The 123,974-nt window shown below is 47.1% G+C and overlaps 3 protein-coding genes, 1 long non-coding RNA gene and 2 pseudogenes across 10 annotated transcripts; 4 read left to right on the top strand and 2 right to left on the bottom strand.

Annotated features, from left to right (window-relative positions):
- Positions 1-9,259: 9,259 nt before the first annotated feature.
- LOC103544891 (putative NBPF family member NBPF7) lies at positions 9,260-43,472 on the top strand. Its single transcript, XM_070626985.1, has 23 exons — positions 9,260-9,431; positions 9,533-9,742; positions 11,751-11,853; positions 15,365-15,579; positions 20,113-20,164; positions 20,962-21,185; positions 22,001-22,052; positions 22,869-23,038; positions 23,899-23,950; positions 24,767-24,936; positions 25,797-25,848; positions 26,665-26,834; positions 27,695-27,746; positions 28,563-28,732; positions 29,593-29,644; positions 30,461-30,630; positions 31,491-31,992; positions 32,317-32,532; positions 33,616-33,667; positions 34,439-34,614; positions 36,545-36,781; positions 39,113-39,327; positions 42,293-43,472. The coding sequence occupies exons 2-17, from the start codon at positions 9,565-9,567 to the stop codon at positions 31,544-31,546; spliced, it is 1,938 nt and encodes a 645-aa protein (XP_070483086.1). The 5' UTR covers positions 9,260-9,431; positions 9,533-9,564; the 3' UTR covers positions 31,547-31,992; positions 32,317-32,532; positions 33,616-33,667; positions 34,439-34,614; positions 36,545-36,781; positions 39,113-39,327; positions 42,293-43,472.
- On the bottom strand, positions 33,380-66,069 carry LOC103545189 (cationic amino acid transporter 4-like; annotated as a pseudogene).
- Positions 66,070-66,557: 488 nt separating this feature from the next.
- LOC103567862 (mitotic-spindle organizing protein 2B-like) lies at positions 66,558-74,018 on the top strand. 2 transcript variants are annotated; one of them, XM_070626994.1, is made up of 3 exons: positions 66,558-66,813; positions 67,008-67,156; positions 73,758-74,018. In XM_070626994.1, exons 1-3 carry the CDS (start codon positions 66,650-66,652, stop codon positions 73,913-73,915), a joined length of 471 nt encoding a protein of 156 aa, XP_070483095.1. In that variant the 5' UTR covers positions 66,558-66,649; the 3' UTR covers positions 73,916-74,018. The 2 variants fall into 2 exon arrangements, with proteins under 2 accessions (XP_070483095.1, XP_070483094.1); XM_070626993.1 differs by lacking the exon at positions 73,758-74,018 and having other exon boundaries at positions 66,577-66,813; positions 67,008-70,450.
- A 2,434-nt stretch (positions 74,019-76,452) lies between these two features.
- On the top strand, positions 76,453-85,087 carry LOC139084629 (Y-box-binding protein 1 pseudogene; annotated as a pseudogene).
- Positions 85,088-95,686: 10,599 nt separating this feature from the next.
- On the top strand, positions 95,687-111,279 carry LOC103545454 (cationic amino acid transporter 4-like). Of its 6 annotated transcripts, none has more exons than XM_070626991.1 (8): positions 95,710-95,846; positions 97,752-97,830; positions 102,939-102,970; positions 105,213-105,311; positions 108,238-109,259; positions 109,725-110,317; positions 110,575-110,683; positions 110,784-111,279. In XM_070626991.1, exons 5-8 carry the CDS (start codon positions 108,278-108,280, stop codon positions 110,894-110,896), a joined length of 1,797 nt encoding a protein of 598 aa, XP_070483092.1. In that variant the 5' UTR covers positions 95,710-95,846; positions 97,752-97,830; positions 102,939-102,970; positions 105,213-105,311; positions 108,238-108,277; the 3' UTR covers positions 110,897-111,279. The 6 variants fall into 6 exon arrangements, 5 of the variants coding, with proteins under 5 accessions (XP_070483089.1, XP_070483090.1, XP_070483093.1 ...); XM_070626990.1 differs by having other exon boundaries at positions 105,074-105,311; XR_011541789.1 differs by lacking the exon at positions 97,752-97,830 and having other exon boundaries at positions 95,687-95,846; positions 105,074-105,311; positions 110,483-110,683.
- On the bottom strand, positions 96,112-113,144 carry LOC139084437 (uncharacterized). The gene is made up of 2 exons (XR_011541797.1): positions 112,929-113,144; positions 96,112-96,903 (listed from the first exon to the last, which is right to left on the bottom strand). It is a non-coding gene; the product is annotated as an uncharacterized lncRNA (long non-coding RNA).
- Positions 113,145-123,974: the final 10,830 nt, after the last annotated feature.

Genomic DNA, 123,974 nt, shown 5'->3' with positions numbered 1-123,974 from the left:
TCGATGGAACAGAACACAGAGTCAAAAAGTAAACTAATACCTATAATGAGACTGATTTTTTACATTTTTATTTATTTATTTATATTTTTCTTGAGTAAGAGTAGCCCTGAGCTAACATCCGCCACTAACCTTCCTCATTTTGCTGAGAAAGATTGTCCCTGAGCTAAAATCTGTGTCCTTCCTCTGCTTTATATGTGGGATGCCTGCCACAGCGTGGCTTGAGGAGCAGCGAGGAGATCGCCGCCCAGGATCCGAACCAGTGAATCCCATGCCACCTTTGGAGCACACGAACTTAGCTGCTACACCACTGGGCCAGCCCCAGGAGACTGATCTTTGGCAAATGCAAAAAGACACTGCAGTGGGGAAAGATAGTCTTTTCAACAAATGATAAAGAATGATCTTTTTCAAGCTTTTCAACTAGTGGTTGTTTATATCTACATGAAAAATACTTAAATAAATAAATAGAATCCATGTCTCCCAGGATATCCAAAAATTAACTCAAAATAGATAATAGATCTAAATGTAAACGTTAAAACTGTAAAACTTCAGAAGAAAACAAAGAGGAAAATTTTTGTGACTTTAGGTTAGACAAATGTTTCTTAGATTGATACAAAAAACATAATCAATAAAAGAAAACATTGAGAAATTGAATGTCACAAAAATGGAAAACATTTGCTTTTCAAAAAACACTGGTAAGTGAATGAAAAGTCAAGCCACTGTGAGTTGAAAATATTTGTAACTCACTTATGTGAGAAAGGACTTATACCCAGACTATACAGGAACTCTTAAAACCAAATCATAAAAAGGCAAACCAATTTTAAATTGGGTGGAAGATTTGTATAGTAATTCTGGAAATAGGCAATGTAAGCTATCCATCTTTCATCTACTTTTGTGAAATTGCTTTGATAATTCAAGATGATTTGCGTTTCCATATAAATTTCAGAATCAGCTTGTCAGTGTGCCAACAAACCTGCCGGAATTTGGAATGGGACTGTAATAGATCTGTGGATCCCTTTGGGGAGAATTGACGTCTAAAGCATCTTGAGTTTTCCAATCCACAACAAGTTTCTCTCTCCATTAATTGAGTTCTTTAATTTCTCGAAGTATTGTTCTGTAGTTTTCACTGGACCTTTCTTACACATATTTTGTCTGGTAAGATAATGCAGTGAGAGAATTGGTCAAAAGACTTGAGGAAATACTTCTCAAAAGAAGATATGTTAATGGCCAAAAAGCAAATGAAAAGTTGCTCAACTCTGTCATCCAGGAAATAAATTCATCCTGCAATGGTTCCCATTCCCCATCCATCAGCATGACTAAAATTAAAGAGACTGGAAATACCACATGTGGTGAGGGTGCAAAGCAACTAGAAATCTCTTGCACTTGTGGGAATGAAAAATGGCACAACCACTTGGAACAGCTGCACCACAGGTAAACACACACCAGTCACGGAAAAGCCGCTCCACTCCTAGGTGTTTACGCAATATGTTCACACAACAGTCCGCACACGAATATCCACAATAGCTTTATTCATAATGGCCAAAACCTGGGAACTGCACAGATGTCCATTAATAGACGAATGTATAAATAGACACGATACAGCCGTACAAAGGAATACCCCTTAGCAATAAAAAGGCATGAACTGTTCATGTGTGGAGTAACGTGGATGGATTTTAAAATCATTATGCTGCATGAAGAAATGCAGACATGAAAGAGTACATGTATGGTTCCATTATATAAAGTCGTTAAAAATGCAAACCCATCTGTAATGACCGTGTTGCCTGGGGCTGGGGTTGAGGGAGTGATGGACTGCAAAGGGGAGCAAGGAAGGTCACGAGCTAATGGAAATGCCCTGTGTCATGATGGTGGCAGTAGTTTCATTAGTGTATAGTCCGTCAGATGCATTTAATTGTATCCTTTAAAGTGGTGCAGCCTATTGTACCTAAATTATACCTCAGCAGCGTTCATATCATAATCGGTTGTATTTCTCCATTCTAGCCATGAGTTACTGAGAAAACAAAATTCAGTAAAACAGTATAAAGATTACCATCCACAATCATTAAATGCCTTAGAACACATATAATAAAGACCCCTGAAAACTATTACTGAGAGAAATTAAAGAAGATCTAAATAAATCGACCCAAATCTATGAAATTCATAGACTGGAAGCTTCAATATTGTTAGAATGACAGATCAACATTATCCCAATTAATATTGCAGCAGGCATTTTTTGGGTAGATTTTCAAGCTAATTCTAAACTGTATATGGAAGTGAAAGTACCTAGAATAGCGAAGACAACCTTGAAGGAGAATTAAGTTGGAGGACACACTCTACTACATTTCAAAATTCACTTTAAAGCTATAATAATTACAACATTGTAATATTGGTGCAAGTAAACACAACACAAGCAAATCAATGTGAAAGAGTCAAGAGTAAAATATTTACCCACATACACACACAATTATTTGATGTTTTTTTTAAATAAAGTCACCAATACGTTTCACTGGGGAAATCAAAGACTTTTCCATAAAAAGTGTTAGAAAAAATGAATATTTATTTAAAAATAAGTTAATATGAAAAACCACGTCCCACCGTACATTGAAGTTAATTGGAGATGTGAAAGTTAAACCTATAAAGCCTTTGGAAAACAAATGCGAATATTTTCAGGAACCATGAAGAGGCAAAAATTTCTTAGGCACAATACCCAGGAACTCGCTATAGATGAAAAATGGATCAAAGTGGATTTCATAAAGTATCGATTCTTTAGCTTATCAGACATGACTATTTAAAAAGTGTAAAAGCAATTCATAGACTAGGAATAATTACTTGCAATACTTATATCTGATGAGGAACAGTAAATCCTATAAAGTCAGAAGGAAAATTACAAACAACCTCATTTATTAATGAGCAGATTAGAAAAGCCACTTGGCATAATAAGAGAGTCACTTGGCCAGTAAGCTTTGGAAAACCAAGATGGCAAACCACTACACAGCCTGCAGGATGGCTAAAATTAAAAAGACTGAGAATACTAAGTGTTGGGGACTACACCAGAGAGACTGGAAGTGTCCTGTATTTGGGGGGAAATGTGAAAGGATACAACTCCTTTGCGAGAGTCTGTGTCAGTTTCGACCCTTTCCCCAGGCAATTCTGTTCCTAGGTGTATGTACCCAGGAGACTGGGTATCTCCACAAGTGAATGTCCCCAGCAAAACTCATATATGAATATTCACAGTTGCTTCATGCATAATAACCAAAAATGAATCTGTCCATCATCGGAAAAATGGGTAATGAAATTGTGCTATAACCATAAAAGAGAATATTTCTTGCCAAGTAAAAAACCAAATTATTGACATGGTAGCCTGTCAAGATTGAACCTCCAAACCAGATATTGAGGGAAAGAACACAGAACGAAAGAGAGATACCGCATCATTGCATTTATATGAAGGGCAAAAATAAGCAAAATTAATCTATGGTGAGAGAACGCAGAATAGTTTCTCTGTGGGGGATGGGTCTTGACTGTCAGGGAGTGCGACAGAAGTCTTGGGGGTGATGGAAAATGTTCTGTTTCTTGGTCTGGGTGGTGATTACACAAGGCCTGTGCATGCTAAATTCATGGAGCTGTACTCTTAAGTTTTGTGCATTTTCTTCTAGGTAAATTATACCTCAATAAAAAAAAGTTAGCAATAAAAAAGAGAGATGATGACAGAGTAAAAAGAGTGACAAATGACAGAAAATGGATAATAAATGTTGGACGTAAAAATAATAAGAATCCCTTGAGAAGGAACCCAAAGCAATGGAACAGAACAAACACTGAAAAGTATAGTTTAACCAAAAAAGATAATGAAATTTAAAAGTTCTAATAATATTAAAGTGACACGCTGCTACCTTGGGAAAATCACCCTAGAACCACAAACGCTGAGATTATTCCAGCAAAAGTACTGCCACTCAGTTTGACATCATGGTACGAGGCTGACTTCGAAGGCCAAAGAGAAATGGTTTCTAGTGCTCAATCCTCTGCTCACTCGATGTGTGATCTTGGGAAACTGTGTCGTCTTTCTGCGTTTTCTCAGAAGAGGATAAAACCTGACTAATAGCATAGCTAGAAGGACCTGCAACTAGAACATACAGCTATGTTATACAACTGTGTACTGGGGGGCTTCGGGGAGAGGAAGAATAAAAAACCTGACTAACAGGCTAGTTCATAGGATTAAACATGAACACCCGAACAATAATAGGCCCTAAGAACATACGTGACTTTGAGTCCTCCTTTACTCACCGTAAATCTGTAGCCAGAAAACTATGGGCAGAGAGCACATTAGTTGTTCTTACAAAAACACTTTTCCACCATTTCTGGAAAGAAGAGGTGGATGCAGTAAAAAGAATTGGAGAGGAACAAGAGCCTTTTGAACAGCCATCCCCAAACCCTGAAGCGGGGCTCGTTTCCATCAGAGACCAGAGAGGAAAGTCTTGCCTAAGCCCAGCCCCTGCAGTCTTCCCCGTCTGGAGGGGACTGAGGGCGTCCACTCTAGCTCCAGAACAATCAGGGCTCCCAAGGGTTTCTCAGAAAAACAATCAGTTGCTCCACTCTAAAGATATTGAACAATTTTTGAAACCAGGAGAGGTCAAGGAGAAGCTGAAGCACAAAACCAGAACTCTCTCCTGAATCAATGCCAGGATGCCAATAAATACCATTTCCCAGATCTCTGTTCTTTTTTTTCTTTTTTGAGGAAGATTAGCCCTGAGCTAACTGCTGCCTATCCTCCTCTTTTTCCTGAAGAACACTGGCCCTGAGCTGACATCCATGCTCATCTTCCTCTACTTTATACGTGGGACGCCTACCACAGCATGGCTTTTGCCAAGGAGTGCCATGTCTGCACCCAGGATCCGAAGTGGCGAACCCCGGGCCACCGAGAAGCAGAACATGCGAACTTAACTGCTACACCACCGGGCCGGCCCCCCAGATCTCTGTTCTAGTACGTGGATGCTCCATCGGAGTGGTGGGCAGGCCTGTGAATATCAATCAAGAAGGATATAAATATATATCAATTTATAGGAATCAAAATTCAAAAATGTCCCCCTATACTAACCCAGGAAAGTTCTAATTCAAAGCAGTGTGTTGAAAAGAACAGAGGTTTAGATCTTTGTGACCTTTGATTAGGTAATGATTGCTGAGATCTGACGGCTAAAGCAAAAACAATCAATGAATAAGTAGATCGACTGGACTTCACCAAAATTAAAATTTTCTGTGCTTCAAAGGATGCCAACAAGGAAGTGAAAAGACAACCCACAGAATCAGCGAAGACAGCTGCAAAACATGTATCCGGTAAGTGTGTAGTACCCAGAATATTTAATGGACTCTTACAATGCAACAGTAAAAAGACAAATAATCTATGAATGGAAAAAGCATTTGAATAGGCAGTTCTCCATATAAAATGCACAAATGGTCAATAAGAACATGAAAGGACGCTCAACGTCGTTAGTCATTAAGAAAATGGAAATCAAACCCACAATGAGATACCACTTCACAACCACTACTATGATGTATTAAAAGACAGGAATAGCAAGTGTTGAGGAGGATGTGGAGAAACTGGAATCCTCGTGCATTGCTCGTGGGAACGTAAAAGGGCACAATTGCTTTGGCAAACAGTTTGTCACTTCCTCAAGGTTAAATATAGAGCTGATGTAGACATAGCAATTCCACTCCTAGGTATACATCCAAGAGAACTGAACACATGTGGTCACAAACAAACTCGCACATGAACATTCATAGCAGCATTATGCATAGCAGCCCAAAGTAGAAACAACCCAAATAGCCATCAACTGATGAATGAACAATATGTAGCATAGCCATAAATGAAATTGTATTAAGGCATGAAAATAGTAAAAGTACTGATACATGCCAAACCATGGGTCAACCTTGAGAACAGTATGCTAAGAAGCCAGACACAAAAGACCACATGTTGAATAGTTCGTTTTAGAAGAAATGTCCACATTCGGCAAGTCCATAGGGAGAGCAGGTAGAGAAGTGGTTGCCAAGGGCTGGGAGAATGGGAGAATAGGCAGTAACTGCCAATAGGTATGGCGTTTCATTCTGGAGGTAATGAAAACATTCAGAAATTAGGTAGTGGTGAGAGTTTCACCACCTTCCAAATAGACTGAAAGTCACTGACTTGTACACAAAATGCTGAATTTTACTGTTTATGAATTATGCCCTGATGATGATAATAAGGCAGCAATGTGACTTTGCACAGTCTCATGCCCTGTATTTTCGTGAAACAATGTGTCTCAAATTAATAACCAGTGGCCAGAATATGATGCTGTTAGCCTTTTGTGAACAATATATTGGATGAAAAAATTAAACTCAGGAAAATTTTGGTAGCAATGAGGTATAGGCGAAGAAAGTACCTCCTAGGGAAGACATGACACGAGAATGAACTGGAAAATGTGGGAAGAAGATTTGGGGGCAGAGGGGGACTACCTGACCCCTGGCTTCAGCCCTTACAGCCAGGAGACCTTGGGCCAGTTACACACCCTCTCTGTGCCTTGGTTTCTTCATCCGCAAACCAGGGAAATGTAATGCTTTCCTCACAAGTCGATGGTGAAGGTTAGAATTAATAATGTATCTGAAATAATCAGCCCCAAACTGTGAGGAAGGTCGATGACAGCAGTGGGCCCTCAACCTGTTTCGCATCTGAGCGACTTCAGCAAATCCATTCCATGCCCCACCTCCGCCCATTGAATCAGAATCGCTACGAGTGAGGACTGTGAACTTGATTGGTACCAACCCTCCCAGATGACTCTTCTAAGGATTCCCCCCCCCCCCGGGGCGGGAAACACTGAGCTGTGTAAGTTTTACCCAAAAGACAAAAGTAGGACAGAGCAGAGCCACAAGGACATTTCCAATCTGTTCTCTCAAGCAGAGGAGGAACTGTTGGAGGACCCTAGAATGGAAAGGGACCTGGCGCGGCTGACCCCGTTTTCACCTCATCCAGTTTATGGCACAGACACAAGCCCTTGGGGACATACGCCTGAGGTACCCCACGGTCCACCTTGAAATAGTGAAAGCCCTCATTTCAAATCCCGGCTTGCTTTGAACGGAAGTTAAATTTACCCTCTTTTGCTCATGGAAGGGACCAGTCTTCCACAAGCCTTTTACCTTACCAAATTTAATCATATCGGGATTGATGCACATTTCAACAGAGAAGTTTCAATGAGAAAGCCTTATAAATATTCTAGCCACTCAACAAGAAACCAGAACATTAGCAAGTTCAGGACAGTTCAGCCCAATAGATCACAGGCACTGAGACATGACTCCTGACCTGAGTTACAGGGAGGTCATCTTTCCTGTCGTTTGACATCATGCCGACTAATGAGGTGGGAAAGCAGCTACCCATTCTCAGATCTGGGTCGCTCTCGCCTCCAGACTGTGCCTGACGTCCTGACACCATAAGCATTTCAGGGAGACTCTGGAAGAGCCCAGCCGGCACTTCTGCTATTGGACGTGCATGCAGCTGGGTTAGTAGGACAAGGGAGCGCTCTAGAAGCGAAGCCAGGTCACAGAGAGAGACAAAGAGCACAGTAAACGGGACAAATGCAGGATAAAGACAAATAGGTTTCTCCTACTGTTCCAGAACGCAAAGCAATCACTCACTTGCTCTTATAAAGAAGAAGCGTTTGTCGTATTTTTTTCCATTTTTAATTTGGCCAAGTAAATTACTGAACGTCCCCTTCTTCAAGTTTTTTACTTTTTGCTTATGGACAGTAACATTACCTGAAACGATTATGATGAAAATAAGATGCCGTTCTATGTAGACAGCGCTTCTTAGCAAAATGCCTGGCACAATAATACTCAACGAACTATTACTGTTATTATGATTACTATAATTAGCACTGCAAAACGCTCCTCCCTGTGACTTCAAGTATGTCATGTAACTTTTGCGAGCCTTCCGTTTCGTCAGTTTTAAAGTGAAGGAATTTGACAATTTTTTCTTTTTCCTACCGAATGTCAGGTCCCACAAACACCAGAAAGTAGATTTCTTTAAAGCCTTTGGTGGCTCTCACGCCGATATCATTCCACAGCATAGGTGGAGGACGGCGTGGGACGGGGAGCAGATGAGCTTCCAAAAGTGGCTGATCTACACCTCCATCCTGCACTGTGACGGGAACGCTGGGCCGCACGTGCTCACACCAGTTGCAGCCTTAACTCAGGCAAGTCCAGCAGCTAACCTGAAGAGGCCGATGCCACAGCGGGTCTGCCAAGTCTCAGGCTCACAAGACCCAGTTGGCATCGGATGCTGAGAAGGTCAGGAGAGGGTTCAGGGCATCGTTTTTCAGGGCATGAGGACAAGTCAAAGAGATCTATCGAGCAACGTTCCATGAAAACTGCCCTGGATCCCTGTCTGTTCAATATGTAGGGGAACTGAGGGAACGTAAAAAGTAGCGTCACGTTTAGAAATCTTTCCAAAAGAATGAGCACGACATGTATTCCGGGATGTATACCTGAACTATTTTAATCATTCTGACAACTCAGAAAGAGCTCTTGTGGTACTAGAATGAGATCCACGAGTGAGAAATATGACATATGTTGTTTAGTGACATTAAAAGCATCCTCATCAAACATGTGAACAACATTTTGATGAACAACATCCAAAAAGCAACCAAGAAATAGAGGAGGACTTCGGGAGGCAGGCGTGTTCAACTTGACTTAACTTGCTGCCCCAGTGATGGAGAAGAAGCCAACGTGACACAAGGATACAGCAAACAGAATATTTAGAGTTTCAGGACAGAACACATTTTTTTAAATGAGTTGTTCATTCCTTTATAGGATACTCTGCTGTTGTCCTACACTTTTTAATGGATATAGAAAAAACGGTAGAAGAACATCATCATGAGAGTCGAAAAATTTAACATCTTTCACTTGTGGAAAAACCTTAAGCTCTGTTTGAATTTAAGGAGAAGGTTGGGTGACTTCATGACAGCCCTTAAGAAAATAAAACTTGTTGGGAAACTATTTCTGCCTTGATGTTTTTGTAAACATACAAGAACGAACACTGAGAAACTGTTCGGCTTAGATATGTCTTGGAAAGAAATAGTTGGGTACTATCAGCACAAGGGTAGACACCTCTTGAGAGTGGCTGCTGAGGGTGGCCCCATCGGTGGTGACTTTCAGAAGAGACCAGGGGGCCTTGTGTATCCTCGCGGCCTAGGCAACTGGAAGGCAGGGGCTCCTAAGATTCCATGACACCCCCCCACCTTCCAGTTCTGTTATTGCAACTCCAGACCGTTACCTGGCGCGCTGGCTCCTCCCTCCGTCACTCGTGTTGGAGTGTGAGCTAGAGGCAGTGCCTTTGGCTCTGAGCTCTGGCGTCTTGAACCTTGTTTTGGGGGTTACAGACTCTCAAGTGCTGTGGGGTGTTGATCACGTTGTTGCCAACAGTAAGTTAAGAATTCCTGACTCCTCACCCCTCAGTCCTCATTGAACCTATTTGCTTTCACTTGTTTTTAACCCATTCTGTGTTTGGGTCTCTTCTCCCCAGTCCCTGCCCTACCTCTTCTGCCCCACGTCACCATGGCAGTTTCTCTCGGCCCTGTGTCTGATCCGGGGGCCGAAATGACCCTCCTGGAAATCAACCAGGAGCTTCAGTCCCAGCTGGAACAAAGCAAACAGGACTTTCGAGACCTCAAACAGAAGTTCCTTGTCTCTGAGTCCACTGCCTACATCCTGGCCAACCAGCTGCAGAAATACAGTAAGTCCTACAGGGTCATGGTCAGCAGAGGGATGAGTGACCACCGTGTTCCCCTAAGAAACTAAAAACTCTCCAGACCTTTTCTTCTGTTCCCTGAGGCAAAACAAACTTCATTCTGACCACAGTCCAGGGAAGGTACAAGTGGGTATTTTACCCTCAGTTTGCTGAGCATGGACAAACCGAGGCCCAAAGAGTTGAGGGACTTTTCCAGATTGGCAGTGAGGTGTAGGGTGGGATTAGGTAAAATGCCAGTGACTGATTCCTGGTGCAGGCACAGCACTGCGTGTTTCCCTCTGGAGCAGGCTAACCTGTTTCTCCCAGCATCCTCCGTGTACGGAATCAGATCCTGCATCACTCTTGGCCTAAGTGTCCGGGACTAATGAGCTCCATCAGTTCAGGCTTCTCTGAGGTCCCACTGGCAAAGCTCTGTGCTCCTTACACTGGGGAGATGGGGTGATGGTACACACCGGGGGAAGCAGGTGATGTTCCCTGCTTTACAGGAGCCTGAAGATGAGTGTGCTCCTCGCTGACACTGTGGTATCCATGAGTGACGCCATCCAGACAGAGACGACCCTGCTGAGCGGGAAGCCGTGCTTCCTGAGCACAGGCTTTTCTTTCTGAGGCCAAGGAAGCCACTTTGCCTCTTGGGGTGAGGTAGAGGGTGTCTCTGGGGAAATGAGAGAATCCGTACCCCCTCTTCTGTGTCTCTCTGAGCTGGTGAACCTTTGGTGATGCAGGACTGCCAGCAGGTCCGGGTGACCTTGAGGGTCTGGGCTGTGAGACATGGCCCAAGTGAGAATGACGCTAAGTGGGGGTGGCCACCAGCCCCAGTAAAAACTCAAACCAGTGTCTGGGGCAGGCCCTTCCCTCCCACAGTCAGCCTCGCAATTGGAAGCTCAATCACTTGTTCTGTAAGAGGGGGCTGTGGTGACAGAAGGGATCGTGAGAACAGGGCCTCGTGCCAAACAGAGTGATTAGAAGGGATCTTGACGACTCTGAGTCTGGATGGGTGTTATTTTCCAATAAACCATCGTGGGAGTGGTTAACTTAAAATGACTGACGCAGAGAAAAGTAAACATTGAAACCTGCTATTTAAGAAAGTGAAGAGATGAGGTTTTGAGAAAGGACTAAGTTTTCCTTACAGCTTTTTTTTATAGGCATAACATAACTGTAGGAAACAAATTTTGAAGATGATGAAGAAGAAAGATGTCACCCAAGATCTTGTGGCGAGGTAACACAGTGCATTGGTGAAGACTGAGCTACTCTTCCTGGGCTCAGATCCAAGCTGTGGCTTTTTCTGAGCCTCACGGTTTCCTCCTCCGTTAGTATGGCGCTGTCATAGTGCCTACTTCTTTGAGCGGTTGCAATGAATCACATGAGTTATTTCTGTAAAGTTACTAGAACAGTTCTTGACACACCGGAAACACTATTTATTAGTTCTTTCTTGTACTACTTGGAATTGAAAACAACTTCTTCAACAGCCTGTGCCTATTTCCTTCAGGGACTGATGGTTATGCCTTGTATTTTTCAGAATTGCATTCATATACATTTATATTTCATCGTGAAGGTACTTGTCCTTGAAATTCTGAGCTCAGAGGGCCCAACAATCAGTAGGCCCAGGGGCCTTCCCGAGCACACAGGGATCGCCACTTCATGCCGCTGCTTAGTGTTTTACTCAAGAGGCTGCAAGTCTTGGTAAAGTGGCCCAGGACTCGGGGTCAGTCTCAGGGCATGTGAATTCTGAGCTTGCCAAATGTCAGCTAATCTTGTCTGGTCACTTTCTCTGCCTTGGAGCTTCTCTTTGCTCAGCTCTCAAATGAGGAGTGACCAAATGCCGTGTATTTGGGAGGCTGAGAAATAGAAGGTGGAAATCTCAGTGGAGAGCCTGGTGCTGGGGTTCTATCTGCCTCTGAGAGAAGAAGATGGAGCCTGCCTCCTCCCTTGCAGGCAGTGACCCCAGCAGCATGGCCAGCTTTCCACTGAGGCCGGCCTCTCTGTCTTTCCTCAGAGTCTGGAGCGTGCAAAGACATCATTGAATCGGTGCTGGGGGAGAAGCTGCAGTTCCAGGAGGGGAAGCCCACAGAGAAGTCAACGTTAGCGGAGAAGCTCAAGTAAGCGGGGCTCTGTGCTGGACGTCTGCTGGGAAGTTGTAGGCATCTCTGAAGGGGGCAAGGAGCAACTCTGGACCAGGAGAATGGCCCAAATTTTCATGGCAGCCACATGCATCCGAATTTGCATAACACCATTAGAGAACAATAATTGGTAAACTATGGACTCCAATTACTCAAAGGTTCCCTGAGTCTTTTTTTAAAATAAAACTTATTGAGGTGAAATTCACAGAACCTAAAGTTGGCTAAATTCGAGTGAACCATTCAGTGGCATTTAGGACATTCAGGATGTGGTGCAATCACTACCGCATTTACCTTTAATCACAATCACCTCCTGACTGACTACAGTTTGTCAGACTTTCTCTGAAAAAAAGCTGTCTTTCTAAAGGTTTTGAGAAACCTCCAGACTGTTTTCCACAGTGGCTGCACCAATTTATATTCCCAACAACAGTCTAGGAGGGTTTCTTTTTCTCCACCTCTATACGGAATCTAGAAAACAAACCAAACCAAACAAACAGACTCATAGACACAGGAAATAAACTGGTGATTACCAGAGGGAGGAGGGGTTGGGGGTGGGTGAAATGGGTGAAGGGGATTAAGAGGTACAACCTTCCAGTTACAAAATAAGTAAGTCATGGGGTTGGAATGTAGAGCACAGGGACGGTAGTCCACAATATTGGAACAACTTTGCATGGTGACAGTCTTACATCTATTTCGTTTACCCGTTCTCAAGAGTTATATTTACATCGTCCACAAAAACCTCATGAGACATTAAACAAAATCAGCTGTTATTCTAAGTTATTACTCTTGTTGACAAATTTTGTAACAGAGAACATGAGCTCATTTGACGAGTAAACCCAGGCTGTATGTCTGCATTATATCCACTGCCGATAACTCTGAGAACATGTCTATTTTAAATCAAACCAGCACACTTAAACAGGCTTTTATTTCCCAAAGTTCATTTTAGATCCTGTTAAATAGCTTTGTCTTTCAGGAGGTTCTGTATATTAATTAAAGACTGTGTTCCGTTCTAAGAGATTTTGAATCCTCTCTTTGAAGGGTGACCCCTCAGGTGGACTCATCTGAAGCAGAGGTTCCCCAGAGTGGCCATTATAATTCCAAATTATCTCAAAAGTTTGCCTATTTTCAGCTGTTTAGTTTCAGATCAGGCATTTTGGGGGAGTTGAAGTGGCAAATCTCAGTGAGAGAAGAGAAAGCAGCAGCAGGCTTGGCTTCTGCCCTGGCATGTTCAATTATTTAATGATTTTTCTCTTAAAGAGGCAGTAAAATATTTCTTATTTTCTTTAGAAGCATCAAAAGATTAAAATAGGCTTCCTGTTGTAGCTGGCTTGTTCCGATTGCATGTATCGGTTTGAGTAAACTGAAACTGCCTCATTTTGGCCATTGTAAAGTGAGATCTCCTCTACATGTTCGATTCGCAGAGCCTGAAGGGTGGGTTTATGAGCTCTTGCAATATCAGGCAAGGGACACGTTCCCCAGCGACACATAATGTTTATTCCCACTACAGAATCCATAATGCAATGCAGCAAAACAGATGTAATTGTTTTACAGAAGGTCTATTTACATACACCAACTTGGACAAACCTTTATCTTTATTTTTTCAACTCTTGTACCCCTAATTATAACTTATATTAGAATTTCACTCACAAGTTTTGGTATTACAGTGTTATGTAGGGAATGCATTCTCAGCTAGGCATAATATTTAATCCCAAAAAAGCATCCAGGCAAAGTTGACATAATCTCCTCATGTAATATTAGGGTAAACACTTTAATCTTTATACTTGTACCAACCTGAGCAGCCTAATTGTTGCCCCAAACAAGTGTTGATAGGTTTCTCGCTGTGATTTCTGCCTACTGACTTTTAAAATTTTTTTCAAACTGGAAGAAATAGAACAAGTTTGTCTGATATTCTTGAATGTTGGGGGCCAATCTGGGGTCCCTTTAGCCCATCCAACCTTAGGCAGTGTTTTAGTCAAAGCTTCATTTTGACTGTATTTGTGTCTGTTCTATTCACCCTGCTCTTTCTTTTTAATGACTAAAGATTGCCATCCTGTTGGAGTGAGTGAGTTCTGTCACTCTTCCCTTCTTCACTTCTCTTTGTTAACTTGATGTTTCCATTTGCATCTGTGAGACCACAAGAAGAAGCTGAGACCCCAAATTTGATTACGTTTTTGAGATTAGTCGTTGTATTTTCCTTTTAATTTGGTCTTTTCATAGGGACCAGTAAAACAGCTCTTTATGAAGAGAGCTCTCTAAAAGTTTTCTAACTTAAGGATCCATTGTTTGGCCATCTTCTCTCCAGAGTTTCAAGAATATTGTGGTCAAACAGTGTCACAAAAGAAAATCATCCCTTTCAGACATTGGCTTCTAACTATAATTAGACCATCTACTCAGAATTAACCCCAATGGGCTCTGCTTGGTGACAGACAGCATGTTTCCCATTCCGATACACAGCGACAGAGAGACACTCAGATCCAGACACAGAAATACCAGACACCAGTGAACCAATTCCCAGATGGAGGGTAGAAAGTCCTACAACTGTTCCCACTCCAAATGCGCGCCCAGACGGCCCCTCCGTGAATGGAAAGGACCCAAGTTGGCCCTTCCGTGAATGGAGGGTCCCCAAAAGAGGGGAAGGAAGTTCATGGGCATCTCTGAGGCAACTTACTCTATTTCAGAGTCCATCGACTTCCCAGAAGGAAGAAGCAGCAAACAAACCAATCTAGAATCTGTTTCCTCGCCATAAGAAAATGGGCCTAGGGTCAGTGGCTCCGAGGCAGATGGAAAGTACTGAGGGCAGTCCCTAGGGCAAATGACCGAGGTGGCTGCAGGACTGCTTCCCAGGAAATCCCAGTTGGCCTGGGGCCATGGACCCATGGGCAAGAGCCTTCTGGTTGGCTCATCAAATTTTACCACCTACAAACATCGGTTCTTTACCCGCCACACAAGAGGGGCCCAATAAAAACTGGAACACCAGGCTTAAGGCAAGGAGAGGGTTGTTATTTCGGGTGACATGAGCCAGGAGATGAGAGGGAGCCCTCACATTTGTCTCATTTCATCTCGTCTCACCGAAAGAGGGGACGTGAGTGTTTTTAAAGGTTTGTGAGGATTGTGGCTGCTTGTAGATGGTGGGGGGACTCAGTGGCCTTGCTGGTCGGAACTTTCCCACCAGCCTGCATTCGGCCTTGGGACACTGTTTGCAGGGGGGAGGAGGAGATGATAGGGAACCCAGGTGCTTTGTCTCCATGGTGGGTAGAGTATTCTGGAGCCAGGGAGTAAGCGGGGAAAGAGTGCTTTGGTTTTAGCCCCACATATGCTGGGTTTAATGGAGGGGAACTGATAGCAGGCTGGCAGCAGCAGGTCACCATACATGTGCCAGAATTCTGCTACAATAGCTCCTTGGGGATGTTCTCACACAAATCTCCATGAAAAATCTTATCATCTATGGTTCGACTCTTTGCATGTTTAAACGGTCTCTTCTGTGCCACCTTAGGAAATACGATGTCCTAATCCAAGATCAGGCTCGAGAGCTGGCCCAGTTACGGCAAACGATAGAGAAAGGCAGAGAAGTCTCTGTGCTCCTCAAGCAGCACCTCAGGAACCTTCTCACCCACGATGACCCTACCAACTTCCAGGGTCAGGGCTTTCAAGAACGACTGGCTGAGGGCCGCAGGCTGGTGAAGCGCCTTGCCCGAAAGCTCAGCCCAGGTAAGGCGGTCATAGGCCCTGACTGCACTGAGCTGCTCCAAGAGATTCCACTCACGAGGATTTTTTTTTTTTTAACCAGTCGTTCTGGTTTCCATGTCCCATTTGGGGCCATCACAGGAGCAGCACTGGCAGGGTGGGAACAGAGAGGAGAAATGCACTGGGTACAGGCCACAGTGGTCCAACTAGAGGTTTCTTTCCTGATGGACGGTGAATCACATTAATTGATTTTTGAGTGTTGAACCCCCTTTTCATAGCTGGAATCAATCTCACTTGGTTGTGGTGTATAATTCTTTGTATACTTTCTTGGATTCAATCTGTCAAATCTTGTTGATGATTTTTGCACCTATGTTCGTGAGACTTATTGGCCTGGAGTGTTCCTTTTTGTAACATCTTTGTCTGGTTTTTGTATTAGGAGAATGCTGACTTCATAGAATGTGTTAGGATGTATTCCCTCTGTTTCTATTTTCTGGAAGAGATGGTAGACAACTGGCCTAATTTCTTCCTTAAATATTTGATAGAATTCACCAGTGAATTTATCTGGGCCTGGTGCTTTCTGTTTGGGAAGATTCTTTTGTTGTTTCAATTTCTGTAGTAGATATAAGCCTATTCAGATGATCTGTTTCTCCTTGTGGGAATTCTGGTAGATTGTGTGTTTCAAGTAATGGATGCATTTCAAACTTCAGGGCACAGATTGGTTCCTAACATTCCTTGATTATCCATTTGATGTCCATGGGATCAGTAGTGCCAGTCCCTCTTTCACTTCTCATATGAGTAATCTGTATCTTCTGTCTTCTCATTCCTTCTCAGCATAGTGCCTGCCCTAGAGAATGTTCCATGTGAGCTTGAGAAGAATCTGTGTTCTTCCCTCGTTTGATGAAGAATTGTAGAAGTGTCGATTCTATCAAGTTGATTGATGGTGCTGTTTATTTCAACTCTATCCTTCCTGATTTTCTGCCTGCTGGATCTCTCTGTTTCTGACAGAGGGGTGTTGAAATCTCCAACTGTAATACCGGATTCATCTACTTCTCCTTGCAGCTCTCAGTTTTTGCCTCAGTTATTTTCGTGCTCTTCTCCTAGGTGCAGCTTAAAAACTGTTATGTCTTTGGAGAATGGACCCCGTTTTGTTACGTGACACCCCTCTTTATCCCTGATCATTTTCATTGGTCTGAAGTCTGCTTTGTCTGAAATTGTTTGAGCTACTGCAGCTTTGTTTTGATCAGTGATAGCGTGGTATATCTTTCTCCATCCTGTTTCTCTTATTCTATCTGTGCCTTTTTATTTAAAGTGGATATCTTATACACATCATCTAATTAAGTCTTATTTTTTCATCCGCTCTGACAGTCTATCTTTTAATTGGTGCATTTAGACCACTGACTTGGAAGGTTTTTGTTGATATACTTGGATTAACGTCTACCATATTAGTTACTGTTTTATATTCATTGTTCTCTTCCTGGTTTCTTTTTTTTGTCTTCCACTCTTTTTCCATCTTCTCTGGTTGTGAAAAAGAATTTTACGTGATTCCGTTTTTTCCTCCTCTCTTGGCATGTCAACTGTACTCTTATTTTTTCTTTCTTCTTTTTCAGTGGTTGCCCTGGAGTTTGCAATGTACATTTAAAAATCATCCAAGTGCTCTTTCAAAGAACAGTGTACTGTTTCATGGCTAACACAAGTGCCTAATAACACAGTATTCCCAATTCATTCCACCCATCTGTTAGAGCATTACTGTCATTCATTTCACTTATCCATAAGCTGCTTATCCAAATCCATTATTGCTACTATTGTTTTGAACAGTTATCAGTTAGATCAATCAAGAAAAAGACAAATAAATTATTGTATTTGAATTCATTGCTTCAAAATGCTCTTCCTTTCTTTGTGTAGATGCCAGTTTCTGACTTATATCATTTTCCTTTGTTCTGAGGAAGTTCTTTGAACATTTCTTGCAAGGCAGGCCTACTGGTGACAAATTCCTTCAATTCTTCTTTGTCTAGGAATGTTGTCTTTTTCTCTTGCTGATGAAGGATAATTTACTGGATACAGAATTCGAGGTGGGTGGGGTGTCTTCCTTATACTCCCTTCTCTTCTTGCTTGCATGGTTTCAGAGAAGTCTGATATACCTCTTATCCTTACTCTTCTCTGGGTAAGGTATTTTTCCCTCTGGCTTCATTTAGACTTTTCTTTTGTCTTTGATTTTCTGCATTTTGAATATGATATTCTTTCCTAGGTGTATACATTTTGGTATTTCCCTGGTTGCTATTCTCTGAGCTTCCTGGATCTGTGGTTCAATGTCTATAATTAATTTTAGGGGATGCTGGCCCCACGGCCAAGTGGTTAAGTTCACACGCTCCACTCGGCAGTGCAGGGTTTCACTGATTCAGATCCTGGATGCGTACATGGCGCTTCTCATTAAACCATAATGAGGCAGCATCCCATATGCCACAACTAAAAGAACCCAGAGTAGAATGTACAACTATGTACTGGGGGGATTTGGGGAGAAAAGGCAGAAAAAAAAAGAAGATTGGGAACAGTTGTTAGCTCAGGTGCCAATATTAAAAAAAAACAAAAAACCTTTGGGTGGCAAAAACTGAAAAAATTTTTAGGAAATTCTCAGTCATTATTGCTTCAAATGCTTCTTCTGTGCTCCTTCTGATAGTCACGTTACACATATTTACACCTCTTGTGATTGTTCCACAGTTCTTGGATCATCTCTTCCTTTTCATTCTTTTTCCTCTTTGCATTTCAGTTTTAGAAATTTCTCTCGATATTTCTCCAAGCTCACAGGTTCTTTGCTCAGCCGTGTCCAGTGTATTGTTGAACCTCTAAGGCACTCTCCATTTCTGTCCCAGTGTTTTTCATTTCTACCATCTCCTTTGGATTCTTTCTTAGAGTTCCCATCTTTCTACTTACCTTCCCCTTATGTTCCTGCATGCTGTCCACCTTTCCCTTTGGAGCCGTTAGCATGTTAATCACTGTCATTTTAAATTCCTGCTCTAGTAATTCCACCATGTCTGCCATATTGGAGCCTGGTTCTAATGCTTAGTTTCTTTCTTCAAACTGTGTTTTTTTTTGTCTCATAGTGTGTCTTTTAATGTTTTGTTAAAAGCCAAACATGATATACTGGGTAAAGGATTTGAGGTAAGTAGGCCTTAGTGTGAAGTTTTGTCTTTATCTGGCTAGGGGTTAGGCTGGGTTTCCTGTTTATTGGAGCTGTAGATGTCAGAGGCTTAAGTCTCCTCTGGAATTCTTGGTTTTGTGTTCTCAGCTCTCTTGAGTGTCCCTGGTGATTTCTGCTTAAATGAGGCCTGAGAACGTGCAGTTCTTTCAGTTGTATCCTTTCCGTTATATTCCCCTGTTATCATCTAGGATCCCTATGGATGTGCTGGTAAGGGGTGTGTGTGTGTGTGTGTGTGTGTGTGGAAACATTCTGTAGTCCTATGATCAGGGCTCAGTCTTTGAGTCAGCCTGGGTCCCTGGGCTGTGGCCTTCACAAGAGCTTCTCAGGGTTCACCTTCCAGGTGCCCTCGATGGAAAAGGAAGGCTAGAGGGGCTGGAGTTGGGCATTTCCTTTCCCCAAGGTCAGTTGGGTTGTGGTAAAATCCCAGTTGGTTAGGCTCTGGTCAAATAGTTTCTTTGAGAGCAGGCTTTGTCAAGAAAAACAAAATGCTCCGGATCTATCTAATAATAGCTACTTTCATCTCACTCTGCCAGAGGTGTAAGGAGATTTTTCTCTAGTCTTCACTGTGAGAAACTGATAGGGCTCCTGGACAGAAAACTCTCCAGAACTCTTGGGTTTCTCCCACGACTGGGCCCCCTGATGCTTTTAACTCAAACTTCTCCACACTGAGTCTCCAGCAATTAGTCAATTACATGCTAAGTTTTCCTCCTCTGGTCCTGGCTCCTGCCTAGGTTTCTGCTTCAATAGGTTGTAATTCTCTTTGTTTGCCTAGCCTGTTTGTATGTCCAGTTTGGGGGGCAGTGGTTTGCTCTCTGACCTTCATTCTCTGACGGATCGAAGAAGAGTGGTTGATTTTCAGTTTGTTCAGCTCCTTTCTTGTTGTGAGGACAGGAGTGATGACTTCCAAGATCCTTACTTGTGGGACCAGAAACTGGAAGTCTCTTTAGACGTCTTGAGGGGAGACTGAGAGCTTGTTTATGGTCTCCTTAGAGAAAGTTCCCACTGTGCCTGAGAGCCAGCTTTACGTCAAGACAAATGATACAGTTGTAGAAGTCCAGAGGGAATCTGGACAAGTACATGGTGATCTTGGGAACAAAAGACATGTCTAACATTTTTTCCAGTTTCACGTAGAGCATGCCATCAGGGAAACTGTGTCTGATGGATCATAAAAACAAAAAAGGGCATTCATTTAATACAAAGAAGAGACCTTTCAGTACGATTCTCTCAGCGTATCCTGAAATTGTAGTTGGGGATTTATGTCTTCATGACCAGACAGGCCATTGTGTTTACAATGGGTGGCATGGAACTCCTTAGTGCCTGCTGGACATTTCTGAATTTGGAATTTCTGAATTTTTCTGCAGAAAATCATGCAGAGGAGGAGAACAAAGAAGAAAAAGCATCAATGGACCCCAGGTAACAAGGAATGATCAGGGCCTGGAAGAGGATGGGTAAAATAAGAGGATGGTTCCCAAATAAAGACCGAGAGGCCAACACTAGCCACGGATTTCTAAGGCAAAAGTGACAGAAACTGCTGGTTGAATTATTCCATTCACTTAAGCGATCAGGAAATAGCCTTCTAAAAAGGTTGTCATTTGCTTTTGTGATACTTGTCATACTTACGTAAGGGAAATTAACCCGTCTCAGGGAATTTGTTGTAGTCACAGAATCCATCTGTTCTCTCCTCTGTGGCTAAACCTAAGATGAGATGGATATCTGCTTTCTGCATGGTGAACTTTAGCTTGTTGGCATGCATTTCATAGCAAGAAATGTAATTAGACCAAAACAATCATGTCCCGTCACAATATTGATAGAAAGAAGTCTAGAAGGCACAAGGTCTCTGGGCATGTACAATGTGTCAGGAACGTGCATTCCTTGGGTGGCAGTATGTAAAATTCAACACCATTTCTGCACGCGGTTGAGCCACTGTTCTGGTTCTCTGTGTCTGCTGAGTGCCATTGCTGTACCATCCAGGTAGAGTTGATTCTCCTTCCTCATTGAGTGCTATCTGGCCAGTTCACTGAGCGCCCACTCCCCTCTCTCCTGCCCTCAGGGGCAGCCAGACCATGCCCTCATCATAGGAGGATTGTTTTCTTTCTCTTTGAGGGGACTGTCCCTCACTTTCTGTGACCACTCTCTCTACCAGCAATCAGGACCACCTGGGACTCTGGCATCCGATCCTTCTTGGTTTCATCATATTCTTTTTCCCCTAGCCTGAGCACAGAGCTACAGGAAAAAGAGAGTGTGAATGAAGCCCTGAAGGGGTCAGTGGATGAAGGCCCTGTGACTTCTTCCAGTCACCAGTACCCGTCTGGTTCCCACGAGCCTCCCAGCACCAATGTTTTCTTGTCTGAGGAGCACGAAGACTTCTCTGCTCTGGTTGCAGCTACTGAGTACTCCCATCAACAGGAGAAGAAAGCTCCAACAGGTCTCCCAGGTAGTGTCCATATTCATGTTCCCCATGTCCCTGTCCAGGTCAAGATATGTCATCTCTTCAGTCTGGCCCTGGAGACGTAACTTGGTTTGAATCAGAATCTAGGACTCAGTTTTAAGCACACACATCAGGTGGGTCAGGTAGTTCGACACTCTTCCGAGTCCCAGGCCAAATCTCTGTCATCCCCGTTACCATGCCTGCTCCACTGCAAACAGCAGTCTCTGTCTCCTCTAAGTTGGTTTATCCTCAGTAGGGAGCCATCTAAGTGTCAAAAGATAAACACCTCTTGAATGTGTCTGGAAGTTTACCACCCAGGGCGTGGTGTGAACCCTGGCACCCTCCACCACTTGGAATAGCAAGAATCCTGTTCTCCAGGTGGCACCATAGATTCTTTCCTCTTTAGGAGTGATTAAATTCCATCCATCAGTCTAGTCTCGGTGTATAACTTCCTCCAAACCAACAGCAGCCAGCATACCTGATGGAGTAAGAGCTGAATCTTGCCACAGCCTTTCCAGAAAGCAACTAGATGAGCTCCTCATGACCTCGGGAAGAATATGTTGAACTCTTTGCCCAGGTTCAGGGAAGAGAACTTTGTTGTATTGATCTGCCAATTCAGAGACAGTCTGCCCTATGACTCAGGAAAGGAAGCCTGGTCCCTTTTCAGAAGACACAACCCGAGGCCTCCTGGAATATTCTGAGACTATCCTGTTCTCACGCTGAGAAGACTTATGTCCCTGTGTTGAAACAGGCCCCTGGGTTGGTAATGTGTCAAGAAGCAACTTTTTATGATGACTGGCCCTGTCCAAATTTATTTGCAGAAACTCAAAAAGATCAGAAGGATGAGGAAAGAGATGAGCCAACAGCCCCCAGGTAACTGATAATCCTGGTTGTGAAAGCAATGGTGACATCTGAAGATCTCAAATCCAGGGAGAATTAGAAAGTACCAGTAGACCTGTTTCATCCCATCACACTACCACGAATCACCCCTCTTAAGAATGCTGTCTGTTTCCTTGGGACTTGTCCTGTTAGTTTCCACTTGGTATTAATGTCTCAAGTTTAGGAACCTAGAATCAGCTTGACACAAGGCAAACTAACCAATCTTAGAGATTTCCTGCACTCAGGGAGACCACGCGTCCTCTCTTGTTTGGGGAAAACTAAGATAAGTTGCATAACTTCTGTCTGCACATTTGGCCTGTTTAACGGTGAGGATTTCATAGCACGACATACAGCTCGACAAAAATGTGTCTATGGTATTACAGTATTGACAGAAACAGGCCTAGAAGGCACGAGATGTCTGGGAGCCCACAATGCCCCAGGAGCCTTTACTCACTGGGCCTCTGTAAGAAAAGTGGCACGGAAGTTATGCTTTGGAGTTGCAGGAACTCCTGTGGTTCTCGTTGTGTGCTCTGTGTCATGACTGTGCCATAGAGGAGAGCTGAGTCTCCTTCCTCATTAACTCGTTATCTGGACGGGGCAGTGAGCACCTGCTGCCCTCCCTCCCCCCACCACGGCAGCCTCACTTAGTTGCAGTCAGAGAAGGACTGTTATCTTCTTCCTGTTTCAAGGGATGCCCTCTTTACCTTCTGTGACCTCTCCCTTAGTCTTCCAATCAGAACCAGTGGGGAAGTTGCGGTGTCCAGTCTTTCCTCGTTTAATATTCTGTTATCTTTGTGCCTCTGGGCTCAGCTGGGAGCTGCAGGAGGAGGAGGAAATGGATGATGCGTGTCAGGATTCTTTGGATGAAAAGTATTTGGCTCTTTCCAGTCACCATGACTTGTCTGACTCCTGCCACCCTCCCGACAGTCCCACCATCCCATCTGATGAGCATGAAATCTGCTCTCGTCTGGATGGAGCCCGTGAGTACTCTATTGGAAAGAGGACAAGCTCCGAATGGTCTCCCAGGTAGCCTCCATGTTCTTTGTGCTCACACCTCTGTCCAGGTACAGAAATGTCTCTTTGATGGCAGGCCTTGGAGACCCATCTTGGTTTCAATCAGAATCTAGGACTCAGTTTTAAGCACACACATCAGGTGGGTCAGGTAGTTCGACACTCTTCCGAGTCCCAGGCCAAATCTCTGTCATCCCCGTTACCATGCCTGCTCCACTGCAAACAGCAGTCTCTGTCTCCTCTAAGTTGGTTTATCCTCAGTAGGGAGCCATCTAAGTGTCAAAAGATAAACACCTCTTGAATGTGTCTGGAAGTTTACCACCCAGGGCGTGGTGTGAACCCTGGCACCCTCCACCACTTTGAATAGCAAGAATCCTGTTCTCCAGGTGGCACCATAGATTCTTTCCTCTTTAGGAGTGATTAAATTCCATCCATCAGTCTAGTCTCGGTGTATAACTTCCTCCAAACCAACAGCAGCCAGCATACCTGATGGAGTAAGAGCTGAATCTTGCCACAGCCTTTCCAGAAAGCAACTAGATGAGCTCCTCATGACCTCGGGAAGAATATGTTGAACTCTTTGCCCAGGTTCAGGGAAGAGAACTTTGTTGTATTGATCTGCCAATTCAGAGACAGTCTGCCCTATGACTCAGGAAAGGAAGCCTCGTCCCTTTTCAGAAGACACAACCCGAGGCCTCCTGGAATATTCTGAGACTATCCTGTTCTCACGCTGAGAAGACTTATGTCCCTGTGTTGAAACAGGCCCCTGGGTTGGTAATGTGTCAAGAAGCAACTTTTTATGATGACTGGCCCTGTCCAAATTTATTTGCAGAAACTCAAAAAGATCAGAAGGATGAGGACAGAGATGAGCCAACAGCCCCCAGGTAACTGATAATCCTGGTTGTGAAAGCAATGGTGACATCTGAAGATCTCAAATCCAGGGAGAATTAGAAAGTACCAGTAGACCTGTTTCATCCCATCACGCTACCACGAATCACCCCTCTTAAGAATGCTGTCTGTTTCCTTGGGACTTGTCCTGTTAGTTTCCACTTGGTATTAATGTCTCAAGTTTAGGAACCTAGAATCAGCTTGACACAAGGCAAACTAACCAATCTTAGAGATTTCCTGCACTCAGGGAGACCACGCGTCCTCTCTTGTTTGGGGAAAACTAAGATAAGTTGCATAACTTCTGTCTGCACATTTGGCCTGTTTAACGGTGAGGATTTCATAGCACGACATACAGCTCGACAAAAATGTGTCTATGGTATTACAGTATTGACAGAAACAGGCCTAGAAGGCACGAGATGTCTGGGAGCCCACAATGCCCCAGGAGCCTTTACTCACTGGGCCTCTGTAAGAAAAGTGGCACGGAAGTTATGCTTTGGAGTTGCAGGAACTCCTGTGGTTCTCGTTGTGTGCTCTGTGTCATGACTGCGCCATAGAGGAGAGCTGAGTCTCCTTCCTCATTAACTCGTTATCTGGACGGGGCAGTGAGCACCTGCTGCCCTCCCTCCCCCCACCACGGCAGCCTCACTTAGTTGCAGTCAGAGGAGGACTGTTATCTTCTTCCTGTTTCAAGGGATGCCCTCTTTACCTTCTGTGACCTCTCCCTTAGTCTTCCAATCAGAACCAGTGGGGAAGTTGCGGTGTCCAGTCTTTCCTCGTTTAATATTCTGTTATCTTTGTGCCTCTGGGCTCAGCTGGGAGCTGCAGGAGGAGGAGGAAATGGATGATGCGTGTCAGGATTCTTTGGATGAAAAGTATTTGGCTCTTTCCAGTCACCATGACTTGTCTGACTCCTGCCACCCTCCCGACAGTCCCACCATCCCATCTGATGAGCATGAAATCTGCTCTCGTCTGGATGGAGCCCGTGAGTACTCTATTGGAAAGAGGACAAGCTCCGAATGGTCTCCCAGGTAGCCTCCATGTTCTTTGTGCTCACACCTCTGTCCGGGTACACAAATGTCTCTTTGATGGCAGGCCTTGGAGACCCATCTTGGTTTCAATCAGAATCTAGGACTCAGTTTTAAGCACACACATCAGGTGGGTCAGGTAGTTCGACACTCTTCCGAGTCCCAGGCCAAATCTCTGTCATCCCCGTTACCATGCCTGCTCCACTGCAAACAGCAGTCTCTGTCTCCTCTAAGTTGGTTTATCCTCAGTAGGGAGCCATCTAAGTGTCAAAAGATAAACACCTCTTGAATGTGTCTGGAAGTTTACCACCCAGGGCGTGGTGTGAACCCTGGCACCCTCCACCACTTGGAATAGCAAGAATCCTGTTCTCCAGGTGGCACCATAGATTCTTTCCTCTTTAGGAGTGATTAAATTCCATCCATCAGTCTAGTCTCGGTGTATAACTTCCTCCAAACCAACAGCAGCCAGCATACCTGATGGAGTAAGAGCTGAATCTTGCCACAGCCTTTCCAGAAAGCAACTAGATGAGCTCCTCATGACCTCGGGAAGAATATGTTGAACTCTTTGCCCAGGTTCAGGGAAGAGAACTTTGTTGTATTGATCTGCCAATTCAGAGACAGTCTGCCCTATGACTCAGGAAAGGAAGCCTCGTCCCTTTTCAGAAGACACAACCCGAGGCCTCCTGGAATATTCTGAGACTATCCTGTTCTCACGCTGAGAAGACTTATGTCCCTGTGTTGAAACAGGCCCCTGGGTTGGTAATGTGTCAAGAAGCAACTTTTTATGATGACTGGCCCTGTCCAAATTTATTTGCAGAAACTCAAAAAGATCAGAAGGATGAGGACAGAGATGAGCCAACAGCCCCCAGGTAACTGATAATCCTGGTTGTGAAAGCAATGGTGACATCTGAAGATCTCAAATCCAGGGAGAATTAGAAAGTACCAGTAGACCTGTTTCATCCCATCACGCTACCACGAATCACCCCTCTTAAGAATGCTGTCTGTTTCCTTGGGACTTGTCCTGTTAGTTTCCACTTGGTATTAATGTCTCAAGTTTAGGAACCTAGAATCAGCTTGACACAAGGCAAACTAACCAATCTTAGAGATTTCCTGCACTCAGGGAGACCACGCGTCCTCTCTTGTTTGGGGAAAACTAAGATAAGTTGCATAACTTCTGTCTGCACATTTGGCCTGTTTAACGGTGAGGATTTCATAGCACGACATACAGCTCGACAAAAATGTGTCTATGGTATTACAGTATTGACAGAAACAGGCCTAGAAGGCACGAGATGTCTGGGAGCCCACAATGCCCCAGGAGCCTTTACTCACTGGGCCTCTGTAAGAAAAGTGGCACGGAAGTTATGCTTTGGAGTTGCAGGAACTCCTGTGGTTCTCGTTGTGTGCTCTGTGTCATGACTGCGCCATAGAGGAGAGCTGAGTCTCCTTCCTCATTAACTTGTTATCTGGACGGGGCAGTGAGCACCTGCTGCCCTCCCTCCCCCCACCACGGCAGCCTCACTTAGTTGCAGTCAGAGGAGGACTGTTATCTTCTTCCTGTTTCAAGGGATGCCCTCTTTACCTTCTGTGACCTCTCCCTTAGTCTTCCAATCAGAACCAGTGGGGAAGTTGCGGTGTCCAGTCTTTCCTCGTTTAATATTCTGTTATCTTTGTGCCTCTGGGCTCAGCTGGGAGCTGCAGGAGGAGGAGGAAATGGATGATGCGTGTCAGGATTCTTTGGATGAAAAGTATTTGGCTCTTTCCAGTCACCATGACTTGTCTGACTCCTGCCACCCTCCCGACAGTCCCACCATCCCATCTGATGAGCATGAAATCTGCTCTCGTCTGGATGGAGCCCGTGAGTACTCTATTGGAAAGAGGACAAGCTCCGAATGGTCTCCCAGGTAGCCTCCATGTTCTTTGTGCTCACACCTCTGTCCGGGTACACAAATGTCTCTTTGATGGCAGGCCTTGGAGACCCATCTTGGTTTCAATCAGAATCTAGGACTCAGTTTTAAGCACACACATCAGGTGGGTCAGGTAGTTCGACACTCTTCCGAGTCCCAGGCCAAATCTCTGTCATCCCCGTTACCATGCCTGCTCCACTGCAAACAGCAGTCTCTGTCTCCTCTAAGTTGGTTTACCCTCAGTAGGGAGCCATCTAAGTGTCAAAAGATAAACACCTCTTGAATGTGTCTGGAAGTTTACCACCCAGGGCGTGGTGTGAACCCTGGCACCCTCCACCACTTGGAATAGCAAGAATCCTGTTCTCCAGGTGGCACCATAGATTCTTTGCTCTTTAGGAGTGATTAAATTCCATCCATCAGTCTAGTCTCGGTGTATAACTTCCTCCAAACCAACAGCAGCCAGCATACCTGATGGAGTAAGAGCTGAATCTTGCCACAGCCTTTCCAGAAAGCAACTAGATGAGCTCCTCATGACCTCGGGAAGAATATGTTGAACTCTTTGCCCAGGTTCAGGGAAGAGAACTTTGTTGTATTGATCTGCCAATTCAGAGACAGTCTGCCCTATGACTCAGGAAAGGAAGCCTCGTCCCTTTTCAGAAGACACAACCCGAGGCCTCCTGGAATATTCTGAGACTATCCTGTTCTCACGCTGAGAAGACTTATGTCCCTGTGTTGAAACAGGCCCCTGGGTTGGTAATGTGTCAAGAAGCAACTTTTTATGATGACTGGCCCTGTCCAAATTTATTTGCAGAAACTCAAAAAGATCAGAAGGATGAGGACAGAGATGAGCCAACAGCCCCCAGGTAACTGATAATCCTGGTTGTGAAAGCAATGGTGACATCTGAAGATCTCAAATCCAGGGAGAATTAGAAAGTACCAGTAGACCTGTTTCATCCCATCACGCTACCACGAATCACCCCTCTTAAGAATGCTGTCTGTTTCCTTGGGACTTGTCCTGTTAGTTTCCACTTGGTATTAATGTCTCAAGTTTAGGAACCTAGAATCAGCTTGACACAAGGCAAACTAACCAATCTTAGAGATTTCCTGCACTCAGGGAGACCACGCGTCCTCTCTTGTTTGGGGAAAACTAAGAGAAGTTGCATAACTTCTGTCTGCACATTTGGCCTGTTTAACGGTGAGGATTTCATAGCACGACATACAGCTCGACAAAAATGTGTCTATGGTATTACAGTATTGACAGAAACAGGCCTAGAAGGCACGAGATGTCTGGGAGCCCACAATGCCCCAGGAGCCTTTACTCACTGGGCCTCTGTAAGAAAAGTGGAACGGAAGTTATGCTTTGGAGTTGCAGGAACTCCTGTGGTTCTCGTTGTGTGCTCTGTGTCATGACTGCGCCATAGAGGAGAGCTGAGTCTCCTTCCTCATTAACTCGTTATCTGGACGGGGCAGTGAGCACCTGCTGCCCTCCCTCCCCCCACCACGGCAGCCTCACTTAGTTGCAGTCAGAGGAGGACTGTTATCTTCTTCCTGTTTCAAGGGATGCCCTCTTTACCTTCTGTGACCTCTCCCTTAGTCTTCCAATCAGAACCAGTGGGGAAGTTGCGGTGTCCAGTCTTTCCTCGTTTAATATTCTGTTATCTTTGTGCCTCTGGGCTCAGCTGGGAGCTGCAGGAGGAGGAGGAAATGGATGATGCGTGTCAGGATTCTTTGGATGAAAAGTATTTGGCTCTTTCCAGTCACCATGACTTGTCTGACTCCTGCCACCCTCCCGACAGTCCCACCATCCCATCTGATGAGCATGAAATCTGCTCTCGTCTGGATGGAGCCCGTGAGTACTCTATTGGAAAGAGGACAAGCTCCGAATGGTCTCCCAGGTAGCCTCCATGTTCTTTGTGCTCACACCTCTGTCCGGGTACACAAATGTCTCTTTGATGGCAGGCCTTGGAGACCCATCTTGGTTTCAATCAGAATCTAGGACTCAGTTTTAAGCACACACATCAGGTGGGTCAGGTAGTTCGACACTCTTCCGAGTCCCAGGCCAAATCTCTGTCATCCCCGTTACCATGCCTGCTCCACTGCAAACAGCAGTCTCTGTCTCCTCTAAGTTGGTTTACCCTCAGTAGGGAGCCACCTAAGTGTCAAAAGATAAACACCTCTTGAATGTGTCTGGAAGTTTACCACCCAGGGCGTGGTGTGAACCCTGGCACCCTCCACCACTTGGAATAGCAAGAATCCTGTTCTCCAGGTGGCACCATAGATTCTTTGCTCTTTAGGAGTGATTAAATTCCATCCATCAGTCTAGTCTCGGTGTATAACTTCCTCCAAACCAACAGCAGCCAGCATACCTGATGGAGTAAGAGCTGAATCTTGCCACAGCCTTTCCAGAAAGCAACTAGATGAGCTCCTCATGACCTCGGGAAGAATATGTTGAACTCTTTGCCCAGGTTCAGGGAAGAGAACTTTGTTGTATTGATCTGCCAATTCAGAGACAGTCTGCCCTATGACTCAGGAAAGGAAGCCTCGTCCCTTTTCAGAAGACACAACCCGAGGCCTCCTGGAATATTCTGAGACTATCCTGTTCTCACGCTGAGAAGACTTATGTCCCTGGGTTGAAACAGGCCCCTGGGTTGGTAATGTGTCAAGAAGCAACTTTTTATGATGACTGGCCCTGTCCAAATTTATTTGCAGAAACTCAAAAAGATCAGAAGGATGAGGACAGAGATGAGCCAACAGCCCCCAGGTAACTGATAATCCTGGTTGTGAAAGCAATGGTGACATCTGAAGATCTCAAATCCAGGGAGAATTAGAAAGTACCAGTAGACCTGTTTCATCCCATCACGCTACCACGAATCACCCCTCTGAAGAATGCTGTCTGTTTCCTTGGGACTTGTCCTGTTAGTTTCCACTTGGTATTAATGTCTCAAGTTTAGGAACCTAGAATCAGCTTGACACAAGGCAAACTAACCAATCTTAGAGATTTCCTGCACTCAGGGAGACCACGCGTCCTCTCTTGTTTGGGGAAAACTAAGAGAAGTTGCATAACTTCTGTCTGCACATTTGGCCTGTTTAACGGTGAGGATTTCATAGCACGACATACAGCTCGACAAAAATGTGTCTATGGTATTACAGTATTGACAGAAACAGGCCTAGAAGGCACGAGATGTCTGGGAGCCCACAATGCCCCAGGAGCCTTTACTCACTGGGCCTCTGTAAGAAAAGTGGCACGGAAGTTATGCTTTGGAGTTGCAGGAACTCCTGTGGTTCTCGTTGTGTGCTCTGTGTCATGACTGCGCCATAGAGGAGAGCTGAGTCTCCTTCCTCATTAACTTGTTATCTGGACGGGGCAGTGAGCACCTGCTGCCCTCCCTCCCCCCACCACGGCAGCCTCACTTAGTTGCAGTCAGAGGAGGACTGTTATCTTCTTCCTGTTTCAAGGGATGCCCTCTTTACCTTCTGTGACCTCTCCCTTAGTCTTCCAATCAGAACCAGTGGGGAAGTTGCGGTGTCCAGTCTTTCCTCGTTTAATATTCTGTTATCTTTGTGCCTCTGGGCTCAGCTGGGAGCTGCAGGAGGAGGAGGAAATGGATGATGCGTGTCAGGATTCTTTGGATGAAAAGTATTTGGCTCTTTCCAGTCACCATGACTTGTCTGACTCCTGCCACCCTCCCGACAGTCCCACCATCCCATCTGATGAGCATGAAATCTGCTCTCGTCTGGATGGAGCCCGTGAGTACTCTATTGGAAAGAGGACAAGCTCCGAATGGTCTCCCAGGTAGCCTCCATGTTCTTTGTGCTCACACCTCTGTCCGGGTACACAAATGTCTCTTTGATGGCAGGCCTTGGAGACCCATCTTGGTTTCAATCAGAATCTAGGACTCAGTTTTAAGCACACACATCGGGTGGGTCAGGTAGTTCGACACTCTTCCGAGTCCCAGGCCAAATCTCTGTCATCCCCGTTACCATGCCTGCTCCACTGCAAACAGCAGTCTCTGTCTCCTCTAAGTTGGTTTACCCTCAGTAGGGAGCCACCTAAGTGTCAAAAGATAAACACCTCTTGAATGTGTCTGGAAGTTTACCACCCAGGGCGTGGTGTGAACCCTGGCACCCTCCACCACTTGGAATAGCAAGAATCCTGTTCTCCAGGTGGCACCATAGATTCTTTGCTCTTTAGGAGTGATTAAATTCCATCCATCAGTCTAGTCTCGGTGTATAACTTCCTCCAAACCAACAGCAGCCAGCATACCTGATGGAGTAAGAGCTGAATCTTGCCACAGCCTTTCCAGAAAGCAACTAGATGAGCTCCTCATGACCTCGGGAAGAATATGTTGAACTCTTTGCCCAGGTTCAGGGAAGAGAACTTTGTTGTATTGATCTGCCAATTCAGAGACAGTCTGCCCTATGACTCAGGAAAGGAAGCCTCGTCCCTTTTCAGAAGACACAACCCGAGGCCTCCTGGAATATTCTGAGACTATCCTGTTCTCACGCTGAGAAGACTTATGTCCCTGGGTTGAAACAGGCCCCTGGGTTGGTAATGTGTCAAGAAGCAACTTTTTATGATGACTGGCCCTGTCCAAATTTATTTGCAGAAACTCAAAAAGATCAGAAGGATGAGGACAGAGATGAGCCAACAGCCCCCAGGTAACTGATAATCCTGGTTGTGAAAGCAATGGTGACATCTGAAGATCTCAAATCCAGGGAGAATTAGAAAGTACCAGTAGACCTGTTTCATCCCATCACGCTACCACGAATCACCCCTCTTAAGAATGCTGTCTGTTTCCTTGGGACTTGTCCTGTAACAGTGAAGGATCAGAGGAGGGTAATGTGCAATCAAATGCAGAGGGTCTGGAAAGAACAAACGCAGAGGTCAAAAGTAGCTGCTTTCCTGAAGCAAGGAGGCACAAAACTGGCTGATTGTGCTGGTCTCCTCTACTTCCCCCATCTGGATCATCCATGTTCTTTGCAGCATGTGGTGTCTGTCTCACTCCCAGTGAGGTAACCAGGCCTAGAGACGTCCTGCCCCTTCAGACATGCCTTCTTCTCCTCCGGAGGGTCAAAACCCAGAGTCAGGTCCATACCTGCTCTCTGCATGTGGGCCTGAGCGTGTTGGCAGGTATTTCATGACAAGGAAAGTAACCAGACTAAATAAACATTCCTATTTTGCCTCAACCTTTAGAGAAGGAGGCCTAGAGGGACAAGATCTCTTCCAGTCTCCAGTGTCTCAGAAGCATGTTTTCACTGGGTCACTGTGTGTAAATCCAAAGGAAAGAAGAAAAAATGTGGTCCACCAAAAATGAGCAGATTTCTACTTGGAAGGCCTTTTGGGGATCTGTGTTCACCAAAATCTCTCTCAAACTGCTTATCATCTCTCATGACCCCATTTCCACTCAGGATCTTCTCTTCTCTCCCGCCTAGGAAATACCATTTCCTCATTCATGATCATGCACGAAAGCTGACCCGGATACGCCAGACATTACGGGAAGGAAGCGAGCTCTCCTGTCCTCCTCCATCAGGACCTCAGGGACCTCCTCACCCACAGTGACATTGGCAGAGACTGGGGACAGGGCTTCCAAGAACAACTGGCTGAGGGATCCAGGCTGGCAGAGCACCTTGTCCGCAAGCTTAGCCCAGGTAAGGCGGCCAGAAGCCCTGATTGCGCTGAGCCCCTCCAAGGTCCCTGGCTGACAAGAGCCTCGGCATCTCCCCTCATAATGCTTTCGCCAGCTGTCCTGGTGTCCACATCGCACTTGGAGCCATGACAGGACCACGACTGGCTGGGTGGGAGCAGAGGGGAGAAATGCACAGGGGGACGTCATAGTGCTCCAAGGGCCTGCTTCCGCCCTGAGGGACCGTGCCCTTTGGGGCAGGAGGCAGCCTCCACCTGGTGTCACAGCACACAAAGGAGGACGTGACAGGAGGCAGCTTGTTAGAGTGAAAAGAATCCTGGACTGAGCCAGAGCTCCTCGGGCTCTTGCCTGAGCTCTGGCTTTTATAGCTACAGGCGAGTACTTGATTTCTCCTTCCTGGATTTCCGTCTCCTCATCTGTAAAATGGGTCAAAAGATGTGTTGCCTGGTAGCTGTAACTACTAAAGGAGGGGATGCTCATGAATGTGCTTCAGAAAGGGATCATACTCCTAACTGTTTGGGATTTATTTGGTTATAATCTGAAAATCTTGGGGCAGATACGTTGATTTGTAACAGAACACTTTCCACAAGAATATTTTCCCCTCTTATGATATAAAAGCCAACATGCAGGTCCCCGTGAAGTCCCGGGATGTATGGAGGGGTGAGTCATGGGGTTTACTATCCTCCTTTTAGAGAAAGGAGTAGGGTCTATGTGGGGGTTCTGAGTGGACATAGAGTCACTGAGACTAGGGAACCAGCTTTGTGGAAGGAGGAGGAGAGAACTAGAGAGTCCAGAGGGAAACTGGACAACTACCCAATGACCTGGAGACAAAAGATATTTGATCTTTACCCAGTTAAACTCAGAGCACGCCATGATGGGGAGCCAGCAGATCAAGGACATTCTGCCTCATGGGTCAGGACACCATCCCAGGCCATTCCTTCAAAGTCACACATGGGGCTGTCAGTACAACTCTCTCAGTGTGTCCTGCCCTCATACACAGGTCATTGCTGTCCGTGCCCAGGCAGGCCTTTGTGTCTGTAGCGGGTGAAGGGGCACTATTTCATCTCTGTCTGGATTTTGTTTGCAGAAAACCTGGAAGACGATGACGAGGAGGAAGAACAAGAATCGCTGAGCCCCAGGTAACAGTGAATGAGGAGGGCTAATAAGCAAGGGTACAATGTGGGGAGAGCACCTGAAAGAAAGACCCTGAGGGCCAAATAGCCCCAGGGTTCACAGGCAAGGGGGAACCAGCACCGCCCCTGCTGCTGATTCCGCTCACTCCAGCAGCGATGGCAAAGCCCTTTGAACTAGGTTGTCTCTTGTCTTTGTGGTACTCGTGGCCTCGGTCTGACAAGGGGAACTAAGAACTCTCAGGGATTTCCTGCCCTGAAAGAAATCCCTTGTTCTCTCTTGGAAGGCTGAAACAAGGATGAGATGCATGTCTGCTTTCCCAACTGATGGCCTTAGGTCCTTCATAGGTATAGCATAGCCAGAAAGGATCTAGACAAAATTAAATGAAAAAAAAAACATAACAGGTCACAGTATTGACAGAAAATGGCCTAGAAGGCACAAGATCTCTGGGAGTCCACGATGCCTCCGAGGCCTGCATTCGCTGGGCTGCCATATGTAGATTCAACACAATGTATTCACAAACTGGAAGCCATTGTATAGGTCTCCGAGTGTGATGCGACTGTCTTACAGGGAGAGCGCAGCCCCGACACCCTCACTGTGGGTCCAGTGCACTGAGCACGTTCTGCTCACTCTCGTTCTCTCTCTCTCCCTCTCTCCTGTTCCAGGACAGCCAGGCTTTGCCCCAGTCCCTTGGACCCTACCCTTCAATCAAAACCAGCTGGGACACTGTGGTGTCTAATCCTTCTTGATCTCTTGTTTTCTCTTCCCTCTCTCACCAGTCTGGAGAGGGAGCTGCTGGAGAAGGAGATTGTGAATGAAATCCTTCCAGATCCATCAGGCGAACATAATTCGACTCCTTCCAGTCCTCATGATCTGTCTGCCTCTGGGGAACCCCTCAGAAGCACTGCCTTTCTGTGTGATGAGCCTCAAGTCAGATTGACTCTGGAGGCAGCCAGTGAGTACTCCCATTAGAAAGCAGATAAATCCAAGTGGTCTCCCAGTTAGCCTCCATATTTTTTAAGCTCACCACGGCTGGCCAGGTAGAGAGATACTTTCTGCAGGCTCTTGGACCGAGTTTTAAGTACAGATTTCAGGAGGGCTTGGGAGCTGTGCTGTCACCCTAGTCCCTAGCTATGTCCCTCTAAGCCTGTCCCCTCAGTGGCATCTGCAAGCCATTTTTCCCCCAGGTGGGAAGAGAGAAGGGATCATGACCACCTCACAGCCAGCACTACAGCAGGAGCACAGTAGGTATCTGTCCGACCTCTTTTCTTAAGATGACACATCTCATCTCCTGCAGTGTTTCTGCTAATTGCATTTCCTGAGCAGTGTCTCCCACGCCTCTCTGGCTATCCACACGTGGAACAGTTTTACTCAATTATTCTGGAGGTCTGTTCTCATGATTTGGGGGTTAAAGCTGATGCTCTACTTCCTCTGGGGTGACTACCTCCTCTGAAGATTTAAAAACGAGATCCTGGACGCCGCATCCTGCCTGTGCCCCTTGGTTTCAATGAAGCCAGAGCTCTGGCTCTGGTTTCCCCTCCTCCATAAATGGCCATGAGTTTCATCCTTTGTGTAGGCTCAGTGACTTCTTCCATGTGTGGGTTAGAGCTTCAAGCATGAGGCACGTCTTAGTGTTCTAATCTCATGGAAATGTCAACAACCAGTGTGCCTGATAGGACCCTCGTCTAACTTATGAGCAAAGAAGAACATGAGGCCACAGGACAGAAGGACTACAAAGGCCAAGGGAGGAGTCTGCATGTGTAGAGCTGGACCTTGATGAGAACAGGACTTCTGGGTGATTGGATTATTCAGACGTTTGATTGTGTGGAGAGGACAGGATCAGGAGAAGCACAGAAGGAGATTCATGGATCCAGGTGTCAAGGATGAGAGTCTCATAGAGTGTGTTGTCAGATGTACATGGTAACACCATCCAAAATGAGATTTTTACGAAACATTTAAAACAAACATTGGTGGCAATGAGGATGTGCAGAGGGGAGGAGAAAGGGGAACCCACAGTGGTGTGGAGAAGGCCCTGGGGGTTATGATCCGCCTTAGCCTGACCTGGACTGGTCTGAGGCTATTTCAGGTCTTTGGTTAGCCCTCTTTCTGAGAATAGATTTTCATTTCACAGAAGAAATTGAAACCTGTTGGATTAGGGACTAAAGCCCAGACCCCCGGAAGAGTGTGTAACATAAGGAGTGTGCAGCATATCACGTCCCTGAAGAACCACACAAAGCCTGATGCCGTAGCACCTCTGGCCCCTTAAGTTTCTTATAAGGGTCTCAGACCTCTACTACATTACTTACAGCTGCTACTACCTGCCCCCACCCCTTGCCCACCAAGTGGCAAAAGAATATATATATGTGTGAGTGGGAGGAGGGCAGCCAAAACTTACAGAAAAGGAAGGTCAAAAGGCTCCAGAACTTTGCAAAGACTCCAAACTTGGTCTACAGTTTGCCAACTCCCTTCTTACTGGAAACAGAAGCCTTGGGACCATACTTCTTTCCCTTCCTCTGATATTCTTCTGGGTAGACACCAGCAACTCTTTCTCCCCCATGTCCTGAGTCCTCTTTAGAACCTTCTCTGTAGGCTCCTGCACTAAGGTTACTAGTAAGAGAGTAATAGGCATGACCTCATCTGCCCATGCAAAGCCCTCTGGACTCCCAATCAGTGGGTGATTGTCCACTTCAGGGCCACTGCAGCCTGGGCACCTGCCATCTCGGCCTCCCCAGGCACACACGTCATGGCGACATCTCTTTCACACATGAAGTCTGAGTTTGTTTCCTGAGACCACTGACAAGCAGGGACTTCTGAAATGAGTGGTCTGGGAGAGCTTAGCGACGGGAAACTCGGATTGGTCCTACTGAAACCACTTCTTGTTTCAGCTCCTTCCTGGGAGGCTTGTCAGCAAGGGCCTTTGAGTGGAAACTTGAGTTTCCAAAGGACAGAGATGCAAACTTCACAAGCACCGCTGGAGCCAAGCAGCTGGGGGAGCAATTATCTGGGGCTGCAGCTGGACCAGTTCCATTGCGGGGATGGCAAAGCCACGCTTGGTCTTTCCTTCACCACCTGGAGCTTTGCAGCCAACAGTGTTTCCCCAAACCGAGGTTCAGTCTTCCAAGGTAAGAAAGAAAAGAAGAATAGGAAGCTCTAGTCCACGTGTTGGGCGTCACAGGGTTGCGGGAGGCGACAATGGGGCCTCTCCCGTGCTCGCTTCAGGTCAGGTTGAAAGCCGTGAGGCTCTGAGAGAGCGAGGTGGTGAGAGCCTGGGCTTTAGGATCAGCTCTGCCCCAGGTCCCGGGTTTGCATCTTACTGGCTGTTTCCCTTGGCCAGGTTGTTTAATCTCTTAGGTATTTACATCCCAATTCCCTCATCTGAATCCCCTGAGAATTAGGTCTGCATTCCATACTCTTACTCATACTGCGTTAATACTACTGGGAGTATTAGGACATATAATTCTTCATGTCTGGAATTTCAATAAAATTCTTTGATAACAACTATGAATATGTCAAATCTACCCCCGTATCTTTCTGGTGCTTTAACACTTACAAAATGATTCTGCGTGCCTTGTTCCGTCTGATGCAGAGCAGTCTTGATGGTCTCCACTCTCTCTGGACCCCATCTTCCCTTCTCTGTCAGAAAGGCACGTTTGCCCATTTTCCCCTCGTCTTCAGGATCCATCATCAGGCCAGTTTTCCTGTTAGGTGCCCCCAGTAACACTGCCGTAGACACACTCAGTCCCCATGGAAACACTGGCGCACGGCTCAGTCTCCTCCTTATTCTTCACTTTTTTCCCCTCTGTTTCATGGAAAGGGCCACCTTCATCCTTAAAGTGCACAAGTCAGTCTCTTTTAGGAGACTCGATTTAATTCACCATCTCTACTCATCTCTAAGTCCATGTCCTCAGTGTTTTTCTCCTCAGGATCCTGAGGGGTTGCTTACAACTGAGCTTCCAGACCCTGACATAGGTTTCCTCTGGGTCTGCTCCTCCTCACCCTCCACCACTCTCAGCATCTCCTCCTGGGCCCTGAGGGCTGCCTGGTGCTCATCCTTGAGGTGACGGTGTCCTCTGAGGAAGGAGGAGAGACCCATGTTCTCAAGCGGAGGTGGGGCAACAAGGAGCACCCTGTCGCTGTCGCTCGTGGACAGGTCCTACAGAAAGTCTCAGTGAGGGTCAGGGGAGGCGGAGCCCTGACAAGTGCCGTCAGATCTTGGGCTGTTGAGTTGTCTTCTCACCCTCTAGCCTTTCTTTCCTTCTCCTTGGCTTCCCCAATCCCAGCCAAGACTCAGCCTCACTGGCCTAGTCGCTCTCTTCCTGCTCACTTTCCACAGGGGCCTGAGGAGGAAACCAGGCTCCACGCCAGGTTTTTGGCCAACGATAGACTTCTTAGTCCATTCAGGCTGCTGGCACAAAAATTCCATTGACTGGGTGACATAGAAACCGCAGAAATTTATTTATTGGAGTTCTGGAGGCTGAGAGGTGCAACATCACGGCGCTGGCACCTTCGAGGTTTGGGGAGAGCCCCCGTCCTGGTTGACAGGGACTCTCTATTAGCGCCATCCTCACGTGCTGGAAGGGATAAGGGAGCTCCGTGGGGTCTCCTTTATGAGGGCACTAATCCAATTCACGAGGGACGTGCCGCCCAAAGGCCCCACCTTGAAACACCATCACACTGGGGATCCGGTTTCCACAGAGGAATTTGGGGGACGCTAAGCGATCCTTCTCCGGAGATTCCATCAATGCTCTTTGTGTTATCCTCACCGTCCTCCTCCTGGTGTTCCACGGGTCATCTGTTTCTCGCCACAGGCTTTCTCCTTCTTCTTGCACTTCTAAATCTTTTCCAATTTCAACTGACCAGAATAGTGATTAGAATGTCATATTCAATCCTCCAAATCACTATTTATTCATCTGTTCCATCAGAGAAAAAAACACATATGCATAGATGTATCTTGTATGTCACACATTCTGTGTATTTTGTGTGTACTTTGTATAGGGTTCATATATGACATATATATATGCAAGTTTTGTAAACTCCCCTGCTTTCACCCTCCCCCAGTTTTTTCTCTCCTATGTTTTCCCCTGCACTCTGGTTCTAGTTGATGTCTACAATCTCCTTCCTGCCAGTAGGACAACCTCTGTCCGTGTGATTTTCCTTCCCTTTGTCTTCTCTACTGAGACACTGTCTTTATCAATTCTGTTTTTCTTGATATCTTTTGGCAAATGGGAGTGTGTTTGCCTCCTGACCATCTCATCACCACTGAGCACTGTAAGAAAGATCGACAAAAAAGAAAATCTTCACTGTCTGCATTGGCTTCACCTCACCCCCACGGACTTTCAGATGGCCATTGTTGTTCGAGCCACTTTCCTTATTCGATGTCGCTCTCGGGTGGGGAGTAAGTCACTGTGGGTCGTGAATAACTGTGGATCCTGTTGGCTGTGGTTTTCTTTCAGAGCTGGGTTTGGACGCATCCCTCAGGATGAAGACCCCTCCCACGCTGAAGGGTGATGCTCTTGAATGTTCGGATGCCAGCAAGCAGGGGTGTCAAGTCATTGGTCACATTGATGCCTCAACTGTCATCCAACAGAGGATTCTCAAAAGAAAACTGCGGCTCAGCAAGTGGAGACTAGCATGCAGATTCCCTGGCCTTCAAGCTTAGGGTCCAGAGGTGAGCCCATCCGGGGCTCTCAGATGCACTTATTCCTCAGTGCTGTCTGTCTAAGCTTATAGCTCAGTCTGCTGCTCTTTTTTCTCTCCCTTGTTTGTTCTGTTCAACATCTGGTGCTACCTCTGTCGGGTCTCACCTCTGTCCTCCGTGGGGGCTGCCACTGTGCCAGGCCCTTCCATCTCCGTCTCCTGTGTGCACTCTGACCTCTGCTGTGTTTCCACTGCCGCTGTCCTGATATTCCCTCTCACCTTTCTTCTTAGTCAAGGGGAAGCCCAGCCCCATGGTCCTCCTCATCACAAAGCATCTTTGAGCCACTGAACACATTGCGCTTTGTCTGAAATCACACACTTTCTTGGCTTCTTTGCCTTCCCTCCCCTGCTTCCCCCAACTCCACTGCCTCTTGCTTCTGGGAGCATTGTCCAAATGGATCACTTGCACATGGATATTCCTCCTGTATGTGTTAGGGAACCCGACCTAGGCCAACCCTTAACCCTGGACTTCTCCATGTGAATAGGAAGTGTTGGAACTGAGGAGAAAGAGCCCCGGTTATAAAAACTAAATGAGTGGCTGGGTCATGACCATGTGGTTGAGTTCACGCGCTCTGCTTCAGCAGCCCAGGGTTTTCCCGGTTCAGATCCTGGGCACAGACATAGCACTGCTCATCAGGCCATGCTGAGGCAGCTCCCACAGCGCAAAACTAGAAGGACCCACAACTGGAACATACAACCATGTCCTGTGGGGCTTTAAGGAGGAGAAGAAGAAAACAAAAAAGATTAGCAACAGATATTAGCTCAGGGCAAATCTTTAAAAAGTAAAAACCTCACTGAGAGCCTGGGTGGGGGTGCTGGACTGGCCTGGTGTCGGGTTTCTCCTCAGCCCTTGGCTGGTCTGCATGGGGCTTCCAGGGACCGAGTGTCCCCACCTCAGGGCCTCTGGGACTGGCAGTAGTACTGCCATGTAATAAGCAACTGGGGACTTTTATTTAGATGAATGCCTTGACCTCACAACTCAAGATTCTCATTGAAATGGTGTGGGGTGGGGTTTGGGCTTCAGTATTTTTAGAAAGCTCTCAAGTGGTTTTTATGCAGCTAGAGATAAGAAGAACCCTTTGTCTCCTATGACCTCAGGTTCAGCATAGAAATGTGCCAAACATGTCAGTGCTTCATTGAAATGTCTGAGTATCCATCAGTCCTTGATGGAATTGTATTCCTCTCTCAACTGTACTATCTGTACAAAATGCCAGAAAATCAAGAAGAAAAAGAGGTAGATGAATGGATTAGACTTACAAGAACTCTACTTGGAAAAGACTTTCTCCAACTTTTTAGAATACAAGATAAAATGAGAAATAAACATTACATTGAAACCCGGTTTACAGATAACAATACCTTCCTAATACAAATAACAGAATTTAGTACTTTCTTAATTTTTTTTCTCTTATTCTTTCTTTTCTTTTTTTGGTGAGGAAGATTGGCCCTGAGCTAAGATCTGAAGTTCTTCCTTTTTCCTTGAAGAAGATTGTAGCTGAGCTAACATCTGTGCCAATCTTCCTCTATTTTGTATGTGGGAGTCTGCCACAGAATGGCTTGATGAGTGGGGTGTCTGTCCATGCCTGGGATCTGAACCCGGGAACCCCGGGCCACCCAAGCAGAGGGTGCAAACTTAACCACTATGTCACCACGCCAGTCCCTTCTTTCATATTTATCATGTAAAATGTGAAGCTCACAGTCCGTCAAATTGAAATCAAGTCCAATGGGTTTGGCGCTACAGTTGGAAAATTTTACTATTGATCAATTTTGGTCAGTAAGTAAAATCCTCAAAGAGAACCATTATATTCATTCCCCTAAAGAAAATATAATAGTAAATAAATTGGACGTTAGGAAAAAGAGTTAGGTTTATGCTTCTTTATGCCATTCTTAACACCAAGGTGGATTACAAAGGAATATTTTACAAAAGAGAAATGTTGTGGGAGTGAAAGGAGGGTGGAAGAAAATTAGAACCAGTTGCCTTCTGCATCCCCTTCAGAGACTTTCTGGTCTAGACGTTGAGAATATTCCTAGCAATGCCCTAAGGTGTATCCTGGTGTGGTCAATCAACAGGAGCTGAAGGAAAATGAGTGCGTCCATGGTTATACTCCTTGCTGTTTTTTTGCTAATTCCATTGTGCGTTTCCCCTTGTGGGGTTCTTCCTCAGGCCCTCGGGAGAATATTTCTCTGTAAAGACTTACTCTCGTCCAGCCAAGGTGACCCAACAGTATCTACTTCCTGTCGACACCTCCGGACTGGAGCCTTTCCTCTCACCTTCCCCGAAATGGACACAAAGGGAGAGGCCTGAGTTCTGGCCCCAGGGTTGTCAATAACAGCTCAGGCGGCTTTAGTAGGCCTGAGCCCCCTGGCATCCCCACTCCTCATCTGCAGAAGGTGGAAGTGGATTTGGATATATTCTGAGGTCCCTGTAGGCTCTTCCATGCCGGACCTCTTCCCATCGCCTGCCCTTCCTCCTCAGAGTGCTGGGACAGAGAGAGAAAGAGGGCGTGCCTCTCTGCCAAGGGTCCTCTCCCTCCGACAGCAGTCTGTTTCTGAATGTGTGATGGATGCTGAGCACATCCCTCCCTGGGAGGTGTGAGACAACCATCCCTTTGCTCCAGACGAACGGGATTCAGGAGTGAAGTGGCTGCTGAGGACAGGGTGGTGGGGATCTGGCTAGGGCTCTGCAGCAGCTCTGAGCTCGGACGTCACCAGCTCCCGGTGGGCGAGGACAGGGCTCCCTGGATCCCGCACCGCAGACTGGATGGAAGTTTAGGGAGGTTCTTCTTCTAACTTTGGATCTCCCTTCCCTTCAGCTCCTCCTCCCAGTAGGAGCTCAGCTTGCTCCTGGCCTCTGTCACCATGTAGCCAGCCCTCCAGGCTCAGCTCGCAGCAGGACCTGACAAAGACTCACACTGGCTTGTTTTTTCTCTCTCTCTCAGATACCAAGGACTTCCAAAACCAAGAAAATAAGAAACCCCATTATGCACAGTCGCTTTTCCACTTGATGCAACACATCTAAAACAGCCAATCCAGCTCCAGCCCAAACAGAACACCAGAGGGCTCCTTTGCTGAGAATCCACATCACAAGCACAAACCACTCTCCACGATGTTTACTCCAAAAGCCTGCTTCGATGGGAGCAATCCCAGCCCCTCAGCCTCCAGTTGTGGGACATCGCAAAGGAGCCCAATGCCTAGATGCACACACGGTTCTGAGAGACCTTACCCCTCGCTCCTCTCCATTCCCATCCCCTACGTAACCAGAATCAGGAGCAAGTGGGCAAAGACAACGTGTCGATCCGGACGTTCTTTGCCACCAGCAGGGCTGTGCTAGGAGCAGACAGCAGTAACCGCGCAGTGTTCTTGCTGAGAATGTGCAGGCTGAATTTCATCATGAGGTCGTTATCAGACAGCTGCAGAACGTAGACCATTGAACAAGACAACTGACCTTTCTTCCAACAGTCAGTGCCACCACAAAGACGACGACCACAAAGAGGAGAAGATCTTTCGCTTCCTAAGGACTGAAAGGATTATGTTATTGTGTTTTTTTAGTCCTTTGGGACCAAAAATATCTCCTCACCTTTTGTGGCTGTCTGTGGTGGTGGTGACGTGGCCTGGTTTGCCGGGGACAGGTCAGTCGTCTGGCTCAGTGAGTGACTCTGAAGTTGTCTGACCGTTTCCTCCTGATGAAATTCAGAATCAGCCTTCTTCCAAGAACACTGTACAGTTAGTTTCTGCTGTGAGCGTCCCAGCGCAGCCCCCTGGAGACCAAGGATGTCCAGTTTATCCACCACCGTTACTGTGTGACTAGCATTGGTCACTTTGTTCTGGAGGCCACGAGATCAGTTCATTGTGAAGAGGCCTTTTTTTTCTTTCTATCATTAGCAATTTGGTGAGTGGTACTTTGAGAGTGTATGAATATCCTCTTCTCTAAAGATCTTTCTCCAAAATTTTTACCATCATTAATGAGCCCTGCTGTGTGTCACTTATCGTATTCCTGTTAGTACACTGGACATTTTCTAATTTCGTCATTCCTCTATACTTGTAGCTGCTGGCACAGTGCTGTGGAAAAGAACTTACCCTCCCCCTTTCATACCATTAAAGTTTCTGTTGTGACTATCACTGTGGACTCGTGAATTTTTTACATGCATTAGCATAATCCATTATACTCAGGATTGATTTTGTTGGGTATGGATTTAAGTCAATAGAAATCTTCTTGTTCCTCCTGTTCATACTTATGTGCTAAAGCTTCCCCCATGAATCACATTTCCTCAGTCATCTCTTATCGGGTAGAGTTGGTCCCTCAAAGACTTCCTGTGATGGAATCAGGACTCCCCGGGGGTTGCATGTTTAACTGTTTAACTCTCTTGTTCTGCTGCCTCATGCAGGGGACAGCTTGGCGGAATGTAAAGGACTTGCCCACAATGACTCTTATTCACCTTTTAAAAAACATTGTCTTGCTCTGTATGGTCTGCTGAGATGAGGATGTAAATCCATTTTCTCCCAGTTGTGTGTGAATTGGCTTTGAGGGGTGGGAACTTAGGGAATGTCTGGAACTTGAGAGGAATTTGTTTTTCTTTCAAGTCTTTTGGTTCTAAGAGGATAGAACTTGGAGTTGACCATTCCCATCTTCTCCCCAGGAATCTATGATTTTCTCTCTGATCCTGTCTCATTATCTTTTCTTTGCTTTTGTTCTGCTTGATACTTACTTTATTCAATGTCTCTTATAATTTTGAACAAATATGTTGCCCTTATGAACCTTGCCATTTAGCCTTTTTTCAGAGAGTTTTCTTTTTCTTCATTTTTTTCCTTGGTTCTGCCAATTCTAACTTCTCATTTCCCGTTTCGTACCCAGTTCTCTTTGAGTATTTCTTATGTGAAGTTTTGTTTCTTCGTATCCACAAATGCTTTGTCAGGAACATTGAATTCAGTTCAGGATGTCATTTTACAGTGATCCTATGTTTGCTCATTGCTTTTGAGGGGAATTGTTTCATGAGCTGAACTCTTTGACTCTCGAGTTCTGGTTTTTTCTTGTGTCACCTTAGAACACCTGTCTGCTACATGATTTTCCCATTAACATGCTTAGGTTTACTGAACGAGAAACAAACATTCTATCTAGGAACGGATGAGTGATTGGTTTGGCTTAGTCCATTTCTTAGGTCTGGATCTCTCTCTTGGTGCAAGTCATCTAAGAGACATGAGGTTTGGGGATAGGTGGGCTGTGTCTTCTGGATTTAGGGAATCTAGGGCCTGCAACGTCTCCTCTAGGCTGCCACGTGTGGCAGTCAAGACCCCGGCAGCTCCCGCTGGTTCTCCTTGCTGTGCCAGATGCCGTAGACAAAATACACCACAAGTCCTAAGGAGTAGTAAGCCTGAGGGGCAGGTCCCAGCCCAGCTTCCCTGCTTGCCCTCCTCCTGCAGCCAACCCAGGGTCCCAGCCTGATCCCTACTCACCAATCAGCAGCCAGACGGAGAAGCGCAGCCAGGTCAGGGAGCTCAGATGTAGCATGGAAGACGTTGAGGAGGATGCTCGGGGCTGGAATCAGGGGCACCATGGGAACCTGAGGGGGCAAGGGCAGGGCTGCTGGGCTGCAGGGAAGGGCTCTGGGCCAGGGCCTGATTTCTTGGGAGTCCACAGAGACTTTCTTCACCTGTGGAGGTTCCAGAGACAAGGGCCCACTCGCCATGTCAAAGAGGGGGATGGGTGCTGGCCGCCCCCACTCCGTGAACCCTGGTGTATCCTGCCACGGCAGAGGAGGAAGGGGCGGAGGGAGCTGGCTGGGCTGAGAGTGAGGGGTGCTGGCTGGAGGAAGTACCTGAAAGGCATCCTGCCGGCGCTGTTGCTGGTGGGCCCCCAGGACGAGGAGACTGAGCAGAAACACGACGGAGCTGAGCAGGAGCAGCAGGGTGTGGCCCCAGGGTGGGAGGTACAGGGCCGACTTCCCAAAGACCAGCACGCAGTGAGTGATGGCTGACACCACCAGGACACGGAGTGCCCAGGCCACAGCGACTCCAGGTCTGCATCCACTCATGAAGCCAAGGAAGGGCCTCAGGGCTGGTCGCAGCTGCCCAGGCTCAGGGGCTGAGGGCTGCTCAGTGTCCTCCAGCCGTCTGTGTCCTGAGGAGTCCTCATACCCCTCAGCCACAGAGCCAGGGCTGACTGAGCCCAAGGGACTAGATGGAGGAGACTTTTGGAAGCGTAGCACAATAATGCTGGTGTCACAACAGGGCGGGTGACCAGGGTGCCAATGGACAGGAACTGGATCAGTGCCTCAAGGTCCAGCAGCACCGCCAAGAGAGGCATGAGCAACCCGAACACCAGGATGCCCACTATGGGCACCTGTGTGCGAGGGTGCACACGGGTAAATACCTGGAAGAAGAGCCCGTCAGTGGCCATGGCATATACGATGCGTGGCACAGCAAAGAGAATGTTGAACAGGACAGTGGTCATGCCTATGGCAGAGGGTGGGAGACCAGTCAGCATGGTGGACAAGCCCACCTGTGGTCGCTGATCGGGACAGACATGGGTGGCCCCTTGGTAACAGGGGCATAGAGTTTATCCTGGGCTCTCAGAGTGAGCCTGAGTGTAGGTAGGGTACTGAACTGTTCCTCCCCACCACCCAGGAATGGGACAGCCCAGTTCAGGTGACAGACCCACTGGAGAATCTGATGAAGGCTGAGTCCTTCCACCAGGAAAGGACCTGGCAGCACATGCCCAGAACTGACATTCTGTGTACGATTGGGAGGGGTGGTGAGCAGGTCCCTCCCAAAAAGCCTGGGGTGGCGAGTCTAATCACTAGCACCTTCCTGGGCCCAGGACACAACTGGGAACACAGGCCCAGATGGAGATGTCGTCTTGGGAGGCTATGGGCAGGGCCCCACCACCCTGTCCTCTCCCACCTTACCCCCAAAGGCCCCTCTCCCCGCAGACAGCGCCAGCCGCCACGATGAAGCCCGCCCAGCTGTAGCCCCGCTGGTAGATGGCATCAGCGAGTGCCCAGTCAGGGTCTAGGTTGTGCCTGGGCACCATGAGGGTGAGCACAGTGGAGGCGAGGATGTTAGTACCAGCCACCAGGCCAACTGAGATGGCGATGGCCATAGGCACAGCTCGCTTGGGGTTCTGGCCCTCCTCGCTGGAGGCAGCTAAGCGATAGCGCCAAAGCCCACGAAGGCATAGAAGCAGGTGGCAGCACCAGCCATGATGCCAGAGAAGCCAAACGGCGCAAAGCCGCCCTCCTCAGTGCTCCAGTTCTCCGGATGGGCCAGGACAAACCTCAGGGTGACGATGAAGAGGATGACAACCAAGCTGATGGCAGAGAAGGTGCAGTTGAGCCAGGAAGAGATGTGGACTCCACAGTAGACAAATGCGGAGGCCAAAAGTATGACTCCAGCAGCCAAGAAGTCCGGGTACTGGGCCAGGAACGGCACCTGCCAGCTGCCCACATGGGCCATGGTGAAGCTGCGGATGCGGTGGCCGAAGATGGCGTCCAGGTGAGCTGCTCCAGGTGCGGGCCATGGCAATCCCACCAATGAGACACTGGATGAGCAATATCCAGCCAATGAGGAAGGCCCACAGTTCACCCATGAACACATAGGTGAACAAATAGGAAGCGCCCTTGCGGGGCACACGTGCTGCCAACTCCACGTAGCATCAGGCTGCCAGCAGGGAGGCCATGACAGCTACACTGAAAGACACGAGCACCGCAGGGCCGGCCATCTCCTTGGCCACAGTGCCCGTGAGCATGTAGAGGCCCAAGCCCATCGTGACACCCATGCCCAGCAGGATCAGATCCAGCACTGTCAGGTGGCGCTGCTGCGACATCTCCGTGGTGGACTCCTCCAGTGGCTCCAGCCGGTTCAGCTTCTGGCAGAAGCGCGCAGGGCTGGCGGTGCTGGGCAGTCCCCAGGCCATGGTGGGCAGCTGAGAGGAGCACCAAGCCGGCTGCTGGCACCTACGAGGGCGAGAGGAGTGACAGGCTGCCCCGATGGATCCTGACCAGCCTTCAGTCATTGCTCTGACCCTGCCCTAGAGACCGAAGCGTTGAACCACTGGCTGCCCGGAGGGCTGGATGAGGCAGGGTCAGGGTCACAGGGAAGCATGGAGACTGCTTGGCCTGCCTCCGGGGCAAGGGAGGGAGCCTGGTGGAGGGGGACCTGGGCATGTTTGGTAGGGGCCCTGAGGGTGGGGAGGGTGCCGCCCAGGGAGCCCGGCTAGGAACCGCTCCAGTGGTCTGGGATCCCAGGGCAGGGTGGAAACCAGAGGCTTCCAGGGAGCTGGGCCAGGGCTCCAGGACCCAGAACACAAGTGACTCTGTGGGCCCGGGGTGCAGTTAGAGATGTTCATCCCCCCATCCCCCACCCTGCCAGGCTGGTATATCAGCTCACCCCTCTGGGAGTGGGTGGCACCCTGGGTTCTGTGCCTGTCCCGGTACCCAGAGATGCCTGGAGTCAGTTCTGTAGTGCCACTGCCCACTGATACCAGATCCTTTGCCTTTTCTCTCACCTGAATCTGTCCCCATAAGCGTTGCTGTGACTCACCTGCTGTCACTGCCACGGAGTCCCTCTGTGCCGAGGGCCTGCCCAAACCCCTGAGCGCCAGATCAGCACTGAGCCTTACGTCATGGTGACACAGGCATTCAGCCCACCCTACCCAATACTTCACACGGTCAAGACCAGAGTTCCCCAGGTTCTAGGGAAGCCTAACTACTGTGCCTGGTTCACAGATAAGGACACCCAAGCCACCAGGTAACTGACTAGCCTAGGTCACTGGGGTGGTTTTAGGAGGCCTGTGGAGGTGAAGGTCCAAGTCAGGGAGTTGGGGGGGGGATTGGACCCCACCCGCTTTCCACTGCTGCAGACACCCTCCTTGATCCCTCATCCCAACACAGGTACTCCACCAGCTGGGCACCATCCAGGCCCCTCCACACTGGGAGCTGTGGGGCTGTCGGCGTCAGGCAAGACGCTGATAAGACGAGGGTATGAACCTGGCTGAGAGGCCCTGGGCAGCACCTGACCTCTGGGCACAATGGGATGGCAGTAAGCCACCCTGAACCGTTGACGAGGGAGTGCGCAGCTTTGGGGACTGTTCTGGGAATTGGCAGGACTCACGCTGGCTGTTCTGAGCTTGTAGCTGCACACGATGTTCTGAAAGGAGGCAAGCAGACTCCTGGGGATGACCTCCAGCTTGGGGCATCCCTAGGGCCCCTCAGACACCAATGACAGCCCTTTCTAGACAGGAGCACCTGTCAAGCCTGGGGGACCCTAGGGGGACCCTAACGGCAGCTCCCCACTTGTGGATATCCGTGAGAAGTAGCGTGGACTGAGCATCTAGCCCATGCCAGTCCCCACATCACGGGAGGCAGATCACGGGTCTCATCACATGGCCATCAACCCCCCACCCCCCACCCCAGGCTGATTTATTCCTGGGGCTGAGGGGTCTTTGTCCTTCTGCTCTTTCCACTTCTTTGAAAGTGGAAAGGTTGGTGTGACAGGCTGTGAACTTGTTTACAGCAAAATGATGACAATCCGTGCCAGCAACGCACAACTGAAACAGATATCCTCTGCCCCAAGAACCCTCTCCATGTTGTCAGGTTTCTATGTGGTTTGTGGAATAGGACTTCAGGGGCACCTGCAGGCTGTCTGGCTCAGTGGGCTGCTGACAGGATGATGAGACTGCCAGACAAGATGGTGCCACTTAGAACACTCTGCCTTAGCCCGCCCCCTTGACCCCTTCTGATATTTGGCTGACATCGTCTCGAGCAACTTCTCAGGTGGGCTCCCACTTCCTGCAGGGATGACAGCTCCAGTACTTTGCTCTTGTGTGGCCTAGACATAACTGGGCCTTATCCTGAAATGCTTTCACAAAAATCCAGAAAAACGCATTTCAAACCAAGAGGCTTGTGCAATTTTATAACAGGAGCTCCCCCAACGCCTTGCTGATGACAACCTGAGAGCTGGTGTGCAGGCTTTCAGAGCACTGACTTTATCCCACCCAGAGAGGGGCTCTCACCACACACCCCTTCACAGGCACCAACATCCAATGGATATCTGTGGCCAAGCATGGTTGATGCAGTAAACTGTAAACTTCAAGGGATATGGCTGGGCCAAACGCTGGACCCCACTGAGCAAGGCAGTTGCACAGAGCAACACCATGAAGATGCAGTGAAGAGAAAGCACTAAAAGATACATGAAAAACAAGAGAGAACACTTCCCACCTCATCCTAGAAAGCCAGGATCACCCTGACACCAAACCCAACAAAGACATCACAGGAAAAGAAATCTACAAACCAACATCTTTTAGGAATAGAGAGGCACAATTGCTCAAGTGAATACCCGCAAATCAAATCCAGCAACATATATAAAAGGACCAAGTGGAGCTGGATACTTCCAAGAATGCAAGACTGATTGAACATGTGAAAATCAATCAATGTAGTATGCCACACTAATAGAACAAAGGACAAAAACCACCTGATCCTCTCAACAGACACAGAAAAAAAACAGTCAACACACCTGGAGTAGAAGGGACTGCCCTCAAACTGATGAAGACCATTTACGAAAACCCTTGGCTGCTGTGCTCAGTGGTGAGAGACTGAAAGCTTTCCATCTGATCGGGAACAACCTCGGGATGTCCTCTCACCACTTGTGCTCAACATTTTACTGGAGGCTCCGGACATGGCAACTAGGTGAGAGCATGAAATCAAAGGAATCCAGATTGGGAAGGAAGAAGTACGACGACCTCTAGCACAGATGACATGATCTTATGGAGGAAAATTCAAAGAATCCACAGAAAAATATTAGAACTGATAAACAAGTTCAGCAAAGGTGCAGCATACAGACTTGTATACAACAGACAATACACAATATAAAAATGTAGTGTATTTCTATACAGTAGCAATGAACTATCCAGACTTAAAATTAAGAAAACAATTCTGGTTATATAGTATCAAAAAGAATAAATTTTTGTACAAACATACCTTAGAATAAATTTAACAAAAGGAATACAAGACTTGTACACCGAAAACTACTAAACATCACTGAAAAAAATCTGAAGACGACCTAAATAAGTGGAAAGACATCCCACTTTCATGGACTGAAAAACTTAATATTGTCAAGATGGCAATACTCCCAAATCGGTCTGCAGAATCAATGCAATGCCTATCAAACTCCCAGCTGCCTATTTTCCAGAAATTATCAAGCTGAGCCTAAAATTTAGATGCAGATACAAGGGATCCAGAATAGCCAAAACACTTTTGAAAAGGAACAAATTCGGAGGACTTACATGTTCTGATTTCTAAACTGACTACGAAAGCTACAGAAATTAAGATAGCGTGTTATTGAAGTAAAGACAGTCAGATCAATGGAGTAGAACTGAGAGTCCCAAAATACGGCCATTCAATTTTGAAAATTTATGGTCAATTGTTTTTAAAAAATAGACTTCATTTTTTTAGAGCAGTTTTAGGTTCACACAACACTGAGCAGAAGATGGAGTTCCCATATACCTCGAGCCCCTACACATGCCCAGCATCCCCCACTATCAACATCCCCAACTAGATTGGCACATTTGTTATAACTGACGAACCTACACTGATACATCATGATCACATCAAGTCCGCTGTTTACTTAGGGTTCACTCTTTAGTGGGTTTTGACAAATGTATAGTGACATATACATGTATACACTATTAGGCTATGCCCTAAAAATCCTCTGTGCTTCACCCATTCATCCCTCCCTCCCCACTAACACCTGGGAACCACTGATCTTTTTCTGTCTCCACAGTTTTCCCTTCCCAGAATGTCATATGGTTGCAACAGAATCATACAGCATGTAGCCTTTTCAGATTGGCGTTTTCCACTTAGTAATATGCATTTAAGGTTGTCTTATGTATTCTCACGGCTTGATACCTCCTTTCTTCTTAGTGCTGAGTAACGTTTCTTGTCTGGATGTACCAGAGTTTATCCATTCACCTACTGAGGGACATCTTGACTGCTCCCAAGTTTTAGTAATTATGAAGAAAGCTGCTGTAAATATCCACGTGCAGGTTTACTTGTGGACCTAAGTTTTTAAAGTCATTTGCATAAAGGCCAGGAAGGAGTATGGTTGTTTCAGTCACATGGTAAAAGGACGTTTCATTCATCAAAACTATCCAACTATCCTTGCCAACGACTGTGCCATCTTGCACTCCCACCACAAATGTCCTGACCACTCCTGCTCCTCCACATCCCTAGCAACATTTAGCGTTGTCAGTGGATTGGATTTTTGCCACTCTAACAGGTGTGGAGTGGTGTCTCAGTGTTGTTTGAATTGGCAATTCCATAATGACATACGATATGGAGCATCTTTTCACAGGTTTATTGGCCAACTGTAAATCTTCTTTGGTGAGGTGTCTCTTGGGATCTTTTGCACATTTTTAACTGGGTTGTTAGTTTTCTTATTGTTGATTTTTAAGAGTTCTTTCTCTATTTTGAATAACAATCTTTTATCAGATATCTCTTTTACAAATATTTGTCCTAGTCTATGCCTTGTCTTCTCATTCTCTTGAAGACCAATTGAGTTTTTAGAAGAGTGCCTAAACAGTTCAATGGGGGAAACAATAGTCTTTTTAACACACTGTGCTGCGACAACTGGATATCCACATGCAAATGAATGAAGTCAGACTCCTACCTCACACCACACACACAAATTAACTCAAAATGGATCAGAGAACTAAATCTAAGAACCAAAACAATACACACATATCACAGGGATATTGCACGTTCAGCTGCAGACCATTGCAATAAAATGAATGCCCCAGTAAAGTGAACCACATGAAGTTTTTGATTTTCCACTGCAAATAAAAGTTATAATTACACTACACAGTAGTGTATTAGGTATGCAATAGCATTATATCTAACAAAAGAATGTACATACATTAATTAAAAAATACTTTATTGCTAAAAAATGCTAACCATCATCTGAACCTTACAACTGAACGAGTTGTAATCTTCTTGCTGGGGGAAGGTCTGCCTCAATGTTGAGGGCTGCTGACTGATCAGGGTGGTGTTTGCTGAAGGTTGGGGTGGCTGTGGCTGATTCTTAAAATAAGACAACAGTGAAGTTTGCTGCAATTGACTCTTCCTTTCACGAACAATTTTTCTGTAGCATGCAATCTGGTTTGTTAGCATTTTAACCACACTAGAACTTCTTTCAAAATTGGAGACATATCCTCTCAAACCCTGTCACTGCTTTATCAACTAAGTTTATCTAACATTCTAAATCCTTTCTTGTCATTTGAACAATCTTCACAGCATCTTCAGCAAGAGTAGATTCTATCTCAAGAAACCAATTTGTTTACTCATCCATCAGAAGCAACTCTTTATCTGTTAAAGTTTAATCATGAGATTGCAGCCATTCAGTCACATCCTCAGGCTCCACTTCTAATTCTAGTTCTCTTGCTCTGCCCCCCATATCTGCAGTTACTTCCTCCCCTGAAATCTTGAACCCTCAAAGTCATCCATGGGGGCTGGAATCAACTTCAAAACTCCTGTTAAGGTTGATATTTTGACCTCTTCCCATAAATCATGAATGTTCTTAATGGCATCTCGAATGGGAAATCCTTTCCAGAAGGTTTTCAATTCGCTTTGCCCAGATCCATCACAGGAATCACTATCTATGGCAGCTGCAGTCTTACGAAATGTATTTCTTAGATAAGAAGACTTGAAAGACAAAATTACTCCTCTATCCCTGATCAAAATGGGCATACAGGATGGAGGCTGTGCTAGCAGGCATGAAAACAACATTAATCTCACTGTGCATCTCCATCATAGCTGTTGGGCAACCAGGTACGTTCTCAATGAGTGGTAATATTTTGAAGGGAATCTTCTCTTCTGAGCAGTAGGTCTCAATAGTGGGCTTAAAACATTCAGTAAACCATGTTGTAAACAGACGGGCTGCCATGTAGGCTTTATTGTTCCATTTACCGAGCACAGGCACAGTAGATTCAGCACAATTCTTAAGGGCTCTAGGATTTTCAGAGTGGTCAATGAGCATTGGCTTCAACTTCAAGTCACCAGCTGCATTAGCCACTAACAAGAGTCAGCCTGTCCTCTGAAGCTGTGAAGCCAAGCATTGAATTCTCCTCTCTACCGATGAAAATCCTAGACGGCATCCTCTTCCAGAATAAGGCTGGTTTGTCTCCGCTGAAACTCTGTTGTTTAGAGCAGCCACCTTCACGAGTGATCTTAGCGAGATCTTCGCTGTAACTTGCTGCAGCTTCTCCATCAGCACTTGCTGCTTCACCTGGCACTTTCATGTCATGGAGATGGCTTCTCTCCTTAAACCTCATGAACCAACTTCTGCCAGCTTCATTCTTTTATTCTGCAGCTTCCTCATCTCTCTCAGGCTTCAGAGAATTGAAAAGAGTTAGGGGACTGCTCTGGATTAGGCTTTGCCTCAAGGGAATGTCATGGCTGGTTTGATTAGTGGGTTTGTGACAGAAGGCATCTCAAGCTCTGGAGGGACACCGGAGACACCGTTTTCACTACACCATCCTTACTGCCTATGCAACAAAGCTCTTTACTCTCTCTATTTTGGGGAGTGAGCATTTTGGATCATGAGAGCTACATCATCTGTGTCCTCCCAAGGGAGGTCTCCTGCATCCAGGGTAAAGATTTATTGTAAGCCTGGAAAGTTACCTCCAGGTCTTTCCTTAAAAAGGCTCATTGCATTGAATCACTAGTGGAATAAATACACAATTGGAGATCCCACTCATCAATGGCCAGATGGCGCATTCTTGATTTAGAAAAACTTCTATATTTGAAAAATATTTTAGAAAGCACTTATCACAAGCAGTTGTGTTACTGCTGTTTCAGGGAAGATCAAATTAAAAAGAAAACCCCCAAAAACATAATGGCTAGCCTGAGGGAATCTCTTAATAAACTGAAAGAAGTCAGACTTAGAACAAAAATTAAAAAGCAAATTAAATGAAAATCCTCCTTCTCCTCCCTCCTATACTCCCCTGGAACCCCAAGGCCCTGTCCCTGACTCCCCACAAGATCTTCTGGATCTCTGGGCCCCTGGCTTAACCTCCTCCTCTCAAGACTTAGCTCATCAGCCAGTTCCTCAGCCACTTCCCTTAGATCCTAAAACTCCAACTTCTCCATAAAGCATTCAGCTGCCCAGCATCACCTCCCCTCTCTTAGAAGACTTACAGGGGCACTCAGGCCTCACCTCCAAGCTAGGGGCACACAGGTCACCTGTGTAAATGCCGAAAGCCAGGAAGTGAATTCAGTAGAAGCAGCCAGGAGAGGCAGGAAGGCTGGCTTTGCTGTCCCTTATCCTCCTACTTCCCAGGGCTCTGTCATCTTCAGGCATTCCATGCAGGGTCCATTGTGGATGTATCCTGGACGTCCACTGCAGAGAATTCATGTCCCCTGGACAGCAGGTGATCTATTAAATTATGAAACTCTCCTGCCTCCACTGTCAGAAGAGCCTACGAAATTTGGAGAGGGATTAGAAAGTTAGTGGCTATTCATAACCCCACCCACAGAGACCTCTACTGGCTGCTAAGGGGGGTCCTTCCAGCCCAGGATTACACTGTAGTTGTCAGACAGGCCAGGCGGCCCCCTGGAGGAAACCCACTCTCATAGGGGAAAGAGGTGGCCAGACCCTGTCCCAGGCCCTCCTGCAAATGACCAGGAAGTGATTCTGCTAGAGGCTGATATTCAAGGTTTAACAGGAGTGATTTTAGAGGCATTTCCTCCTACAGTGAACTGGTCAAAAATTGAATCATGCACTCAGAATGAGGGGGAACATCCAAAAGCCCTTGTTGAACTTGTCATACAAACCTTTCAAAGTCACACTGCATTAAACCCAGAAGCCCCAGAGCACAGGAACCTCCTGATTTCTGCTTCAGCGGGAAATTTTCTTCCTCATATAAAACAACAAATTCCAAACAGTGTGGGTGGTTGGTCAGGGCAACGAGTAAGTGTAATAATGGAGGCTGCTACACAATTCTTTGAAAATAGTCAGCAGGAAAGTAAAAGACAAGGAATTAAAAGCAACTCTTCTGGCTTTACAACTTGGATCTTTAGAGAAGAAAAATGCAACCGAGAGTAAATTACAGCCCACTCAGAGGCCTCCCTACTTGCCTCCAGACAACTGGAGGTGTTGCAAGAAACCAGGGCATTGAAAACAGATCCTACTGCTCTTAAGAGAAGGGGAAGCTTAAAAAATACGCCCTTTTAGGCCCCAGCACCTCAGAAGGCTTGTTTTTCTCCTCCTGAGAGGCATTTTCCCCTAAATGATGGGGTCAGCCTATCCTCAGTTGCACCTGTGAGCCTACCATTAAACTAGAGGATGGGAACTGTATTTCTTAATTGACACTGGTGGGACTTCCTCTTCTATCCCTTCAGAGGCTTATCCCTACCTCTCACCTCTGATTATATTCAAGCTGTTAAGAGTCTCCGGGCAGCCTATTTCATGGCCCATAGCTCAGCCCACTCCATCTTTAGGCCCAATTACACTCATCATGCCTTTGTAGTCTCCCACTGTTGACCAGCAAACCTTCTGGGCAGAAGTTTGTTATGTAAATTGAATGCCACTAGAAATTGTAATGAGAAAGGCATTTTTATCTCCCTGCCCTCAGACCACACTCCAAGTCTCCTATTTTCCTTGCTAGAAACGCATCCTGATATAAGAGGATGAGTCTTCAAAAGATGTCCCAATTAGTCTCTGGTCTACACATGCAAATGAAGTAGGATTCTTAGCATGCACATTACTAGGAAAAAGAATAAACTGTGTCCCTCAGTAGCCCAATACTCGCTCTCCAGAGATGCAGAGTGAAGATTTCAATCTATAACAGACTCTCTTTTGCAACGGGGTATATTCATTTTCACCTCCTCACCCTGTAATACTCCAATCTTGTGATAAATAAATGACAAACATATAGGATATACTGGAGTATATGAGGAGGCCATCTGGGTTAAAACTAATTCAGCCTCACCTTGTTTTACCAAAAGGGCCTGACATGGCCCAGTGAGCATGCACTGTATAAGTGATTTAAGTATTTACTATGTCCCAAAGACAAGAAAAGTGCCATTAAAGATAAGGATGTAACTTCCCCCACGTTGGCATTTCCTTAAAGATAAGCATCTCTCCCTAAACTAAGGATTGATTGCTGACCTGCTGTGCTCACCTTGTGACCACCCATCTTCCAACCGCAGACCCGCTGTGCTCACTGAATTGCTGTGCTGCCAAAGCAATCTCATGACTATCGTCAAACACTATATAACCACTCTGTACACCCCCACTTCTTTGGAGTGTTTGCTTCCTTTGTGAAAGGGCTCTCCTGGGCTATATGGTCCTCGGGGTTGGATCATCAACTTATTCCAATTTGGTATATCAGTTGGTTATGGATGGATTATTTGCGTTGACACTGGCCAGTGAAAAAAGAAGGCAATTTTCACTCAGATGGGAACCAAATCTATAGATTTGTACAAGACCCCAGAGCCATAAAGTCTTTCATAGTTCCTCAGCATCCTTGGTCCTTGATACTGCTGCCATCTCGACCTCAGTTCTTGCTGACTGTTGACCCTTGCTCAGCTTTCTTTCCAACCCCTTTGCACCCTGATTCACAAGTTCTTTCTGCATTTACATTTACAGGGAGGCAATTAACGTGGATTCACCTCCCTCAGGGATATTGTGTGGAGTCCTCATTATTTTCCGGAGTCCTTAAAGCTGACATGGATTCTGTACTCTCTACTCAAGGCTCCACTCCTGTTCGCTGTGTGGATAACCTTCCAGTCTGTAATGCAACTAAATAGGGAGCTCTTACAGAGCCCTCATTCTCCCGAAGGCACGAGCTGCTCGAGGCCATAAAGCCTCCAGGTCTAAATTTCAGTGGGTGCAAACGACTGCTACCTACTGGGACATGACATATCTCAAGGCATTCAGAAGCTACCCCTAAATGCCTTCAGTCCATTTTGTCCATCCTTCTACTCAAAACGAGAAAACAGCCACGTAAACGTCTAGGGGCAGCTGGTTACGGCCCCAGCGGATTCCTGATTCTGCAGCCCTTGCTAACCCTCTCTAAGTTCTTCTCCCAACTATCACCCCAGAGCCTATTTCCTGGCCTTCAGAGCCATTAAACTCCTTTGAAACCTTAAAATTAGGTTTGTCCAAACCCCTGGCTCTCGGCTCACCTACTTTTGACGACCTTTTCATCTATACTGCCACGAAAATAGTGGAATTGCTAAAGGCATCCTGGGGCAGTCTTTTGCCCCTCTCAGAGACATCCTATAGCATACTTCTCATGCCAACTAGATGCTGTATGCCCCCAGGCTTCCATGCAGTGGCCTCATCTGCCACCCTGACTGACAAAGGCAGTACTCCAACACTAGGCTCTCCCATTCGTCTCTAGGTTCCCCATGCTGTGTCTGCTATTTTGCAAATTCATAGACACAACACCTCTCTACAGGGCCAGAGACGACCTATAAGTGCACTCTTAACTAACTCTTCCATCATCTGACATCGTTGTGATACTTGGAATTCAACTACCTCATTCCTCCCTGATGATGGAGAGCCCCACGCTATCCCACATGATTGCCCTGCAACTATAGAAATGGTCTCAAAGCCACAAGAGGATCTCTCAGACATCCCTTTAGACAGTCCAGGCTTACTTCTGTTTTGTGATGGCTCCTGTAAACAGAATTTCCAGAGCAATATAAGAACTGGCTATGCCAAGTTTCCCCACATGAAACACTTGAAGCTTATTCTTTGCCCACTGTAAAATCAGCCCAAGATGCTGGACTCATAGATCTTATTAGAGCCTGCACATGAGCAAAGGGGAAAACTGCCACTCTTTACACTGACTCCAGTGTGCTTTTGGAGTCTGCCATGCTGTTGGTACAAGGTGGAAATCCCATGGATCCTTAACTTCTGCAGGAACACCTATTGCTAATGGACACTTAATTGCTGCCCTATTACAAGCTATTTACCTCCCTTCTCAAATAGCCATTGCTCACTCTTCAGCCCATACTCAGGAAATTGATGTCATATCTTCAGGAAATGACAGGCTGGCAGGGCTGCTAAATATACAGCTCACCATGGACCCCCTAGTCCTTTCTCCACTCAACTTTTAAATGTGCCTTTATCTCTGACTCCCATTATTAACCAGTACGGAAATGCCCCACAATCTGAAAAAGACCATGGGATACAACATGGCACCAAACAATGATCAGATGGATTAGACGCTTGGCCAATGAGACTTCCTGCAGCTTCTTTTCCTTCAACTTTTGGCTGCACTTATCTCCCCACCAAATGGGACATATGTGCAGATGGGGGATAGTTAAGGAACTAAAAGACAATTGGCTTTGCCCTGGCATCCACAAAATTTCTGACCCAATTATTTCCCAGTGCACTACTTGCCAATCTCACCAAGTTTCTGGGAGAAATCAGCAGAGCCCAGGAAGTCCTCCCAGGGCCACACCACACTTGCAGCACTCCAAATGGACTTGATAGCCTTGCCCCCAGCTTTAGGCTATTCTCCCTGTTTGGTTATTGTCTGTATGGCTACTGGATGCACCGAACGCTCTCCAACTAGGCATGCAGATGCCACAACACTGGAAAAGAAGTTATTCCTTGTTTTGAAATTCCCTTATGGATCAAATCAGACCAAGGAACTCATTCTACAGCAGACAAAAACTACTTGCTTGCAGAAACTCTGGGGTACTCATTAAAATTTCATACCCCGTATCACCCTCGATCATCAGGGCTGTCAAATTCTAAACATCAAGAGGACTTTAGGAAAGGTCTGGCAAGAAACTGGGCTTAAAAGGCCAGAGGCTCTGCCCTTGGTCCTTATAAAGATTCAGCATATTCCAAATAGTAGAGATGGATTGACTCCTTTTGAAATAGTGTTTGAATGTTCGATGCCTACTGGCGACTCTAAACCTTCCCTTCCTGGATTAAGTGACTGTTATGGGAACCTAAGTGAACAATTTGATGCTATGACTAGCTATAGACAAAAATTAACTGGTATACTTGAAGCATATGGTCAACAGGTAAAAGAGGCATGGTCCCCACTTTCTGATAAGCCTTGCTGTCCCCGTCGGACCAGAAGATCGGGTGTCCATCAAGGTCCTTAAGAGAAGAAAACATGCGCTGTCACCTCGCTGGGAAGGACCTTAGGAAGTCCTACTGACCAAATACACTTCCATCAAAATAAAGGAAAGATCTTCCTGGATCCATGCAAGCCACGTGAAAATAGATGCAGAACATCGCTCTAAGAAAACTCAGAGACAGTCCCCATAGGTGACCTTAAATAAGGATTTCCAGGGCCAACTCCCAGGCTCCAGAAGCAGCCAGCCTCATGGAGTAGCCAGTTTCTGCAGGATCATGGATCAAGAAACCTCACTTTCACCTATTTTCCCCTCTGGCTTTTAAAACTCCCTACACACACACACACACACCACCACTACCGCCACCAACAACCACCCTTTCTCTTAACCAGCATACATATTCCTTTTAATCACTTATTAGGAAGCAGACTCGAGAGTGTTGGTTTCTATCTGTCCTACTTCCCTCTCTCATTTTCCACTATCAGCTCTTTTCCAGTATGTGTCTTGCTCTTGCTAACCCTCTCTTTCTCAACAGGACCAGCACAGACCAACACCCCCTTATGCCAGTTTACCAAACCCTGGCCACACTAACTATCCAATCTGAATGTTGGTTATGTCAACGGCTAGAGAGTTCAAAGAACCTGAACTAGTCTCTGTTCCTGCTGATGTGAACACCTGGTGGACTAAGTACGGGAGATGGATGAACAATAGGGTATGGTGTCCACGACAAGGACAACACCACTCTGCCTCTCCTGGTGAGTCACGTGGGCCCAGAAAGCCTCTAGAGAAACTCCAGGACTGTCCCTTGCCCAGATGAAAACAACAGGTAAAACTTTTTCCCTTTGAATTGAAAGTAACCCTCACACTGGACCTTTCCTTGGTGGCACACCAGGACAGTATTGCAATCAAACTCTGTGGTTTCATCCCACAAGGTGGCATCTTCAAACCTCTCAAGGAAAGTGGAAGTGACTCTAACACTACTCCCTTTGGCACAAACATTTGCCAAATCACCAAATGTTCTGGATGGTTTACAAACCACCATTGTATGACCTGGGGTATTACAGCTGCACACATGATTAAGCTGCCCATACCACAAACTATATGTGGGTGGATCCAAACTCTGGACTCACATGGTCAGGTGACAGGACCAGGCTTTACAGCTGCCAAAATCAAACTGCAGGCCTCCTGTACCAGCTGTTCTGCAATCTTTTCTGCTCTCTGATTGACAGGAGCACATGGAAAATGGAGATGTTCAGGCAATAACAGTAACAGTAGCAAAGGTGATGGAATACTCCAGACCCTGGGGACTACTGGTTCAGTTCTAACCTTGTCTGTAAACCACATTGGTCTTTTTGTTTCATGTGGCAACCAAGTATATAACGGGTTCCCAGCTAATTGTTCAGGACAATGTGGACTTGGATATCTGGCCCCTTCTGTCACCAGATACTCCACCCTAAATGCTGGACAAATTGCAAACTTGGGTTCCTTTGTTCCTAAGATTGGCCACATCAACGTGCCAGTTCAGAAGTCATAGAGAATCCACTTGAAAATCCTAACTCCAAGTTGTTTTCAGCATCCATAGTCTTATTCCCAGCTTTGGAGATTACCAGGTGCAAAGGCAATCTTAAATCTCTCCATGGTAATGGAACACTACATTCAACACTACCATGCAAACTTTGAAAATACTCCAGTCAGAGATTAGCAGCCCAGCCTCTGTGGTCCTCCAAAATCCACCTGTTGTGGACACTCTGACTGCCCAGCAAGGAGAAGCTTGTGCAATCATCAGTGAAAAATGCTGCTTTTATGTGAATGGAACAGGGCAAATAGTATCTAACTTCTATCTATTAAAAGAGAAGATTCACATTTCCCATCAGATGAATGAAGCTCACCCATTTTAGTGGACTGACTCATTCCCAGGATCAGGAACTGGTTTAATGTGGTGTGAGGAGACGGGATCCAACCCCTTTTCTGCTTGTTCACCCTCATTCCAGTCTATGTTCTTTTCTCCCTTTTCAGATTTCATACTACTTGGCTACTAACTCACTTTCTCTCTCCAGAGTCACCAGCTCAGCTTTTAACATGTGAAATTTCCCGGGACGTTTCAGAGAAAGGAACTGATGGGGTTCAGGGCAGGCCACCCCAAGATGTGCCACCCTGGGATGCGGATCATTTAGAGCTGAAGACAATCAAGGCTAAGAAGATTCTGGAAGAATATGTGACCTTCCCCCAAACTGCCTAAAAGAATTAAGTAGAACGCTGTGTCCCAGGAAGAAGCTCTTACCATAGATAACTCTAGGTGTGGTAGGCAAGAAGGCATCTAGCAAGGGCCATTTTCTCAAAAGAGCTCCTTTGCATCCCACTGGCTATAGATAGGACAACGCAAACATTTGTTTACCGAATACGAAATCTTTTCATCTTTCTATAAATTGCCTCTCTCACTTTGAAGTCTCAGACCTCTATCTTCCTCTTCTCAGTCCAGAAAGACAGACATACTTCATTTCCCCTGACTGTCTTTGGAATTCTTCATGCTTATGTGACTTTCCCGTGTGCACATATTAAACTTTTATTTTCTTCTGCTAACTTGTCTTGCGTCATCTTTAATTCTCTGACCAGCCTTAAGAATCAGAAGGGGAAAAGGGGGTTTTTCTCCCTCTTCCCCTGCACCTTCAATTTGTAAAAAAGGCAACATCTGCAGAGCACAACAAAATGAGCTATGCCTGTAATACGTATGGTGACTTATCAAATTAACATTTGTCAGGCAGAGCCCTGGGGGTACTGGATGGTGAACCTCTGCTTCAACAAAAGACCACAGAGGAAGTGAAATAGAGAAGTGTGTTACTCCCAGGTCCTGGAGGACCTAGAGGGGCCACAGCACGAGGCGCAGGCAGAGAGCAGGCAGGGAGCAGGGTGGGACCTGGGGCAGACACCTTTATTGGGTTCTGCAGGCAGAGTGTCTTCCAGGCTAAATCTGGATTGGACAATGCAAACCACATGAGGTTTTGGTGAGCTTCCCAGGGGTCTCATCTAAGGGGCAAACAAGGGAAAGCTAGAGAGTGCAGGGAGGGGAGAATGCTTCTCACAAGGGAAGTTGTAGGAACCATATGAGGAACTTACATTTACTTGTGGCTCTGTTACCTGGCCCACCAACCCCATAGGAAATTAAGCACAATGCTACTCAAAGCAAGCCTAACACATTATCTTTAGCTTACAGGAAACCACAGAGAGGAAGGAGAAGATGGATTTGACACATGGTCAAAAACAGTTAAAACCAGCTGAAGGCAACATGATAGTCTGACTTGACCTGACACAGAACCTACAGCTCGTCATACACTCAGTGTAATGCATTATCATGCTACATAATACACCTACCCACAGCTATGACAAGAAATTCTAGACCAAATAAGGGATGAAAAGGGGTGGCACCGCATTCCCAGAAAATCCTGCCCTGTTCCCCCCATATTCCTACGAATATTCCCTCCCCTTCACGATCTTGACCCCTTATAACAGCTGCTTAATCCCCCTAGAGCTAAAAAGCTGATTTGTGAAATTGTTCCCATTTTTCTATTCTTCGGCCATTGAATAAAGCTTGTGCTATAGAATGCTCAGCTTCAGTTTTGTTTCAACTCTACCAACCGAACAGGAAAGACCCCTCCAAGGAAGAGCTGGGGGTTGTGGGTTCCAGTCCCACCCATGGACTCTTCCTTGGGTCCCCTCTGATTGTGGGACAGTGGAGAGAGGCTAAATGGGTAACAGAATTGGCACTGGATCATGGGTTCAAGTCCCACCAGAGAGAAACTGGTAACAACTCTGCTGGTCGTCATCTAGGGGGTGTACTCTCAAGAGAGGCTAGTGTCATTTCAAGGCCCCCGCAGGCCACCTGGCCACACAAAATGGATGCCAAGGCAGCAATGCTATGGAGTAGTTTACCGAAACTCCCAACAAACTCTTAGAAGAAAATATAGGAGTAAATCTTCATGACTGTGGGTTAGCCAATGCTTGCTTTTCTTTAGTTTTTATTTTTACTGAGGTAACACTGGTTTATAACGTTGTATAGATTTCACGTGCACATGAGAATTCGACATCTGTATACACTATAGCATGCTCACCACCACAAGTGTAGTTTCCATCCATCATCATATAACTGTCCCCCCCCTTACTCAACCTAAGAAAAATATAAATAAATTGGACTTCATCAGAATTAAAAACTTGTGAGCTTGAAAGGATACCATCAAGAAGGTCATGCCACAGAATGGAAGAAAATATTTGCAAACCATACATCTGATAAGGGGATTGTATCCACAATTTAGGAAGAACTCTTACAACTCAACAAGAAGAAGATAAGTAGCCCAATTTAAAAAAGGACAAAGGATTGAATAGACACTTCTCCAAAGAAGATATACAAACATCCAACAAGCACAGCGAAAAAGATTCTTGACATCAGTCATTCGGGAAATGGAATTCAAAACCACGGTGCAAAGCACCCTCCCCAAGGATGGCTACTGTCAAAAAGTCAGATAAGAACCAGCACTGAAGATGACGTGGAGTGACTGGATCTCTCATAGACTGCTGGTGGGAATGTAAAACAGTGCAGCTGTTTTGGAAAACCGTTGGGCAGTTCCGGAAAATGCTAAACATGAAGTTACTGTATGATCCAGCCATTCCGTCCCTAGGTATGTACCCAACACATGATAACATGCGTCCACACAAAAACTTACACGTCGATTTTCCTAGCAGCATGACTCCTAGCAGCCCCAAAAGCAGAAGCAATCCAAACGTCCGTCCCACTCCTGATGGAGAAATAAAATGTGAACTATCCACACAATGGAATATTATTGCTCCATAAGAATGAATAAAACGGTGATAAAACATTGATAGATCTTGAGAACACTCTATTAAGGGAAAGGAGCCAGTTACAAAAGACAACATACTGTCTGATTTCATTGATATGAAATCTCCACAAGAGGCAAATCCATAGAGACAGAGAGATCAGTGGCGGCCAGGGGATGGGCGAGGGGGAATGGGAAGCGACTGCTAATGGATACAGACTTTCCTTTCGCGGTGAGGAAAACGTTGTGAAATTAGATCCCAGTCACGGCTGCACAATTCTGTGGATGTACTAAAACTCACTCAAGTGCACATTTTCAGTTGGTGAGTATTACGTTATGGGAATAAAGTTATCATCAAAATAAAGCACCAAACTGTTTCCAAGAATTCCAGGGGCAGGAAAGGCTGAGCGCCAGAGAAGAACCTGGTCAACGGAGGAACAGAGGAAGAAGTCGGGGGACCAGTGCTTCCTCCAAGCTGGCCCCTTGTTCATTTCCTGATTGAGGCAGGGAAATGCGAAACAGAACCAACCAGTCACTTATGTCTAAGGGCTCTAAATGGAGCTGGGAAGCCATGAAGGAAGTGGGTCTTATGCACGTCCTCGTGGGGTAGAACAGGAACCTTTGAAGTCAGTAACGCTGGAAGAAACCTGCAGCTCATCCCAGAGTCAGACGTTGGCCTTCCTCTGGCTAGCCTTATCAATTATTTTTAGCCAAGATTAGCTTTCTGCTGCGAACCCCCAATGAACCTTCTTTGTAATGCAAACCTCCCTCTGTGCCTTTCAAAGCCCCTGACTTGTACTCCCTAGCGGGACAGTATTTGGGTTTCTACCTGAATCTCTGCTCCCTGAATTGCAATTCTTTGAGCCCAAAATAAACTCCTCTGCCTCTCATTTTCCTTCTTTATTTTTCAGGTTAATCGCGCCAGTGGTGTGTCTGAGTCCTGCCCAGCACTTAGATTTCTGTTTTGACTGGAGCCAGAATACCAGCAACAGCTGCAAAGTGAATATGTGCCTGATTTTTTTTCGATTTGTTCTCTCTTCTACACTGGCCTGAAAGCTGACTGTAAACGACCCCTATGCACAGCGCGGCCAAGACTTGCTTAAAATCACCGCGGAGTTTCCAGCAAGACACAGCCCTGCTAGTGTCTCTGGGGCGTGTCTCCTACACTCCTTAAAAAACGTTGTTACTGATCCCACCTCTGAGCACCGCCCTACACAGAGGCTGACCTGTACTGTAACCATCACATTTACACACACATTTAAACACGCGAACATGTACAGGCCAGGACCGCGCCAGGCCTCCCCGGCCGCTCCGAGGGCCGAGCGCGCTCCCGCTCGGGCTCACCGAGCATCCCAGTGGGGCTTCTCGGGGTCCCCTTCTACAAGAACGGGGAAACTGCGGGCTCAGGAACTCGAGCCACACGGGAGGAGGGCTCGGGCGGGCCCCCACCGCCGGCTGACCCGAGGCTCCGCTCTCCCTCGGAGCTCCCGCCCTCCGGCCGCTCGCCGCGCGGTAACCGAGCCCCGCCGCGGGGCGCGGAGGCGGCAGGAGGGCGCGGCCGGCCTGGCTCCCCGCCGTTCCAGCCCGGGCGCGCGGGGAGCCGAGACGGCGCCGGCGGAGGTTCCAGAGGCCGCCAGGATGCGGGGCGGTCCCGCCACTCACCTGTGGGGTCCGCAGCGTCGCTTGCCTCAAGGGTGGAGTCCGCCGTTCGAGTTCTGGGCGCAGAAACTTCGGCAACAAAGTGCGCCAGGCGTCTCGCCCCGTGGCCCGACAGGAAACGCGCCGCGGCCTCCGCGGTCCACGCCCTCAAAAGGCGCATGCGCACAGCGAAGGCCGGCCGGGTGTCTGGATGCCTCCTCTGACTACGCGTGCGCAGTGGGGGCAGTTGCGCCCCTTAGACCCGGGCGCACGCGCTGTATCCGCAGAAAGGACTGCGCCTTCCTGATTTGGGCCGTCGAGGCGCGCCCTCTCGTGGGGAACCGCCGCAGAGCAATTACACAGAGTGTGTTGACTGCCCTTCCTCCCACGGGCATTTATTGAGCGCCCACTGGATGCCAGGCACTGCGCTGGGTGCTGCTACCTCAGGACAACTGCAGCCGGCAGCCCAGCAGGGAAGCCGTGATCGCCAAGGAGCGGGTCTCAGCGGTCGGCCACGTTTTCCCCTAGCGCGCGTACACGTCTGCGGACCGAGGGACCGAGGGGAGACGGCGCCGGGCCTGCCCTCCGGGTTCGGGCTGCTGGGAAAAGGAACCGTAGGAGGGGCCGCTAGAGGTCGCTGTGTGCGCGCCCGTGTGGCGGGGCTAGGGGACCGGGCTAGGGCTGGGGACAGGGGACGGGCACAGGGGCCTGGCGGGGAGCGCACTTCATCGCGGCCGCGCAGATGGCTGCTCCGGGCGCCGGACCGGGGCCGGGGGCGTCACCGGGGCTGGAGGCGGCCCTGCAGAAGCTCGCACTGCGGCGGAAGAAGGTGCTGAGCGCCGAGGAGATGGAGCTGTACGAGGTGGCGCAGGCGGCGGGCGGCGCCATGGACCCCGATGTGTTCAAGTTAGCGGGCGCGGGCCGGGCTGCGCGCTGTGCGACCCCCAACCCTCCTGCTCTCCCCCCCACCGCCCTTGTCGGACCCCTTGAGGCCCAGGGTAGAGTCGGGGTCTTGAGGGAGGCGGCCACGCCTGCCCGCTCTGGCCGAGCAGCCTGGCCCGGGCGAGGAGGCTCCTTGCGCAGCGCGTCTGTCTCTCCAGGATCCTGCTGGACCTGCTGAAGCTGAACGTGGTGCCCCTCGCCGTCTTCCAGATGCTCAAGTCCACGTGCGCCGGGCAGAGGCTGCCGAGCGAGTCCCAGGCCCCCGCGGCCGTGTCACTCCCCACATCCAGCGCACCTGAGACGAGAGGTCAGAGGTGGGCCCGGTGCTCCCTGCTCCTGTGGTCCCGGAGGCGAGGTGGCGGGGATGGGGCGGATAGCGGGGCGGCAGCGCCCAGCCCAGCGTCGGCTTGGCCCTCAGTGGCCAGGCCTTTCTGCTGGTCTTCTCCCAGGACCCTCTGGGCCAGCCATGGGCTCGCCCCTGGGGCTCCGGTCTCCAGGTTCGGCTTGGCTGCCGCCCTTGAAAGAGCACCTGCAGATCGGGTGGCCGCAGAGCGGGTGCCCCAGGGAGGCCCAGTGGGCTAGGCCTCATCTGGAGCTTTTGCTGCCCCAGCCTCTTCTCACCTCTGGGCTCCTGCCTTCATCCCACAACATGGGAACGAGACTGCTTTCGTTCCTGTTCTCATGTTTGTACAGACTCCAGGGAAGTGCTCAGAGAGCCGGGCAGGCAGAAGCCTTCCTCCTACCCCCTCACCTGGACCCCGCTTGGCCCAGGCCTTGCTGAGGAGTCTGGCCAGCTGAGTTTCCCTTCTCAGATGCAGGTCAGGAGTCAGCCTGGCAGCCCCTGACTGCCCTAGACACTCGGGTGCAGAGGCCGGAGTGGCAGAGCGCTGGGCTCAAGTGTGAGGGACCTCATCATTCTCCAGAGTGAAGACTGGGGCATGGTGAACAGGTGCTGGTGACCAGGTGTCACCATGGAGTTCCACCTGCATCCTCCCTGTGTCCCTTCTGCTCCCAGAGGGTGTCAGAAACCCTCTGACATGCAGCCGGACCTCCTGGGCTGGCTCCTTGGCCAGAAGCACGGGGCTCTCACAGACACCCCGAGAAGGGCTGACGTTCAGGTGGAGGGCAGGCCGGGCCCATGTGATTGGGAGTGCCAGGGCCCTTGGGTTCCTGCGTCCCCTGTCCCATGAGGCCCTGGGCACTCGAGTACAGGCCTCCCCACTGACCCACGCTCTGTCTGCTCTCTCTGTGTCTCTCTCTGACCTCCAGAGGCCTCCTCTCTCTCTGCCAAGAACTGTAGCCCCCCTGCAAGGCCCTCCTTTTCCTGGGTCCCACCACCTGCGGCCTCTGCGGTTCTGCTCCACGGCCCCGCTGCCCCACACTCGCCTCTCTCTCCCGGGCCCCTGGGTCCCTCCGGTTCTCTTGCTGCCCATTCTCTCCTTTTACAGGTTGCATTTATTAGTTTATCTCTGAGGGTTGTGCTCTCATTTCCATGGAAACTGCCGTAGCCCCGCAGAAAGCCAGAGCAGCTTCGAGCTGCAAGGGCAGGACCCTGCGGGCCATCCCTGCCATCAGCTTAGAGACCAAGGACAGGATTTCATGGCTCACTTTATTAGAGACAACCCACAGTCCTTCTAGAATGGGACCAACACCCCCACCCGCAGAGGCTAACTCTACTGCATAAGACTTGGCTCTGTAGAGGTTCCCCCACCCCAGAGGAGGACAGCAGACCGAGGGGCAGGAAAGGGACAGCATGGTGTGCTCTGGAGAGCAAAGCCCTGGGCGTGAGAAACACCTTGGCCTCTGAGATGCTGTCAGCCACCTGGGTGGGCAGCCTGGAGGATGCACTGTGACTCTTCTCTGCCTGGTTCCTGAGCTGGGGTACCTTCCAGGTGTTTCCAGGGGTGTGTGAGGGAGGGCCTGAGATCCCACAGGTGCTCTGGCTTTGCCCTCCTTCACGCCCCTCCCCCCATCACCAGCCTCCAAGTTCCAGGTGCCACCTGGAGCTCGGGCCAGGGAGGAGTGGGGAAGGGCCGAGGGACAGGTCAGGGGAGGGGTGTGTGGACTAGAGGCTGGGCTGAGGAATCGATGGCTGAGTTTCCAGGGGGAGGGAGAAACCGGGAACAGAGCCCTCCTGCCTCGAGGGATGTTGGGGCTCACTTCTCAGGACTGGGTGCCAGGCTGGCTGTCAGTGGTGGGGGCACAGTGGGACTGCAAGATGGACATGTTCTTGGTCCAGAGAGGCAGATGGCTAGACAAACCGACAGTAATAGAGACAGAAGGAGGCCAGTGCAGCAGGCCTTGCTGGAGCAGTAAGGGTTAAGCAGGCCGAGGGGGGTGGGGGCCCTCTGGGCCAGCTGCAGTCTCCTTGCCCTGCAGCCCTGCAGCCCTGCAGGTGGGGTGGTGGGAGGGCACTGAGCGGGAAGGGCAGGTGGGAAGGCAGATACAGAGCGTGGATGCAGCCCATTGGTGGGAGCCTGGCCTGAGCTGGGGGTGTGGGAAGAGGGAGAGAGCGGAGGGTCAGGAGGTGGGCCATGGGTATGGCACTGGGAGCACTGGCATAGAGGGGTCGGGAGGGTCAGAGGGGGCTCTGAGGGAGGTGGGGAGGAAGCCCCGAGCATGGGGACAGGAGTGGAGCCCTGGCCTCCACAGAGTCGTTTTCTCCTCAAGTGCTCAGGCCTTGGGCCCTGCTGGGCTGGGCGGCCAGCAGCCAGGATACCAGGACACGGAGGCCCTTGGGAGATGCCTGGTGGGGGTTAGGGCAGCCTGGGGAAGGGTTTGATGGGGAGGAGGTGGAGGGGAGTGGGGCCGATGAGGGGCCATGCCAGCAATGCACTGTGGCCGAGAGGTAGAGGCCACCAGACAAGACACATTTCTGAGACTCCATGTTCACAGCATCTGTGCACAGAGACCTTTCGGCCACCTTATTAATGGCAGGATCTAGGGTGGAGAAAATAACAGTTGTCAGAGTGAGCCAGTTGTGGGGACTGTGGCAGCCTAGGAGGATGAGGGGGTTTGGGCTGTGGCCCTCACTGGCCTTAGGTTTCCCAGAGAATTGGGGTGTGGAGTTGCTCCAGGGCAAGGGCTAAAGCCCCACTCAGGGGCTTGACTCTGATTGGGTTCCTGACCCCCGGCCATCGAGGTGGCCTGTGGGGACTGCCACTGACAAGCTTGCTCATTTCTGCCTTTTCCTGCAGAAAAGGGGGAAACAGGAGACCCTGAAAGCACAGAGGGGGAATGCTTGTCCTGGGGAAGATGTGAGGTCACTGAGGAAAAATTACGTTCAGTTGAGTGTTCCCTGTTGAAGTTTAGGGAAACTATATGTTTTAAAAAGATCTCCCTCCAGGACGTGTGAGATGAGCTTGGGCGCGGAAGCCGTGAGCTCACACAGAGCTATGCTGTCTGATGCGGGAGCCACAGGCCACGGGGCTGGTGCAGTGAGACGCGCTGGGTGTGTGGGTGCCCACCACGTGCCCGGATGCCGAGGGATGGGCTCACAGAAGGGATGTCACACCTTACGGGTAATTCTTATACTGATCCCATGTTGAAATGATAATATATTGGATATTTGAGGCTAATTAAAACATATTATTTAAATTAATTTCCTGTTTCTTTTTACTTTGGCTACCAGAAAATTTAAAATTACACATGTGGCTTGCATCTCATTTCCATTGACAGCGTTGCTCCAGAACATTCACGATAACACTTCTCCCCAAAACACCAAATCAGGGCTGTGTGTACGTGCAGGGAGGGGGTCACTGAGCACGTCTACATAGGAGAACACCGTCCCAAGAAGTGGAGGCTCAGTTCAGGGTTAAAGTGCACGTGTGCATGTCCTTGGTGCACGTCGGTCTGTCATTATGTCTGTAATGTGTTCTGGAAGCACTGATTAAGCCCCTACTGTGTGCCCAGCCAGAGAGGGCAGCAGTTCTGGGTGGTGGGTGCAGACCTTCCGGTGGGCTCTGCAGGCAGATGACGGACCGCCCTGGCCACCCACTTGCCGTGGTCCCCACCCTGTCACCCGGCCTTGAAGATCTTGGGGTGGCCGCTGTGCTCCCTTGCCCAGCTGCAGAGCGCTTCTGCAGCGGGACAGTCATGTGTTCTGTCCTTTCCTCTTTTCTCCCTTATCCTCCCTGCCCCCTGTCCTTTTCCTCTCACACAACATGCATTCAGTACACCCTCAGTCAGTCACTAATATTTGCCTCTGCGGCCCCTCTGGCCCATTTCCCCACGAGGGGGCGCTCCCACCTAGAAGGAGAAAGAGCACTTTGGGGACCAGCGGGAAGGGATGGGAGCAGCAGCTCCGCTGGGCTTTTTATAAACCCTCCTTGTCAAGCAGCTCTGCTGGCAGAGCTTGCAGGGGCTGGTGAGTGGGGATGACGGGGGCCACGCCAAAGAGAAATGGCAGAGTGGGTCCACCGGCTCTGGCCGGCTCCTCAGCTTCAAGGGTCCCTGAGTCACGGATGGCTGACAGGCTGGTGTATTTTAGGGTTTTGCTTCACTAGAGCATCACAAAACACAGAGTGGTCTCAAGCTGGCCTTAGGGATGGGAGGAGCACTGACGTTGAGGACGATAAGCTGGAGTGGTTTTTACATTCAGTGATCACCGTCTGTCTTTGACCCCTAAGAGGGCCCCTCGGGAACCAGGCATGTCCCCACTGTTCCCCACCCGAGCCTGCAGTCACCTTTGGCTCAGCCCCACCCTCCATTCCCTCTGACCCTAATAACCCTTTCAGGGGGAGCTGGGGCAGGTGTGATCAGCTCCAAGATGTCCCTTGCTGGGTCCCCCTGGGAGTGTGTGGCTGAGCTGGGCTTGACAAAGCAGGTCTTTGCATTGCCAGGCCCTGCAGACCATTCTCCACCTCCCATCCTCGTGCAGGAAATGAAGAGGCCTGAGTGGGTCCCCCCGCCCCCGCTAATCCCAGGAACACGTGATTCCTGAAGGGCCCCCAAAACCGCACAGAGCTGGGTGATGGCCTGCTTTCGTTGCTAGATGGGTTCTCAGTGCCTTCTCAAAGTTACATTGGTTTCTCATGTCCAGGGTTGATGGGCCTTGTCAGATTTAAAGATGAACGTTGTTTGCTCATCTCTACTTTCCTCTCATCCTTGAGTTTCTAGAACAGCCTCGTCATTATACTGAGGGGTGAGGAAGCTCTCATGTGTGGCAGGCTGAAGACAAGTTGGCTTCACAGTCAGGCCCACGCCTGGGACCCGCCACTGGGTGGGGGTCAGCTGTGCCTGGCGGTACTCCCGAGTCCTCAGGAAAGGCCCCTCGTGGAGAGTTCGTGGGCACCTCAGCACCCAGGGTTAGGCCAGAGGCCACAGAAGCCCTAATTCTGCCTGGCCAGGCCTGGGGCGGGGCTGTGGCCTCAGGAGGGCACTAACATGTTGGGAGACACTGCAGAGTGGTGGGGCCCACGCTCTTGTAGGAGACGACGGGGTCCTTGCAATGGGACCAGAATATTGGCATTTGCACCAAAGGAAATGGGGGTGATGGTTCTCTCTGTCTTTTGTGAGTCACCTTGGCCCAGCTTCACCCACGACACACGCTCCTGTCTGCTCCCCCTTGGTCCTGGGTAACCTGTTATCACACCTTTGTCACATCAAGTGTATGCGAGCACTTGAGTGTGAAGCCCACGGGGAAAACCAAAACCCTCAGAGTTCCAAGCATGGCACCACTGTAACCCTCCCCACCCACCGGGCAGTAAAGACCCCTGCTCACTGAGGAAGAACTTTCCAGAAATTCTCTTAAGAAGGTCTGTCCTATCCCTGCGGGCATCCTGGGGAGAATTCAGTTGTCAGTATTGGCATGAAAGTGAATTTGATTTCCTTCTGGAGGCGCCAGGTTCTGCAGAGTCTCAAATGCAGACGCCTCCGCTTGCTCAAGGTGACAAACGGTGACAGTGAAGTGACCTAACAGGCCCCTGAGACCCTTCCTTGAGTCTTTCCTCCAAGAACTCACAATACCCCATTGCAGGCTCTTGGACTGAGAACCGGGATGGAGGCTGGGGTCACGCGGGGTACCCGTACCCTGATCAGAGCCTGCAGGGCAGACCCTGCCAGGCCGGAGCAGAGGAGAATCCTGGCTGGGGCAGGCCCAATGGGGAGGGACTGGGACCCAGCAGGCGAGCCTATTCCCGGGCACGTTTGTCCTCATGGAGTCCGCTCAGTCTCGCTGATGCTGTCAACCCCCTGAGCCCAGGGCAGCTACTCCTTTAATCCAGCTCTGGTCCCGGCGTGGCTGGAGATCTTCCCAGCTGTCTTCACAGAGAATAAAGTCAGCAAGGGATAAATCAAGGAGGGTCTGGACCCACGGGCTCCGTCTGTGGAACCTCTCTCTGAGCGTGACGACCTAGTGCTCAGGGCAGGCTCTGGAGGTCGAGCCTCGGCAGGAGCCAGGAACGACTCTGGGAACAGGAAGCTTGACCACTGAATGTTTGCAGAATACTGAGGGAGGGCACGAAATGTAAGAAAGAGCTTTCCAGATCAAATCTAAGAGCCTGACTTCTGTGCTCGATGACTGCTGTGTTTCCTGATAGGTTCAGATGCAGGCCACAGGCTGTCTAGAGGGGAGAGTGCCTGGGGGCAGGGCCACTGGCAGTCACGGCCAGCTGGGTAGGCTTTCCAGGGCACGAGTCAACAGGCTGAGCTTCCCTTCCCCGAAATTGACCACTAGAACTTTCCCCATCACTCCTGACATTGCCCCTGTCCTAGGAGGGCCTCCTGCACTCTGCCGAGGACTCCTCTTGGAGGACTCAGGACTCAGGGCTGACATAGGGTCCCTGGCTGAAAGGACCATGACAGAAACGCACTCAACGTAAACGTCGCTCAGAGAACACAAACAGTAGGTGTGCTGCGACTGTGGAGCTTGCCCTGGTTCCTGACCGTGGTGTTCTCCGTCTGCTCAGGGAGAAACAAAGGCAGCAGTGCTCTCGGTGGAGGCCCAGCACTGGCAGAACGCGGCAGCCGGGAAGGGTCCAGCCACAGGATGCCCCGCCAGCCCAGTGCTACCAGGCTGCCCAAGGGGGGCGCACCGGGGAAGAGCCCCACTAGGGGCAGCACCTGAGATGGGCAGAGACTCCTGCCGCCCTACTGTGGGCTCCCCAGCCCCCTCACAGAGTCTCTGTGTGGTTTCCTCCAGCTGGTAATAAACCTTTCGGAAAAGCTGAGAGTCTGTTCAAGACGTTCTCTATCACCTGTTGAATATGGTAAGGCACAAAGATGTAGAATCAGTTTTGTCGCTGGTCCTGGTTATGCTACAGCTGCACTAACCAAGTGACTTAAACCAGTGGCTTCCCCCTCCAGGACCTCAGGTTTGGGTCTGAGAGAAAATATCCATATTACCAGGTCTCTTATAAATAGACATCAACACATTTTGCTTAAAGTGAAAAGTACGATGCTTTTACTGAGACCGTGGATGTGAGGACAAAGATGAACTATGTCATAACCTATGGCTTCTAACCTTCTGAGGGGCATAAATGCCGTGGAAAATCCAAAGAAAACCCTTTTCCCACAAAAATGTCCTGACCTTACACATTTGACTGACAGTTTTAGGATTTGGTGGACACCCCCTACTTGCACGGACCTCAGATTTTAAAACTCCAGCTCTAAGCTTTTATACTTTAGTCCACATGTCCCACTAATGGAGAAGCCTGAAAAATGGCAAATTCAATTGAAAAACCTAACTCAGTTTTCCTAGAATTTAGTAAATCTTTGTGCTTTGAAAGCTTGGATTGGAAATATTGACTATTTCACCCCAGGTCATGTCACGTAAGCAGTGGCTCCTTACAGATGTAGGTGGCGCTCCGCCCACTCCAGCAGGGCAGCAGTGTGTCTAAGATGCAGGTCAAGACTCGTGCACCAGCCTGAGGGAGCGCACAGCATAAGGAGGGACCAGAGCCCGGGCACCCTGCAGACAGGGTCTACACAACCAGCTGAACAGGGCAGAGGTGGCCACGAGTGGATCTATCACCAGCCCATTTTCCTGCTGGCCGACCCTACAATAGGTTTTCCTAATTAGAAGCCTGAGTTCCACAGACACTTCAAGCACTAACCCTCCAGTTTCTCCCCTAATGTGGCTATGGGCATACACTTGTACCTCCCTCCTTTTTGCAGAGGGATTCAAAGGAGCTCATGTGGGGCTTTAGCTAGGCTGTCCTACCCTCCCAGGACAGCTGCCGGAGTGCCCAAGAACCTACCGACCACGGTGGTCCACAAACACGGCTCTGGGAATGTGCTTGCCAGCCCCAGTCTCGCTGAAGAACGTGTTGAACGAGTCATCCCCACCGCCGATGGTTTCATCACTTGGCATCTGACCATCAGGTTGAATTCCATGTTCAAGGCAGTGCAGTTCCCAGCAGGCATTGCCGATCTGGACCCCCACCTGCCCCACGTGGATAGAGATGCACTCGTGCTGGGAACCAGAACATAAACATGAGACCCTAGTCTTCAAGGCAGTCGTCACTCTATGACATGCAACCAAGACCTGATATCATAAATTAATGTTTGTAAAATATTTTGGTGTCTGAAGGTTTTCTCAGACACCACATCCCATGACCTGCCAATGATCAGTTCATATCTGAACACCTGCCCATGCAACAAGGATAGAAACACACTTGAGCTATGAATAGGAATACAGCCACTATAATCTCATCTTCCAAGCCATCAATAAGTAATATTGGGGCCAGCCCAGTAGCATAATGTTTAAGTTCACACGCTCTGCTTCAGCGGCCTGGATTTTGCAGGTTTGGATGCTGGGCACACATCTATGCACCACTCGTTGTGTCACACTGTGGTGGTGTCCTACATAAAGTAGAAGAAGACAGGCACCGATGTTAGCTCAGCAACAATCTTCCTCAAGCAAAAAGAGGAAGATTGGCAACAAATGTTAGCTCAGGGCCAATCTTCCTCACAAAAAGAATAAAATAAGTAATGTTAAAAGTTAATATAAAATAAACAGTCAAGTAATTTTGCTGTCACCTAAGGATGGATTTACCACCCTGTTTTAAGCAATGGCTTACAAAATCAGAGAAAATATTTGAAATAACAGTTTTTGGTCACTGGCCAACAGGCAGCAGAGACAGTGATTGCTCATAGATGAGAAACAAAGTCAGCCACATTCCCACCCCAGAAGTTTCCTGCTGAGGAGTTTCCAGGCTGCAGCAGAGGGAGGGAGACCCCAAGCCCAGGGAGCCCCCGAGTGGAGAAGAGAGGATTCGGGGCTCAGGGCGGCCGGGGCAGCAGGAAACCACGGTGCCGATGCTGGAGGGGAGAGAGCTGCAGGGAAAGCGCTCTGTGCAGACCAGCGGGGAGCCCCAGGGAGTCCACAGCTGAGGCCTGCTCAGCACACGTGTGGGAGGGACTCCTGAGCTCACAGCCACCATGCTGGAAAGCCCCTCCCTCACAAACACTGAATGGGCTCCTCAGAAGTGGGGCCGAACGAGGCCTACACTCAAGGCTGTTCTGGACCCACCTGAGAAAGCTGAAAAGCAAGCCTTAAAGGATCAACTGTCTCCAGGTATATTAATAGCACCCCAGAAAAAAGCCTACAGATAGTTAAAGGATCACCAAGAAAATCTAGCAGCCAAGAATGTAAAATTCATAATGTCTGGTATCCAATCTAGACTTATCAGGTATGTACAAAAAATCCAGAAAATATGACCTTATGAAGAGAAAAGGAATCAATAAAAACAGACCCAGAAATGACATAGATGATAGAATTAATAGACAAGGACATTAAAATATTGTATATCCATATACTCAGAAATGCAGAGGAAAAATTAGCATTATAAGGGGAGATGTGTTTGATATTAAGAAGACCTAAGTCAAGCTACTAATGATAAAAAAAAAGATAATGTCTGAAAAGAAAAACGCACCGGATGGTATTAACAGCAGATTACGTACTACAGAAGACAAGATTTGAGGATGATCAAAAAGTTCTGGAAACAGACAGTGGAGCTGGTTATATAACACGTGAATGTACTTAATGCTACTGAATTATATACTTAAAAATGGTTAAAATGGCAAATTTTGTGTCATGCATTTTGTCACCAAAAAAAGGTGACACTCAGCAATAAAAAGGAACCATGTTAACACACGCAACAACATGGATGAATCTCAAAATATATATAGTGAGTGAAAGAATCCAAACAACTGCAAAGACTGAACTCAGTGATCCCATTCACATCAAATTCTAGAAAACATAGAAAAGTAGATTGGTAGGGAGGGGCAGGAGGGCGGGCTTACAAAGGGGCACGAGGGAACTTGGGGGTGATGGACATGTTCATTATCTTGACAGAGGAGATGGCTTCAGGGCAATATGTTAACAAACGTTAACCCTTGTCAAACTATACACTTTATTTTTTATTTTATTTTACTTTTTTGGTGAGGAAGATTGTCCCCGAGCTAATATCTGTGCCAATCTTCCTCTCCTTTGTATGTGGGACAACGCCACAGCGTGACTTGATGGGTGTGTGCAGGTGTACGCCCAGGATCCAAACCTGTAAACCGAGGGCGGCCAATGCAGAGCGAGTGAACTTAACCACTGTGCAACCGGGCCAGCCCCAAATTATACACTTTAAATGAGTACTTAATTTTTATGTCAATTTTACCTTAATCAAACTGTAAAAAATAAGGCAAAATAAAGATTTTTCTCAGACACTCAAAAGCTAAGAGAATTAATCATTAGCAGATCACTACTACAAGAGAGGTTAAAGGAATTCCTCCAGGCAGAAGCAAAAGAATAGTAGATGGAGAATTGGAGCTACATAAAGGAATGAACATCACAACAATTACTAAATATGGCGGCAAATATAAAAGATTTTTACTATATTTTAAAAATATAATTGAATGTTAAGGGAAAATTTAAAAGAATTAAAATATGACAATAGCACCGAGACCAAGAAGGGGACACGGAAGGGGACCATCGTGAAATGGTACAGTGTCATGGGAAGGTTGACTGGCATAAACCGAAGATGTAGGCAGTAATCCTCAAAGCAAACACAAAAAATAAAATGAAGGGGAAGAGCCAAGAAGCTAATAAAGGAGATAAAATGGAATCATACAAATAATTAACCCAAAAGAAGGTAGAAGAAAAGAAGGAAACCGGAAGAAACAAATGGGATAAATAGAAAACAAAGAGCAAGCTGGTGGGTTTAAACCCAACCACACCAATAGTCACATTAACGTCCTTACTAGTTCAATGTAGTTACCCAATAAAAGGCAGCTTGTCAGATGGAGAAAAAGGCAAGACCTAACTCTATGCTCACTACAGGAAGCCCAGAGATATGGCAAAAAGTAAAGAATGGAGAAAAATACAGTATGTTGTGCCTACACCAAAGGAAATAAGAGTGGCTATAGGAACAGCGTGGTTTTTCTTCTATGGTGTTTGTTTTCTGCTGACACCAGCACGTTCTAAGCACGCAGACTGGCCTTGGTCTAGTAGAGGCGAGGCTGGGATGGACGGACTGCCCCATCAGGTGTCCTCCCAGCAGGTTTAGAAAAAACTCCACTCTGGACGAGGCTGGGCAGCAGGGATGGGAAGGGTGTATGGGTACCTGGAAGGGGCAGCAATGACACTGCTCCAGCACGCGAGGACCAGGTGGTGAGTCTGGGGCCTCCCACTCCGCCGCTCATCTCATGCTTCTCCAAGAGCGCCAGGGTGAGCTCAAACAGGCAGCTGGGCGGGCGGACTAGCAGGAACTCAGGGTCTCTCAGTTCTGGCGTTCTCTGATGCCCCAGCAGGCCTCTGGTCAGGGTTGGGGGGCAGGCCCCACCAGACAGCACCTCACCTGCAGAGAGCAGCACACTCGCGTGGTGTCCAGGTAGGGGAGAGCACAGGCCAGGACCAACACTGCTGCTTTCAAAGCATTTTCCCAGGGAAAGAGGGTCATTTCATAATAAAGGAGCCAACACACCAGGAAGGCAAAACTATCCTTAATAGTTATGTATCATTTGAGTCATGGCTTCTACCACAGAGCTTCAAAATACACAAAGAAAAACCGACAGAGCTGAAAGGAGAAATAGACAATCCACAGTCAAAGATTTCAACTCTCTTGATAATTGATTGAAAAACCAGACAGAAATGAGTAAGGATACAGAAGCCCTGGACGGCACTGTCAGCCACTCTGACCTAAATGACATTATAGAACACCCCTCCAACACAGCAGAGGACACATTCTTCTCATAAGCACAGGGGACATTTGCCAACAGAGACCACATTCTCCACCAACCATGAGACAAGCCTCAATAAATCCCAAATAATCCAAACAAGAGTTTGACCAGTAGTGGGAGGAAGAGCAGACTCCAGAGAGCCGTGCACCTCCTCCAGCTCCAGTCTCCGTCACTGCACCCTTGAGTGGTGACCTGGCCCAGTCACCATCACCACACCCTGAGTGGCGACACCAAGACCCTCAGCTGCCCCCGCCCCCAGTGCTGCCAACACCTAGCCCAGCACCAGGGGCAGGGTGCAGGCACATGAGAATAATCGTAACAAACGTTTTGGGAACAGTAAAATGGTTGAGTGTAAGAAATGGATGTGGTTTCATCCAGAGGAGGGACACCAAAGAAGATGTATGTGTACACAGACGGCCACAAAGAGGAAGAACCCAGCGAGGACCTTCGCAGCGCAGGAGATGGGGAGACTGTGCGGTCTGATGCTGTTGGAGAAGGGGTGCAGAGGCAGCAGAGGTGACAGGCCTGGAGGAGCTGCAGTGCAAGACAGTAAATGTGCAGATGCAGGACCAGCCCGGTGGCGCAGTGGTTAAGTATGCACGTTCCGCTTCCGTGGCCCGGGGTTCACCAGTTCAGATCCCAGGTGTGGACATGGCACCACTTGGCAAGTCATGCTGTGGTAGGCGTCCCACATATAAAGTAGAGGAAGATGGGCATGGATGTTAGCTCAGGGCCAGTCTTCCTCAGCGAAAAGAGGAGCATTGGCAGCCAGTTAGCTCAGGGCCAATCTTCCTCAAACAACAAATAAATAAACAAATAAATGTGCAGCAGCCTGGGACCATCATAGACACTGTTCACGTCACAGGGGTCCTCCACACACCCACCAGCAGAACTACCAGAATAGTGAGAGCGAGAAAAAACGAGGGATCAGAGAATGCTCCTGAAGGCCAGGCCCCACAGTGCCAACCTGACCACATGCGGGCCTTGGTCCCCACCTTACTACATGCAGAGACGCTATGGGTGACAAGCACAGTGTTCCAGCCCTCCTGTGTAGGGAGAAGTGATGGAGGGGACTGACAACCAGGGTGCAGGAGAACAAGGCAGACCAGTGAGACAGAAGCTGTATCGGGGTATAGACCACAATTCCGCAGGAGCCCTCCTCGCCAAAGACGGCCCAGAGAAGGTGGTCATGGAGGTCAGGAAAACCAAGGAGATGAGACCTAATGTAAGCAGTCACCTCAGCATGAGCACCTTTAATGACCAACACAGACGCCAAGAAAATCCCAAAGAACAAGATGGCAAAGGGACAAAAGCAGCTGCTCCCCCAGCTGAGAGTCCTTCCCCTCCCGAGGCTGAGCGGGCAGGCCGGGGAAATGCAGGCTCTCCATCGCCACCACCAGCTGGGGAGATGCAGGTTCACCATCACCACCACCAGCTGGGGAGATGCAGGCTCTCCATCGCCACCACCAGCTGGGGAGATGCAGGCTCACCATCGCCACCACCAGCTGGGGAGATGCAGGCTCACCATCGCCACCACCAGCTGGGGAGATGCAGGCTCTCCATCTTCACCACCAGCCAGGCAGATGCAGGCTCTCCATCTTCACCACCAGCCAGGCAGATGCAGGCTCTCCATCTTCACCACCAGCCAGGCAGATGCAGGCTCTCCATCGCCACCACCAGCGGGTCTGGTCAGCCGACAGGAAGGAATGAGTATGAAATTCCAGGAACAAGAGAAGAACAAAAGATCAGAGCTGAAGACCTGAAGTGCTTGCTTTTTGCCCATTGACCAGATAACTAGAACCATCTGCATCATCTATGCAGCATGGCACTTTCAGTATTTTATCTAACGACGTCTCTTTTTGGTAATGATAATCATGTTTTGTTTTGTTTTTAAAAGCCTAGTTTTTCTCAATACACCTTTAAAAGGTTTAAAATTATTTCATATTGACACTGAGCAATGGGCTCACTCTGCTGCTGTGATCTGAGCCAATTAATCACAATGAGTTAGGGATAAAGAAAGGAAGTTTTAACTCGATTAGCCAGCATAAGCAGGAAGATGGCAGACTAACGTCTCAAAAAAACCATCTCCGGAAATTACAGAACCTTGAGGTAGTTATCTAGGGAAAATGGGCAGTGAGGAGGGGGTCCAGGGATGTTGGTCTCCAGGTATGAGGGGCTCTAGGGTCTTTCATTGTCCTTTTCTCCTGTCAGTGATGATTAATATCTTGCAGGTGTGTTTCCTGCCTGTGGTCAGCCCATTCCTAGAGAGAAACTCATAGAATGAAGTTTTAATGTACCAAGACTTAGGGGAATACATCCATAAAGAGAAGCCATACATCAGGAGAGCTTGTGAATTATTTTAGAGTACGTGCAGAGCAGCGAGCAGTCACACAGAAGGGGTGGAGGGCCATTTAGCATAACAAGATGGTCTCACTTATATGCACTTACAATATCTGGTCGAGTTAGGTTTTTAAGAACCTCACTTTTAATTTGTGATAAAAGCTTACAACTGGATATTTTCAAAAAACTGCAAGCACCTGTTAATAAAGATCTTAGTAAAAAAAATTCAAACAATAAAACAAATGTTTTCTAAATGTTGGAATTAAGTTAGAAATCAGTAACACAATGATATCTGAAAAATCCCTAAATATTTGGAAACTAATAACAAGGGAGATTAGAAAGTATTTTGACTGGAATGAAAAGGAACACATGACATAGCAAAATTTGTGGGACTCAGCTAAAACAGTGTGTAGAGGGAAACTTATAAATAAAACATTCATATCAGGGGCTGGTCCCATGGCCAAGTGGTTAAGATCACACCCTCTGTTTCTGCAGCTCAGGGTTTTGCTGGTTTGGATCCTGGACACAGACATGGCACCATTCATCTAAGCCATGCTGAGGCGGCCTCCCACATAGCACAACCAGAAGAACCTACAATTAGAATATACAACTACGTACTGGGGGGCTTTGGGGAGAAGAAGAAGAAGAGAAAAAAAAGATTGTCAACAGATGTTAGCTCAAGTGCCAATCTTTGAAAAAAAACACTCATATCAGAAAAAGCTAGAAAGGTCCAAAATCAACACCTATAAAACTCTTCCAGAAAAGAGAGGAAGAAGGAACGCTTTCCAACTCACTCTATGAGGCCAGCATCACCCTGGTACCAAAACCAAGGACAGGATAAAGAAACACAGACCAGTATCCCTCATGCACACAGACACAGAAAGCCTTTCAAAATCAGTGACCTAAGCTTTCAACTTAAGAAACCAGAAAAAGAGCAAATATCCTAATTATGCAGGAAAAAAGGAAATAATAAAGAGCAGAAATAAACTAATCAGAAAACAGAAAACAAGAGAGAAAACTAGATGAAACCAAAACTTGGCTTTTTGAGCTGAAAATCACACTGATAAACCTCTAGCAAAATTGATTCAGAGAAAGAAAAGACACACATTACCAATATCAGGAACGAAAAAGAGGATGTCACTATTGATACTAAGGTATTGAAAGGGTACAGGAATATCCTGAGCAACCTGTGCCAATAAATTCAACAACATAAGGGAAATGGACAGATTCCTTATACCCACTGCTGGAGCCCCCTCAAGGAGAGAGAATCAAAATGAGATAGGCAGTTAAAACGGCCACATCAGGATCCAGATCATTTTAAGCATGGGTATTATTTCCCTATCATATAACTATGGATCACATTACAGTTCAGAAATCTCAAACTGCTTCAAGTTCTTTCTGATTTCCCAACCCAGCACTGTAATCTCCTAGCTCATAAGAGTGATGGTCTGGAAGCCTAGAAATTCTGCTTCTGGGCTTGTCCTTAGTAAATGAAAGACAAGGGGCTAAGTCACAGATGATAGGCTACTTCTGGTTCCAACCAAACTGCAACACTGAGCCAGAAGCTAAATTATCCTTTGAGGCAGGGAAAATTCTCCAGAAGGTTCTCAACTTTGGGATGAGGCTCTGGGATGCATAAAGTAGGATTTCAATCAACATTTCTGTACCTGGGGTTTCCATTAAATTCATCTTGACACACAAACCCTTCTAACACAAAGGGGAAGTACCTGGAATGAACAATATGGTCTCAGAGAAAACCAGTATAAGTTCTCTTAGGTTAAATTCACACCAATTCATCACCACCTCCCCCTCACCTGAAGTTTCTTAATTTAGTTGATTCAACTAAGTACCTTGGCCTTTAAAATCATATTTAGGGGGCCGGTACAGTGGCATGGTGGTTAAGTTCATGCAGTCTGCTTCAGTGGCTCAGGATTCGCAGGTTCGGGTACTGGGTGCAGACCTACACACTGCTCATCAAGCCATGCTGTGGTAGTGTCCCACATACAAAATAGAGGAAGATTGGCACAGATGTTAGCTCAGTGACAACCTTCCTAAAAAACATCATAATTAGGCAATTCAACTTGAGAAGACACTATTATACCAACAGCCAATGGCTGAACAGCTCTTCTGAAAGTATTAATCATGGTATTTTTCTCTTTGAAGACAAAGCCTTTGCTAAAAATAACAGCTCCTAAAAATGACGAAATGCACAAATTTCTTCTAATGTGGAAGCTTCCTTTAACGTGTCAGGTAATAGAAGACACATTTCCTTTACATTTGGAATACTTCACCTCTAAATAACATTGTTTTGAGCACCTTGATTTCACGCTGTGCAATGACCAATAACAGAAGCCTCAAAACCAACTTTTATAAAAGGAAAATGCAGCGGTTAGTGTGAGTTATTATGTACTTATAATATTTTATAAATTTTTGAAGCTACCACAGTGGGCAGGAGGGAAAACTGAGGCTGAGATGACTAGTCATCGGCCTCACTTAACTGGGAACAAGTGAAACTTGAACTGGACCTTGTAAAGCCCTGTCCCAGGGTCCTTGTGCCCTCTCTCCACATAAGCCTGTCTCTTGGGCTCCGCTTGTTTTAGAGGTGCAGTATGAGAGGGTGTTGGTTGGGTTTCATTTACGTGTAAACTATCACCGCGTTAATTCAACAATTACCCAGTAGATACCTATGAGCTGAGGATATAAAAATGAACAAATTAAAGGCAGAAGCCTACCCTGCTGTGGGAAAACAGGAATTCTCATACATTGCTGATGGAAGGGAATCCGACAACATCTACAAACTCACAGCCATCCACTTCTGGCATCCCGTATGTATCTACACCAGTAAGAACTAGCAAATGCACAGATACTCACTTACATGTAAAAGCAGCCTTATATGTAAAAGCAGGACAGCATTCCAGTCTGCAGCGATACACAACAGGCTGAACAACCTGCAGCCACACTCTGGAACACTGTGCAGCCGCAAACGACAACTCAGATCTTTGTAGGCTGACACAGAGGGAGCTGGATGTTTTGTACAATCAAAAACAGGTGAAAGAGTGTCCACTGGGTGCTACCTTTGGTGCAAGAAAAAGGGGATATAAGCAAATCTATTTGTTTGCTTGGTTTTGCTTAAAAAAAATTAACAGTATAAACAACCAGAAAAAAACCTATCTAACGGAGGAAGCAAGATTTTCCCCATATACCATTTTCGATCATTCTTATTTCAAGACCCTGTAAATACTGCCCATTTTCTTAAGTGCCCTCGTGAGCTTGCAGTGTAGCAGAGACACACAGGAGAGAGCTCAAGTGCAACACTTGGTGCTGAATCGGGAAGGAAGAGTCTGGAAGAGCGAGAGCAGAAGGCGACCACACATGCGCAGTGTGCCTGGTGCCCACCCCTGACCCACAAGCTGGGGACACGACCCTGGGTGGTGCCTGGTCCTGGCACTGCGCGAGCAGGTACAAGGTCCTTCAGTACCACACACCCCCGCCCCCGACTTCACCCCAGGCCTGGCCTCCAAGCCTCGCCTCCTCCCAGATCCCCGCCGGCTACCCGCCGGGCTGCATTGGGAGCTCCCATCTCATCCTGGTCCAACTCCACGCGCCTGACTGCGAGGTCCCGCGAGGTCCTGATTGGCTCGCCGCCCGCGTGATTGCCATTGGCTCTGACCCATTTGGGGGGGCGGGCCCTGGCCAGGAGCCAAATCGCGATTGGCCATTTTCTTGAGCAGCGAAATCGCTCTTTTGATTGGTCTTCACTTTGGGCGGGAAGCGCCCCTCGGCGGCGGCTGCAGCAGCGCAGCGGCTGCACATCTGGCGCCGCGTCAGCGGAAAGCTGCGAGGCTGGCGGCGGCTGAACAACTGCGGAGGGGCGGCCGCGGGGCAGTAGGGAGCCCCTGACGGGTGGAGGCCGCGCTGCCGGAGCTCTCGCACCGGAGCCCCACTGTCCGTCCTTGACAGGCAGTCTCACCGCGAGCGGCACGGGCGTGGCGAGGACAGGGCCTGGGCCTGGGAAAGGCCTTGGCGGACGTCAGCTCTGCAAACACCCGTGAGGGGGCGGTCCGCGCCCTCTCACTGGCCTGAGGTCAGTGTCCTGGGCTGGGAGGAAGCTTTACGCGGTGGGGGAGGGGGGGCGGAGAGGGGAGGTCGGGGGCTGTCAGGGGCAGACGGGTCACCGACTCCTACAAGAGCACGTGTGACTGACCACGTTATGGGTCCCCGGGAGGAAGTGGCGGGGAGACTCGAGGAAGGAGACAGGGGTACCTCCGCCTTCCAGAAGCCTTGAGGACCTGTGAGCGGGTCTTGAAGAAAGGATCGCGAGGTTTCCAGGCAACAAGGAGGGAAAGGTGGAACGGGCAGGGGGGGCTCTGGCGAGTTGTGGGATTCACCCGGGCGTGGTCTGCGGTCGAGAGGGCGACGCAGGCGGCTCTGGGCTGGGCTGGCGCGACCATGGCCGGACCAAGGAGCTTGGCTCTCCTGGGTGGGCGGGAGCAGGACAGCAGCAGATGAGGGTTGACAGGCGCCTAGGGGGAGCACATGGCAGCATGGGGAGTGTGGGGGCGGGAGACCCCACAAGCGGTCATGGCAGGAGGCCGGAGAATTTCCCACCCCCACACCTTGGTGAGAGGACCCAGAACTTCCAAGGCTCCTCGAATGGTGACTGGTGCCCCTTTTTACCGCTCCAATCTCCCCCATTCCTGCTGCTGGTCCATGGGAGAGTGTGTTCACCCTGCAGAAAGAAAGAGCCCCTTCTCCTGGCTCTTCTAAGCACAACCTGAATGAGCTGGAATTTTTGTAGAGAAGGCAGCAACAAAAAGGAGTTAAATGTAGACAATAGAAATACATAAATATAAATTATATATAGTAATTTACGAGTATAAATTATATATTAAAATACTAATAAAGATAAAGTAAAAATTAGAGAAACACAGATGCAAAACGTAGATTTCTTGCCCTGCCTAGCGCGGCTGGGCCAATGGGCACGTGGGATAGTGTTCTCAGTGGCAGTTCAGATGGTCTGGGTTTGAGCAACAACCCCCGCCCCACCCCATGGAGTCAGTGGGCACAACTCTTCAGCTGCCTGCTCCTCCCTTGCTCTGGCAGGTTTCAGGAGTGTGGTCTGGATGGTAGAAGGATTGCACAGCTGCCGGGGACTTCCAAGGAGCGGTGTTTGGAGAAACAGTTACTCTTCCCAGGGACGCCCAACAGAGTGGAGCCAGGGTCAGCCTCAGGCAGAGAGGCTGCAGGAATTGGGGGAGGATGCACCTGTGGTAACGGCTGGAGCATGTGGGGACAGATGTGACTGCCATTTCCAGGGCTGGAGACAAAAAGAAGGAAGGGCTGGGAAACCAGTTCATGGTGAGGTGTAATGAGGATAATTGTGGAGAGGTAATATGGGGCAGCATGCAGTGGGCCTTGGTGGTGGAGCTTGGGCTAAATCTGGCCCTGGGGAGAATAGCAGACTAGGGGAGGGGACAGCCTGGGGACAGAGAGGATGGAAGCTGCAGGAGACAGACAAAGGTGGAGGAAAAGATAGCAATGAGGACTGACCTGGGAGAAATGTCACACTTTTTCTGCACCCCACCTCCCCTGTGAAAATTGAGCAATCTCATTTGGACACTAACAGAAGGGGAACTTCAGGAGGCAGGAGGACATAGGCACATCTGGGTCACAGGTGGAGTGTAGACTCAGTGATTAACAGTAGTTGGGGGAAGTAATGCCCTCATTTCGTTAACCTAAAAATAGCCAAAATGAGAGGCAGAGAGGCGTTTAGTTGGGGATGGCCGAGTTGTAGTCCAGGGAGCAGAGATTCAGGTAGAAACCCAAATAGTGTCCTGCTAGGGAGTAAAAGTCAGGGGCTTTGAAAAGCACAGAAGGGAGGTTTGCTTTACAAAGCGTGTTAACTGGGATTGGAGGCAGAAAACTGATCTTGGCTAAGAAGAATCCATTGCTGAGACTAGCCAGAGGGAGGCAAACGTCCATCACTGTGACGAGCTGCAGGTGTCTTGCAGCGTTACTCAGTTCAGAGGTTCGTGTCCTGACCCATGAGGACGTGCGTAAGACCCATGCCCTTCATGGCTTCCCAGCTCCATTTTCGAGCCCTCAGACATAAGTGACTCTGTCCTTCACATTCACAACCTCAATCAGGAAATACACAAGGGGCTGGCTTGGAGGAAAGACTGGTCTCCCAAATCTTCCTCTGTTCCTCTGTTGACCAGGCTTCATCTCTCTCTGGCGCTCAGCCCTTCCTGCCCCTGGAGTTCTTTCTTGGAAACAGTTTGGTGCTTTATCTTTTATTTTCACAACAAGTTTATTTACACACCATAATATTCACCAACTGAAAGTGTACGCTTCAGTGGGTTGTACTACATCCACAGAATTGTGCAACCATCACCACTGTCTAATTTCAGAACATTGTGATCACCCCAAAAGGAAAGTCTGTCCCCATTAGCAGTCACTTCCCATTCCCCTCTCCCCCATCCCCTGGCCACCACTAATCTACTCTCTGTCTCTATGGATTTGCCTATTCTGGACATTTCATATTAATGAAGTCATACAGTATGTTGTCTTTTGTAACTAGCTTCTTTCACTTAGCACAGTGTTCTCAAGATTCATCCATGTTGTATCACGACTTTATTCATTCTTATGGACAAATGATATTCCATTGTATGGCTAGTTCACACTTTATTTCTCCACCAGAGATGATGGACATTTGGATGGCTTCTACTCTGGGGCTACTATGAGTAATGCTGCTGTGAAAATTCATGTACACATCTTTTTGTGAACACACGTTTTCATGTCTTGGGTACATACCTGGGGTGGAGTGGCTGGATCATACAGTAACTACATTTTTGGCATTTTAAGGAACTGCCCCATGGTTTTCCAAAACAGCTGCACTATCTCACATTCCCACCAGTAGTGCATGAGGGTTCCAGTCACTCCACGTCATCTTCAACACTTGTTCTTCTTTTTTCTTTTTTTAAAAAAAGGATTGTATACCACAGTCAAGTGGGATCCATTCTAGGGAAGCAAGGATACTTCAAGATCCACAAATCAATCAACGTGACACACCGTATTAACAAAATGAAGAATAAAAATATGATCATCTCAATAGATACAGAAAAAGCACCCGACAGAATTCAGCATCTGTTCATGACAAAAACTAGACAAAGTTCAACACTTATTCTTATCTTACTTTTTGACTGTAGCCATCCTAGGGGATGCATCACACTGTGGTTTGATTTGTATTTCCCTAATGACTAATGATGTTGTCTACGAAAATAATCCATAACCAAGCTATAAATGAAAATTGAGGTGAGTTTTTTATGAGCCAGATCTGAGGCCTAGCCTGGGGCCTTCCTTCCCCAAGAAAGGAAGGGCACCAAGGAATTGGGGTGTACAGAGTGGTTACATACGATCTTGGAACAAAGAACATACATCACATATGATAGGAATGTCCCTTTAACCACAGTCACGAGATTGCCTAGCTGGCACAGCATAGGTATTCACACGGTAGGTAGTAGGTCTGCTCTCTCGATGGACCCAGCAGGGTAGTAGGTCTGTTGTCTCTGGCGGGGTGGTCACAGGTGAGCTGGGTAGTCACCGAGTGAGCACAGCGATCAATTCCTAGCCTAGGGAGAGATGCTTATTCTAAAGGAAATGCCAATGTGGGGGAAGTTGCACCTTTATCTTAAGGCCATTTGTTCTTGTCTTTGGGGCATAGCAAATGCTTAAAGCAGATATGCAGTCCAGACTCAATGGTCATGTCAGGCCCTTTTGGAAACATAAAGTCAATCCGAATTAGGTTTACATCAAATGGCTTCCTCATATTCTCCAATATATCCTATTGTTGCCATTTTTCCCTTTTGATCTATAATCTTTCAATAGAAAACATTAATGATCAAAATATTGTCCCTTGGCACCAGGGTGGTTGCTGCCTGCCCTGGATCCATCATGTTCCTCAGCGCTAGGCTTTTATCTCATTTATTTTCCCTGTTGTCCACATTGGGGGGAAATAGTCAGATATATTGGACAAGCATAGAGGTATATATTAACAGAGGAAGCATTTCATAGGTTATATAAATTTCCATTAATTTTAGATTGTTGCACAAACATTGTATATGTGCTTTTCTATCACTCTGCACATATACACTATATATGATCATAGAACAAGTGCGGTAAAAATATTGATAATTCAACATATATTTTAAAAAATTAGTCTGAATTGAGTTCCTAGGCATAGTCCTTATCAGAAAAGGAAATTTGTCCTGGGTTATAAGATCAATCGACTACCTCATGCCATCGAGCAATCATTACTCTAGTTTGTATGCCAGTTTTACAACACTGAGTAAACAATAGTTTGAATATTATGACTAGTACAATAATTCCAAGAAGTAATAGAAATAGAAATTGCAGTTTGGACCAAAAAGGAGAACCAATACTGGAAGGGAGCCAACCAAACAAATGAAGACTGGGTGTAGAATCGCTTAATGGCTTCACCTGTTTCTTCACGCGCTTTAGCAGAGATGACACATTGGAAGACTCATCACGTATAAAAGCACAGCATTCAGTTTGAGTGACTGTATATGTACCACCTTGGAATGCAGTTAAAATATCTAAAGCCATTCTATTTTGAAGGATAGACTTTCTCATTCAAGACATTTTAGTATTTAATAAGGCTATTCCTGCTTGCCTATCCTTGACGGCTTGTTGAGTAAATTTAGTCAGGGCTTTTATATGTATAATGACATCTTTTAGCCCCAAAGAAGGAACAAATATAATCACTTGGTGGCCATAGCAGTGGAGCACTGAATGAGCCCATCCGGCCTTAAAGAGAGGAAGATTGGCAATATGTGTTAACTCAGTGTGACTCCTTCCCTGCTTTTAAAGGAAACTCAGGGTGCAGCGTTTTAGCCATCCAGGCAGTGGCCAAGGCCAGAGATTTTTTCCACATAACCATTGAGTTCCATTAGGAGATGCCCGATAAATTCCTGGCCTTCAAGACTGTCTATTCCAAATTAATCACTTTTTTAAAGTATGATAATATTCCAAAACCTTAAATGGAACAATCATAAAATAGGCATACAGTTTAAGCATAACAAAGGTTTAAATGAGGGGCTATAAGGTTGAGAATATGGGCCTGGCCTGGAGTCTTGGGACAGCTGTCAACAACAGATGCCGTCGTCTTCTCATTCTGGTGTGGTCCTTTCCAACAGGCTGCAAAGAGTCTTTTATTTGATGTCTCTTCTGATAAGTAAATTCTCCAGGTTGTAGTCCATGATCCTTAAGGTCTGGGAGTTCTCAGTGAAAAAGTCAGCTATCAATCTTTCATTTCTTTTAAGCACCTGAATAAGACCCTGATAACAATGTAATATATCCCTTAAGCAAAGTTGGTTCATATATTTCCTCATTCAGTTACATAGGCTGTCCTATTATTTATTTCAAAAGGAGACAGCCAATGTTTACAAAAAGTGTAGATCTAAGATTAAGGAGCACTAGCAGAAGAGCTTTTGGCCATGAGAGGAAGTGTTTTTGAAAGTTTTGCCAATTAAGTTTTGATTGTGCCATTAGTTCTTTCCATCAATCCTGAGGATCAGGGATGGTAAGCACAGTGGAAATGCTACATTAGTGGCCAAATATTACAAATGGATTTAATTATTTGCCCAGTGAAATGAGTTCCCTGGTCACTGTGTAAACTTGGTAGGAATTTCTCAAACAAGAACTATCCTTTTTAATCATAATTCACCTAAAGCTGTCGCTCTTCTGTAAGGAAAGTCCTTAACACAATGTGAGAACATACAGATCATTACAAGACATATTTATCCTTGAGATGGTGGCCTTTGGACAAAGTCCAATTGCCATACCCCTAAGGCTCCCTTAGGAGGGGAAAGTGGCCTTATGACTCGTGAAATAGTTTCTCTAGAGTATAGGCTTTATGAACCACCATGAGAGAAAGTTTCTAAAAGTATTGTTTTTCCCTTCTTGTTGTCACCTTTATATTTTTTTCTTCTGTGGCAATTTCTTGAGCCTATAGAAGGAAATCTTTTATTGGGTTAGCAAAGTTAATAGAAAGTAGCAGGAATTCTTGAAGTTGGACAGCATATGCAGCTTGATAACATTCTTGCTTATCATTTAAGTAAGACTCATCTGTAAACCACATTAAATAATAGAATGTGGTTGTGTTCTTCTCCCCTTGTGATGTTGGAAGCAGGGTAGCAGGGTTAAAATAGTGAAAAATATTTACCTACACAATATAACCTAAGAAGGTTTATCATCATTTACTTGGCAATGCTTCCCATGCAGTTTAGCACCAAACAAGCCCAATTAGTATCCCCCCTTTATAGGAAGACAGAACAAATTTCTTTGAGAAGTCACAGGTGCCCTCTGAAAATTCTCAAAGAATATCAAATAAAGACTTCATTTAGGGGGCCAGCCCTGTGGCTGAGTGGTTAAGTTCATGCGCTCTGCTTCGGCGGCCCAGGGTTTCGCCGGTTTGAATCCTGGGCGCTGACATGGCACCACTCATCAAGCCATGCTGCAGTGGCATCCCACATGCCACAACTGGAAGGACCCACAACTAAAAATACACAACTATGTACTGGGGGCTTTGGGGAGAAAAAGGAAAAATAAAATATTTAGAAAAAAAAAAGACTTCATTTAGGATATGAATTATTGGGAGCTTGTCAAAAACATCAAAAGATTTAAAACACTTACTTAAACGAGATCAAGGGATTGCTGATCTTGTCATCGTGAAACTAGGGTCACTGAAACAATGCTTCATAATAATATTTAACCAAAGTGACAACAGAAACAGTCAAAAACCTTAATAGAGAGACGTCAGTCTTTTTGAACAGAGGAAATTATCTTAACAAAACACAGATCTTCTGTCCTTTAGGTCAACTTTCTCAGGTAAACCAAATCTTTTATAACCTCGAAAGCAGATTAAGGGTTTAAGAAAGTTACCCTTTTAAGAAAGAAAGCCAAATTCTAATTTTTGTACCAGTTTACTTTTTCATGTCAAACCTTACTTAATTAAATTTCTTTTAATCTTAGCCAACTTGATCATGTATAGAATTCCTCAGGGTTTTACTTTCACTAACCTTTTGTCACTTTCTTTTCCATTTAGAATTTGTCCCATGCTCTTCTTTTTTTCCTCCTAGTACTTCAGGACAAATTTATCTTTCTTAACCCAACAAACAAAAATATTTCCATTTTTTTACCTTCTTTACTGAAAACTTACATCTTACTCTGAATACAAATATATTTTCCTTATTAATTTCTAGTAGCTTTAATCACATATTAGAATTATTAACTTTTAGAAACCTTAATTTTTAGTGAAAATTAAGAAGTAAGCAATTATAAACTTTCTTTAGCATTTTGTGGCTTGGCAAATTTATAAACACTTTTCATAATTTCTAAAAACATGTTACTCCATAATACAATCTTTTAATAAAATATAAGACATGTTTACTAATACACTTAGACACCTTTTAGTTTTTCTGTAATAAGCCAAAAGTAGGTAAACCTACATTTAATAACTAATGTCCAATACTCTATCTTATTTAAAGATGATCAAGATATTTAATGGATACTTATCATTTAAATTAACCTAGCAAAACTTCAAAGTTTCAAGATACCAAAGACATTTGGGAAGCTATTTTAAGTACATGCACCATAACATATAATTGTTGTTAAAAGTTCACCCAACACTCATCTTTTTAAAATCTATTAATTTCTTGTTCCCAATAATTCTTTAGATTGCCTATAAAGACTTGATGAGACATTAGACAAAATTAGCCATCCTTGTAAGTTATTATTTTTGTTAACCAGTTTTGTGAGGGATAACATCAGCTTATTTGACCAGTAAACATAGAATAAAGGCTGCATGTCTGTGTCATATCCATGTCAGCTCTGAGAACATGCCTGATTTAATCAAACCAACAAACTTAAACAAGCTTTCATTTACCAAAGACTATTTCATATCAGGTTAACTTGAAAGACATTTGGGTTAGTTGCATTAAAACAAGAAATTTTGTAAGTGCTTACTTTGAGTCAATTGAATAGAGCTCTATAGAAATCGTACCAGCGGGATGTAAAATGCCACACATTTATAACATAAATATATATACACACACACAAACAACAGACAGATACCTTAGATTTCTGGGCTAATGTGGCTCATAGCAGACCACGGCAGCAAAAACATGTTTTCCTAGTTTTTTTTCTCTTTCTTTCTTTCTTTTTGGCTTAGGAATCTGGCTTGGGAATATCCTCCTTTGTGAAGCAATTGCAGTCACAGTATGAAGCCAACTGGTGTTCAGAGGAGAGGCTGTCCATTCGGGAACTGATCAGGCTTTTTTAGAAGCTCTATTTCCCACTTTTATTTCAATTTTGTTTTGCTATCAAGTTCAAACAACTCCTAAAGACAGTATAATGGGTCAGAAAATGTTCTGCTTATGAGCATTACTCCCTAGAGAAAGGTCATAAGTGCTCTCTGATGCCTCAGTTTCTCCCTCTGGCAGTCTAAAACTGCAGTGGGGGCTCAGAGTGTGGGTGACCAGCTTCCCTGGATGAGCCATAATTAATTAACATGAATGAGAGTGGAGTTCCCTATGGGACCACTACACGTCACCAGGATTGATCCTCTGACATTCCCACTGAAGTCCTCAGTTGCCTGAGAACACCTTTGTGGCTGGGAGGAGAGTGTCCCTTTTCTTCAGAGCTGAACACATGCAGTCTCTCATTTCTCCATCAAGCAGTTTGTTCAGACTTTATAAACACAAGTCTTTCCAATTTAAAGCCAAATTTAAAAGGTCAGCCTGTCTCATTCACTCCAAAGTTCCCCCTGGGCTCCCTGGCCTAGGAAATGCCCCCTAGGTTTCTGTTTCCTAGGAATTCCCCCTAGATTCCTCTTACCTAGGGTGTGTACCAGTACCCCCTTAAGACGCCTAGTCTTAAGGTTTGAAACCGTTAATATGAACTCTTAGACCATCAACTTAAAATAAGGAGGTCTGGGTTTCAAGATAACTCACCAGGGTCACCTGAAGAATGCAGTGATGGTGGGGGGAGGGAGTCTCAATGGGCCCCTATTGGTACCAAATGCCAGTTCAGTGTAGATTCCAGGTGGTTTCCGGTGGCTTTCCCTGAAATCCTGCCACAACTACGCCAAGAAATGTTGATGCAAATGATCCATAACCAATCTATAAATGAAAATTGGGGTGAGTTTATTCTGAGCCAAATGTAAGGACCATATAGCCCAGGGCCTTGTTTCCTCAGGGAAGGAAGGGCACCAAAGAAGTGGGGTGTACAGAGTGGTTAGATACCCTCAGAAAGCATGTTTCACGTGTGATTGAAGTGTCCCTTTTACAGTAGTCATGAGACTGCTCTGTTGGCACAACGATTGATAGACACAGCAGGTAGTAGGTCTGCTGTCTCAGTGGACACAGCAGGGTAGCAGGTCTGTTGTCTCGAGCTGGTTAGTCACAGGTGAGCACAGCAATCAATTCCTCGCCTAGGGAGAGATGCTTATCCTTAAGGAAATGCCAATGTGGGGGAAGTTGCCCCTTTATCTTAAGGGCATTTGTTCTTGTCTTTGGGACGTAGCAAATGCTTAGAGCAGATATACAGTGTATGCTCAATGACCATGTCAGCCCCTTTTGGAAAAACGAAGTCAGGCCGAACTAGGTTTACACCAAATGGCTTCCTCATATACTCCAATAGCTTCCTCATATACTCCAATATATTCTATTGTTGCCATTTTTATTTCTCAGGTTGCTTGAGCTTTTGGTGTCATATTTAAAGAAACCACTGTGGGAGGGTAAAATGGGTAAAAGAGGTCAATTATATGGTGATGGATGGGAAGTACACTTTTGGTGGTGAGCACACTGTAGTACAGACAGATGTTGAAGTCTAATGTTGTACACCTGAAACCTATATAATGTTATAAACCAATGTTACCTCAATAAAAATAAAAAATAAGTGAAAGAAAAAAGAAAGAAACCATTGCCTAATCCTCGGTCATGAAGATTTGCTCCTACATTTTCTTCTAAGAGTCTGTTGGGAGTTTAGCTAAACTACTCCATAGCATTGCTGCCTCAGCATCCATTTTGTGTGGCCTAGTGGCCTGCAGGGGCCTTGAAGTGACACCAGCCCCTCCTGAGAGTGCACGCCCTAGATAACCACTGACAGAGTCAGAATACATGTCAGTTCCTGATATGACTCCCATATCTGCGCTTGTGAGAAGCACTCTCCCCGCCTTCCAGGGCCTTCCCCCTGTGTGCCCTGTAGATAAGACCTCCAGGAAGCTTACCAAACCTCTTTTTGGTTTGAATTGACAAGTCCAGCCTTAGCCTGGGGACCCCAAGCACTCTGCCTGTGGACTCCAAGAAAGGTCTATGTCCCAGGTCCTGCCCTGCTCTCAGCCTGCACTCTGCCTTAACCTCCTGGTGTGGCCACTCGGGCTGTGCTGTGCACTTTCTCCAGGATCCGTGAGTAACAAACTTCTCTATTTCAATTCCTTTGTGGTCTTTTGTTGAATAGACAGTGACCATCCAATACCTCTGGGCTCTACTTAACAAATGTTAATTTAACAAAGTCACAGCACCTCGTGCAGGCATACCTCATTTTGTTGCACTTTGCAAATATTGCATTTTCTACAAATTGAAGGTGCAGGGGAAGAGGAAGAATCACCCCTATTTCCCCTTCTGATTCTTATGGCAGGTCATAGAATTAAAGATGACACAAGGCAGGTTAGCACAAGGAAATTAAACAAGGTTTAATATGTCTACATGAGGAATTCACATAAGCATGAAGAATTTCAAAACAGTCAAGCAAAATGAGGCATATATGTCCTTCTGGACTAAGGAGAGGGAGCTAGAGGTCTGAGACTTCAAAGGGGGAGATGGCGATTTATAGGAAGACGGAAAGAGTTCATATGGGGTAAGCAAATGTTTGCATTGTTCCATCTATAGACAATGAGACCAGAAATAAGTCTTTTGAAATAATGGCCCTTCCTAGATGACTTCCTGCCTATCACACCCAGAATTGTCTATGGTAAGAGCTCCTTCCTGGGACAGACCCTATATCCAGGTGGTTAAGTTCAAGAACTCTGCTTTAGGGGCCCAGGGTTTTGCAGCTTCAGATCCTGGGCAAGGACCCATCACCACTCATTAAGCCATGCTGAGGTGGCATCCCACATAGCAGAGCCAGAAGGACCTACAACTAGAATATACAACTATGTTCTGGGGGGGCTTTGGGGAGAAGAAGAAAAAAAGGAAGATTAGCAACAGATGTTAGCTCAGGTGCCAATCTTTAAAAAAAAAAAAAAAAAGAGTTCTTTTCTAGGACAGACCCTTCTATGTTGAATTCTTTTAGGAAATTTGGAGGAAGGTCAAAAGTTCTTCCAGCGTCTTCTAAGCCTTGATTGTCTTCAGTCCAAAATAATCTGCATACCAGAGTGGCACATCTTGGGGTGGCCCGCCATGAACCCATCAGTTCACTCCTTTGAGTGTTCCCTGGAAGGAACACTGAAAGCTGAGCTGGTGACTGTGGAGAGAGAAAATGAGTTAGTAGCCGAGTGGTAAGAAATCTGCAAAGGGAGAAAAGAACATGGATTAGAATGAGGATGAACAACCAGAAAGGAAGGGATTGGAGCCCATCTCCTCACACCACATTAAACCAGATCCCGATCCTAGGAGTAAGTCAGTCCAATAAAATGGGTGAGCTTCATTCATCTGATGGAAAATGCGAATGTTCTCTTTTGATCTATGTAAGTTAGATACTATTTGCCCTGTTTATTTACATAAAAGTGACATTCTTCACTGATGATTGCAGAAGCTCCTCCTTGCTGGGCAGTCAGAGTGTCCAGACCAGGTTGATTTTATAGGACCACAGAGGCTAGGCTGTTAATCTCTAACTGGAGTATTTTCAAAGTTTGCATGGTGGTGTTGAACACTTGATCTGCTACCATGGAGAGATTCAAGATTGCCTTTTGCAACTTGTAATTTTCAAAGCTGGGCAATAAGACTACAGATGCTGAAAAGAACTTGGAGTTGTGATGCACAAGCATATTTTCTTCCATTTCTCAGCGCATTTATGTGGCACAATCTTATAAACAAAGGAACCCAAGTTTGCAAGTTGGCTGGCATTTAGGGTGGAGTATCTGGTGACAGAAAGGGCCAGGTATCCAAGTCCACACTGTCCTGACCACATAGGTGGGAACCCTTTCCACACTTTGTTGCCATATAAAATAAAATGACCAGTGTTGTTTACAGAGAAGATTAGAACTGAAAATATAGTTGCCAGGGTCTGGAGTATTCCATGAGCTTTGCCACTGGTACTGTTAGTGCCTAAACTTCTCCATTTTCCGTGTGCTCCTGTCAATCTGAGAGCAGAACAGATGCAGAACAGCTGGTACAGGAGGCCTGCAGTGTGATTTGGCAGCTATAAAGCCTGGTCCTGTCGCCTGACCATGTGAGTCCAGAGTTTGGATCCACCCACATGTAGTTTGTGGTAGGGGGCAGCTTAACCATGTGGGTGCCTGCAATACCCCAAGTTGGACAAGGGTGGCTTGTAAACCATCCAGAACATTTGGTGATTTGGCAAATGTTTGTGCCAAAGGGAGTGGTGTTAGAGTCACTTACAATTTCCTTGAGAGGTTTGAAGATGTCACCTGTGGAATCAAACCACAGAGTTTGATTGCAATGCTGTCCTTGTATGCCACCCAGGAATGCTGCAGTGTCATGTTTACCTTCAATGCAAAGGGAAATATTTTCACCTGTTGTCTTTATCTTGGCAATGAACAGTCTTGGAGCTTCTGTAGAGCTTTTCTGGGGCCCAAGTGACTCACTAGGAGAAGAGGTAGAGTGAGGTCCTTGTCGTGGACACCATACCCCGTCATTCATTCATCTTCTATACTTAGTCCAACAAGTTTTTACATCAGCAGGAACAGAGACTAGTTTAGGTTCTTTTGTGCTCTCCAGCTGTCAATATAACCAACAGTCAGATTGATTAGTTAGCATGGCCAGAGTTTGGTAAACTGGGATAAGGGGGTGTTTGGTCTGTGCTGGTCCTATTGAGAAAGGGAGGGTTAGTAAGAGCAAGACACTGATTGGAAAAGAGCCCATAGTGGAAACTTAGAGAGGGGAGGAGGACAGAGACCAGCAGTCTCAGTCAGCTTTCTGATAAATGATGAAAAGGAATATGTATGTTCGTTAATAGGAAAAGGGTTGTTTGTGTGTGTGTGTGTGTGTGTGTGTGTGTGTATGTATTTAGGGGAATTTTAAAAGCAAGGGTGGAAAAGAAGTGAAAGTGAAGTTTCTTGATCCATGATTTTGGGAAAAGCTGTCTATTTCATGAGGCCAGCTGCTTCTGGGACCTGAGAATTGGCCCTGGACATCTTTAGTTTAAGGTCACCTGTGGGTACTGTCTCCTGGCTGCCTTGAGAGTCGTGTCCTGAGTCTATTTTGGTGTGGCTTGCATGGATCCAAGGAGATTTTCCTTTATTTTGATGGTAGTGTAGGTGGTCAGTAGGACTTCATAGGGTCCTTCCCAGTGCACTTTTTCTTCTAAAGACCTGGATGTACACCCAATCCCCTGGTCCAAAGGGATGGCAAGTTTTTTCAGAAGGTAAGGGCCATGCTTCTTTTACCTATGGACCATGTGCTTCAAGTATACTGTTTAATTTTTGTCTATAGCTAATCATAGCATCAAATTTGTTCACTAAATTCCCCACAATATTCACATAATCCAAGAATGGAAGGTTTAGAGATGCCAGTAGCCCTCAGGCGTCTAAACACTATTTCAAAAAGAGTCAATCCATGTCTCCTATTTGGAGTATTCTGGGAGCTTATGGCCATTTGGTCCAGTTTCTTGACAGAACTTTCCTAAAGTCCTTTTCATGTCTAGATTTTTATGTTCCACTTGTCCTGATGATTGAGGATGATGTGGGGTATGAAATTTTAGTGAGTACACCAGAGCTTCTGCACACAAGTCATTTATCTCTGCTGTAAAATGAGTTCCTGGGTCTGATTCAATCCATAAAGGAGTCCAAAACAAGGAACAGCTTCAGTCGTTAATTTCTTTACCACAGTTGTGGCCTCTGCATGTCTAGTTGGATAGCATTCAATGCATCCCCTAACCATGCAGACGATAACCAAACAGTGAGAAGAGCCTAAAGCTAGGGGCAAGGCTATAAGGTCCATTTTCAGTGCTGCAAAGGGCAGTGTGGACCTGGGAGGACTTCCTGGGTCACACTGATTTCTCCCAAAAACTTGGTGAGATTTGCAAATAGTGCACTTGGAAATAATTGTGTTAGAAATTTTGTGGATGACAGGGAAAACCAATTATCTTTTAGTTCCTTAACTATCCCCCGTCTGCACATACGTCCCATTTGCTGGGAGATAAGTACAAGCCAAAAAGTCAAAGGAAAAGGAGCTACAGGAAGTCCTTTGGCCCAGTGTCTAACCCATCTGATCATTGTTTGGTGCCATGTTGTATCCTATGGTCTTTTTCGGATTGTGGGACATTTGCCTGATAGTTAATAACATCAGTCAGGGATGAAGACAGTTTTAAAAATTTGGTGGAGAAAGGACAAGGGGGTCCATGGTGGGTTGCGTATTTAGCAGTTCTGCCAGCCTGTCATTTCCCAAAGATATGACATCAGTCTCCTGAGTGTGGGCTGAACAAGGAACAATGACAATTTGAGAAAAGAGGCTAATAGCTCATAATAGTGGAGCAATGAAGCCACCATTCGCAATAGGAGTTCCTGCAGAAGTGAAGAATCCACGGGATTTCCAAATTGTGCCAACGGCATGGCAGACTCAAAAAGCACATCTGGTGTCAGTGTAAAGAGTGGCAGTTTCCCCTTTTCTCGTGCGCAGGCTCTAGTAAGAGCTATGAGTTCAGCAACTTGGGCTGATTTCACAGTGGGCAAAGAATAAGCTTCTAGCATTTCGTGTGGGGAACCTGTGGCATAGCCAGTTATTATGTTTCCCCAGAAATTCCTTTAACAGGAGCCATCACAAAACAGAAGTAAGTTTAAAGTAAGACTGTCTAAAGGGATGTCCGAGAAATCCTCTCATAGATCTGAAACCATTTCTATGTTGGAGGGCAATCATGTGGAATGGAGTGGGGCTCTCCATCACCAGGGAGGGGTAATAAGGTGGCTGGATTCACAGTGTTACAAGGATGTAAGATGATGGAAGGGTTAGTTAAAAGAGCCTCCTCATGGGTGGTCTGTGGCCCTGTAGAGAGGTGCTGTGTCTATGAACGTGCAAAATAGCAGACACAGAATGGGGAACAGAGAGAGGAAGGGGAGGACTTAATATTAGAGTACTGGCTTTGTCAATCAAGGTGGCAGCTGTGGCCACCACACATAAGCAATGGGGCGTACCTGATGCCACAGGGTGTAGTTGGCATGAGCAATATGTTGTAAGACATATCTGAGAGGCAAAAGACTGTTCTAGAATGCCTGCATCAATTCCACTATTTTCATGGCAGTATAGATGAAAAGGTTTGTCGAAAGTAGGTAAGCCGAGAGCCAGGAAGTGTAGAAAAAGCTAAGTTTAAGGCTTCAGAGGAGTTTAATAGCTCTGAAGGCCGGGAAATAGGCTCTGTGTGCCAAATGGGGTGATATCTTGGAGAAGAGCATCCAGAGGGTTAGCAAGGGCTACAGAAACAGGAATCCACTGGGGCTGTAACCAGCTGCCCCTAGACGTTTACGTAGTTATTTCTTCTTAGGGGGAGAGGGATGAACATAATGGAGTCAAGGTGTTTGGGGGGAGCTTTTGAATGCCTTGAGATATCTCATGTCCAGGGGGTACCAGTCATTTTCACTCACTGAAGTTTCAATCTGGAGGCTTTATGGCCTCGAGCAGCTCGTGCCTTCAGGAGAATGAGGGGGCTGTAAGAGCTCCATGTTTAGTTTGATTACACAGCAGAAGATCATCCACATAGTGAACAGGAGTGGAGCCTTGAGTAAAGGCTACAGAATCCAAGTCAGCTGTAAGGATTTGGGAACATATTGAGAGGGACTCACAGTATCCCTGAGGTAGGTGAGTCCATGTGAATTGCTTCTCTTTCAATGTAAACGCAAAAAGAACTTGTGAGTCAGGGTGCAAAGGGATTGGAAAGAAAGCTGAGCAAGGGTCATCTGCTGTCACCCAGGCTGCATCAACAGGGACTGAAGTCAGGATGACAGCTGGATCAGGGACAAATGATGCTGAGGAATTACAAAAGACTTTATGGCTCTGAGGTCTTGTACAAATCTATAGATTTGGTTCCCATCTGATTCAAACTTGCCTTCTCTTTCCACTGGCAGGATTGGAGTATTACAGGGTAAGGAAGTAAAATCTAGTACACTCTGTGCAAAAGGGAGTCTGTTATAGATTCAATTCCTCACTCTTCTTCTCTAGAGAGCGGGTATTGGGCTACTGATGGACATGGTTCTTTCTTTTTCCAAGTAATGTGCATGGGTTCTGCACTGATTAACAGTCCTACTTCATTTGCATATGTAGCTCAAAGACTAATGGGGACATCTTTTAAAGACTCATGCTCTTCAGAAGAATTTAAATCAGGATGAGTTTCTAGCCAGGAAAGTAGGAGACTTGGAGTGTGGTCTGAGGTCAGGGAGATAAAAATGCCTTTCTCATTACAGTTTCTAGTGGCATTAAATTTCCATAAATCTTTGCCAAAAAGGTTTGCTGGTGAACAGTGGGAGACTAGAAAGGCATGATAAGTGTAAAGCAGGGCCTAAAGATGTTGGAGTGGGCTGAGATATGGACCATGAAACAGGCGGCCCAGAGACTCCAACAGCTTGAATAGGAGTCAAAACATCAACATTAAGAGGAGTTTGGAAGAATTTGATTCTGACTCTCATGGATGACTTTCAGGGGTTCAAGACTTCAGTGGACAATTAACTGCAGATGTGGTGGAAATGGCAAGAGAACTAGAATTAAAAGTGGAACCTGAAGAGGTGGCTGAATTGCTGCAATGCCATGATTAAACTTTAATGGATGAGGGTTTGCTTCTTATGGATGAGCACAGAAAGTGACTTTTTCAGATGGAAAGTACTCCTGGTGAAGATGCTGGGAAGACTGTTGAAATGACACCAAAGGATTTAGAATATTATATAAACTTAGTTGATAAAGCAGTGGCAGGATTTAAGAGGACTGACAGCAATTTTGAAAGAAGTGGTGCAGTAGAGGGTAAAATGCTATCAAACAGCATCGCAGGCTCCAGAGAAATGGGGAAAGGAAGAGTCCATCAATGTGGCAAACTTCATTGTTGTCTTGTTTTAATAAATTGTCACAGCCACCCCAGCCTTCAGCAATCACCAACCTGCTCAATCAGCAGCCATCAACGAAGCAAGACCCTCCCCCAGTAAAAAGATTACAACTTGCTGAAGGCTTAGATGATGGTTAGCATTTTTTAGCAATAAAGTATTTTTTAATTAATGTATGTACAGGTTTTTTAGTTAAAATGCTATTGCACACTTAATAGAGTACACTATAGTTTAAACATAACTTATATGCACAAAAAATTCATCTGACTCACTTTATTTGACATTCATTTTATTGCAGTGGCAAGGAACTGAACCCGCAATATCTTCAAGGTATGTCTGTATACTTTCGCTTATGAGATCTAGCTCTCTGATCTATTTTGAAGTAATTTTTGTGAGTGTTGTGAGGTAGGAGTCTGACTTCATTCATTTGTGTGTGGATATCCAGGTGTTGCAAAGCACAGTGTGCTGAAGACTATTGTTTCCCTCACTGAGTTGTTTTGGAACTTTTTGTCAAAAATTAATTGGCCATCAAGAGAACGGGAAGACAGGTATAGACTGGGAAAAAATATTTGTAAAGACGTATCTGACAAAGGATTGTTATCCAAAATATTCAAAGAACTCTTAAAAAACAACAGTAAGAGAACAAAGAACTCAATTAAAAATGGGCAAAAGATCTGAACAGACACCTCACCAAAGAAGACATTGAGTTGGCAAATAAGCCTATGAAAAGATGCCTCACATCATACGTGATTAGGGAATTGCAAACTAAAACAGCACTGAGACACCACTCCACACCCGTTGGAATGGCAAAAGTCCAAAACACTGACAACACCAAATATTGCTGAGGATGCTGAGCAACAGGAATGCTCATTCAGTGCTGGTGGGAATGCAATATGGCACAGCCATTTTGGAAGACACTTTGCAGTTTCTTACAAAACTAAACATACTTTTACCATATGTTTCAACAACCACACCCCTTGGTATTTACCCAAATGAGTTGAAAACTTATGTCCACACAAAAACCCACACATGGATGTTTACAGCAGCTTTATGCATTATTGCCAAAACGTGGAAGCAACCAAGATGTCCTTCAGTAGGTGAATGGATAAATAAACTGTGGTCCATCCAGACAAGAATTTTGCTCAGCACTAAAAAGAAATGATTTAAGGCCAACTGGGTGACTTAGTGGTTAAGTTTGCACACTCCACTTCTGTGGCCTGGAGTTCATGGGTTTGGATAACGGGCACTCATCAAGCCATGCTGTGGTAGCATTCCACATACAAAATAGAGGAAGACTGGTACAGATGTTAGCTCAGCAACAATCTTCCTCATGCAAAAAGAGGAAGATTGGCAACAGATGTTAGCTCAGGGCCAAACTTCCTCACCAAAAAAAAAAAAAAAAAGTATAGAAAAATAAATAAAAGGTTAAAAATAAAAAGAAATGAGCTATCAAGCCATGAGTAGACATAAGACAACCTTAAATGCATAATCCTAAGTGAAAAAGGCCAATCTGAAAAGGCTACATACTGTCTGATTCAATTCCAACTATGATGTTCTGGAAAGGCAAAACTGTGGAGATGGAAAAAGATCAGTGGTTCCAAGAGGTTAGTGGGGAGGGAGGGATGAGTAAGTGAAGCACAGAGGATTTTTAGGGCTTACCCTAATAGTGTACACATGTCACTATACATTTGTCAAAACCCATGGAATGTACAACACCAAGAGTGAGCCCCAATGGAAACTATGGGCTTTAGGTGAGGTGTCAATGTAGGCTCATAAATTATAACAAATGTACCAATCTTCTGGGGGACATTAATAGTGGGGGAGGCTATGCCTGTGCAGGGGCTGGGGTATATGGGAACTCTAGCTTCTGCTCAATTTTCTTGTGAACCTAAAACTGCCCTTAAAAATAAAGTCTGTTTTTAAACAAAAAATCAACTGGCCATAAATTTAAATTGGCAATAAATTTTTAAAAATTAATTGCCCATAGTTTTGGACTCTCAGTTCTATTCCATTGATCTATATGTCTGTCCTTATGTCAGTAACACACTGTCCTGACTACTATAGCTTTGTAGTGAGTTTAGAAATCAGAAGCATAAGTCCTCCAACTTGTTCTTTGTCAAAATTGTTTGGGCTATTCAGGGTCCCTTGAGTCTGCACATGAATTTTAGGATGAGCTTGATAATTTCTGCAAAATAGGCACTTGGGATTGTGACAGGGATTGCACTGAATCTGCTGACCGATTTGGAGAGTATTGCCATCTTGACAATGTTAAGTTTTCCAGTACATGAATGTGGGATGTGTTTCCACTTATTTAGATCTTGTTTAATTTTTTCAATGATGTTTACTAGTTTTCAGTGTACAAGTTTTGCATTTCTTTTGTTAAATTTATTCTGTTTGTTTATACATGAACTTATTCTTTTTGATCCTTTGCAGGCAGAATTGTTTTCTTTATTTCTATAGTTCATTGCTAGTCTTTAGAAATACAATTGATTTTGTGTGTGTGTGAGGAAGATCGGCCCTGAGCTAACACCTGCACCAATCTTCCTCTGTTTTATGTGGGACACTGCCACAGCGTGGCTCGATGAGCAGTGCTATATCCTCACCGGGATCCTAACCTGCGAACCATTGGCCGCAGAAGCAGAGTGCGTGAACCTAACCACTACGCCACTGGGTGAGGCCCTAAAATTTATTTCTGTGTATTGATCTTATATCCTGCACCTTTCCTGAACTTTTATTTTGTGTGGATATTTTTTGTGTCGATTCCTTGGGATTTTCTCTCCATAAGATCGTGTCATCTGTGCTAGAGATAGTCATACTTCTTCCTTTCCAATCTGGATTCCTTTGATTTCATGCTCTCACCTAATTGCCATGGCCAGAGCCTCCAGTGAAATGTTGAGGACAAGTGGTGAGAGGACATCCCAAGGTTGGTCCCAATCAGAGGGAAAGCTTTCAGTCTCTCACCACTGAGCACAGCAGCCGAGGGTTTTCGTAGATGGTCTTCATCAGTTTGAGGGCAGTCCCTTCTACTCCAGGTTTGCTGACTGTTTTTTTCTGTGTCTGTTGAGGTGATCCTGTCATTTTTGTCCTTTATGCTGTTAGTATGGCATACTGCATTGATTGATTTTCAGATGCTAAATCAATCTTGCATTCCTGGGGTAAATCCTGCTTGGTCCTCTTTATATGTCACTGGCTTTGATTTGCTGGTATTCAGTTGAGCAATTCTGCCCCTATATTCATAAAAGATGTTGATCTGCCGATTTCTTCCCTTGTGATGTCATTGTTGGGTTTTGGTGTCAGGGTGATGCTGGCTTTGTAGGATGAGGTGGGAAGTGTTCTCTCTTCTTCTTGTATTTTTTGGTGCTTTCCCTTCATGGTGTTGGTCTGTGTAACTACCTTGCTCAGCGGGGTCCAGCCGTTGGCCCAGCCATATCCCTGGAAGTTGACAGTTTATTGCATCAACCATGCTTGGCCACGAATATTCTTTGGATGTTGGTGCTTGTGAAGGGGGTGTGGTGAGAGCCCCTCTCTGGGTAGATAAAGTCAGTGCTCTGAAAGCCTGCACACCAGCTCTCAGATTGTCATCAGCAAGACCCTGGCAGAGCTTCTGTTATAAAACTGTCCAAACTTCTTGGTTGGAAATGGATTTTTCTGGATTTTTGTGGAGGCGTTTCAGAACAAGGAACATCTTGTGTGTGTGAGGAACCAGAGCGAGCTACAGGAGATGTCATCCCTGCAGGCAGTGGGAGCCCATCTGAGAAGTTCCTTGAGACGATGTCAGCCAAATATCAGAGGGGAGCAAGGGGGTGGGCTAAGGCAGAGTGTTCTAATTGGCACCATCATGTCTGGGATCGCACCTTCCTGTCACCAGCCCACTGAGCCAGACAGCCTGCAGGTGCCCTTAAAGTCCTATTCCACAAACCACATAGAAACCTGACAACATGGAGAGAGTTCTTGGGGAAAGGATATCTGTTTTGGTTTTTCTTCAGTTGGAAGGATTTTCATCATTTTGCTGTAAACAAGTTTACATGCTATCACACCAACCTTTCCACTTTCAAAGAATTGGGGAGAGCAGAAGGACAAAGACCCCTCAGCCCCAGGAATAAATCAGCCTGAGGGGGGTCGTGATGGTCACGTGATGAGACATGTCCTCACGTGATGTGAGGACTGGCATGGAGTAGATGCTCAGTCCACAATACTTCTCAGGGATATCCGCAAGTTGGGAGCTGCCGTTAGGGTCCCCCAGGCTTGACAGGTGCTCCTGGGCTGGTGGAGCTGCCATTGGTGTCTGAGGGGCCCTAGGGGTGCCCCAAGCTGGAGGTCATCCCCAGGAGTCTGCTTGCCTCCTGTCAGGACATTGTCTGAAGCTAGAAGCTCAGAACAGCCAGCATGAGTCCTGCCAATTCACAGAACAGTCCCCAAAGCCTGGCACTCTCTCAGAAATGGATGAGGGTGGCTTACTGCCATCCCATTGTTCCCAGAGATCAGGGACTGCCCAGGGCCTCTCAGCCAGATTCATACCCTCATCTTACCAGCATCCTGCCTGCTTCCCACAGCCTCCACTCTTCCCAGTGTTGAGGGAGCCTTGATGGTACCCAGCTGGTGGAGTCCATGTGTTGGGATGAGGGATCATGAAGGGTGTCAGCGGCCATGAAAGCAAGTGGGCTCCAGATACCCCCCAGACCTGGACCTTAACCTCCACCAACCTCCCAAGGCCACCTTGGTGACCTGGGCTAGTCAGTTACCTGGTGGTCTGGGCTTCCTCATCTTTGAACCAGGAACAGTAATGGGGCTTCCGTAGATCCTGGGAGTCTGGTATTGACCGTCCGAGGTATGGGTAGGGTGGGCTGAATGTGTGTTGGACCGCAAGGTAGGGCCAAGTGCTGGATCTGGTGCCCAGGGTTTAGGGTGGGCCCTGCGTGCAGGGTGGCAGCAGCAGAGACAGCAGGTAAGTCATAGCAAGTCCTGTGTGGTTGGACTCAAGCCAGAGAGGACATGAAGGCTAGGGTACCTGGGGACAGGGGTGCAGTGAAAGTGGTTCTGGCACTGGTGAGGCAGCAGCATTTCAAGGTGCAGGGTGGGGACGCAGCGTCTTGGCATTAGGCACAGGGCCCAGGGTGACCCCCATTCGCAGCAGGGTGAACTGATAACAGCAACCCAGCAGGGAGGGGGATGGGGGCATGAACACAGCTGTCTGAAGCCGGGTGGCTGCCTGGGCATAGCCCAGGGCCACTGAGTTGCTCCTGTTCCAGGTCCTGGTGGCCTGGTTCAGCTCCTGGGAAACCTTGGGGTTCCACCCTCCTCTGGGATCCCAGAGAACTGGAGCAATTCCTAGCGGGGCTCCCTGGGGCTGCCCCCTCCTCACCCTCAGGGCCTCTCCCAAACACCCAGTCCCTTGCCATGCAGGCAGGCTGAAGAGATCCTCATGCTTCCCTGTGACCTCCTGCCCACCCTGCTGGCAGGCCCTCACCCTGCCTCATCCCAGCCCTCCAACTAGCCAGTGGTTCCAGGCTGGGGTCCCCAGTGCAGGGTCAGAGCATGGACTGAAGGCTGCTCAGGACCTGGTTGGGCAGCCTGTTACTCCCCTCTCAACCTCCTAGGTGCCAGCATCTGGTTTGGTGCTCCTCTCAGCCACCCACCATGGCCTGGGGACTGCCCAGCACCACCAGCCTGGCACAGTTCTGCCAGAAGTTGAACCGGCTGAAGACACTGAAGGAGTCAACCACGGAGACATCGCAGCAGGGCCACCTGACCACGCTGGACCTGACCCTGCTGGGTGTGGGTGGCATGATGGGCTTCGGCCTCTTCATGCTCATGGGCAGTGTGGCCAAAGGAATAGCTGGCCCTGCGGTGGTCGTGTCCTTCAGCGTGGCTGCCGTGGCCTTCCTGATGGGAGCCCTATGCTATGCAGAGTTGGCAGCACATGTGCCCCGCAGGGGCTCTGCCTACCTGTTCACCTACATATCCCTGGGTGAGCTGTGGGCCTTCCTCGTTGGCTGGATCATGCTCTTTGAGTGCCTGATTGTAGGCACTGCTGCGGCCCATGTCTGGAGCAGCAACCTGGATGCCATCTTCAGCCACCGTATCCGCAGCTTCACTGTGGCCCATGTGGGCGTCTGGCAGGTGCCCTTCCTGGCTCAGTACCCAGACTTCCTGGCTGCTGGCATCATACTTTTAATCTCCACATTCATCTCCTGTGGAGTGCGCGTCTCTTCCTGGCTCAACCGCTTGTTCTCTGCCATCAGCCTAGTCATCGTCCTCTTCATCATCATCCTGGGGTTTGTCCTGGCCCGCCCGGACAACTGGAGTGCTGAGGAGGGTGGCTTTGCGCCCTTCGGTTTCTCCGGCATCATGGACGGGGCCGCCACCTGCTTCTACGCCTTCTTGGGCTTAGGTTCCATCACTGCCTCCGGTAATGAGGCTCAGAACCCCAAGCGAGCTGTGCCTATGGCCATCACCATCTCAGTTGGCCTGGTGGCCAGTGCCTACATCCTTGTCTCTGCCGTGCTCACCCTCTTGGTGCCCTGGCACAGTCTGGACCCTGACTCGGCGCTAGCTGATGCCTTCTACCAGCGTGGCTACAGCTGGGCGGGCTTCATCGTGGCAGCTGGTGCAATCTGTGGTAAGGGGCTCTTCTGAGCAAGTGGGGAGGGGACAAGGTGGTGGGGCCCTGTCCTAAGCCTCCCAGGGAACACATCTCCATCTGGGCCCATGTTCCCAGTTGCATCCTGGGCCCAGGAAGGTGCTAATGATTAAACTCTCCACCAAGGCTTCTTGGGAGGGACCTACTCACTGCTTCACCCAATTGTACACAGAATGTCAGTTCTGGGCATGTGCTGCCAGGTCCTTTCCTGGCAATGAGTCTCAGGCCTCATCAGATTCTCCAGACAGTCTGTCACCTAAACTGGGCTGTCCCATTCCTGGGTGGTGAGGGGGAACAGTTCAGCACCCCACATACACTCAGGCTCACTCTGAGAGACCAAACGCAAGTCCATGTTCCCAAGGGGCCACCCATGCCCTGAACCCCAACAGTGACCCCTGGTGGGCCTCTCAACCATGCTGACCAGTCTCCCACCCTCTGCCACAGCTATAACCAGTGTGCTGTTCAACCTCCTCTTTTTCGTGCCATACATGGTCTATGCCATGGCCATCGACGGGCTCATGTTCCACGTGTTTGCCCACATGCACCCTCAGACACAGGTGCCATTGGTGAACATCCTGGTGTTTGGGGTCCTCATGGCTTTCCTGGCGCTGCTTCTGGACCTCCAGACACTGGTCCAGTTCCTGTCCATTGGCATACTGCTGACCTTTACCTATATGGCCACCGGCATTATCATGCTACGCTTCCGAAAGTCCCCTCCAGCCAGTTCCCTGGGCCCAGCCAGCACTGTGGGCAGTGAGCAGGCTTCAGCCCCTGAGCCCGGAGAGCTGCGACCAGCCCTGAGACACTACTTCGGCTTCCTGGCTGGGTACAGACTTGGAGCTGCCGTGGCTTGGGCTCTCCGTGTCCTGGTGGTCTCAGCCATCACTCTGGACTGCGTGCTGGTCTTTGGAGACTCGGCCCTGCACCTCCCTCCCTGGGGCTACACCCTGCTGCTCCTGCTCAGCTCCGTCGTGTTTCTGCTCAGTCTCCTCGTCCTGGGGGCCCACCAGCAACAGCGCCGGCAGGACACCTTTCAGGTACTTCCTCCAGCCAGCACCCCTCACTCTCAGCCCAGCCAGCTCCCTTCGCCCCTTCCTCCTCTGCTGTGGCAGGATGCACCAGGGCTCACGGGCCAGGGGAGTCCAGTACCCCATCCCCGTCTTTCTGCATGGCAAGCGGGCCCTTGATTCCAGAATCCGCAGAGGCGGAGAAAGGCTCCGTGGACTCCCGAGAAATCAGGCCCCAGGCCAGCAGCCTTTCCCTGCAGCCCAGCAGCCCTGCCCTTGCCCCTCAGGTTCCCATGGTGCCCCTGACTCCAGCCCTGAGCATCCTCCTCAACGTCTTCCTCATGCTGCAGCTGAGCTACCTGTCCTGGTTGCGCTTGTCCATCTGGCTGCTGATTGGTGAGTGGGGGCCAGGCTGGGACCCTGGGTGGACTGCAGGAGGAAGCAAGCAGGGAAGCTGGGCTGGGACCTGCCCCTCAGGCTTGTGCCATCCTTACAGGACTCGTGGTGTATTTTGGCTATGGCATCTGGCACAGCAAGGAGAACCAGCAGGAGCTGCCGGGGTTGACTGTCACACACAGCAGCCTGGAGGAGACGGAGCAGGGCTTATAGCCCCTCAGCCAGGCCCCGGCCCAGTAGCCCGGCCACACGGAGCAGCCCACCAGTCCATGAGGACCGCTGGGGGCCTGCCTGCCCTCCTGCACCTCCTCATGGGGACAGAGGGGCTGGCAGCTCCTTTTATCCAGAACAGCTTGGGTTTGCAGTCCTGTCCATGCCAAGGGGTCCTCAGGACCTCAGACCTTAGCCCAGGGATCGAACTCCGAGTCTTTGGGAGTGGGCCGTGGCCGGAGCTGCTGTGGTGGACTCTGCCCAGCACCTTCCAGTTTACGACCAACTCCAGCTACCTGGGCACGTGGAGCAGGGCGGGCAGGGAAGAGGCCCGCAGCCCCAGGGATCCACAATAATAACTGCTCAGTCACCCCCGTGGCCTGCCATCGTGTCCACTGTGGTGTTCTTTGTGGCACTGAGTCCTCACCTGCTCCCAGGAACCAGACGATTGTCCCTAATCCACAGCGAAGATGCCGAGGTTCTGTAATGGGGAGGCACGAGCCCTGGGACAGCCCTGAGTCAGGGAAATGGCCTGGCCTGGGTCCAGGGGTCCTACCCTCAGGCCTGCCCTCATGCCAGCTCAGAGGGTACCTACACATACTCCAACACACATCAGCCACAGAGGGCTCCCTGACAGGGTGGGCCCAGGCTCCCTCTCAGGCATCCCACATGGCCCCTTGGGGGCGGATCCAGAGAGCAGAACCTGGAGCCCAAGAAGGCCACCTAGAAAGGGCAGTGAAGTTCCTAGTTTTCCTCAGTTTCCCAGGGCTCCTTGACAGCAGGGAATGTGCCTGAGGCCCTGGGATGTGGAGGCCCACCTGCCCAGGTACATGTGTCACTCAGGCACAGGCCCACACGGCTCCCCTGGGGGTACACACCCACGTGCAGACTGAGGCAACAGCTGTTTCCAAGCTCAGGGCCCACAGCTCCAGCTGCCTCTCTCCCTGCCGACCCCTCAGGGCCTTGGGATAACGGCTCAGGATGGGACACACGCGTACAGGTGGGTGCACAAGCGCCTGGACCCCACTTGGTGGCTGTGGGGCCCCATCCTCGGGGTCCCTAGGCTCACCTTCCACCCCCACTGGTCTGTCGAAAGCAATGCCACATCTACCATAGACACTTCCACCACCCCGTTCCCGCCTGTGAGGGCCACACAGGAAGCTACTGGCTCTGGCAGCTTTACTTCTCAACTCTCTACTGCCTTGACATCAGCCTTCTCTGGGCCCCAAGGACAACCAGGGACACGTGACCCCGCTCCAATAACCAGGCCTCAGGGCAGTGTTCTCTCATGCTAGCCCTTCTGAACCATCTCTCATGGACACTGCTCTGGAGATTGAGGGGCAGAAGGGACCCCAAGGCTTGGCTGAGGCTCCAGGTTCCAGATGATTCCAGATGCTGCTCAGCCTGAGCTCCAGCCCTGGCCCTCCCCAACCTGGCCCATGTCACTCCACCAGCAAGCTGCCAGCATGACCTAGTCACCAGGGACCCCTGAGAAGGCAGCCCCTTGTCTCCCTGGGGTGGGTACCCCAAATCTCTGCCCCTCCCTGGGACCAAGAGAGGGCTGGATTCCTGCAGCCCCCGTGCCTCCCCTCCTGCCTGTGGGCCCGGGACATGGGGAAATTCTCCAGCAGACAGGACTCAGACCCCCAGGAGGATGCCAGAGCCACAACCAGGCCAGCCTGCTGGGACTTCCATGTGCTCTGTTAAGGACATTCTCTCCAGCCCCTGGGCTGCATCTGGGGTCTTAGTCAGAGCATGGTCCTCGTGCAGTTCCCTTAGGTTATGGTGGGCAGCTGGCCAGACACATTCTCAGGTGTGACCTTGGGCAGCAGTGACATATGTGTCCAGATATACAGCCTCCCCATCCAATGGCTCCCTGAAGTGCAGTGAGCAGGGTGCTGGGCTGGGGGTCACCAAGGAGACAGGTAGAAGGTCCCAAAGGATCCCAATGCCCACCAACTCAGCCCGTCAACCTTCCTCCCCACCCCAGCCCCTAACAGCCCAAGGGCTCCACCAGGATGGGGCTGGTACTCACAAACTGAGTGGTTATGGGCCCAAGAGGTGCCTGTACCCTTGCCTGGGGTCCCAGGAGGTCGGATCATCTGCCCACTGCACTCATTCCATGGATGAGACCCGGAGCTGGGAGGGGACCTGCCCTCGGAACCCAGCACCAGAGCAGCTGAGACAGCTCCTTCTGTCAGGCTTCTTTCTCCCCTGCCTTGGAGTTTGGCAGCACAGACCCAAACTTCCTGCCTGAGAGGCCTGGGCTGAGCCGCTTTGGCTGTGGCTGTTACCGCCTCCTATCCCTCACCCCTGTCTGCCTCCACCCACCCTGACCTGGCCCCTCCCTCCTCAGTGAGGAGGGTGTTGAAGCAGACCCCAGAGAGCTGGAGCAGACTCTGGGGCTCCACGTCTGAGGCCTCCCCCCAGTGAGTGGCTGTCCTGGGGGCAGGAGAGTCTCGTGGCCTGCTCTGCCCACTCCTGGGCTGGCCTGGCCCTCACAGGCCTCATCTTACTCATCCATTGACTCCATCCACCCCCAGCCTAGTCCTGGGTCTCAGCCCTGTGTCATTGCTGAGGACACAGGGGACAAGCAAGCTGGGACCTGCCTCTCAGATGCTCTCTGCCTGCTGAGGAGACGGGGACAGAAGGGTCCCTAAACAGACACTGTCAGTGGGGTGGAGGGAGGTGGGTGTAGGCCTGGGCTGTGGGGTCCAGAGAGGGGACTCACTCCCCTGGGAACCAGGGGCTTCCTGCCAGGAGACTGTCAGGCTGGTTTTCCAGGCATCAGGAAGGAGTTCAAGGCAGAGACATAGGGCGGGGAAAGCACAGAGGGGAGGGGGCGAGGAGTGGGTAGATCCAGCCCTATATGGTCCTGAAGGGCTGGGGAGGTCAGCGAAGCCAGGCCAGGCCTGGCCCAGCGAGCAGTGTCAAGGGGCGTCACCTCCAGGCCTGGGGGCTGTGTGTACATATGTGTGAGGGTGTTGAGGTGACATGCGGGGACAGAAGGATGAGGGGTCTGCTAGGAGCCTCAGATATGACATTGCATGCAACGCAAGATCCTTGAGTGCATCCTGGGTCAGAAAACAAAAGATGTACAACTATTATTGGCACAGCTGGGGCAATATAAATATTAGATCTGCCACTGTTAGATTTCTGGAGTGTGACAAGAGGACAGCAGTCACCTGGGGACAGTCCTCATTCTCATGACAGCATTGAGAGGAGTCAGTGTCTGAATATCTGCCAATTACTCTCCAAAGGTTTCCTGTGAAATCTGAACATATCCGCTCCCTCTAGAGAGGGATGGAGAAAGCAGATGGGGCAAAATGGTAAAAAAAGAAAAAAAAAAAAAAAAAGAACAAATGTAGTGAACCCACATGAAGGCTATATGGGTTTTCACGGTACTAATCTTTGAAGTTTACTACAGATTTTCACAATTTTTTAGATAAAATATTCAGGGAAAAGTAAAAAAGAAGCCCCCTGTGGTGTGGAGGGAGATGCTGGAGGCAGGGTGGAGTGGAGGAGGGGCTCGGTGAGGGGTCCCCATGTTCCCTCTGCTCGGAAAAACAATGGAATGATATATGAAATTGTCCTGCAAAACATGCTTATTCAATATGATGAATGGTTATTATCAGAAGCTTTAGTGTAATGGAAATTCCTCAGGGTTTGCAGTCTGACAGGCCTGGGAGCAAATCCTGATCCATCAACGTTAAATCCTGGATTCTGAATCCAAGATCAACACTAGTCTAGACACAATGTTCTACTTCCTGTTCCTTCCCTGTTATCATTAGTCTCCTCTGCCTGGCCCAGATGCGATCCTCAGCTTTAAGGGAAATACATCTGAATCCTACAGTCCACGTAAAAGCCTTCCCAGGACTCAGCCCTGTGTCCATGTGAAACACGGCTGATACCTCCAGGCAGGGTCACTGTGAGAGGGGATGAGATGACAGACCCCACAGAAAGGGCCTGTGCAGAGACAGACTCAGTGCTAGTTCTCTTCCCCCAACCTCTGTGGTTTTCATTTTTTATTGAGGAACAACATTTATGCTGAAAGGTGCACATGGATTAAGGGCAGGGCCCAGTGAATTTTCAGAAACAGCACCCACCTAGGTAACCAGTCCCCCATCGAGAAATAGAGCAGTCCCCCAGAAGCCCCCTTGTGCTTCATCCCGTCTCTGTTTTAATAGTTTGGGGAGTAATGACGTTGTCATCCATAGGAGAGAAGCTGTCCTAAGGAGCTTCTTCGAGGCCCTGTGTGTGTAAGTGAAAGAAGTCAGGTTCTCAGAAAGTGACAATGTGCTGCCTGGTCCTGGGTGTCTCCTCAGGATGTCCAGGTGAGCAAGGGGTTTGAGGACCTCGCCAGCTCAGTGAAGGTCATTCTTCCAGGGCTTTGCATAAAGACTGCTGCCCGCAGAGTGGAGCACAGAACAGAGCTGCTGCCAGTCTTTAGACCGTCCCCACCAGTGTCTGCCCTAAATGGCTGTGGAGTGTGGCTTCCTCATCTTCCATCAGCCACTTCACTTCCACACGGAGGGTTCTGGGCTTCCCCTGCCTTGTTACCATCTGAGTCTGCCCTGAGTCCCCATATCAACTGGAGGGTAGTGCTAGGGAACCAGCCTCCATGATGACTCAGACACCTGTACCTTCCTCGGCCCCCATGGCCCCTGCAGTAACCAGGGCCTTCCTCTACTTTCCCTCATTTATGTAACATGAACTCATATGATGTGCTGCACATTGAGCTGGGCACAGGGTCAAGATGCCCAGAGACTCTGCCCTGGAGACCTCAGGAGACAAAATAAAAGCTGGTGTGCCATTGGCATTCCCACACTCAACTTGTGAGAAGCTAACTGACATGACTTTTTGGGAAGGCAATTTGTCCTTATGCACTGAGAGCCTTAGAACTGCCTGTGACCTTTGAACCAATGGTCTGACTAATCTGCTCTACAGAAATAACCAGAGACACAGAAAAAGATTGATGCCCAACAACGTCCACTGAAGTGCTGTTTATAACACAAAAATTGGAAATAATCTAGATTCCCAACAATAAGGGATGGTTAACAGATTTAGAACTCTGCAAACACTAAAGCCAAGTGTTCAAAGAACATTTAAGAATTTGTGAAAATGCATATGTTTAACGCACTGGGAAACTTTGGATAAAATTCACATGGTTTGTCTGCCAGGTCCCCAAAAGGGTAAACATGGAGATGACCATGTGACCCAGCAATTCCACTCCCAGAGAAACAGAAACATATGTCCCCACCAAAACCTGTACTCAGATGTTCATGACAACATTCCTCTTAATATCCACAAGGTGCAAATGTCCACCAGCTGATGAAAGGATAAATACTGTGGGACACCTATGCAATGGAATATGATTTGGCAATAAAGAGGAATGAAATTTGAGGTGAAAATGTTCTAAAATTGATTATGGTGGAGGTTGCCCACCTCCATGACTACACTAAAAGAAATCAAATTGTGTGTTTTAAATAGGTGAATTGTACCTCAATACAGCTGTTTAGAAGAGAATGGAATGAAGTAGCATGCTACTGCGGGAACGGATCATGTAGCAAGGGGAATGTGTCCTGATACAACATGGATGGACCTTGACAACGTTATGCTGAGTGAAAGGAGTCAGTCACAAAAGACCATTTTGTACGATTCTGTTTATCCAAAGTGTCCAGAATAGGTAAATCCACAGAGACAGAAAGTAGATTCGAGGTTGCCCAGGGCTGGGGGAGGGGAGAGATTGGAGGTTGACAGCTAAAGGGTCTGGACTTCTTTCGTGGATGATAAAAATGTTCTAAAATTTATTGTGGTGATGGTCGCACAACTCTGTGAGTATACTATAATCTGTTGGATTGTCCACCACTTTAACAGGGTGAATTGTACGGTGTGTGAATTATATCACAAGAAAGTTGTTACCAAAAAAAATCATATTGTTTGATCAAGTTGTGTACAAAAACATGTATGAATGTGTACACTAAGAAAAAAAAGACCCAAAGCACCCCTGGCATATTGATAATGCTTATCTCTAGGTTGTGGGTTCATGTATTTTTGTTTTGTTGATATTTTTCTGCATTTCCCACACTTTCTACTGTAAGTATGCATTACTTTTGGAATCAGGAAAATAAATAGAACTTAAAAACACAACATGGTACAAGCTACAATTCAGTTATATGCAGTTATATATGTAGTCAGAGCCCTGAGGAAGGAGGGTGCTGTAGACTGATATTTTACCCCAAAACATCATATGTTGAAGCCCTAACTGTCAACGTGAATGTATTCGGAGAGAAGAAGTAATTAAGGTTAAATGAGGCCATAAGGATGGGGCCTTGAACCACAGTAGAAGTAGTATCCTTATAAGGAGAAGCACCAGAAAGCTTGCTCTCTCCCCTCCCACCACGTGAGGACACAGCAAGATGGCAGCCCTCTGCAAGCCAGGAAGACAGGCCTCACCAGAAATCAACCCTCCCAGACCTTGATCTGGGACTCCTGGCCTCCAGAACTATGAGGTGTTGATGAGGAAAAGTCCTCTGCAATTCAAACAGCAGATGTGTATTTGGGCAACTAGAATTGCAAGTCTGGAGACACAGACTCAGGCAGAAACACAAAAGGTGTTCCGAGGAAGACAAAGGAGGCAAGGGTTTATAAAGGCAAAAAGAGAGAAATTACACAGGATGTTTTGCAAAATTTGTGACTGGTGCTGGCAACAACTTACTTATTGGCTGTACGTGATTGGTTGCTAAGGCCATCTCCAAGGCAGAAAGCTCTTATCCATGGGAGTAAGCACACTTCTTGAGAGAAGGTCAAGATGACAACAACGAAGAACAGTTCAAAAGTGACAATCCCTCTGGGTAGAGATGTGGTGTATGTGCATAAGCCCCATTTCCTTAGTGGCCTCCCAGCTCCATTTTAGAAGCCTTGACATATGTTACTACATTTAGTTGTCACAGTCCATGTTGTCAAAAGAAAACATTGTAAATCAACTGTTTGATTTATTTATATTTCTCTCATTGCCAGGAGGCTCGTTCCTGGGAAGTCATGTCCTTCATGGGGGGCAGCGAGGTGCTCAATCATCAATAGGAGTAACGCAGTCAGAGGCTCTGGCTGCATCTGAGCAACAAGGAGGCAGTCAGGAAATACGTCTTAGGCATGGTCTCTATCTGGAGAAAGTATCAAGTCCTTTTTTTGGAGTTTCTAGATTGGTTGATCATCTCAAGTCGCTGAGCACTCGTTATTCTGGAGGTAGAGATAGACACAGCATCGAGAAAGGCAAATTTTTAGTAGCTTGAAGGCTCCAAAGATCATGCAAATCAGGACAATAGTTATTAGTATAACTTGGAGCAGATCTGAGTGAGTAGTAGTGTAAGAGGCTTAAATGCGAGTACTCATACAAAATTTCCAGTAATAGTCATAAACTGTATTTGAAGTCCTGGTCTCATCCAAGCCCCTATGTCTGAAGGAAGCCAGCTGAAAACACTGACAGGGAACCAGAGGGCATCATTGAAAGACATTGGGCAGGAGACATCCTGTGCTATTTTTATAATTTTTCCAAGTTCTAACTCAACTTCACCAGAAGAGTTGATGCAAGTACAGCAGGAGTTGTTGACTATGACACAGATGCCACCCTATTCTGCTAGGAGATAATTGAGTGCCATTTGATTATCTAGTACAGCCCTTCGCTAGAGATGCCAGGGATCGTTGTTGTTGAGCTAAGGCTAGAGCAGTAGAATTTGCCACTGTGGCTATGGTTAGGAATAAATTTTTTATCAGCAGGTCATTATGGACAATGTCAACGCAAGCAAGAAAGCCTTTGGCAATGGTAATAAATGGAGAGTAGATGGGGTGTAACAAGGGGTCTCCAAGTTTCACTTAGACCTATGAGATTATGGTTGGGTTCCTTCTATAACAAGAACTTGAAATGGAAAGCTATAATGTCCTAAAGGCATTATCCTGTCATATGCCAGCTATCTAGAATTCATAAGCCCATGGTTCCTCATCATAATCACATAAAAAGGTGTACCCAAAAGGGGACACATGGAATGCAATGTCTTCTAGTTCTGTATCGGTGTCAGTGGTCAGGAGCACTTGGTAGGTCCTTTCCGTGGGGCTCCAGGGCTGTCTTCCTCTGGTGATGCTTCCAGAGCACCCAGTCACCAGGCTCTAGACTGACCAACAGGATCCTTTAAATTGGAATCTGGGCAAGTGTCGTTAACCTGTTGTTGATGGGCTTGAGCATAAGACAGTAGAGACTCACAGTAGCTGGGGATACACAGATAAGACAACAGGGGAGCAGCAGAAGGCTGTGTGCCAGCAGACACTGATCTGCTGGTGACCGTCTCATGGAGTTAGTTCATGTTTCCCAAAGACAGCACAGCGAACAGTCTGTAGGACTGAAGGCAATACCTTAGACCAGGGGAGTCCAGTCTTTAGTATATAACAAACCTCAAAGACAGTTAACAGGACTAGACTCTAATATGTACAAAGGTGCAAACATAATTTTTCTCTCCACAATTACGCTAAAATTTTTTTGCAAAATTAATCACACTAAACCTAATTTGCTTATATTAAAAACTTGGCCTGATTATTTATACCAGTGAAAATAAGAATACTCACTGAGGGTTTCTGAATTCTGGAGGGCTCAGGTAGGGAGAAAAAAATCAGTGTTTCATCTTTGTTCACAAAGGTATGTGTTACCAAGTTGTTCATAGATTAAGAGAAGAGGTTTCTTTAAATCTGGAAAAACAAAACAATAGAACATTCTCCTCAGCTCATGTAGTCCCAGGTAATTAATACCTGTTCTGCTTGAATGCAGTTTTTCCATTATTTTCTTGATTTGCCTCATGAGGGTGATAGGGACAGTGATAATCCTAAGAAGTTTGCAGAGTTTTCGTTAAGGTTCCTATGATTGCCCAGTGAAGTGGGTGCCTTTGTCACTGGAGGATGTGGAAGATTCCCAAGTGGGTAGCACATGTTCTAGCAGTTTCTTTGCCATCATGAGGGCATCAGCTTTGTGGCGAGGGAGAGGCTGTAACCCATCCAGAAAACACATCCAACAACAAGAACATAGTGATGAGCCATAGGAAGTGGCTGTTGAATGAAGTCCAGCTGCAGGTGCTCAAAGGACCCAAAGGGTGGAATTCTGAAGTCTCTGTGGATAGAAATAGTTTTTCCTATAGTGGGCAAAGGAGTGTAAAAACTGAAAAGTGGGATTTGCTGGAGAGCTGGAAGAGCCCAGTGGCTGTCTTGGGTTTTCCATAGCCCGGACTGTTGAATTTACAGCCATTGTTTAGCTGCCTTCATTTCTCTGCTCCAGGAGCAGACTGTTGCCTTGTTATAAGGACGTCAGGATGACAAAAGTCTGGCAGGGAGGGACTATTATTTTCAGAGGCAGAATGGACTTCATCCACATGTGCCCATCTTTATAGATTCCGTGGTTGCTGCCTTTGCATGAAAGTCAGCTAAGGAGCTTTCCTGATGTTTAGCGTGAGCCTCAATTCTGGTGACAGACAGCATTTTATCCCAGGACGTGTTAGACTCCCAGGAATTTCATGTAATTTCTGGAACTCATAACATATACTTATAAAGAAAGCTTAATGTTGTTTCTTATTCTGCAACGCTTCCCATATAATGTAACATATCAGATAAGCCTAATTAGTTTAATATCCCTCTTTTTATAAGGAGAGAAAACCAATCTTTTGTGATGCTTCAGGGACCCTCTGAAAAATCCCAGTGTGAGCTATAGGTCAAAAAAGACTTCATTTAGAATCTGATTTTGGGGGGGGGGGGGGTGGTTGACAAAAATATCAAAGAAGGTCTTAAAATACTTTGCTAAATAGGATCACGGATCATTATGAAACAATATTTAGTTATCCATTTAAACAACATGACGAAAATATTTCAAAGGCAAATACAGAAGGTTACATAGCTGCAAAACCTTAGCTCTCTGTAACAAGAAAGACTCCGCATTTAACATAAAGCACAGGAAATTATTTTGATAAAACATAAAATCCCTGCCTTTTAGCCAGAGTACTCAAAGAAAAGAAAAACCTTTCATCATCTCTTTATCAATAGTAGATTAAAAGCCCAAGAAATCTTATTCTCATAACAAACAGAGGGAGAAAACCAAATTTCAATTTTGCACCAGCTTATTTTTGATATTAAAACTCATTTATTGGGGCTGGCCCAGTGACACAGCAGTTATGTTTGCATGTTCTGCTTCGGCAGCCCTCGGTTCGCCAGTTCGGATCCTGGGTGTGGACCTATGCTCCGCTTGTCAAGCCATGCTGTGGCAGGTGTCCCACATATAAAGTAGAGGAAGATGGGCATGGATGTTAGCTCAGGGCCAGTCTTCCTCAGCAAAAAAGAGGAGGATTGGCAGCAAATGTTAGCTCAGGGCTAATCTTCCTCAAAAAAAAAAAAATAAAACTTATTTACTTAATTAAATTTATTCCAATTAGCCAGCTCAACCACAAGCAAGACTCTCCTCAGGGTTCCTCTTCCACAAACTTTCTTTTTTACATTCAGAATTTCTCTTTTCTTCTTTTCCACAGCCAGTTTTACTTTAGGACAAGTTTACTTTCTTAACAAAAATATCGGTGTTCCTTACAACTTCTTTTACTGAAAACATACACTTTCCCACAGCATAAATTTTTTAATGTGGCACAAGACGTTTTTACTCATTGATCCAAACATCTTTTAGTTTTTCTGTAAGAAGCAGCCCAAAGTAGATAATCCTGTGTTCAGTAATTAACATTTTCCTGTTTTATCTTTCCTGGAAGTCTGTTTTTATCTTATCTATATATTCAGTGAGCTTTCCATCATTTATTCTCATTTAGCAGAACTAAGGTTTCAAGTTACCAAAAGATGTAGGGAAGCTACACATACAATAAAACATAATTATTGACCTTAAAATTCCTTATTTCATTAACATCTATATAATTCATTTATTCTTAACAATTACAGTTAGATTATTCAGGAAAATTTCATGGCACATTAAAGCAGTTAGCTATCATCTTAAGTTAATTTTTTCTTGCTGACAAATTTTAACAGTGATAGCATGAGCTTATTTGATTAATAACCCAGGTAAAATAAATGTTTCTTTCCATTATGTCCAGCGCTGATAACTGTGAAGACATGCCTATTTTAGTTACACCAGAAAATTTAAGCAAGTTTTATTGACCAAAGATTGGTTTATATCATGTTAACTGGAAAACATTGGGGTTAGTTTCTACTACATTTAGAAGTACTTTATATAAGTTCTTACTTTAAGTTCATTAGATAGAGCTCTTTTGAGAAATCAATTTTATTTATACCATCCGGTGGTACAGCAGTATCACACATGTATAATGTACGTACATGTACGTAGACCAGCACAGACAGAGGTCTTAGAGCTTTCATTTGAAAAATCACAGCCATAAATCAGGCACAATTCAAAACTTGAGGATTGTGTCTATTGCAGATGGAACAAGTTAAGGTCGCCTGCTTAAAAGGTTCTGTTGTTGTTAATATTTGTGGAGAAGACTTTGAAGATTTACCTTTGCTGGAGATAAGGAGGCTATGAATTATATTTAGGGGAGAAAGCCTCTCTAGCAGCCTGCATTTCAAAGGAAACATTTTCCCTTTTGTTCTTTAGCCTCAGGCTTTACTGATTGAGGAGGCAGGTTTAGTCTCAGGAGACTGCGGGCTGTTATCTCCTCTGGTGTTTACACTCTAAAGATATGGGAAAGTTTACAAGTTCAAATGATAGAAAAAAATCAGTTTTTTCCTAGGTATTTCAGGGTAATTGGTATTTAAAATATTCCTGCAGTCTCAGGAATGGGGGATGTTCTAAATAGGAATGTTGCTGGAGAGGTTCCAAGGCTTTGAGTCAGATGGTGGGGGCGGGGTTTAGGATGGTGAAAGGGAGTGGGTGGAATCTGAACTGCCTTTAGAGCTGCACTTTCAGTTTTTCCAAGATTTATAAGATAATGACAGTTGCTCCAATGCCTCAGAAATGGAGTTGTAGCTTAAATGAAAACATAGGTTCATTTACCTGACCAATTACGTTACCCCTAATTTGCTTCTTTCTCTCTGGGTACACAGGTTTTTTTTTTTTTTTTTTTAACTTAGGGAAGAAAGCCTGTTTAAAAAATTCCTATCAGGCTCTGAGTATCAGCTTCTAATCTGGCCAATTTTTGACCATTAAGCTACTAAAAAAATCCTTCTAAATATCTTGTTAGTTTTCAGCCAGGACAAATAGTAAATGTTTCAGGCAGTGTTAAATAACGATATTAATTCTAATTTTAGATTCCCCTCGGCTGTTTAATGGCATAACACAGCAGTTTACCAGGAAAACCTTCTCATCAACTCTGGAGGGGCCCACCCAGGGGCCCTCCTATGAGAGTAGCTGTGGGGATCAGTAAGACCACTAACTTGGCAGGCTTCTGTTTAAGGTTGTGTGGCCTTTTCTTTCTGGTTCTTCTTATATCTTTAATTTTTCGTTAGCTTTTTGCAACAAAACTTTCAATGGAGCTGTTTTAGAATTTTGAAGCCTTTGCTCTTTTTTTTTCTTTTTGCTGACGGAGACTGGCCCTGAGCTAACATCCATTGCAAATCTTCCTCTTTTTGGTGAGGAAGATTGGCCCTGAGCTAACATCTGTGCCAATCTTCCTCTATTTTTTATTTGGGCCGCTGCCACAACATGACTGATGAGTAGTTTAGGTCCACGCCTGTAATCCAAACCCACGAACCTGGGCTGCCAAAGTGGAGTGTGCCAAACTTAACCACTGTGCCATGGGGCCAGCCCCCATTTGACCATTTTTAAATTGGGCTATTTATCTTGTTATTGTTGAGTTGTAAGAGTTTTTTATATATTCTGGATACAATCACCTTAGCAGATATATGATTTGCAAATATTTTCTCCCATTCTGTGGATTATTCTCCTCTACCTTTCTTTTCTTTTTTTTTTTTTGTTTTTTTTTTTTTGTTTTTTGATGAAGATTAGCCCTGAGCTAACTGCTGCCAATCCTCCTCTTTTTCGCTGAGGAAGACTGGCCCTGAGCAAACATCCGTGCCCATCTTCCTCTACTTTATATGTGGG

This window comes from Equus przewalskii, chromosome 7 (assembly GCF_037783145.1).
Source record: "Equus przewalskii isolate Varuska chromosome 7, EquPr2, whole genome shotgun sequence".
NCBI classification, from domain to species: domain Eukaryota; kingdom Metazoa; phylum Chordata; class Mammalia; order Perissodactyla; family Equidae; genus Equus; species Equus przewalskii.
Note: the sequence above shows the minus strand (reverse complement) of the source record. Positions and strands in the feature narration are given on the sequence as shown.

Bases quoted from the DNA above. Each gene is read 5' to 3' on its own strand.
- LOC103544891 (XM_070626985.1), top strand. From the start codon at position 9,565: ATGGCAGTTTCTCTCGGCCCTGTGTCTGATCCGGGGGCCGAAATGACC. The intron at 11,854-15,364 runs GTAAGCGGGGCT...GTGCCACCTTAG, and splicing joins ACGTTAGCGGAGAAGCTCAA to GAAATACGATGTCCTAATCC. The intron at 27,747-28,562 runs GTAACTGATAAT...CTCTGGGCTCAG, and splicing joins GATGAGCCAACAGCCCCCAG to CTGGGAGCTGCAGGAGGAGG.
- LOC103567862 (XM_070626993.1), top strand. From the start codon at position 66,650: ATGGCTGCTCCGGGCGCCGGACCGGGGCCGGGGGCGTCACCGGGGCTG. The intron at 66,814-67,007 runs GTTAGCGGGCGC...CTGTCTCTCCAG, and splicing joins ATGGACCCCGATGTGTTCAA to GATCCTGCTGGACCTGCTGA.
- LOC103545454 (XM_070626988.1), top strand. From the start codon at position 108,278: ATGGCCTGGGGACTGCCCAGCACCACCAGCCTGGCACAGTTCTGCCAG. The intron at 109,260-109,724 runs GTAAGGGGCTCT...CCTCTGCCACAG, and splicing joins GGCAGCTGGTGCAATCTGTG to CTATAACCAGTGTGCTGTTC. The intron at 110,684-110,783 runs GTGAGTGGGGGC...CCATCCTTACAG, and splicing joins GTCCATCTGGCTGCTGATTG to GACTCGTGGTGTATTTTGGC.